At 64.2% G+C, this 122,843-nt stretch overlaps 3 protein-coding genes and 1 long non-coding RNA gene across 8 annotated transcripts in view; 1 reads left to right on the forward strand and 3 right to left on the reverse strand.

The window, feature by feature from the left end:
• Window positions 1-12,099, reverse strand: part of SLC6A18 (solute carrier family 6 member 18) — an 18,151-nt gene extending 6,052 nt beyond the window's left edge. The window contains exons 1-6 of the mRNA XM_006051895.4: window positions 11,940-12,099; window positions 7,508-7,648; window positions 6,779-6,916; window positions 6,107-6,288; window positions 4,119-4,229; window positions 3,254-3,366 (exon numbers count right to left, since the gene is read on the reverse strand). Of these exons, the coding sequence (XP_006051957.3) occupies window positions 3,254-3,366; window positions 4,119-4,229; window positions 6,107-6,288; window positions 6,779-6,916; window positions 7,508-7,648; window positions 11,940-12,099 (845 nt within the window). The remainder of the gene's footprint in view (window positions 1-3,253; window positions 3,367-4,118; window positions 4,230-6,106; window positions 6,289-6,778; window positions 6,917-7,507; window positions 7,649-11,939) is intronic.
• Window positions 12,100-13,569: 1,470 nt separating this feature from the next.
• Window positions 13,570-29,763, reverse strand: SLC6A19 (solute carrier family 6 member 19). The gene is made up of 12 exons (XM_006051898.4): window positions 29,429-29,763; window positions 23,545-23,685; window positions 22,691-22,828; window positions 21,388-21,569; window positions 20,946-21,056; window positions 20,563-20,675; window positions 18,981-19,109; window positions 18,736-18,892; window positions 16,996-17,200; window positions 16,591-16,750; window positions 15,498-15,660; window positions 13,570-15,352 (listed from the first exon to the last, which is right to left on the reverse strand). The coding sequence occupies exons 1-12, from the start codon at window positions 29,628-29,630 to the stop codon at window positions 15,149-15,151; spliced, it is 1,905 nt and encodes a 634-aa protein (XP_006051960.1). The 5' UTR covers window positions 29,631-29,763; the 3' UTR covers window positions 13,570-15,148.
• Window positions 29,764-54,914: 25,151 nt separating this feature from the next.
• LOC123330582 lies at window positions 54,915-58,211 on the reverse strand. The gene is made up of 3 exons (XR_006546601.1): window positions 58,033-58,211; window positions 57,366-57,454; window positions 54,915-55,777 (listed from the first exon to the last, which is right to left on the reverse strand). It is a non-coding gene; the product is annotated as an uncharacterized LOC123330582 (long non-coding RNA).
• Window positions 58,212-58,348: 137 nt separating this feature from the next.
• On the forward strand, window positions 58,349-121,155 carry SLC12A7 (solute carrier family 12 member 7). 5 transcript variants are annotated; one of them, XM_025270751.3, is made up of 25 exons: window positions 58,349-58,556; window positions 96,742-96,836; window positions 97,152-97,274; window positions 99,476-99,622; window positions 100,764-100,818; window positions 102,077-102,207; window positions 102,506-102,747; window positions 103,254-103,465; window positions 104,455-104,622; window positions 105,938-106,036; window positions 106,587-106,644; window positions 106,951-107,125; window positions 107,581-107,699; window positions 107,899-107,997; window positions 108,334-108,453; window positions 109,109-109,213; window positions 109,601-109,769; window positions 113,049-113,244; window positions 113,474-113,643; window positions 114,746-114,877; window positions 115,397-115,504; window positions 115,798-115,976; window positions 116,529-116,543; window positions 119,392-119,525; window positions 119,813-121,155. In XM_025270751.3, the coding sequence occupies exons 1-25, from the start codon at window positions 58,364-58,366 to the stop codon at window positions 119,902-119,904; spliced, it is 3,336 nt and encodes a 1,111-aa protein (XP_025126536.2). In that variant the 5' UTR covers window positions 58,349-58,363; the 3' UTR covers window positions 119,905-121,155. The 5 variants fall into 5 exon arrangements, with proteins under 5 accessions (XP_025126536.2, XP_044788587.2, XP_044788586.2 ...); XM_044932652.2 differs by having other exon boundaries at window positions 114,788-114,877; XM_025270752.3 differs by lacking the exon at window positions 58,349-58,556 and adding an exon at window positions 83,620-83,833.
• Window positions 121,156-122,843: the final 1,688 nt, after the last annotated feature.

The raw sequence follows: 122,843 nt of genomic DNA on the forward strand, positions 1-122,843 counted from the left end.
CGCGGAGGCTGCCCCCACAGACCCGCGTGCCCACTGCCCCCATGGACCTGCGCGGAGGCTGCCCCCACGGACCCACGTGGAGGCTGCCCCATGGACCCGCGCGGAGGCTGCCCCCACAGACCTGCGTGCCCACTGCCCCCACGGACCCACGCGGAGGCTGCCCCCACGGACCCGCGTGCCCGCTGCCCCCATGGACCCGCGTGCCCGCTGCCCCCACAGACCCGCGTGCCCACTGCCCCCACGGACCCGCGCGGAGGCTGCCCCCACAGACCCGCGTGCCCACTGCCCCCATGGACCCGCGCGGAGGCTGCCCCCACAGACCTGCGTGCCCACTGCCCCCATGGACCTGCGCGGAGGCTGCCCCCACGGACCCACGTGGAGGCTGCCCCCACGGACCCGCGTGCCCGCTGCCCCCACGGACCCGCGCACCCACTACCCCCACGGACCCACGCGGAGGCTGCCCCCACAGACCTGCGTGCCCGCTGCCCCATGGACCCGTGCACCCACTACCCCCACGGACCCGCGCGGAGGCTGCCCCCACAGACCCGCGTGCCCACTGCCCCCATGGACCCGCGCGGAGGCTGCCCCCACAGACCTGCATGCCCACTGCCCCCATGGACCTGCGCGGAGGCTGCCCCCACGGACCCACGTGGAGGCTGCCCCCACGGACCCGCGTGCCCGCTGCCCCCACGGACCCGCGCGCCCACTACCCCCACGGACCCGCGCGGAGGCTGCCCCCACGGACCCGCGTGCCCGCTGCCCCATGGACCCGCGTGCCCACTGCCCCCATGGACCCGCGTGGAGGCTGCCCCCACAGACCTGCGTGCCCACTGCCCCCATGGACCTGCGCGGAGGCTGCCCCCACGGACCCGCGCGGAGGCTGCCCCCACGGACCCGCGTGCCCGCTGCCCCCATGGACCTGCGCGGAGGCTGCCCCCACAGACCCGCGTGCCCGCTGCCCCCATGGACCTGCGCGGAGGCTGCCCCCACGGACCCACGTGGAGGCTGCCCCCACGGACCCGCGTGCCCGCTGCCCCCACGGACCCGCGCGGAGGCTGCCCCCACAGACCTGCGTGCCCACTGCCCCCATGGACCCGCGTGCCCGCTGCCCCCACAGACCCGCGTGCCCGCTGCCCCCATGGACCCGCGTGCCCGCTGCCCCCACGGACCCGCGCGGAGGCTGCCCCCACAGACCTGCGTGCCCGCTGCCCCCATGGACCCGCGCGCCTGCTGCCCCCACGGACCCGCGCGGAGGCTGCCCCCACAGACCCGCGTGCCCACTGCCCCCATGGACCCGCGCGGAGGCTGCCCCCACGGACCCGCGTGCCCACTGCCCCCACGGACCCGCGCGGAGGCTGCCCCCACAGACCCGCGTGCCCACTGCCCCCATGGACCCGCGCGGAGGCTGCCCCCACAGACCTGCGTGCCCACTGCCCCCATGGACCTGCGCGGAGGCTGCCCCCACGGACCCGCGCGGAGGCTGCCCCCACAGACCCGCGTGCCCACTGCCCCCATGGACCTGCGCGGAGGCTGCCCCCACGGACCCACGTGGAGGCTGCCCCCACGGACCCGCGCGCCCGCTGCCCCCACGGACCCGCGCGCCCGCTGCCCCCACGGACCCGCGCGGAGGCTGCCCCCACAGACCTGCGTGCCCACTGCCCCCACGGACCCGCGCGCCCGCTGCCCCCACGGACCCGCGCGGAGGCTGCCCCCACAGACCCGCGTGCCCACTGCCCCCATGGACCCGCGCGGAGGCTGCCCCCACAGACCTGCGTGCCCACTGCCCCCATGGACCTGCGCGGAGGCTGCCCCCACGGACCCACGTGGAGGCTGCCCCCACGACCCGCGTGCCCGCTGCCCCCATGGACCCGCGCGGAGGCTGCCCCCACGGACCTGCGTGCCCACTGCCCCCAGGGATCTGCGTGCCCACTGCCCCCATGGACCCGCGCGGAGGCTGCCCCCACGGACCTGCGTGCCCGCTGCCCCCACGGACCCGCGCGGAGGCTGCCCCCACGGACCTGCGTGCCCACTGCCCCCATGGACCTGCGTGCCCACTGCCCCCATGGACCCGCGCGGAGGCTGCCCCCACGGACCTGCGTGCCCACTGCCCCCATGGACCCGCGCGGAGGCTGCCCCCACGGACCCGCGCGGAGGCTGCCCCCACGGACCCGCGTGCCCGCTGCCCCCACGGACCCGCGTGCCCGCTGCCCCCACGGACCCGCGTGCCCGCTGCCCCCACGGACCCGCGTGCCCGCTGCCCCCACGGACCCGCGTGCCCGCTGCCCCCACGGACCCGCGTGCCCGCTGCCCCCACGGACCCGCGTGCCCGCTGCCCCCATGGACCCACGCGGAGGCTGCCCCCATGGACCCGCGTGCCCGCTGCCCCCATGGACCCGCGTGCCCGCTGCCCCCATGGACCCACGCGGAGGCTGCCCCCATGGACCCGCGTGCCCGCTGCCCCCATGGACCCGCGTGCCCGCTGCCCCCACAGACCCGCGTGCCCGCTGCCCCCATGGACCCGCGTGCCCGCTGCCCCCACAGACCCGCGTGCCCGCTGCCCCCACGGACCCGCGTGCCCGCTGCCCCCATGGACCTGCGCGGAGGCTGCCCCCATGGACCCGCGTGCCCGCTGCCCCCATGGACCCACGCGGAGGCTGCCCCCATGGACCCGCGTGCCCGCTGCCCCCATGGACCCGCGTGCCCGCTGCCCCCACAGACCCGCGTGCCCGCTGCCCCCATGGACCCGCGTGCCCGCTGCCCCCACAGACCCGCGTGCCCGCTGCCCCCACGGACCCGCGTGCCCACTGCCCCCATGGACCTGCGCGGAGGCTGCCCCCATGGACCCGCGCGGAGGCTGCTGTCAGTGCGCCATCGCTCATGCCATGTTTTATGACCCATGGTCAGGCTTGGGCGTCGTGAGGAGGCGGGCGCCCGGCCGTCTAAGTGCCCGGGAGGCTGACACAGTCTGTATTTCTGCTTTTATGGCCACGTGTGTCACACGGGCAGCCCCTGGTTATAGCCTTGTTCCTGGCTTTGATGACCCCAGTTCCCTTCCGGCAGCTGCTCCAGAACTTGCTGCTTCAGAAGGCGGCAGCCTCCCGGCCCTCGGGGTGACTCAGTGATTGCCGGAACCCCGAGAGCTTGTGCTTATCAGAGGCTCACATCGGTTGACCCCACGTTCCAGGAAGGATGTCACAACAAGCTGCTCGGCACGCCCTCAGCAGCACGGCCCCTGGCCCCAGCCCCAGCCTACCTGGGCGGGTTGTAGCTGGCGAAAGCAATGTGTCCTCCGAAGGCCAGGGACAGGGAGAAGAATATCTGGGTGGCGGCGTCCAGCCACACCCGGGGGTTCTGCAGGACCCGCAGCTGGAAGGGAATGGGGACCCGTGGTCGCAGACAGGCCCCCAGCCTGGTGCCTCCTGGTCAAGACTGTGCCCAGCATCCCCGGGACGCTCCCACGAGCCGTGTGCCCACCCAGGCCCCAAGACAGCTTGGGACCACTCGTGAGGAGCGCACGTGATGACATGGCCAGTTCGGGCTCCCTGCGTTTGATGCGGAATGCCCCCTGGGCCCATCCACAGGAGGACGGCCCTCTCGGGGCTGGGAGTCAGATCCGGGGTCGGTTCAGCTCCCTGCAGGCTGGGGGTTTCGAGGACTCGCGGGCCAGGCGGGACCCCCTGCACACAGGGCCTGGTGTTCCCACTGGGGGACCCACAGACGCCACCCACGTGCCCAGCAAGGGGCCCGGCCTGGGAGACTGAGGGTGCTAAGCTGTGCGGCCCCTGTGGCTCCAGAGACCATGGAATGGCCCCGTGGCTCCTCTCCTGGCGGCTCATGTTCCTGGACAAGCCCCTCAGAGACGTGGGGTCTGGGACCCTGCGGGGGACACCGAGGTCCCCACCAGGCCTCTCCCCCACACCCCCATTTCACACGCCCCCGCACCCCAGGCCGCATTCTCTGCTCCCCGCCCTCCAAACCTGACCCCTGAGACGCCGGACCACCCCTCCCTGTGGCCGTCTCTGCTCCCCTGGCTGAGGGGGGAGGGTCCAGGCTGGGGGGGCCCGGCTTGTTCGTTTCCTGAGCCTGGGCGGGGGAGCTTGGGTGTGGGGCCCACTTACGTCAGGGGTGAACAGGTAGGTCAGTCCTTGCATCGCCCCGGGCAGCGTAAGCCCTCTGACCAGGAAGACCGTGAGCACCAGGTAAGGAAACAGGGCCGTGAAATAAATGGCCTGAAAAGGCCAGTCATCAGTCTCCTCTGCATCCACTCCTGAGTCAGTGGGGCTCGGGAGCGGCCTCGGGCCACTGCCGGGTTGTGGGGTCTGACTGGAGACAGTGGGCTGTGGGCCCCAGTCACGCTCAGGGGCTTGGGCTGCCCCGAGGATCACGTGAGGGTTCTACCGCGGTGGGCAGTGGCCTCCCTCTGGTCCACAGGCCCCTCCTCCTTCTATGCTGAGGCCCCAGAGGGCCTCTTCATGGGGTCCGTGGGGCGCACACCTGCCCACACGCTCTCCCCGAGCAGGACCAGTCCCCAGTTCTTTCAGGGCTGGGGAGGGCTCTGCACACATGGCGTCTGCAAAAAATTAAATCGGCAAACGGGGACCCTTCCCTCCTGAGCCCCAGACCCCAAATGCAGACACGGTGGGGCCACCCAGGTCATGTTCAGGGACGTTCGTGCAGGACTATTTGGGTTTCTGGCTGGTTGGTTGGGTCTGAAATTCCAATCCCCTCGAGCTTGGAGCCCCTCACCTGAGAGTAATTATCACCTCCACACATTAACTGAAATAAAGTACAGGAGCTCACACACACTCAGACCCGCAGACCTCCACAACCACCGTCGGGAGGCCCCACAGAGACGCATGGAGGGTAGTTACAGTCGTTGAAGTCAGGACAAACGTAGAAAGTGCCGGACTCATCCAAGCCCAGGAGGAAGAGAAAAGTACCGGACTCATCCAGGCCCGGGAGGAAGAGAAAAGTACCGGACTCATCCAGGCCCGGGAGGAAGAGAAAAGTACCGGACTCATCCAGGCCCGGGAGGAAGAGAAAAGTACCGGACTCATCCAGGCCCGGGAGGAAGAGAAAAGTACCGGACTCATCCAGGCCCGGGAGGAAGAGAAAAGTACCGGACTCATCCAGGCCCGGGAGGAAGAGAAAAGTACCGGACTCATCCAAGCCCAGGAGGAAGAGGGGTGGGCAGCTGGAGCTGGGTGCAGTTTGAAAGGCAAACGTGGGAGGCACAGACTCAGGCTCCCCTGGTCCTCTCTGTGTGGAAGCGAGGTGACTTTCAGTATTTTTTCTCATTGCCTCAGTCTCTTTAAAAGATAATGCAGTGTTTAAAACAAAAACGCTGAGAATGCGGGCGTTCCCTAGGTTAAGATTCACCTCGCTCACTGCCCCTGGGTTCAGTCCCTGATCGGTGACCTAAGACCCCACAGGCTGAGAGGCAAAGAACCAAGGAAGTGCTGAGACTGCGCTTGCTGCTTATGACGCTGTAGCGAAAGGTGTGATGGCAGCGTGGCCACTGAGGGGAGAGGGCGATGCTGAGGCTCCTCTGTGGCCTGGCGCGGCGTTGCTGGGAGACAGAGTGGGCTGCAGCCCCAAATCCAACCACCGAGTTACAGCCGCCTAGCAAAGGACATAGAGAGGCGTCCAAAACACCTCAGAGAAAGAGTGGCACGAGAGCAAAGAGCAGAGGGGACGAGCAGAAGATAAATACAAGGTGACGGGCCTCGCCCGGCCAGATGGACAGCGCGGGCAGCGCAACCACGCCAAAGGAAGAAGCCGGGGCAGTCAGCCTGGGGGAAAAGCGAGACCCAGCTGCGTGCTGTCTACCAGAACCACACTTTAAACACAAAGACCCAAACAGACGAAAAGAAGAAGAGCTGGAAAAAAAATTAATTTAGTCAAGGAAGCCGAAATGGCTGTTCTAACATCAGAGAGGATTTCAGTGCAGACTGTCGCCGAGCCGAGGAGGTTCACCTCACGGTGAGAGGAGCCCAGCTCTCCAGGGACACGGACAGAACCTCTGAACCCCAGAGGCCGAGGAGATGGAAGTGAGGAGGGGCCCTCGGGGCCCGGGGGGCCCGGGGGCAGGGCCGCGCAGGCTCACCTTCCCAGTGGTCTCGATGCCCCTGATGATGCACAGGTACACGGCGGCCCAGGAGACCGCCAGGCAGAGCAGCAGCCGCCACTGGACCGGGCCACCGTCGCCGATGTCGGCCGAGACGTTCAGCGTCCGCCGGTACCAGAAGTAGCTCACAGGGCTGCTGTCCCGGCACTCCTGCACGAGGCCTGGAGCCGGCAGGGCCCGCACAGGTGGGCCGCGGGCCACAGGGACCCGGCAGGACCCCGCCACCCTGGGAGCGGGCCCGGGGGGCTGGCCGCCGGGGGCCTCTGCAGCTGCTCAGCCTGTCCAGCAGGTGCCTAGCACGAGCTGGCACAGCGGGCCCTCGGGGACAGAGGCCCACCCGGGGTCATGAGCGCACTTGAAAACCGTGAGTACTCCCCACACCTGAGGTCTCCGCAGAGGGCTGCCCACACCTGAGGTCTCCGCAGAGGGCATGCACTTGGGCTGGGGGGGTGTCCCCCTGAAGACCTAATTCAGGGGGATGAGCAGCCCAACCCACACGCTTTTCCTTGCCAGGTGTGTGAGCAGCTTCGAGGGCCTGGGTGCTACTTAGTGAGGGGGGCCCAGGGTCCCACAGCAAACGGGCAAGCGCGGGGTAGCAGGACCCAGCTCCAGGGGGCCGGCCACGCTGGGCATCTCTCCCAACAGCAGTACCTGTGCGGTTGAGGTCGAGCGGGCAGGCGCTCCAGGGCAGCGGGTGCTGGAAGGAGTTGAGGAGGTACCAGAGCACCCAGGTCAGGATGGTGTTGTAGTACAGGCTGACCAGGAAGGACACGGTGAAGCAGCCCAGCCCTGTGGGCACCGGGCATGGTCAGCGCCTCCCTGGGCGGCCCGATGGACCCCTTCGCGCCCAGCCCGTGTCTCCACTCCCTGTGTCAACCCTGAGGCCCCTGCTGCCCGCCCGCTGGCCAGCACCCTCCTGGCTGGCCTTCAGCGGCCCGTCCGCCAGCCTTGGCCCACTTCTAGGTGGGCCTTCGGGCAGCCCGAAGCCACCAGGCATGCCACAGGCCTGCCGGTGACGCTGGGGCCATCTGCGGCAGAGCCCATCTCACGGTCACTCGGGGAACCAGGGCTGCCCTCTGCCCAGTCTCCCCAGGTGCCATGAGGTCCCAGGTCGCATGCGCTCAGGGCCCCTTGCACATGGACTGGGCACCGTGGGCCAGCGAGCTGCTGTTCTGGGGTGGACTCCTGCCTCCGCTGTCACGCCTGATTCCTGCCTTGGGTACCTGCGTGCCCGGGACCCCTGCACCTTCCGTTCCGAACCACTGGGCATGCACTGGTGTGACAAGCGAACACCCAGCAAACACGCATAGCACGCGTAGACGCAGCCCCGCCCCCCCCACCACGGAGCAGCTGCAGGCGGGGGTCATGGGGGGCACATACCCACACCCCCCAGGTAGGGCGAGATGGCCGTCCACACCCCGACGCTGCCCCTGCGCAGGCGCTGGCCGACGGCGAGCTCAATGTGGAACAGCGGGATGCCCTCGAAGGCCAGGGCGACGACGTAGGGGATGAGGAAGGCGCCTGCAGAGATGCGGCTGTCAGTGGGCCCTGCCCTCTGCCCGGCCCAGCCTTGGTGAGGGCGACACAGGCCGCTGTGGGGGGATAAGGAGGAGCATTCCTGGCCACCGAGGGAGGCAGCCCTGACGTCGGGGGTTTGCTTGTGTTAAAGCTGTAGTCCCCTACCCTCTGGGGCTGTGTGGGGTTCCCACTGACACGTGGGCCGAGCTGCTTTCTCACTGGGGCCCTGACACCCCTGGTTCCCGGGCTCCTGGGACGGGGAGCTGGTCTGCTCACGGCAGGGCCTTGCAGGAGGTAGTCACCGGAGGTCCCCCAAGCTGTGCCCTGGGTTGAGGCGGGAAGCCCTTCCCAACCCTTCACTCCTGCTCGGACGCTGGGGTGCACACAGCAGGGTGGGCCTGGGTGCCAGGCCCCTCAGACAGAGCTGCCTCTCGGCAAGAACCTGAGGGCAGGCAGGCAGACACGGCGGCTCCCTTCTGCACCGCGTAGATGGCGTGGGTCCTGGCAGGTGGCGGGGGGCTGGGCACCCCTGAGCCCGCAGGCCTGCTGGAGAGACGCGGGTCCCCACAGGATGCTCCCGCACTGTCGGGAGGAGGACTGAGTGCCCAGAGGCGGAATCGGCCCTGTGTGCGCTGTGGGAGTCTCAGCCGCACATCCTCTGTCCAGACCCTGGAAACCTGCCTGCCCTGGGCCGGAGCGTGTGGCTGCTTCAGCGCTGCCTGGCTGACCGCAGCTGCTGCCTGCATGGGTCCAGGGGACCCCAGGGAGCAGCACAGACCATCAGGCCCCGACCAACAGCATGGGCTGCTGTGGGCACGGCTCTCCCCACTGTCCACGGGAAGCTTGGGTTCAGCTTCTGAGAGCCACTCCCACGAACCAAGGCCCCGTGCTCTTCACCAGCACAGCTTCGTGCTGGCTTTTTCTATCACCATCCGAAGTGTGGACGCAGAGTCAGAGCCCTGGGGGCAGCCAGGCCATGGAGCTCTTGGGCCACGTCGGCCTGACGGGCCGCCGGGGCCAGCATGTGGGCAGACGGTGCGTCTCAGTATCTCCCACGTAGCAGCAAAAAGGCAAAGTGCATTAGAGAGTTAAGTTCCAGGTGGAGGCCCCAGAGGCCCCGGGATGGCCTCCCAGGGGCAGGAGGGCCCCTGCGGGCAGGGCTTGCAGCGGGGGCTGTGGCCAGGGGTCACCAGGGACCCGGGGTCCAGGTTACTGATGGAGGCGCCCTCCTGAGGCACGCTCAGGCCCCAGGACGCACTCCTTGCAGCATGGCGAAGGCAGACATGGAATGGCCGCACGCCCAGGGCCTGAGTCCCACACGTTTGAGCCACCATCCGGGAAGGGTGAGGCCTCCAGGCTGACTGATCCTTGGCCCCCTTTCCCCGTCCCTGCCTGGTCTGAGGGGGAGGCCCCAGCTGGATGGGGTCCAGGTGGAGGCCTCAGGGGCTGGTTGAGGGCAGCGTGAGAGGGTCTGGCCCAAGGAGAGGTCTGGGGAGAGGGGACAGACAGGGAGGGGAGGGACAGGGGGCCTGGCCCGTGGCCGAGTCTCCCAGCTCTGGGGAGAGGGGGACAGGAGGCATCTCTGTGACCTGGTGCTGAGCAGCGTCCAGCCTGTGCGTCAGGCTCATTTCAGCCCCAACGTAACCACCGTGGGGACGGGGTCCCAGATCACAGGCCCGGCTGGGGTGCTGGGGGCCAGGCTTGGGGGCTCTACGTCCAGGGGGGCACCCAGCCCCTCATGCTGACTCCAGGAGGAGCCAATGGGGGTGGCACGGGGCAGGCTTGTTTCTGACAGACTACAAGGCAGGAGGAGAGCTGGTCCACCTTTCGTGGACCCCGGTGCTGGGGCCCCAGATCTGGGATGCTGTGCTGAACTGAGAGGAGTGTGTCTGGTCCTGTCCTGGCTCGGCCCCTGAGCTCCCTAGGCATGTCGGGGGGTCGGGCGAGGGGCACAGCTTGTTGATGTCCTTCAACCTCACCCAGTTGACCCCACAGGCCGGGAGATGGAGGGGCAGGGCGACCCCACACCTGGGACTCCCAGCCTGGCCCTCCCCCAGCGGCAGACTGAGAGTCACCAGCCAGCGGCCCAGGGCCCCGTCAAGGGTGCCTGCCTGGCGGAGGCACAGGAGGGGGCCGTGCTGGGGGGCCCCGCCTCTGCATCGCTCCCGGACAGCATTCCTGGGTTGCACACTTCATGATAAACCTGTAGACCTGAGTGTTTTCCCGAGCCATTCCAGCAAATCGCTGTCTTAAGAGGGGTTGTGGGACCCCTTGAATTTGTAAAGAATCGGAAGAAGCCATGGTAACCTGGGGACCTGCTACTCCAGATTGGCATCTGAGGTTAGGGGGCATCTTGTGGGGCCGCCCTTAGCCTGTGCGGGCAGGGTGGGGTTAGGTTCTGGGGCACCCAGTCGGCATCCACTGAGAACCAGAGGCCTGGTCAGTGTGGGGAAAGCCTCGCACATTCGGTGCTCCGGCCCCGAGAGCTGAAGGGCCACTGCAGAGCCGGTGACAAGGAATACACAGTCATCAGATGGCCGGCCGCTGTGTACCGTCCCCTGCGGGCGGGTCTGGGCGGAGCCCGGGGGGTGCTGGGCACGGCACACAGCCGTTCAGTCCAGTAAGAAAAGATGCCTCTGGTCGGAACAGTGGCAAGGGCCTGTGGGCTGCTGAGAAACACGCCCGTGATCTTGAGGAAAGAGCCACGGGAGGATGGAAGGAGAGGGGCACACGGGGTGAGGAGAGACCTGCATCCCAAGCCCGTGGAGACTGCAGGGGCCAGGCCGGACACCCCACCGGACGCCAGGCCCGACCCCCGGCCCGCGTGCCATGGCTGCAGTTTATGCGGGAAGGCGGCGGCAGAGTTTAAAGGAAGAGCCGAGAGGGCTCGCTCTGCTGGACACCAGGGCTCCACACTAAACCATAGGCCTCCAGGGCAGAGCAGGAATCGGGGCCTCTGCAGCTCCCTGGGGGACCCCCGGGTTGGAGCCCTGCGGTCAGCAGCCGGGGTCAGCACCGGACACCGTGCTTCTGCCTCCTCTGCTCGTTGCGGAGTGGAGTGTATGTGACGCCCCGGCCGGCCCTGCGTCCACGTCCGCTCAGCTCTGTGACGACGCTGCCTCCCTCCATGACGTGGAGGCACAGTCCTGACGTCAGGGGGTTGCGGGTGCGAACCAGGCGATGCCCTGTCTCAGGGTCTCCAGAGGTGGTCAGAGCAGACGGAGAAGGGCCTCTCGCAGCGTGAGAAGCTTGTTTCGTGGCACTTGGTCAAGCACTTCCAGCCTGGGAAAGCTGGATCCTGGACCGTACAGGCGTGTCTCGGAGCCCCGGGCATGGCGGGTGGCGCCCGCGGCCTCCATGTCTGGACGGAGGCAGGCGGTGTCCACGGGGCGGGGGCCCTGGGCCCCTGCTCCGGCCGCTCTGGGCAGCGGGTCAGGCTGTGGGCAGAGCCCCATGCGTGGAGGGTCGCCGAGGCCCTGGCCTCGCACGACAGGCACTGGGAGCTCTGGGCGCCCTGCTTCAGGTCCCCGCCGGTGCTCCAGGGAGCTCCATGCTCTCCACGCCGCGCTCACGGAGGTGCGGCCGCCTCCCCACCCCGGACCCACGGAGGCTCTGGCGCCAGGGCAGCTGTTACAGAGGAATGTCTGGCCATTTGTCTGCATGTTCAGATTTTCCCACGTGCCCCAGATCTTATTGTCAGGAAAAGGAGACCTCAAAGATGCCGTGTCTGCATGACCAGGAAGCTTGGTGGGCGGTGCTCATGCAGCTCTGCCTTCTGTGTTGATCCCCTGCTCCCCCATTTTGGGTGGAGATGGGCTGAATCCTCACCACCTCGGCCTCCCCGTCTCCGAGGCAGGAGGCCAGAGCCGCTGCCCTGCAGGGGACACTCGACCAGCGCCTGCGTCGGCTGGGAGCTCCGCGGGCGCTAGGAAGCACAGGCCTCGGGGAAGCCTCGGGTCAGACACCACAATGGGGTGACTGTGCCCAGGAAGCCCTCCGCCCTGAGCCTGGGGACACAGCGAGCCACACCCCATGTGCATCCCCTGAGGGCAGCTGTGCACCTCAGCTCCCCATGTGGCTGCGGCCCCCTGGCTGCCCTCTGGGGTCTGCTCAGTGAGGACACAGTGCTGGCGAGGGGGGCCCGGCGCCCTGACCCTGACGGAGCCTGGGCGGGCGGCCTGCTGAGCAGCACCGCAAAGCTGTCGCCAGCTGGGCCCCGGGGGACAGATCCCTGCGGGTGGGAGTTCCCACACCCCGGAGGCCGCGGTGGGGGGGGCATACCCAGGAGGCTCACCTCCCCCGTACGTCTGGCACAGGTACGGGAACCGCCAGAGGTTGCCCAGGCCCACGGCGAAGCCCACGCAGCTCAACAGGTACTGGAGTTTGTTGTCCCACGCTGGCCGCTCCTCCCTGCTGCCATCCGCAGGTGGGTCGGGCCCCCGGGTGCCCGCCATGCCTGCCATAGCCCGGAGCCTCCGCAGCGGTAGGAAGTTGCCAGCCTTCTGCCCTGTGGGTGTGCTTTTTTGTGATTTAAAGGAAAACCAGTAAAGCTGGTTAATCGGTAACAGCCCCCTCCAACCGAGCGCCCCTCCCGACCCTGGACCCTCCCCCGCCCACTCCTGCCCAACGTCTGGCTGCCATCACCAACGCGAGAAGTTCAGGGGTTCTGAGGCTGGGCCCCGCTTACCTGTTCCATAGATGTTGTTCACTTTTAATAAACTTTCTGGAATAACCGCTGGCTCACGTGTGGCTGTGAGGAGCAGTTCCGAGCGCCCACGGGCCCCCACTAGGCACCCTGCAGGTACCTACCAGCATCACGGCTGACGCAGTGGACATGGCCATCCCCGGAGGGGCCCCGTCCCTTGTGTGGCTGCACCCCCGACGGCCTGCTTCTGCTCTCCCTCCCTGGAGAGGGACGTTGTGTAAGCGGTGTGAGCTGGGCTACGGGCCTTGGTCTCTGGAGACCTGCCTGGCGGGCGGTTATATGGCCCGTGGGGTGCTGTGTCCACCATGCACTGACCAGGGTGGCCATGAGGAAGAGCTGTAATGAACATCTGCAATGGGATTTTGCGTGGACATGGGTGAATGCCCAAGTAGGGCTGCCAAGACAGGTGCCATGTTTACTTTTAAGCCAGTTATTTTCCAAAGATGTCCAGACCTCTCAGATGGTCTGAATGTGACCTTTCCATCTGGCTCCCAGTGCTCCCCTTCCAGCTGGCTCCCAGTGCTCCTCTGCAGAGGATGTCCAGGTGAGTTCCAGAAGACCTCCCCTCCCCTGGCATTTGCCAGCCCCTAGCCCAGGAATCCTTGCCGGTGTGAGCCCACTGTGAGCTGTGGTGGGATGGCGACCTGTGTCCCCAAGGGGTTCCCTGGGAGGGTGGCAGGGTGGGGTGATGCCAGGCATGGGGAGGGGCTTGGCCAGGCTCAGGGGGTATGCGAGCCCTTCCCTCAGCTCGGGTTCCCTCCTGTCTGGGGGCTGGAGCCGTGACGAGCCAACACGGTGGGTTCAGCTGAAGCTTCCCCCTGGGGGGGTCCCTGGACCCTTGCCCCCACCACCCAGCAGACGCCTCCACCAGGGCAGGACTGGGCCCCTTATCCATAATCTCCCTTTCCTCGGATACTCCTCTCTCAGCTGGGCTGCATGGTCCCAAACACCGGGCCCCGGAAGCAGGTCCCGCTGAGGAAGGGCAACTCAGATGGAAAGGCGTGGGAGAGGGAAGACAGTGGCGAGGCCTGGCCTCTCCCTGTGCCCCCGCCCAGGGGCCTCACCAGCAGCCCCAACATGAGGGCACTTGGCCGGGAGCCTGGGGCAATGGTGGGGGGAGGGGGCCCTCCATGCATGCAGCAGACCTGCAGTCCTGCACCAGCCCCTCAAGGCTGGGGCTCGTCTGTCTCTCATTTAGACAACACTTAGGCAAAGACTATGAAAGAGAGTGATTTATTCACACAGGCACACATGACATCCACAAAACCCAAATTTCTAACAATTTGCAAAACATCACATCTGTGAAAGAACCCGTCACCAAGAGACAAAGACGGTCCAGCCCCGCCCAGGTCACGTCCGGGAGTGTGTCTCCCCTCCACGCACCCTGGGGGTGGAGTGGAGCGGGGTGTATCTAAGGGGTCCTGAGCAGTTTTCCCAACAGGGTCAGACAGCTCTGGGAGTAGAGGAGGTGGATGCCAAGGATGCTGGCCAGGAGTCTCCCACCCACCACTCGGCCCCCTGGTCCTGCACGGAGAATCCTTGGAAAGTCCAGTTCAACATAAACTTGCAGATTCTTGCATGGAAAGTGGAGGTGACTGGTTCTTGGAAACAAACACCCAAGTTCACATAACTTCAGATGAAGCTGGACATGGCATCCCGCCCCCGCGGGAGGGAGGCGCCGACGCCGGCTTCACTGAGCAGCAACAGCTGGACAGTCCCCCTGCCCTCACAGTCCCTGACGTCGCTCGGGACGCACGGGCGGTCCTCCACCTCGGTGGCCAAGGCCAAGTTATCCTACAACCCGTCTTTTCCAACATCTGGCTAAATATTCATGCAGTTAATGTCCTCTCAAGAACGTACAAAGTGGGGGCAGGGGGTCTGCCTTAAGTCACCCGAGCTGAGTTTTATTTAACTGCTCATCTATTGCTGGCAGCCACTTGCAGGGATTAAGCAGATCAGCCTTCAGATCACACCCGGGTGTGGCCAAGACTCTGTCAGACGGGTGGGGCCCCACCGGGCTGGCCAAGTTCTGTCGAGCTCACTGGCCTCTTCTGGACGGGCCTTAGAAGGCTGCTCCTGGTCACAGGGTGAAAGCCCCGACCTCACCACAAGAATCCCAAGGTCAGAGGGGACCTTGAGAGGAAAGGGCACAGGCACCAAGACTGGCTCCCAGGGGCCGAGATGAGTGGGGCGCACGCAGCTGGCCCCACCCCACGGCAGCTGACTCTCTGGGAGCGGGTGGAGGTGGACCGCCCTCAGCTCCCAGGCCCTCGGGTGTGCTGCAAGGCAACACATGTATGTGCAAGCAAAGCCTCAGGCACGCACGCACACACATGTACACACACAGCTGTGCACACACACACAAGCATGAGCACACATGCACAATACGTAGATGCATGCACACTGGAACACACTCACACGTGTGCAAATACACTCACATACTGGCTCAGGTATACACCTGCTCACACATGTGCTCACATGCACACACACACACATCCATGTGCACACTCACACGTGTGTAACCACACCAGGAGGATGTCCCTTGTTATGCACACATGCTTACACACATCCACACATGTACACATACACTCACATATGCACACAGACACATGCAGGGACATGCCCACACACGGTAGATACCCTCTCACACTTGCACACTCACATGAACAATACACACAGACACACACGCCCACGTGTACACGCTCCCACACATGCACCCTCACATGATACACACATGTGCACACACGTGCAGCCCACTCCCTCCTCAGACACCACCCCCACCCCACGGGCTGGGCTGCCTAGGACCACAGGCCACCGTTCACTGAGGCTGCGGACAGTGAGCTGACGAGCGCCCGCTGGTCCCCTCGCCTCTGGAAGTGGTTCCTGATGAGCTTGTAGATGGCGAAGCCAGGGATGACCAGGCAGGGGACCCCAGCAACAAGGACCACCACGGCGTACACCCAGCCTGGGTACTTGATTTCCTTGGATTTGGGAAATTCCTCCTGGAGAGAGAGTGGCCTCAGGTGAGCAAACCAGGCAGCCGGGGTCTCACTCGGGGCAACGCGCCTGCCCTTCGTGATTCACTCCTGCCTCTAGAGGGAGGGGGAGCCTGCCCCCACCCACCCACCTTGGAGGCCCAGGACTCACATAGGCTGGGTCCCAAATGTTGTATGTCAGCTCCTCCCTGACCTCGATCACGAAGAAGAACAGGAAGATGGCCAGCATAAGCAGGGGGCTCACCACTCTCCACGTGGCCTGCCAGAAGATGTTGGGCTTGTGGCCAATCATGAACTCGATGTCCCTGTTGAACCTGGAAGCAGAGGCCGAGGGGCCGTTAGTCCCCGGAAGGCAGAGGGTGGCAGCCTCTCCATGCCTGGAGAGACGGCCTCTCCTCTGCGATGCTGCACTCTGACCTCTCACATCCTTCTTGGCAGACACGCCTTCTCTGGGAAGCTCCGCCATCCCACGGTGCTAGTGCCAGGCTGGACATGTGGACTCTCGTCAGAGGCCACGTCCTCCTCGGCCCCAGGCTGACACTGATGTGAAGGGCAGATCAGAGCTGCTGGGGACCGAGGACGGGAGCTGTCCGGCTCCCTGTATCAGTCTCCTTGGCAGGGCAGTGGCTCTGACCCTGGGCAGCCTCACCAGCACTCTTAGCGGTGCAGCGCTGGGGGTCTTGACAGGGCCCCCTGCATGGGCTTGTGCATTTAATCTTAATTGATTTCACCAGATCGTTTATGGAGCGGTGGTGAGTCCAAGTCCTATTAACAACACCGTGCCAATCCGTGATGCCCTGAATGACTGGCCAAGGGACGGCTGACCCTGCCACACTTGTCCGCTTGTCTTTGCCTGAGCCTCTGTCTGGCAGAGGAGCCCTGCTCAGACCCCTGGGGGCAGGCCTGGCAGTGCAGTGGGAATTGGAGTAAAACACCAGCTTCCTCCCTCCTCCAGGCAGGGTCCTGGGGAAGCCCCATCGACCCACAGCAAACGCCTGTGCACCGTCCTGCCTTCTCCCATTCGCCCCGAGACTGGCTGCCTCCTGCTGCTGCTGCCAGCGCCCTTCCCGAGGCCTGCGGGCATCTGGACGCTGCAGAGGGCGGGGTCTGCAACCCCCGTGAGCTCCATGGCCTCTCCGTTGCCCTCCCAGGCTCAGGCCACCCCCACCCCACGCCTGACAGAAGAGACACCTGAGCGGCCCTGCGCACCCCCTACCATGGGGTTCCCCGCCCCCGGCCCCTACCTGTCCACGCCGTACACATAGACCACGGAGAACATCTCGAAGAAGGCGATGACGAGCAGGGGGATGGAGCCCGCGTAGCTGTCCAGGAGAGACAGCCAGTACTGGCCGGAGTTCAGTGTGAAAATGAAGGCGATGAGGTACGTCCCCAAGCAGATGAGGCCTATGGCGGCAGAGGGTGGGGTGCCGTCACGGGCGTCTGCCCCATGCCTGCCGCAGTCCCCCTCTGGAGGCTGCGCCATGGCCTCGACCCCGCCCACAGCTTCCGCCCATAGACCCACAGACCCCGCCCACGGACCCACAGGCCACGCCCACGACCCACAGGCCACGCCCACATTGCCCACAGCCCACCCCACCCCACTCCCCTTCCGCACGGCCCCACCCACAATCTCCACAGGCCCCGCCCACCTGTAAGCAGCTCCTTGGGCCACTTCTTGGGGATGACTTTGAGGTCCTGCAGGGGCACGACCACACCCTCCATGTTGCCGAACATGGACGACAGGCCCAGACAGAAGAGCATGATGAAGAAGAGGACGGACCAGAGGGGCGCCACCGGCATCTTGGTGATGGCCTCGGTGAAGACGATGAAGGCCAGCCCGGTGCCCTCCACGCCCTGCAGGGTGGCAGGCGAGTCACCTAGGGCCCTCCGAGGTGCCCACTGGCCGGTCTGGCCCTGACACTGGACGGCTCTGCACCCGCCAGGCCGGCACCCACACAGTCATGGATGATTCAGGCCATTCTGTGGAGTGAGTGCAGCTCTTGTCTTTTAGCTCCAGGTGTATTTTAAAAGGCTGAGCTGGTTATATCGCTGGGAAGTTGACCACATTGTCTGGCGGTGGTTGGGGCCCCATGCAGCCCAGACAGAAACATTGGGCAGATGGGCGTGGACTGCCATCTGGTCGTCGGTGGGTGCCCCCACCCCACCCACAGCCGAGGCCATCACGCAAGCCGACTTCAGCGGGCCTGAGTGAGAGCTGAAACAGACCCCCTGGACGTGCGCCCACCAGTGCTCAGAGTGGCCCGCGGGGCAGGCAGTGCCATAAACGTGCTTGTGGGTGCGTAAGGATGACACTCTGCACGGAGTGGCCCACGCAGGTAAGTGAGGCCTCGGGCACTGGGCCCCCTTCTCGAGGCTCAGGGTTCCCGGGGGTTGAACCTCCACAGAGAGCCTTGAGCTCAGAGGGGCTGAATGACGAGCCAGTGGATCTGGCGGGATCCTGCAGGGCCCATGGCACCGTCACGGCATCTGCACACATTCCTGGGACACAAGGACTCAGAGAGCCATGGGGAGGTTGCAGGGGGTCGTCACAGCACTATGGAGCCCACATCGCAGAGGAGCAGTCCGGATCTAACATCCTTGTATCCGTGGGAAAGCAGAAGCCTGTCAGCACTGCCCAGGGCTGGGGGGCGGGTGCTTCTGGCCAATGGAAGACTACCAGGGGTGCAGGAGGGCATAAAATGACTGCGTAAACTCACTAACCCCCCACAAACTGAGCTTCCAGGTGAGAACCGGCACCTGAGAAGGTCGCTTTTTAAAAGGTAGGGGGATTGAGACTCGTGGTCCCTGTGACGTTCCCCAGGGAGAGCCAAGTTGGGAGGACCCTCTGCTGTGTCCACTCCTGGCAAGATGGCGCTGTCACTGGAGAAGCAGTGCCAGGCCCTCAAAAATGCTCAACACAACCCCGAAATGTTGTGCGGCTCCCAATGAGAGAATTGCAAAGCTAAGAGTAGTAGATGCCGGCCCACGAGCAATCACAGCAGATGCCGCTCGTCCTGGGGGCTGGCACTTGAGCTTGTGTGTGTCAGGGAGGGACTCCCGGGAGCCTGATGGCCACCAGTGATTTCAGAAGGACAGTGACAATGAGTCTGACCTTTGTGTAGGAGAAATTACGGTAAAAGTGGACCATGGGGTGTTTCTGTGTGTTTGGCACGAGGCCACGGGAGAGGTCAGGCCCATGGAGGGCATCTCACGGTCTCACATGCGGGGCTCATGGCCCAGTAGATGCTGGTGCCCTAGAGCCAGTGCCCGGACCCTGCGGGGCAGGATGGCCAGGGTGGGCAGCCGTGTGGCACAGGGCAGGTTTGTCCAAACTGGACTCCCAGGGGAGGCTCGGTGTCCACCCAAGGCGCCCGCTGCTGTGGCCCTACCTCTGAGAGGAAGGTGTCCATGTCGCAGGTCTGGAACTTGAGCTTGGCGTAGGCCACGGGGTCGGAGGCGTTGGACCACTGCTGCATCTCAGCAAAGTTCTCCTGCGTCACGTTGCCTTCGGGAAGATCGAACCCGTTGATGAGCGTCAGGATGTTCCTGGAAAGAGAGCGAGGCTGACACCAGTCCGGGCGGGCTCCTCGGAGGTGGAGGCCCCGCAGCTGTCGGGGCGCCGCTGGCCACTCACGTGCTGAAGCAGTCGTCGTAACGTTCGGTGGCGCGGAAGCCAATGATGGAGTAGACCACGGTGGCCGCATACACGGACGTGAAGCCGTTGATCAGAGACACGATGACCGAGTCCATCTCGCAGTTGTTGCTGTGGACAGAAGCGGCGTTGGTGAGGACAGGCTAGGGGGCGCGGTGTCCACACAGCCAGCCCACGTCGGCACAGGTGGTCAGAGCTGTGTCTTGGGCCAGCCGGACAGGCTGAGCCACCGCTGGGCAGGGAGTGGGGAGGGCTCGCCGGGCACCAGGTGACGGCCCCCATGCCTGCTGCAGCCTGCAGGCTCCTCGGTGCCCCCGCGCCCTGGGGACCCTGGAGCCGGGGCTGAAGATGCTGGTGTTCAGGTCTCTGCTCGGCCAGCGTCTGCTCTGGGCTCAGGAGGTGGTGCATCAGCGCTACTCACGCACGACAGCCTGGACCTTCCAACCACCAGCCACAGAGGCCTCGAAGAGGCAGCCTGGGCCGGGTGCCCCCATCCCCAGGCCTGGACGCCTCCCTCCCTCTCCTTACCCCCTCTCTGCCCCCACAGACGCTGCCCCCAGCCCACCCCAGGCCTTCATGGCTGAGGACACCCCATCTCCATCCACCTCGACACCTAAAGCCTCCCTCAGCTCGGTGCATGACCCCTGACTTCCCATCCGCTGAGGCACCATCCTTCCAGGTGCCTCTGTCAAGAACCCCCAGGGAAACGCAAATCAGACCCCAGTGAGGGCCTTCCCTGGTGGTGCAGTGGATGGGAGCCTGCCTGCCAACGCAGGGGGACACAGGTTTGATTCCTGGTCTGGGAAGATCGTGCAGGTCGCAGAGCAACCAAGACTGTGGACCACAACAAGAGAAGACACCCTTCGCTGCAACTGGGGAAAGCCCACACAAAGCAACGAAGACTCAGGCAGGCAAAAAAAGAAATTGTTACAAAAAAACAAACACGAGGCTCAGTGAGCCGCCACGCCCTCCCCTGTGGCCGGAACCCAAGCATCTGAGAGTGACAGGCACGGACCAGGGCGGGGAGGGCCCAGCGCTCCCACACGCCCTACAGGGACTGCAGAGGGGAAGCAGCTCCTCAGACGCTTAGACCTGGAGCCGCCACGAAGCCCAGGGCCCCCCGCCTTGGGGCACACGCACGGGGAACGAAAACAGGTGCTCACGGAGCTGGAGCACAGACGTTCTCAGCAGCCAGAGAGTGGGCACGGCCCAGCGAGGCCCGGCTGCAGGCCAAGGTCAAGCCGGCCTCAGGAGAGAGACGGACATGCAGGCCAAGGACGCCTCAGCCTCGGGAGAGAGACGGACACGCAGGCCATGGCACGGGGGGCCGGGGGCCGGCTGCAGCTGCTCCCCACAGCTCCTGAGAACGCCTTCAGCTGGGAGCCGGCCTGCCTGCCTCTAGCCCCATCGCCCATGATCCGGGAGACTCGGAGCCTCAGCTCTGGCGAGTGCCCACCCACCTCCAGCCTCACAGCTGGTCCGAGGGGGAGACTGGGGCTCTGCGCGCCAGGTGCCTGGAGGAGCATCCCCCCGCCCCCATGGGACCCCCATCCGGCATACTCACTGGACAGGGTTGTAGCTGGAGAAGGAGATGAGGCCCCCGAAGGCCAGGGAGAAGGAGTAGAAGACTTGGGCCCCTGCGTCCAGCCAGGTGACCGGGTTGGCCAGCTCCGTGACCTGCGGCCAAACAGAGACCCTCAGCCGCGCACTACGGGATGTGGGGGGATCCCAGGAGGGGCGTCCAAGGAGGGGACAGGAGCTGGGAGGCCAGATGACAGCTGAGGCCACCAAGCAGAGGCCAGAAGGAAACGACCCTAAGGCGACAGCTGGTGGCCCTGTGGCCTGAGCCACACGCGAGCTGGCACGCGCTGCCCTCGCAGGCCCGGCCGGTGTCCAGGGACCAGCAGGGTCGCGGAGGCCAGGGGTGGGCGGGAAGCCTAGACTCACATTGGGCGTGAAGAGGAAGACGATGCCGTTGGTGGCTCCCTTCAGCGTCAGGCCCCGGATGAGAAAGATGGTCAGGACGACGTAGGGCAGCGTGGATGTGATGTACACGGCCTGGGGGAGGCGGCAGCTGTTGGGGGGCAGGGCTGGGGGCCCACCGCGAGGAGGAGGGCTGAGCCCCGGACCGTGCCCCTTCCTCCCGCATCCTGGGCCCCGCCTCCCTCTCTGGTCTCCGTGTCCTCTCGTCACCATGGTCACCGTTTAGCTCCCACCACCCAGACGGGCACCACCGTCGCTCCCGCCTGCGGCTTCTGAAGCGTGTGTTTGGGAGCCGTCTGGTCCAGCACTGAATCTGGGGCGCTGCCCAGACAGGCGGCGGGCAGGGGCCGAACCCTGAGAGCTGCTAAAGGGGCCCCCGGTCCCCCGGAGGCCCACAGCCTCGCACCTTCCCTGTGGTCTCGATGCCCCGGATGGTGCACACGTAGAGCACGCTCCAGGCACACGTCAGGGCCAGCAGGATCCACCACTGCACGGAGCCCGAGTCATCGATGGAGGTGGAGATGTTGAGGGTCTCGCGGTACCAGAAGTAGTCCACAGAGGAGCTGCGGGCACACTCGTCCACGTAACCTGACACCGCAGCACACCAGTGAGGGCCATGGAGAGCATGGGCCCAGGACACTGACAGACGCCAGGACGCACTACACACGTGTGTGCACACCACATGGACATACCCAACAGACAGCATCACAATGAACTCACACATGTGTGTGCACACCACATGGACATACCCAACAGACAGCATCACAATGAACTCACACACGTGTGTGCACACCACATGGACATACCCAACAGACAGCATCACAATGAACTCACACACGTGTGTGCACACCACATGGACATACCCAACAGACAGCATCACAATGAACTCACACATGTGTGTGCACACCACATGGACATACCCAACAGACAGCATCACAATGAACTCACACATGTGTGTGCACACCCACACCCACACACACGCAACAAACAGCATACACAACGTACTTACACGTGTGCACACACCCACACTCAACAGACAGCATGCACCACATACACGTGTGTGCACACACACAGAGACACACCAACAGCATGCACAACATGCGTGTACATGTGTGCACACACAGGCACACTTTTGTGCACTCGTGTGCCCACGAACGTACTTGTAGACACACATAAGCATGCACACACCAAACAGACTTGCATGTATACTCACGTGCAGACACGTGCACACACTTGTGCACACAGGGAGCGTGTGCACCGGGCTCTGACTACCTGTCCCCTCCCCCAACCCTGCCCCCGGCAGGCACAGACCGAGGGCTTAGCTGGGAGTCAGTGCCCTGGTCACGACACGCAGTCATTCAGGAGGTCACCAGTCTTTGGAGTCTCACGCCAGAGCCCACACTGGGTGGCTGTGTTCAGCCTCACACACTCTTTCTGCTCAAGACCTAGCAGCCCAGGGTCCTGGTTGCCCCCTGGGCTCAGGGACCCCAGTGAGACTCTGCCAAGGCAGGAGTGGTCTAATCCTGGCAGACCCTCCTACCCCACCCCGGCCCACATCCCCTGCAGGGCCCTGGGTGCAACAGGGAGGCCATGCCCCTTTCTGTGCTCGCGTTTTTGCTAAACTTGGGTGACAACCATGTGGATGTTAGAGATTCAGGAGGCGCTGCTCACGGGCCAGCTCCGCCCCCACCAGCCCACCCAGGGCTCACCTGTCTGGTTGGCATTGAGCGGACACTGGCTCCAGGGCAGGGGCTCCTGGAAGGAGTTGAAGAAGTACCACATGACCCAGGCGATGATGGTGTTGTAATAGAGGCCCACCATGAAGGACACGAACATGGACGCGATGCCTGGGGGAGAGGGGACGTCAGTGCTCGGGTGGGGGGTCACTGCTGGGGTGGGGTTCACTGCTAGGATGGGAGGTCCCTGCTGGAGTGGAGGTAGTGCTCGGGTCGGGGGGTCACTGCTGGGGTGGAGGGTCACTTCTGGAGGCGGGGGTCACTTCTAGGATGGGGGGTCACTGCTGGAGTGGGGGTCACTACTGTGGAGGGGGTCATGGCTGGGATGGGGCACTGCTGGAGTATGGGGGTGCCAGGGTGGGGATAACGACTAGGGTGGGCAGTCACTGCTGGGGTAGGGGATCACTGCTGGGATGGGGGTGCTGGTCACTGGAAGGGGGTCACTGTGGAATGAAGGGTGAGTGCTGGAGTAAAGGCAATCTCTGGGGGGCCCTCTTGGCCCACTGAGTGTGGGTGAACAAAAGGGTCCCTGACCTCAGGAAGGCGCCCCTGCCGTCAGCGTCCCTCCTAGTCCCTGCTCTGGGCAGGAAGTGGGGGGCTCTGCTCTCCCCCTGTATCTGCCCCCACTGGGCCTTGTGTTCCCTGGGGACCCAGGACAGCCTCTCCAGCCCACACCCCCCCCCAACAGAGTCTAAGGAAGGGGTGGCAACAGCCTCAGGGTGGGAGCCGTGGAGCCCGGGGCCATCTCCTCCCTGAAAGGTAGAGGGAAGAGGGGGCAGTGTGTGCTGCCAGCCCGGACCCCAGGCTGAGCCTGGGCATGGACGCACCTACGCCCTTGAGGGCTGGGTGGATGGCGCTCCAGACGCCCACGCTGCCCTTGCGCAGCCGCTGCCCGATGGCGAACTCCAGGTGCAGCAGCGGGATCCCCTCCAGGACCAGCAGGATGAGGAACGGAATCATGAACGCTCCTGCGGGGGCCGGAGGGGCGTGGTCAGGGCAGTCACGTGACTAAGGACCTCGCCCTTGACCACGCCCTTGACGGTCATTTGCAGGGGAGCTTGTGCCTTCTCCTCGAGGTGGCCGGCTCATCCGCGGTCCCCACAGGACGCTGCCTGCCCCCCAGTCCCTGGAGCGCTAGGATGGCGTTCGCCTGTGGGAGGAGTCCAGGGAGGGGCACGCGCCAGGGTAGGCTCCCTGGGGGTGTGGACCCACAGCATCCGCAGTGGAAGGTGGGGAAGGCATAAAGGCCAGGAGCTCAGAAGCCGGCCCAGACCCCGCGCAGAAAGGGGTCTGCATCTGAGCTCTGGGGACCCCGCTCTGGGCCAGGGAGCAGTTGGACCTGGGGTCTGTGTCCGCCCTCGCTGATGGGTCCCAGGGCCTGGCCTGGCCCCAAGCAGGGGGCCCGTGAACACCTGCCTTCATGGTGCTCGTGGGCCCACCATCCCAGACCCCTGAAGGGGTGAGCCCCCTCCTGCTGCTCCATCCTCGGCCCCAGTCCGTGGTTTTACCAGCTGCCCGGGCTCCTCCCCCTGACCTGGGCTCTGGGGGAACCAGGGGGAGGCAGCCCGTCCAGTGCACCCGGCCTGGCCCCGTGCTGAGCCGAGTGCAGTCCTGCTGATATTAGCACGGCCGCGGTTACCAAAGGTCGCAGGCTGTAGTCGGCAGGCAGCTCGGGAGCTGAAACTGGCCGATAAGGATTGGAAACACTTGCTTCAGGGCTTAAGAGTGTGTTCAGGTCCAGTCTGAGGGGGCCTCGTGGTCGGGCTCCCTGGTTACCGGGACCGCCAGCAGTGGCCTGGGACGCCCGCCCTGAGGTCCCTGCTCTGTCCTGGGGTCCAGCGCAGCCTGCCGTGGGTTGAGGTCCCCCCTCTGTCCTGGGGTCCGGCGCAGCCTGCCAAGGAGTGAGGTCCCTGCCTCCGTCCCAGGGTCCCGCGTGGCCTGCCATGGGCTGAGGTCCCCCCCTCTGTCCCGGGGTCTGGTGCGGGCTGCCGAGGAGTGAGATACCCCCCTCACCCCAGTTTGTGCAGCCCCGTCTCCCTGCCCTCCTCTGCTCACCTCCCCTCATCCTCTCCGCCCCGCCTCCACCTCCCGACACACACGTTCTCTGCTCCCCCTCAAAGGGCTTAGATCCTTCACTTGTGCCTGCTTCTCTCCCAGATGCCAGCCAGGCCGCAGCCTTCCCACCATGGCCTCCTGGGCAGTGTGAGTGTCAGACCTGAGCTTGAGGTCCCCACTGGCGTGGCACTGTGTATACATGTGTGTACATGTGTGTGAATCAATGTGTACGTGCATGTGTCTATCCACACGTGTGTGTGTGTATCCATGTGTATGTGACTGAGTGCATATATGTGAGCATGTGGGTGCCTCCACATGTATCCAGACACTTGGTGTAAGCGTGACATGCGTGTATGAGTGTGCATGTGTGTCCTTGTGTATGTATGGGTGTGCATGGGTGTGCACAGGTAAAAGTGAGTGTGTGTGTAGGTGTGTTTGAGTGTGTCCATGTGTACTCTTATGCCTGAGTGTGTGTGTGTGTGTGTTGAGGGGAACCTGGAGCACATGGGCAGGGGGCTCCCAGTCTCTGCACCCGGCTCCCCTCTTGGCTCCTGGGCTAATCCCTTGGCCTTTTCTCCTCCTCCTCCGTCTGCCTCTGGGCCCCAGGGCCAGCGGCGCTTTCTCCCACCCGTGGACTGGCCTCAGTCCCCACGCCAGGAAGCTGCAGGGCCACTGGCCGCATGCCTGGCCGCCCACCTGGGGCTCCAGGCACAAGCTTCTTCCAGGGCTGGTGCTGTGTGGGGCGGGGGGCAGTGTGCCGAGGGTCAGCAGACGAGGGTGTGGGCTGGGACGCAAGGAAAGGCACCAGGAATGGGCCCCCCCAGGCCAGACCCCTCGATGGAGGGGAGCCAGCAGCCTGGGGTCTGGGGCTCGGCCAGCTGCGGGCTCAGCGCCCGTCCCTCTGTCCGTGGAGGTAAAGGTGAAGTAAGGTTTGCCTCTCTGAGGTTCTCAGGAGCTGGATTTGAAAACCTGTTGGGCAAAACCACCAAGAAGAAAACAAGTTCCCCATCCTGTCCCTTCCTCTCATGATGCCACTTTCCCCCCTGGACTCCCTGCTCCTTCACCACCATTGGGAAACTCCTATGCATCCTTGAAAACCCCACTCAGACAGCCCCTCCTCCAGGAAGCCTCCTCTGCTCCCCGTGGTCCCCGCACCTACACCAGCCCCCCAGCCACCCCCACAAGCTCCTCCAGGACTGGAGGCTCAGCTTCTACAGAGGCGGGGAGGGTGGGGCCAGGGCACGTCCACCACAGCCCCCAAAGGTGGGCTGGGCCCAGCGAGCCCTTCATGTGCCCACGTCGTGAGGCCCGCCTGGTGGGCACCCCCAGCCCTGGCAGCACCAACCGGAGGCCCCTCCCCTCCCCAGGGATGGGCGGCTCTTGGCTCCCTTTGGGGGTTGGGTCTTCCATTTGTGAACTGACCCCTCTGCTGCAGGGGCGGGAATGGGGGTGTCAAACAGAGGGGCGGGGCGGGCTGCAGGTCTTAGGAGGCAGGAAAGCCACAGAGTGCCCGGCGGCCAGCGGGTTCCAAAGGTCCCGGGAGACGAGAGTGGAGACCATCAGCTCCAGGAAGGACGTGTGTGCAGAGAGACGCGGGGGCAGGAGTTCCAGGAACTCGGGAAGCGAGGCAGGGGAGGGGAGGGGGGCGAGGGCCTCGAGAGCCCCCCGGGGCGCAGGGTCAGGTGGGGCACCATTCCGCCTCGGGGTCTCCAAGGCTTTTGTGACCACAGACCCTCAGCGGCTTCCAGGAGGGAAGCCCAGTGGAAACAGAGGCTGCTGCCCGCCCCTCCCCCTGCCCCACAGCGGACAGGAGCTGAGGGGGCCTTCTTGCTCCCATGGCCGGGCTCCCCGGGACACTGCCCGCTTCCCCAGATACCCTGGAGGGCCGCGGACCCCTCTTCCACTTCCCCAAAGCACAGGGGAGGACCGCCATCTGCCCTCGCCCGTGGCCTCCCTGGCACCCCCGCCCCACTGCCGTCAGTCAGGACTCGGGCTGCTAGGCTGTGGAGCCGGCCCTGGGAGGCGGGGGGCAAAGCTGAGTGGCAGGTCCTGCCTCCCCTGGTCCTCCCTGCTGGCGGCCGGGACCCGGTCCTTGCAGGTCTGTGGGGGCTCAGCTGGCCTCCAGGTGACAGGCACCAGGATCCCCCGCACCAGGGGACTCCAGAGCCCGTGGCGCTGCCCAGAGGGCCTGGGGGTGGGGAGGAGGCCTGAGGCTGGCCCAGCGTCTACAGTCATGACCCCTGGGCCCCAAGCTTCCGAGGGCCCTGCTCAGCAGGGTCCCCGGGGCAGCGCCCAGCCCGTGTGCCCCTGAGCACTCGCTGGATGGTCAGAGGGGTGCCGTGCTCGGGAGGACAGAGCCGGGCGGGGAGTGGAGGCGCCCCCAGGTGGGCGCCCCTCCTAGGGCTCGGGAGGGCAGGGTGGGGGTGCCATGCTGGGGAGGACAGAGCCGGGTGGGGAGTGGAGGCTCCCCCAGGTGGGCACCCCTCCTGGCTCTCGGGGTCGGAGAGCTGAGCCAGCAGCTGGCCTGCAGACCCCAGCCTCGTCCTCAGAGCGGCGGACCGCAGCGTGCACACTGCCTGCTGACCGGACTTACAAGCAAGTGTGCAGACCCTGGCACAGTGGCCCGACGGGGCGCTCACCCAGGGACACAGGAAGAAAGGCGCGTGCAGGCCTGGGGGCGGGCCCAGCGAGGGGCCCAGAGGACGAGAAGGACATCCCTGGTCCACGGGGGGCCGGGTGCGAGAGCCAGGGGAGGGCCCCACCTCCCTGAGCCCAGGGAGGCAGCAGCCGGTCCTCCTCAAACCCAAGTGAGCTGAGACCTACGCTCCGTCCTGCCCCCAGGCCCGTCCGCGTCCGCCTCCGCCTCCCCTCCGGGAGCAAACCTGCCTTTAGGGGCCAGCTCCTTCAGCCTCACAGGCCCGGCCGCCTGCCCGGTGCAGACCCCGGGGGAACGCAGACGCCGGGGAAGCACAGACGCCGGGGGAGCACGGGAGGGCGGCCAGCCTGCGGGCAGCGGGGCATAGCGCCTGCTCGCCAGGCTCCCGCTCGCTCGGGGGACCATGATGACCCCATGATCAGGGTCACGCAACGTGCACACAGCTGCTCACGGCCACACTCACAGCAAACACCACAATGCCGCTGACGGTCGAGCCTAAATCGTGGGTCTTCATCGTGGCTCTCTCTGCTTTTTTGTATAGACTTTTTTTTTTCCCCATAATATGAAGTTAAAAATAAAGCAAAAGATCATTTACTTTTTTGAATTACCCAAAACTCCTGGAAATAATTGGAAACTAACTAAGCTTTTGCCAAACCAGAACAGATGGGCAGGGGTGGGAGGCCCCCTAAGACCCTCAAAGGCTGGCTCCTCAAGCCACACAGCTGCTCCCCTCCCCACGGCTAGGGCCTCGGGAATGGGAGCGTCACCCTGACGAGTCAGCAGCCACACCCGCCTTGGTCTCAGGGATGGTCTCCTGGGCGTGGAGGGCGGGCCACTGGGCTCCCAGCCCACGAGCTGGCTCAGAGGACAGTGGACAGGCCTCCTGAGGGATGGGGGTACCAGGGGCGGGGTCCTGACCCACCTAAGGGCTGCGGCGTCCCCCTCCCCCAAGCTGGGGGGCAGTGTTCAGCCAGCAGCATCCTCCCAGGCCCCCCCCCCAGGCTCCCAGTCAGGGTACATCTGGCCTCCTGGGGGTCTGATCTCATGGTGTATGCTCCGGTCAACCTCTGGGAAGACCCCTAATCTGCTTCTAGCATGTTCCCCCTGGGAGTCCCTCCCCAGCTCTGGGGTCCAGCCCCCTCTTCTCAGGGGCCAGCGACGGGCCTTCACCCACCAGCAGGGTCAGCCCGGAGCAGCCACCAAGTCCCACGAGCAGGGGAGCAGCCAGGCCCTCCTCCTGGTGCCCGAGTCGGGGACCCTCCACCAGGACGGCCCCCGAGGAGATGTGACAGCAAGTTGCGGAGGGAGGGGCAGCGGCCTCCCTGAAGGCCCCTGGACACAGGCTGCGACTCAGGCTGCGGCCCCGACCTCCTGGGCTGCATGGGCCCCAGCCCCAGAGGTGGCAGCCTCAGCCCAGGAAGCGCCAGCTGGCCCAGAGGTTCCAACAACACACCCTCCCTGCCAGGCAGCTGAGCCCTTGGCGATTCAGGGGGGTTGCCGGGGGGACTCAGGACAGCCCCTTCCACCTGCTCCTCCGGAGGACAAGCACGTCACAGAGCCACAGGGAGCCCGCAGTTTCTCCACATGAGAACTGACTTGTGCCGCCCAAGGAAGGGGTCAAGAGCCCCCAGAGCCAGGAGCATCCCCAGGCCTCCTCCCTGCATCCAGCTCCCCTGGCTGGTGCGGGGCCAGAGGGGACCATGGGGTGACCTCTGTCCCTGCAGCCCCCACACACCCGGAGGGCAGGTGGAGGGATGGGGCTGTGGGGACCCAGGTCCAGAGCGTCCCGGGTCAGAGCAGGTCTGGGGTCAAGGCAGGGCTCCTGGGTCCTGGAGGGCCTGGTCCGCCTCACCCCACATGACCCGGGATGCACGGGGCTGGGCACCGGTGCCCCAGGAGGCCACGGAGGGTGTCCCTGCCGGCCCGTGCTCTGGGCGGGGCCCCAGCCCCGGGTGGGCCGCGGCCGCGGGGGTCATCCTGCCCGCCTGCCACCCGCCTACCTCCGCCGTGGCTCTGGCACAGGTAGGGGAAGCGCCACACGTTGCCCAGGCCCACGCAGAAGCCCACGCAGGTCAGCATGTACTGCGCCTTGTTGTCCCACTTGGGCCGCGAGCTGCTCTCCTCCCGCTCGATGCGCTCCAGCTCGCCCAGCGATGGGATCCGGGCCTCCAGGCCAGGGTTGGGCAGCGCCAGCCTCACCATGGTGGTCCGGGCGGGTCTGCGAGCTCAGCGAGTGGCCACCGGCCAGAGCCCTGGGGCTTTATAGGAAACCTTTGGCACCTCACCCCAGCACCTGGGCCGAAAGGAAGCGTCAGCAGATCCCAAGGGCGAGGCTGCCAGACTGTTAATGCCTTATCTGCAGAGGCGCCTGGACCCTCCACCAGCCAGGCGGCCGTCAGCTCCGCCCCTGTGCAAACGGGACCCACGGCTCAGGTGAGCCTGGCCCCCACCGCCCCCTGCCCACACCGAACACGGAGGGGGGCAGAGACACCCGACAGTAAGATGCTACCTGGCTCTGCAGGATGCAGGAGCCTGCCCACCACACCTCCCCTCATGGTACGCACACGGGACGCTCCAGGGGCAGAGACCCCCGACGGCCAGATGGTAGATGCTGCCCGGCCCCTCTGGGCTCTGCGCCGCTCCTCAGGGAGTGCGGCTTCAGCTGGGGGGCCTCCAGGCGGGGCCCTTGTCCCTGTGGGGTCCCCCCCGGGGGCTCAGAGCCATCGCCCTGCCGTCTCCCGTGCCCATCCGCCAGGAGGTGGGGCTTCTGTCCCTTCACTAGGAGCCTGAGCTGGGCACTGGGTCAGGGCGGGAAGCAGGGTTCCCACCCACTGAGCGCAGCGGTCCGGCCAGGAGGCTCAGGGGACGTCTGCGCGTCCAGAGAGCCGGGCGACCCTCTCGGGTGACCAAGGGGGTCACGGGAAGGTGGCCCCACCTGGCCTCCCAGCTGGGGCCACAAGAGGAGGCCCCACGGGGCTCCATCTAAGCCAGCCCCGGACCAGCCCTGCTGCCCACCCCCACGCCACTCCACGGATCACGCTGACATTCCCGGAATAGCTCATCCAGGGAAGCCGGGTGGGGATCATGGAGGGGGCGGTCAGGACCCTGACCTTTACCCCCAGGATGGGGGAGGCAAGTCTGAGGAGCGTGGAGGCCCGAAGAAAGAGACCAGATACGCTCCCAGGGACATCTGGTTCCTGGACGGACGCAGACTGCAGGGCTGGGCCGGCAGGGGAGACAGAGAGAGAGATAGTGAGAGAGAGACAGAGAGACACAGAGAGACAGAGAGACACAGAGAGACAGAGACAGAGAGAGAGAGAGAAAGAGAGATGGAGGGAGACAGAGGCAGAGAGACAGAGACAGAGAGACAGAGATGGAGGGACAGACAGAGACAGACAGAGACACAGAGAGAGACATAAAGAGAGACAGAGAGACAGAGACAGAGAGACAGAGACAGAGACAGAGAGACGGGGGGAGAGAGAGAGACAGACAGAGACGGTGCGAGAGACAGACAGAGACCCAGAGGCAGAGAGGGAGACAGAAATGCAGACATAGGGACAGGGTCAGAGCTGCTGGCAGGAGGTGGGGTGCAGGCCTCCCAAGCTCCAGGCATGGAACCTCCACCAGCTCCCAAGACTCGAGGGCCAAAGGCCTCTGGTCCCGCTCACCTCGCCCCCCTCCAGCCGAGGCGCCTCCTGCTCCCCCCGGAGCCGGCCCACCCCCTGAAGCAGGCGCCGGCCCCGGCCCATGCCCCCCTGGCAGCACCCCCCGGGATCAGGACTCGGGGCTCAGTCCTTCGGCTCCCGGCTCGCGTCCTCCGTCCTGTATCCACTCGCCTCTCCCGGCTCTTCACTCACGTTCGCTCCAACGACTTTTATCACAAAACAAACATGTGCTCGATAAGGAAAGTCAGAGACTTCACCCCAGGAGCTTTCTCCTTATTCTACACAGTTTTCTAAGCGTGAGTGACACAGACTCACCCATGACGTGAAAACGTGCGTGATTTTTACTTAACATTATGTCTTGAGAGTGTTCCTTTCATTAAACTAATGAAACGTTTTTAAGCTTAAAATTAGATTTGTTTTACTGTTTACGCTTTGTGAAATGTTCCTTTCAAACACTGACAGGGAACGTCCCACGTGCCCTGTCTGCTGTGCCCACTGCTGCAGAAGCGTCCCCTGATGCGGCCCATCTCCACCGTTTGCAGTCTGTCCTCATAACTACCGCTGTGGTGTGTATGTGAACACGTGTCTTTTGTTATTGACTGACACGTTGGTGACTCTTCATAAAGCGGGCACATCCATGGAGCCACCACCCAGATGAAGAGTGAGAACGTGGGGCTTCCCTGGAGCAAGCAGGAGCCGCAGCTACCGAAGCCCCCGCACCTCAGACTCCGCGCTCCTCAGCAGGAGATGCCGCCAGGAGAAAGCGCCACCACCAGAGCGAGGCCCATGGCCAGCCACGGAGACCCAGAGCAGCCAGTAATAAATAAATGCATTATTTAAAAAGAGAGAGACAGAGCATCCCCACTCCCAGAGGCCCTGCCCCTCCCCAGCACCGTCCGTCTGTCTATCCCCCTGCTGTTCTGACGGCACAGCTGGGTCTGCTCCCGGGATCAGTGAGGCCCCCGGGATCTCCCAGCCCAGCCATCTCCCAGCAGGAAGGGCCTGGTCTGTCCACCCATCCGTCTTCCCGCTGCAGGACAGCCCCGAAGCCCCTGTCCACCTCCTGGTGCCCTCAGGGAGGTACCCGCAGGCGGACGGCGCCTCCTGGGCGGCACAGGGCCCAGCCGCAGAAGATGCTGCCGGACCGCATTCAAGGGGACCGAGCCAGTTACCTCCCAGCCGGCTGGGAATGCTCCACACACACAGTCACCACTGGCCTTTGTGCCCTGTGGCCACGGGGACCCTGCTGGCCCAAAGCGCGTGCTGGCTTTAACCTGCGACACCGCTGTCCTCCCATGAAGCCCACTCGGGTGTCCTTCCATCTGGGATGCTGGCCCTCCCTCTGACCTCCAGGACGCGGCCCTGCTCTCTGGGTCTCGGGGCCCCACGAGCCTCTTCCCTCGCACTCCGGGTGCCGGGGATGAGAAGCCCTCCCTACAGTGCTGCCCCACATGCCTGCCTTTAAAGGACCTTTTCCCCCTCAAGTTCGTGAAGACATCCTCATGTTTAGTCCGGGAGCGTTCAAGTTAAGTCAACAATCCTCGCGGAGTTGCCCCATGTTGCCTAAGGCAGCCTTCAGCGGGCCAGGAGTCCTTCCTGGGGGAGGGGGTGGCCGGGCTCCGTTGCTCACAGCGCCTCCCTGTCCTGCCTCCTGCAGAGCCGGCTTTGCCACAGGCGTCCGTCAGTCTTTTTGTCCACCGTCTTCTCCAGGACTCACAGCCTTCATCTCTGAAGCTTTATCACAGGTCTCATGCCTCCCGACCGTGTTCTTTAAGGACACATACGTTGTGGAGCAAGCTTTTAAGTCTCCACAGAAAAGCTGCTGGAATTGTGATTCAAGTGCATTCAATCTATAGCGCGGTTTAAATGGGATCTTAACAATATAGGGTTTTCAAACCATGAGTGTAGCTCACCCTCCATGAGTGTAGGTCTTTTTTCTCTCAATACTGTTTCATAGATTAAAAATTTTTTTTATTTTTCAGCTACACCTCGTGGCTTACAGGGTCTTTAGTTCCCTTACCAGGGCTTAAACTGCACCCTCAGCAGTGAAAGTGCAGACTCCTAACCACTGGGCCACCAGGGAAGTCCCCGTTTTAGTGTGTGTGTGTGTGTGTGTGTAGTTCATGGAGGTCTTCCGTCACATTTCTTCTTGCATCTGACTTTTTTGGACGCTCTTATGAATAATATTGTTCTTAATGTTTATCTTCTCATTGTATATTGCTAATACACATAACAACACAATTCTCTGTTGTCCCCTTCTTCTCCTGCCTTCAAGCCTTCCCAGCAGCAGGGTCTTTTCTAATGAGTTGGCTCTTCACATCAGGTGGCCCAAGTATGGGAGCTTCAGCATCAGACCTTCCAGTGAATATTCAGGGTTGATTTCCTTTAGGATTAACTGATTTGATCTCCTTGCTGCCCAAGGGACTCTCAAGAGTCTTCTCCAACACCACAGTTCAAAAGCATCAATTCTTCAGTGCTCAGCTTTCTTTATGGTCCAACTCTCACATCCATACATGACCACTGGAAAAACCATAGCTCTGACTAGACGGACCTTTGTCGGCAAAGTGATGCCTCTGCTTTTTAACACGCTGTCTAGGTTTGTCATGCTTTCCTTCCAAGGAGCAAGCGTCTTTTAATTTCATGGCTGCAGTCACCATCTGCAGTAATTTTGGAGCCCAAGAAAATTAAATTTGTTATTGCTTCTACTTTTTCCCTTTCTATTTGCCATGAAATGATGGGACCAGATGCCATGATCTTCATTTTCTGAATGTTGAGTTTTAAGCCAGCTTTTCCACTGTCCTCTTTCACTTTCATCAATAAGTTCTTTAGTTCCTCTTCACTTTCTTCCATTAGAGTGCTATTATCTGCATATCTGAGGTTGCTAGTATTTCTTGCAGCAATCTTGATTCCAGCTTGTGCTTCATCCAGCCTGGCATTTTGCATAATGCACTCTGCATATAAGTTAAATAAGCAGGGTGGCAATATACAACCTTGACGTACTCCTTTCCCAATTTTGAACCAGTCCAGCTGTTCCATGTGTGGTTCTAACTGTTGTTTCTTGTCCTGCATACAGGTTTCTCAGGAGACAGATAAGGTGGTCTGGTATTCCCATCTGTTTAAGAATTTTCCACAGTTTGTTGTGATCCACATAGTCAAAGGCTTTATCTTTGCCTTTCACTTTTTAAAAATACAGTTGAAAGGACCAGATGGCTTATTGAAGCATTTATAAGTGGATTCCATCCTTGATTAATTTTGTTTTTTCTATCAGATTTTATCTCAGTAGGGCTGGCAGCCAGCTTCATATTTTCCTCAGATTCCTGTTAAGAGGTTGCCCCAGACTTCAAACCCTCAGAAAATGAGCCGAGCGGTGCCGCTTTCCTGGGCCGTTGGGGATGGTGGCCCTAGGCCCGGACAGCAGGGCCAGGACAGACCCGAGCACGCGTGAATCCTGTCCCCCGGCCACCCCGGCTGCGCCTGCCTCCGGGACCAGAGGCGGGTGGGGCCCCACGGCCTGCTGGTGTTCCAGACGGCCACCTTTGCCTCCTGGGGCGGGGTGCTCTGGAACGGCTGGTCACAGGGCCCGAGTTACTGAGTCGCGGTCTCAGGGCCCAGGGACCTTTGATGCTTCTCCATGCCGTCCCCCACTTCACCCCAGCCCCGGGCTGGAGTCTTGAGCCCCCAGCAGAGCTCACTGGGTTCGCGCCAGCCTCCCCCGCCGCCCCCCACCCCCCACCTGAGACCCTCTCCCTCTGTGTCCGTGTTTGTTCTGCCTTAGTCTCCTCTCGGAAAATGGAGCCGGGTCACCGCAGGAGAGGGAGGGACAGAGAACGGTCCTGCGTCTGGTGACCGGTGACAGCCGGCACGCTCCCCCGCCCCCGCCGGAAGGGCCCCGCCCCACGCCCTGCTCCCGAGCGGGACTCGCGGGCGCATCCCCGGCCCCGCCCCGCCCCGCCCCGGGTCCAGAGGAGCTCGGGGATGCTGGCTCTGCGCTCTCCCCTCTCCCCGGCCCCGCCGGCCAGAGGCCAGAGTCCCCTGGAGCCCCACTCCCGCTGCGCCTATTTGTTTACTGCCGGCTTATCTAGAGAACTGATTGTTACCAACCTGGGTCTTTGAGGAAATAACCCCAGATAAGCAGGGAGGATGCAGTGCGATTCTGCCTTTGTTGTGGTAACAGCTGCCCTCACGGCCCAGCGGGGAGCAGTGGTGGCGGGGGTGGGGTGGGGTGGGGTGGGAAGTCTCCGGGGGGCCAGGTCCACCCCCTGAGCCCTCCGACCTACTTTGTGTGGTTGGAAAAAGCAGACGAGGCATTAGCTGAATGCTCTAAAGAAGTCTTGTCAGGTCGATAGTAATATGAGCACATTTTTATTTTTATAACGTGATTACTGTAGCGGAAATGTGCAATGTAATTTGGAAAATGCAGGACAATTTCAAGACATGGGTAAAAAGCATTCATGATTTCACCATCCATAGACGGTTTTCAAAAGCTAACTTAGCACTTTTCTTCTGATGTGCATGCGTGTACACATATGTGCATATACACACATGATAAGTATATTATACGTACAATCAGGCTCAGACAGTAAAGAATCTGCCCACAATCTGGGAGACCTGGGTTCAATCCCTGGGTTGGGGAGATCCCCTGGAGGAGGAAATGGCAACCCACTCCAGTATTCTTGCCTGGAGAAACCCCATTTACACAGGAGCCTGGGGGGCTACAGTTCGTGGGGTCGCAGAGAATCAGACATGACTGAGCGACCGAGCACACAGCACACATGCTTACAGTGATCACCATTTTGTATTTTCCAGTTAGCATACTCTTTTCCCACACTGCAAAACTCACACTGCCCAGAAGCCCCCATGTACGGACATATTAGAGTGTTTAGAACCCCTTTTTCTACTGTTGGGCAGTTCTGTTGCTCCAGCTTTTAGTTATTGTTAATCTTGCAGCAGTAAGCATCTTTGTTCAAAACCACCTCCCCCATCTTGAAATCCTGGGACAGATTTTTCTAGAAGTGACTTGTCAGGTTGAAGGGTACGAAACTTGCTTTCTGGAAAGACCTCCGCACAGCAGTGTGGGTCTCCCTTGCCTTGAGGTGCTAGGCATCATTTTAACCTTTGCCAACTGAATCAGGAGTTGGTATCTCGCAGGGTCCATTTGTGTGTCTGAGTCCTGGCTGAATTAACATTTTTCATGTCTCTTTGCTGTTGGAGAGTTTTCCTTATGCTAAACTAAAACAATAAATAGTCATGCCACACCGGCCACAAGAGCAAGGTGAGCTTGGTCAACTGGGGGCAAGTCGGGAGCCAGGGAGAGGACCGTCTTTTTATAGGGAGATGGGGAGGTGGGCGGGGCCTTAACACAAGTAGTCCATTGGAGGAGGCTGGGGCTTCTCATTGGCTAAGCTGTTGCCAGGCGGGAGAGGATCTTTTCTCCTCCTGCTGGTGATGGTGCAGTGGTGCAACTTCCAGCGCTGATGCAGGCAGTCACTTCCTGCTGGTGGCTGTACCCACTGCGTCCCTCTTCCCTGCTGCCCAGGCTCCCTCCAGGCTTCCCACCTGCCTGTCCCTCCACCGGGGACAAGGACTCCACCAGCCTCTCCTAGGGGCTGGGCTGCAGGAGCCTCCGAGGGTCTGGGGTGGGGGTGGGGGGGTGGGGGCTCCTCACATCCATCCGCTTGACCCTAGGGCTTCAGGAGCAGAGGGGCGGCCTGGCCACGGCCCCCCACCCCGCAGTGAGGCGTGAGTTTATGAGCAGGGAGAAGGGTGAGCGTGGCCCGCATACACCGCCCCCACCACCACTCTCAGTGGCTGCCCTGCTTGGGTTAAGTTGTTTTTACGCTTCAGCTGCAGATTAACCATTAACCTGAGGAACTGACTTCTCAGCAGCCTCCAGGCCAGTACTTTTCCAAAAGGCCCTGCACCCCACTCCCAACTCAGTGTCCCTGGGGAAAACCCCCGGGGCGAGGTGGGCAGGGGCCTGGGTGGGTAGGGCAGCCCAGGAACTCCGCCTTCCCACCTGTGCCCCTTCAGGGGGCCCCGTGTGCCCCTGGACAGGGCACCTGCAGCCCAGGTCCCTTCTCCCCAATCCTGGCCTTTCAAGCCCCCTCCCCAGTTCGCCCCAGACCAGCCCAGAGCCTTCGGGCGCTGCAGCCCCGCCTCCAGGTCAGCCCGTCCTGCATCCCAGCTCCCCTTGACTCAGCGCCCTTACTCAGCCCCATGGAGGGACTCAGGGGACCCTGGGGCTGCCCTCCTCACCCCCTCCTCCCCAGGGACCCAGAGTCCCCCTGGGGTGGGGGAGGGGCAGGGCTCCTCCCTCAGCAATCGAGGAGACCCTAGGTGACAGAGACCACACAGAGCAGGTGGGAGGGTGGGGTCTTCCATGGAGCGGGGGGCGGGGGGGGGGTCCCCCGAGCTCAGCAGCTGTGCCTTTGTGCCTGGTCCCAGGCCCAGGGCATCTGGGCCGGACCCGGCTGCTGGCAGCCTGGGAAGCTGCACGTAGGCAGGAACTGCCCTTTGGGGAGCATCTGACCCGAGGCAGTGTTAACGTTTGCCAGGCGGTAGGGGTGGGGGGGAGCTGGCACCGCTGCCCCTCAGGTGTACCACGGTTGCTTGGGAGGGGGTGTAGTTTGCAGGGAGCATTTGTATCATGAGAATGAAATTCGAGGTTCACCCAAACAACCATTGAGAACCGTATCTGCGTGAACGTGCAGTTCCCTGGGCCCCAGGGCCAGAAACAGTCCTCACTGTGAGCTGCGCGAACCATGGGCCAGAGCGGCTCCCCAGGTTTGGACTCCGCTGGGTTCCTGCAGCCTCTGTGAGGGAAGGCACAGCTGAACAAAGGGAGACATTTGTGGGGCTCCGGCCTTAGGACACCTCACGGAGTGGCCACTGACCACCTTCAGCACAGTGGCCCTGCAGCGCCCTGTCCGGAGCGCCTACTCCTTGCAGGCGCCGTTCAGGACAGGTCGCCGTAGGTGGGGGTGAGGGGCCGGGCAAGGACCCCCAGGGCCCCCACGTTCAAGGATGACCAAGGCGGTTGGGGTCAGAGCTGGGCTGCGGAGGAGAGCTGGGTTCAGGCCAGTGGGGCTGCTCACCACCCCCACCACATCCGAGCCGCAGGCTGGGGGCCCCTTGGAGCTCCCGGGGCCGAGATGGTGTGGCTGCAGCGGGTGAGGGGACAGTGTGGGGCTGGGGGCAGGGCAACCCAGGGTGGGCTGGCTGCTCACACTGAGGGGCCCTGGGAACGACGCAGAAGGGGCTGCAGAGACCCGCCTCTGAGTGCCAGCTCCAGCTGCGTGGGGGAAGCGACCCATCACTGGGCAGTCTGGGGGCTCCTGGCGGGGTGGACGGGCAGACCTCAGGGATGTCCAGGATTAGAGGTCAAGAGTGGCCCCTAAGAGAGAGCTGAATGAAGAGAGGAAGACAGGGGAGGACGTCCTGAGACGGCCTCTCTCGTAGCTCACTCTCGCACATTCTGTAGGAACTCCTGTAGAGGAGCGTTGGCTCTGGGCAGGGACGTGGTGCACAGCACCACCGCTGTGATCAGCTTCCTGCCGCCCAGATCTTGCAGCTAGGCTCCGCCCCCAGGTAGCTAGGCTCCGCCCCCAGGCAGCTAGGCTCCGCCCCCAGAGCCTTGGGCAGGAGGTGACGTCAGGGTGGTCAGCAGAGGCTGGGGTGGACGTCAGCGGCGGCGACACCACCGAAAGCCTGAGGTGGGCAGGGGAAGGAGACCAAGCTCTGGGGACCCTCCTGAGATCAGGGGCGCACCCCCGGGACACAGCCCTGCCCCGGAGCGAAGCGGACGCAGGAGATTTGGAGGTGCTGCTGGGGTGAAGGCTCTAGAGCAGCAGGACCAGTGAGGGCTGGGGTAGCCGGGAGTTGAGGTGGACTCGGCCAGGCTGGGGAGCCCTGCGGCCGGAGGGCCCCGGGTGTGAGGGAGGAGCCTGCCCTGCGTTCACCGGGCTGCAGGGTCCACTGGCCCAGGCCCAGGGTGTGGCCTTGGGTGGCAGCCAGCGTTCACAGGGCAAGGTCGTGGGGCAGGCTGTGCCTGAGTCAGCTCTGAACACGTGAGAGGCTGGCAAAGTGTCCAGGAGGGTGGGGCGCCTGACCAAGGTCTTCAGACGGGGGACAGGTCAGAGGTTGGAGGAAGAAGGAGGGGCCGCTCGGACTGGGGTTTGGGAAAGGCAGGGTCAGAGGTGGCTGGGGAGCAGGTGGGCCCTCCATCCTGAAGTCCACAGGGCTTGGAGGGGACAGCCTCCCAGGAAAGCCCCTGCCCATGTCCTCAGTTCCCCCGAGCAGGTAAGGCCCCTCCTCACTCTGGGGTCAGGAGCCAGCTCCCCTCTCCTTGTCCAAGGCTCATTAGAGAATCCAAACCCCCAGCCCGCCCCCTCCCGCCCTCCCTTCTGTGACCCAGCAGCCTCTGCCCCCTGCGGCCCTGGGGCTCTGCCTGGAGCCAGCCCCTATGGCTCATCCCCCGCGTCACCTTGGCCCACGTTGAGGCCTGGCCCCACCACAGACCCTTAGTCGCTGTGGCCCATGCCCTCTCTCTCCTGTTGTGCGCAGCCCGAAGGGCCTCTGCCAGCCCGAAGGTGCCAAATGGGACCGTCCAGGACGACGGTCCAGGACGACGGTCCAGGAGGAGCCATTCTGGGGCCTGCCTGAGCCCCGCCCTGCCCCCTACTCCTCTCTGAAGTTTGGAAAGACAAGCCGGGCCCCCCCTTGGTGTGCAGGGCAAGGGGGGCAGGGTGGGGGCGCCTGAGGAGGGGCGCCGGGGGTTCCAGCAGTGACCTGAGGGAGGGGGTGGGGAGCCCTGGGCTCCCCTCCTGGGAGGGGAGGGGCTTCAGGGAGACCCTGGCCCCAGCCATCTGCCCTGGTGGGGTCATCAGGAGGGTCTTCAAGGGTCACGCTGTCCTGGCGGGGGAGGGAGCCTGGTGCCCCGCCAGACCCCAATGCACTGGGGGCCACGCTGTCCTGGTGGGGAGGGGGCCTGGTGCCCCCCCCAGACCCCAGTCCAGTGGTGGGGGCACAGGTCCCCCACCTCTACACCCTCCAGGGGCGTCTCCCTCCCAGAGGTGCCCATGGCGGTTGCCTGGATGCCCGCGCACTCACCCAGGGCCCGGGTGCCGCAGGTGGGGGGGTCCCTTTTTTGGACATTCGATCGGGGAACCCGCCCAGGGCTCCCTCCTCTCCCCTCGCTCCTCCCGTACAGTGGAGGGCGTCCTGACACCTCTGCCACCGCTGACCCTGCTGTGGGCACAGAGAGACCGACCTCCATCCCCTCCTCCCCTACTGTGGTCTCTCCCTCCCTCTGGGGACAAGTGTCCAGCTCCCCCCTCTTCTGTCCCACTGTTCCCGGAACTCTGTCACTGCTCTGCTCAGAGGCCAGGCAGGTGGGCTGGCTCCCCATTGGCCCTGGACCCCACTCAGGCCCTGGGCTTTGGAGGGGAGTTTCCCGTGAAGGAGGTGAGCGTACTATCTGCTCCGTGGTGGTCCTGATGCTGGAGTCAATGGACTGCTCCTCAGTTCTGCAGAGAACCGAGAGCTCCCGCAACATCCAGTGTGGCGGGAGCTGAGGCTGTGTTTGCTGGACAAACAGTGGAACAGATGAAGGCAGGAAGGGATGGAGGGGCGAGGGAGGAGGAGATGGAGGGAGGGTGCGGGGTGCGGGGGCTGCAAGCCTGAACCGCGCAGCTGCACCCACACCTGCCCACCGTGCACGGGCTGGGAGGCTCAGGTCGCCAGGCCCCAGCGGGCGGTGGAGGCGGGGACAGGCAAGGGACCGGGACCAGGAGGAAACAGAGTCATGGCCGGTGCCCGTGCCTGGTGGAGGAGGGGCATGGCTTGAGGGTAGGGAGGAGAGGGCCATGAACACGAATGATGTCACTTCCCAGCTGAGTATCCTCCCAGGCCCAGCATCACTGTGAGCTGGTGTGACAGCCTCTGACTGATTCTGAGTTCAGGGTATCCAGGGAAAAGTCGGCCATTCTTAAAAATAACATTTTTCCTAAATACTAAGTATCGTAGTTTTGTGTATTAATAGAACTGTGGGAAGTGGAGAACGGGAGGTGTTGGGAGATGGATAATGAGCTATTAAGAAGCTACAAGAAACAACGGTGTCAGTTATGGGCGATCAGACCCCACAACTCATGGTAGCTGTGGGCGCGGGTGCCAGGCTCCACACAGCCCATGGGGGACCTGCCTCTGTTCCCACGAGAGGCAGAGACCCTGACAGTCATGCAGGGTGGGTGGTCGGAGTCTGGAAAGTGATGACGGGCCTGGGCTATGGGGGCTCGTCTGGCCAAACTCCCCTGAGTGCCCTCCGCCAGGACATTTGCAGGAGGGGAGAGGCGAACGTGCTCTCAGCCCCTGCCCCTCCCGCACACAACAGGAGGGCGCCTGAGTGAGGGGCCAGGCCCTGTGGTCCCCGGGAGTCATGCCACACCCTGGGATGAGGGCCCAGTCTGCTTCTCTGAGGGTACAGTGTCTGGGCAGCCAGAGAAGTTTCTCTCCTGGGCCTCGCACTGGGACCTGTGTTCACAGAGCATCATGGGCAGTGGGTGACTGGCCCAGGCAGCACCCAGATCTGGACGCAGCGGGCATGTGGGCTCCGGGCACAGGAGGAGGGGGCCTCCCACATCTCCAGATACACCGGGGCCCAGCCCGCAGCCCAGGTGTCCTGAGATGGACAGCCTCTGCCAGCCGCCCCTCCTGCCTGGAAGGCTAGAGGGTTCTGTGTTCCTGTCCCCTGCTGGCTGAGGACTTAACGCTGAGATGGACCCAGAGGCAGATGCTCCACAGTGGTGTCTGGTCTGGACGTTTGACTGGTGACACTCCAGCAACGGCAGGGCTGCACTCATGTCACCCCTGTGGGTGTTGGGAGTCCTGGGTTTGCTCTCCTCCGCTCCTGGTGCACTCGGCCCAGGTCCCGCCAAGTGCTGAGGCCCGTGGTCGCCCCTCGGATGGAGACCGGGCTGCAGCTTGCACTGCTCAGCAGCGAGGAGCCGGGTAACCACGTGGCTCAGGCAAGACAAGGCCTGGAGAGAGACCAGCTCTCGCAGAGAGAGACGGGGCCATGCGGAGAGAGAAAGGGGTCACGCGGAGAGAGACGGGGCCACGCAGAGAGAGAAGGGCCATGCGGAGAGACAGGGCCACACGGAGAAAGAAAGGGGCCAGGTGGAGAGAGATGGGGTCACACGGAGAGAGATGAGGTCACTTGGAGAGAGAAAGGGGCCAGGTGGGGGACACCAAGGTGACAGGCAGGGGGGATCTTCTTGGACCTTCCGGCCCCGCCCAGCCCAGGTGCGACCCCCAACTACGCCTTGCGGGGCAGCCCCAGCTGCCGAGGCCTCTGCCTGAGCTCCTGGCCGTGAATGGAGAGACCACCGCAGGCTGTGGGCGGCATGGAAGGCGCGCGTCAGACGGCCACTGGGGTAAGACGCCGGGTGGGGTCAGCGTGGAAGCAGGACGGCCAGTGGGCTGTGGCCCCCGGGGATTCCTGGGGGCTCCCGGGGATGTGAGGCTGCCTGGAACCCCGAAGGAACCCTGGGTCTCGCGGCTTCAGGGCCTGAATGCACACCCGGCAGAGCCAGCTCTCAGCCACAGGCCACGGAGCCTGTGACCGGGCGGATGCTGCCGGCTCTCCGAGTCTGGAGAGGCGGGGCTGGGGAGGCCGCGCTGGACCTGTGCGTCCAGGGGAGGCGGGAAGGCAAACCACTCTGGATAACGAAGGAGGAAGGGCCTTGGGCGAGCAGGCCTGACAGGCCCCGGGGGACAAGCTCCCCAAGAGCCGGGTTTCCGGCATGACGACCACGACGACGACCCAGAGCCGAGGGGCGCGCCGCCTCCGGCTACAAACCCTCTCAGCAGGAGGGCGGGCCCCGCGGCCAGGAAGACGCGGGCGCGGGCGAAGGCCCGACATGCATTCCTAAGTGTTTCTGCAGGAAGCAGGCCCCACCAGACGAAAGCGGCTGACTGCGAGCGCAAGGACCCCAGATGAGTTTCAGCCGGAAGGTTGGCGATGCACAAAGCTTCTTCTTGACGCTAGTCAATCAGGGCACAAGGCGATCAGAGCACAGCCAATCAGCTCAGTTCAGTGACTCAGTCCTGTCAGACTCTTTGCGACCCCACAAACGGCAGCACCCCAGGCTTCCCTGTCCTTCACCCACTCCTGGAGCTCAAGCTCATGTCCATCACGTCAGTGATGCCACCCAACCATCTCATCCTCTGTCGCCCCCTTCTCACGCCTTCAATCTTTCCCAGCATCGGGGTCTTTTCCATTGAGTCAGTTCTTTGCATCAGGTGGTCAAAGTATTAGAGTTTCAGCTTCAGCATCAGTCCTTCCAAAGAACACCCAGGACTGATCTCCTTTAGGATGGACTGGTTGGATCTCCTTGCAGTCCAAGGGACTCTAAAGAGTCTTCTCCAACACCACAGTTCAAAAGCATCAATTCTTTGGCGCTCAGCTTTCTCTAGGGTCCAACTCTCACATCCATACATGACCACTGGAAAAACCATAGACTTGACTAGATGGACCTTTGTTGGCAAAGTAATGTCTCTGCTTTTTAATACGCTGTCTAGGTGGGTAATAGCTTTTTTTCCAAGGAGCAAGCATCTTTTAATTTCATGGCTGCAGTCACCATCTGCAGTGATTTTGGAGCCCCAAAAAATGAAGGAGTAATGGCTAGAGGACCATCCACACCAGTGCCTGGGGACCACTACCTGTTTGGCTGATGGTCAACCTGGAGGGAAGGTGACCAGGGGCTTGGCGACCAGGTGGCCTGAGAGGTGCTTTGCGGATGGACCTGTGCAGATCACAGAGTGCCAGAGGATGTTTGCCCCTGTTTATGTTCCCCAGAGGGACCTGGAGCCCGGCGCAAAGGTGGATGACATACTCCTCTCTGTGGATGAACCGCCTCTTCCCCACCCTTCCTGGGGAGCTCAGGGCAGAGGAGGCAGAGAGGAGAGCCGGCGGGCTGGAGGCTTGGCCTCCCCTCTCTGGAGCCCTGCTGGCTGCAGCCAGGGCTGGGTGCACCATTCAGTGCCCAAGAACCAGCAGGGTCCACCCTGCAGCTGGGGACATAGGGAAACGCGTCCTTGCTGGGCAGGTGCTGGCTGGGGCATCCACCCGCCTTCCCCACCCAGAGGGTTTCTCACTCACCCACCCCGTCCGCCTGAATGTTTATTCAGAAGATTCTCCACGGGGTGTTTCTGACCCCGAAACTCACTTCACAGCTAAGGATAAGGGATGGGTTCCCTGGAACGAGTCCAGACCCCAGAAACGGCTGACCTGAGAGACAGCAGGCCTGCAGGCTCAAGGCCCCTCGTCGGCCCAGGGCACCATCTGGGGGCTGGCATGCTGCCCGTCAGCGCCGGCCTGGAGGCTGCCCGTCTCCTGGGCCTACGGTGGGGGTGGTGGGGATCCATGTTTTGCTCTGCTCCTAGCTGACCCCAGCCCTGCAGCTGGGGGGAGCTCCCTGCAGGGACGCCAGTGGGGCTGAAGGGCTGCCCGGGCCTCCCTGGCTGCTGGGGCTTCGGAACCACTGGACAGCTGGTGGATCTCGGCTCCTGATCGCCAAGGACCCCAGGGGTGGGCCTGCTGGGCCTGCTCAGCCACTGTGGCAAACCTGTAGCCTGGAGGCTGAAACAGCAGTCGTTTTTTGGGGTCTGGAAATCTGAGCTCGAGGTGCTGACCAGTCCGGCTCCTGGGGAGGCCTTTCCTGGCTCAGACGCCCCGTCTTGTGTGTCCTCCCTGGGAGAGACAGACTCCCTGGGGCCTCCTCCTATAAGGACGCTGACACTGTGGGATCGGGTCTCCACCCCTGACCTCGTTTAACCTTAATATCTCCCAGAAGCCCCACCTCCAAACGCAACCACAGGACGTCAGGCCTCAGCATGTGAATCTGGGGAAGCAACTCTGTCCACAGCAAGGAGTGCGCTGGGGCCCAGGCGTCCTCTGAGGGCCTCCGAGCTTCCCGGGGGAAGTCGGAAGGGTTTCACCAGCCATGCAGGGTGACCGCTCAGGACTGAGGGCTGGTCACCCCCCAGGTCAGGACCTGCACAGCTGAGCTCGGGGCAGGCAAGAGCACACGGGCGCGCAGGCGGGCGGAGAGGAAGGTCAGAGCGAGCCCTGGCAGGCCGCCTGTGGCCCGAGTCAGGAATCGGCCTGTCCTGCCGGGATCAGCTCCTTCGTCTCTGGCTCTTGTTGTCATGACCCTGGTGGTGCTGCTAATCTTAAACCTGGACCCGTGCTGAGGCCCGGAAGGAGGAGGGGCGGGTCCTGCTGCCGGGACTTTGGACCTCCTCCCGGGAGGAGCAGGGACCTCCACTGCAGGCAGAGGGACAGCTGTGTGGTGTTGCTGAAAGCCTCAGCATGGGTGGCTAAATCTGGGGAGAGAGGCCCCGGGGATGAGCAGGCAGGGGTGGCCTGGATTCGGGGGTGGGGGCTGGGCATTGCCCTCTTCCGAGCATTTTCCTGGGGGCCAGGGACCCGCATTCCCAGACTGCAGGGCCAAGCAGTGTCCCTAGTGAGAGGTGGTCACTGAGCCTGGGGACAGAGCGAGGCCCCTGGGGGGCTGGGCGGAGGACACAGCACAGAGGAGCCTGCCTGGGCTGGGAGCGTGCCCCAGAGGAGCCCAGGCACCAGGAAGGAAGTGGTTGTGGCACGTGTGGGCAGACCCAGGGTGGAGGGCCCATTGCACATGGAGGCCCCCAGCAGGGGTGGGGAGGACCCGGCTTTGCCACGCCCATCAAGGTCACCGGCCCCTCCTCAGCCGGCTGCCCAGGCTAGGGGCACCTTTGGGTCAGCGGCTGGAGGGGAGGGGGTCCCATAAAGGCGGGGGCAGTGCTCGGAGGAGGAGCACGGTTGCAGGCCGCCTGCACTGGACAGAGGGTCCCTCCGTCTGGGCGCTAAGGCAGCCCAATTCCTTTCATGGCGACGTTCCCGCAGATCGTGGTCACTGCGAATACCGATGAAGCAGACAAACCACACTTCTCTGCACAGCCTGCCAGGTGCCGAGACCCCAGCCCCCCCCTTTTTTTCTGGCCACACCATGTGGAATGTGGGATCTTAGTTCCTGGACGGAGGATCAAAGCTGTGTCCTGTGCACTGGGAACGCAGAATCTTAACCGCTGGACCAGCAGGGACGTCCCCCCACCGCTGCCCTGTGATAGCCCTGGATGCACCAGGGTTTCCATTCATTCCAGGCACCACCCCTGATGGACACGGCCTATTCGGGCTGCTCCTGTGTCTTCACTGTACCATAACCTTCTCCACCAGGTGGGACCCCAGGGATCGCCTTCCAGATCTGTTTGGGGCGCTGGCATGAAGCGGGCAGCCAGGGGAGGTTAGGGTTGGGGGCGGGGTAGGGGTGGGTGAGGGTCACTCCCAGACAAGCCTGTCCTGGTTGAAGCGGGTCACTACACCCAGAGGACATGTTGCTGACGGTAATGTCTGGACAGGCCAGCAGGGGGTGCGGGCGCTCAGAGAGACGCAGCGCCCGCAGGCAGAGGGACACACGCTCACGTGTGCACACACGCACCCCAGCGGGGCCCCCAGGACTCCCTGGAGACTGGGGTTTGCACATCAGCTGCTGGAAGCCCTGCTGCTGCAAGGCCATTATCCACGCGCCGGTCCATTCCGAGCCCCGGCTTCATGGGGCCCAGGAGAGGGAAGCCAGCGCCCTCTGCCTTGAGCTCAGGGCTCTGCAGAGAAGCCCCGTGTGGAGGGCGAGGCAGTGGGCAGGAGCACCGGGCCGAGGGTCACTCAGCTGCCGGCTCCCTGGCCACCTGGGGCTTTCACGTAGGTTCTCCTGACGCTCCTCAGGAAAAGAGAAAAGGCTGGGACGTAAGTCCCAAAGTCTCACTAAAGTTTAAAACTGTTCATTCTTTAGCAAGTGGCACTAGTTCTTATTCCAAAATCACTGAAATGACACCCGGCCCCTGTCTCTCTGTCTGTCTCTCTGTCTCCCAGGCCCACTGGTGGAAAGAGACTGGGGGGTGCTCCATGCTCCAGGGGAGGGGTGGTTGCCCAGCAAAGGGGAGGGTCAGGGCAGAGGGCCCTGAGAGGAAGCAGTGGGAGCAGGAGGGACACCCCTAGGGCCTGAGTCAGGAGGGGTGTGCTCCGCAGCTGTGGCGGGAATGGCTGCAGGATGGTGCTGTCCATGTGGGCTCAGACCCACCCAGATCACTGGCTTACCGCAGGGAGGGTGAGGCTCAGGCCCTGGCGGGTCTGCACGCTCCCTACACAGACAGACCCTGAGTCCCCAAGCCTGGAAGCCACAGCCTGACTTCAGATTTTCACAATTGAGCTAAAAACAAAAACCCAGTTCAGCTGGGTCGGCATTTGTGGTGGCTCTCCCCGCAGGAGGTGATGGAATTCCAGCCGAGCTCCTTCAAATCTTGAAAGACGATGCTGTGAAAGTGCTGCACTCAATATGCCAGCAAATTTGGAAAACTCAGCAGTGGCCACAGGACTGGAAAAGGTCAGTTTTCATTCCAGTCTCAAAGAAAGGCAATGCCAAAGAATGCTCCAACTACCGTGCAATTGCACTCATCTCACACGCGAGCAAAGTAATGCTCAAAATTCTCCAAGCTAGGTTTCAACTGCACTGCAGGAGACCTGAGTTCGATCCCTGGGTTGGGAAGGTCGTCTGGAGAAGGAAATGGCAATCCACTCCAGTATCCTTGCCTGGAGAATCACATGGACAGAGGACCCTGGTGGGCTACAGTCCATGGGGTCGCAAAGAGTTGGACCTGACTGAACTGAGACACTAACACTTTCTTTTCAGGCTTCAACACTGTGTGAACCAATAACTTCCAGATGTTCAAGCTGGATTTAGAAAAGGCAGAGGAACCAGATATCAAATTACCAACATCCATTGGATCATAGAAAAAGCAAGAGAGTTCCAGAAAAACATCTACTTCTGCTTAATCAACTACGCTAAAGCCTTTGACTGTGTGGACCATGACAAACAGTGGAAAGTTCTGAAAGAGACGGAAACACAGACACCTGACGCGCCTCCTGAGAAACCCATGTGCAGCTCAGGGAGCAGCAGTTAGAACCTGACATGGAACAACAGACTGGTTCCAAATTTGGAAAGGAGTGCGACAAGGCTGTATGTTGTCACCCTGATTATTTAACTTATATGCAGAGTACATCATGTGAAATGCCAGGCTGGATGAAGCACAAGCTGGAATCAAGATTTCCAGGAGAAATATAAATAACCTCAGATAAGGACACCACCCTTACGGCAGAAAGCGAAGAGGAACTGAGGAGCCTCTTGATGAAAGAGGAGAGTGAAAAAGCTGGCTTAAATCTCAACATTCAAAAAACTAATCATGGCATCCAGTCCTATCACTTCATGGCAAATAGATGGGGAAACAATGGAAACAGTGACAGACTTTATTTTCTTGGGCTCCAAAATCACTGCAGATGGTGACTGCAGCCATGAAATTAAAAGGTACTTGCTCCTTGGAAGAAAAGCTATGACCAACCTAGACAGAGTATTAAAAGGCAAAGACATTACTTTCGCAACAAAGGTCCATCTAGTCAATGCTATGGCTTTCCCAGTAATCGTGTATGGATGTGAGAACTGAACCATAAAGGAAGCTGAGCGCTGAAGAATTGATGCTTTGGAACTGTTGTGTTGGAGAAGACTCTTGAGAGTCCCTTGGACTGCAAGGAGATCCAACCAGTCAATCCTAAAGGAAATGAATCCTGAATATTCATTGGAAGGATTGATGCTGAAGCTGAAGCTCCAATACTTTGGCCACTTGATGCGAAGAACCAACTCCCTGGAAAAGACCCTGATGCTGGAAAAGATTGAAGGCAGGAGGAGAAGGGGAGGGCAGAGGATGAGATGATTGGATGGCATCACCGACTCAATGGACTTGAGTTTGAACAAGCTGGGGGTTCATGATGTGTGTGCTGCAGTCCATGGGATTGCAAAGAGTCGGACACGACTGAGGAACTGAACTGAACTGAAAGCCACATTCTCAAGTGTCATCATTTATCTACAATGTCACCAGAAAACACACCATGGAGAACTGATGACCAGCAGGCCTCGGAGTGGCGGGACCCAAAACAGCCTGTTCCCTGCAAGGTGGCCATTCAGACCCCCTGCCCAGCCCTCTCCCTCCCAGCCGTTCCCCTGGGTTCCAGGCTCCTGCCAACCTCAGCGGTCACAGTGCTGGACCCTCTAAGGGATGGCAGGAGTTGCTTTTTCTCTTACAACCACTGTAGAACGTTGAGGAAGCTGGGTGCTTGCTGTCTGTGGCCACTGCGGATTGAAGCCGAGAAGGCCTGGCTCTGGAAGGCCTGCCTTGACCGTCGGGAGCTGGAATGGCTGGTTGATGAGTGGACAGGTAGCTGGAGGGTGCAAAGAGGTTGCGTGAGCTGGGAGCCTTGTCTGAGAGCTCCTCCAGGAGCCAGTTGGCCGTGGCGTGAGGATTCTTTGCAGCTCAGATCGCCCACCTGCAGGCAGTGCCCGGGCCACCCGGTGCGGGAGGCAGGGCCGGCTGGGGTCTGCCATCCCTTGAGGCTTGAAGGTCTCAGGCTCCGGGTACCACCTGTCGCCAGAGCCATGGGAGGTGCCGTGGGGAGGCTCGGGGCCAGTATTACCCGGGGGCCCTGTTGCTGGAGCTGGTTGAGATGCTCAGCCCAGGAAACCTGACCTCCCAAGGGAATGGGGGTGGGAGGAGCCCAACGCATCGGGTGGCCGTGCTGGGCCAGGTGGCGGGTCAGGTGGCCGAAGTTTCCATGTCCATGAGTCCAAAGTGGGGCAGGTGTGGCTTGGGGAGGGGCTTACAGCTGGGGGCGGACCCCAAGACTCGGGAGCAAAGGGGACAGGGTCGGGGGGTGAGAGAAGGGCCAGTAGGGAGTCTGAGCACCTTGACCTGGGGCCCTGGGCCTGATTCCAGAGCCAGGGCAGCCCAGCCAAGGCTGGTCAAACCCCCACAGCTCTGGACTCTGCTGCTGGGGGGTCCTCGGCGAGGACAAAGCCCACCTCCTGCCGGCCACTGACCAAGCACCCCTGGCCCTAGCCTGAGGAGGAGATGCCCCCGACTGGGGCCTCCTCCCTGGCCCTGCAGAAATGTCCCCCAAGCCCTCACCTACCCCCACCCACCGTTTACCAGCCAGCCCTCGTCACCCACCATGGCCAAACCAGCAGCAGCCGGGGGGCAGGGCTCAGGCCTGGCCTCGGGGCCTTGGCACCTGTGGGAGGCCGTGCAGAGAGGCGGCGCCCGGGCAAATGCGGGCTTCCCCAGCAGGACGGGGCGACACGGGGCTGCGGGGACCCCTGCCGCCAGGACCTGCCCTGCTGGGTGGTCTCCTGTCCTGCCCCGCCCGGGACCATCCCAGCAGCCTCAGGGCCAGCCCGCCACCCCTGGACCATCCTGCCTCACCCCGGGGTGCCCGCCCCTCTCTCCCTCTCCCCGTCCTCATCTAAACTCCCCCAGGGCAATCATGACACTAGCCGAGCTCAGCACACAATTAAAGGCAGAAGACGGGAACTTAAGCCAAACAGCCTTGAGGGTCTAGGGCAGATAATAGCTGTTTCGACAGGTTTCAGAAGAAAAGAAGAATGAAAATTGACATTTACCGAGTGCCAATTTATGGCTCAGACGGTAAAGAACCTGCTTGCAATGGGGTAGACCTGGGTTCGATCCCTGGGTTGGGAAGGTCCCCTGGAGGAGGGTATGGCAATCCACTCCACTATTCTTGCCTGGAGAATCCCATGGACAGAGGTGCCTGGCGGGCTCCAGTCCATGGGGTCGCAGAGTTGGACACGACTGAGCGACGAAGCACAGTTGCACTGTCAGGGGAGTTTCAGGCGTTTATTCTTCCACCCGTCGTCCATCCGCCCACTGTCCATCAACCATCCATTCCTCCACCGTTCCTGCACCCATTCGTCCCTCCATTTATCCATCATCAGTCCGTCCACCCTCCCTCCTCTCATCCTTCATCCACCCCTCTGTCTACTATCCATCCACCCCCAGCCACCATCTGTCCCTCTCTCCGGCCATCATCTCTGTATCCCTGCCTCCATTTATTCCTCCATCCACCCTTCATCCACCATCCACCCCCTCCACCCTTTCACCTTCGTCTACTCCTCCACCACCACCCGTCCCTCCCTCCATCCACCATCTCTGTATCCCTCCCTCCATCCACCCACCCTCCATCCACCCATCATTCCACATCAGTTTCTGAATGTCCGAGGCACTGCGCACCGTCCTGGGTGCTGGAGCGAAGCAGGAAATAATACAGCGGTGTCCACAGAGAATCAAGGGCCACAGGCCGCTGCTGTGCCCCGGAGTCCTGCCGGGCTGGTGGGTACCATCCGGTTTGGGCACTGGGGTGTCTCAGAGCCTGAAAAGGACGTTCTGAAGGCGGGGGATGGACACAAAAATAAAGCCAGTCCTCCGGGTGTTGTCCAGGGGGCCCTGAATGTTTGGGGTCCAACTATGCATCCTCAAAAAGCCTGGGGCACCCCTTCCTGGCAGTGAAGGCCTTACAGCCCGGCATCACCTTTCAGGGGTGCAGGGACTTTCCTGGTCCCCGCTGAGCTCCCCGTCACCCCTCAGTCTGCACCTCCACCACCCCCAACCCCCGCCTCACCCCTAACCACCCCCCCAACCCCTAACCCCCCCTCACTGTGCCTGCCCATGGACTCCTGATGGGCGGCCACAGAGGGTCGGGCTGGGCAGCTGGCCAGGGCCCAGGGGAGCATCCCAAAGTCAGTGAGATGCAGTGGCTGCGGGTCTGTGTCCGCCTTGGCTGAGGGGGGGTGCTGCCCGGGGCTGGGGACACCATCCCCCCAGGTTCGGGCTTTGCATCCTGCAGCCGCAGGGGCCTCCTTTCCCGAGGGCAGTGCTGTCCCTGAAACACACCCAACCCTTAGCCCACCCCTCACTGGGAAGCGTCTCAGAGCTGCCAAGGGAGCCCAGCCTTGCAGAGGATCTCACAGGGGCAGTGGGCCCAGAGCAAGCCTCATCTTCTGCAGACACAGAGGGGCGGGAGTTGCCCTCACAGCCAGGAGCCACAAAGGAAGCGAAACTGAAACGGGAGGCAGTGAGAGGAGCCGCCTCCCGGGCAAGAAGGCGCAACCCCAGGCGCCCCTGTGGGGTGGGGAGGGCTCCCTCACAGTGACCCAGAGTGAGCCTCCTGGGCTCTGCGGGGCTGGGACCCCAGGTGGCCCGTGTCTCACCTGGCCCTGCAGGACTAGGAGGGTGCAGGCCGTTGGCTGGAAGCTGCTGCTGCGGCGAGCAGCTTATTCCCGGGAACCTGACCCACCTGGCCCTGGAGCTGGCCCCGCGGGAGGCCCCGCGTCACCTCCGCCTCTTAACCGGGCCCTGGGGGCACCTGCCTGGGGCACCAGGCAACCCTGGTTGCCAAGCTCATACGCCCTCAGTGGGCTCCACTGGCCACAGCTCCAGGCCTTGGAGGCGTCCAGCGCCCTCCGGGCTGTGCTCCCCCGGGGCCTGCCGGCCAGGCACGTGCTTGTCATGGCAACGCTGGGAGCAAGGCTGCCTGGGCAGCCCGGCACAGCGGGCGCACGATGCCCCCGCCCTGGGGGACAAAGGAGCCTCGTCCACCATCTCCTGGGGGCAGTCTGTGACTCAGCACCCCAGCCACAGGGGGCGGCGAGGCCAAGACAGCGGGGCCGGCCCAGACTGGCCGCCTGGCTCTGCCCCGGGCTCCAGCCTGCAGCTCTGGGCAAAGGAGCCCCCTCATGGCGCCCCTGCAGCCTGAGAGGGAGGCAGGCGTCCCTGTGGGAGCTGCCCCGGACCCAGTCCCCTTCCAGCATCCGGCCCAGGGAGGCCACGTGCCCTCGGGCCCTGGCTGGGCTGCAGGATGGCGTCTTGAGCCCCCGGGCCCAGTGGGCACCATCCGTCATGCACACACGGGGGGCTCGGCCCGGGGAGACCCTGCCCCTTCCAGGGGAGGCCTTCCCGCGGACGCAGGACGCTCACGCTCCCCCTTCCTCTTGACGTCACTCGTGGGCTTTATTTTTAGAGGAGCGTTAGTGTGGCAGACGAATCTGTTGGAGAGGATGGACTGCCTCCCGCCACAGTTTCCGAACGGGTTGCAGTTCAGGGCACCTGAGGAGCCGCTCTCCTCATTGTCAGCGCTCGGCTGTTACGACGCCTTTTCACTCTCTTGTGAACTTGAGTGTTCCCGGGGGAAGAGGGGCTCCCGGACCCCTGGCTCAGAAGACAGGAAGGAGAGGCCCTAGAAGGCAGAGGCAGCACCCACTTCAGGAACCCACCTGCAGAGCGGGGGGCTCCCGCTGACCCTCCCTCCCACCCCCACCCCGCAGTGGCCGCACCTTCCTCTGGGAGGGGGCATGGTCTCGGGCAGCTAGAGAGCATCAGGCTTCAGTCCACAGACGGAGGGAGGGGGTTTACTAAATACAAGGCCGTCTGGATGCTCGCAGGTGAAACCCTGGGACTCTGGGTATCGTTCAGGATGATACGGGTGGGGTGGACGCAGCTGAGCCTGGGCAGGACGGGCGTCAGCTCAGGCCATCTGCCTCACGCGGTCAGACTCCTGCAGAAAAGCGCTGCAGGGGAGTGCCCGTGATGGTCCTGCTTCTGCAGTGGCTCCTGGTCCCCAGCAGGGACGCCCAGCTGCACGGCTTCCTCGTCGCTGCCCCCAGGAGTGGGCCCACCTAGGGATATGACCACAGGGCTCAGCGCAGTCACTGTGCGGACACAGGGCTGGGCCCTCCCAGCATCTGCAGCCCCGTCTGACCTCGTGGCTGCCCACGGGGCCGGGTCAGGTCCACTCCTGAAGGCTTCCCGCCACCCCAGGTTCGCCAGCTGCTCCTGGGCCCCGGGGGTTCGGGTCTGCTGTTCCTCTCCAGGCAGCTGGGAATCGACCCAGCTCAGCCCACTGCCCAGGCCCAGCCAGCAGGCTCTTCCCACTGGTGTTTACAGATACAGTCACAAGCAGAACAAAATTGAAAGCCCTGGTCAGCGGTGAGAAGACTGGAGAAGGGTGGGCAGAGGTCATCTGAGCCTGAGACCTCAGAAGCCCCCGGGACCAGCCCTCCACCCCAGGGCACCTCCCTGGGGAGGCTCAGCCCCAGCTCCAGCCAGCCCCAGGGGTGCTCACGGGTGCTCGGGATTTGCCTCACATGCTGGGGGAAGCCCCCTGATCCCCACGGCTCTGCACGCTCCTCACCTCCTCCCCAGCCGTCCTGTCTGCATCTCTGAAGGCAGGTCAGCCCCACGAGGGCCCAGAGGGGTCCCGAGGCCTGAGCGCAGCTGTTCAGGGGGTAGTGCAGGCCTCCCAGCTCAGGCACAGCAGGAGGCCAGCGGCCCTGCCCCCCACCCCACTGTATCGCTCTCTCGATCTCTATCTCTGTCTCTGTTTCCCCCGTCAGCCTCTGCTCACACTGCAGCCCTCTCTCCCTGGGAGCCTGCTCTGGGGTGGGGGGGCAGGGGAACATTCCAAGGAGACGCTGGCCTTCTTGAGGTGCTCACAGGAGCTGAGGAGCTGCTGATGGGGAGGGGCGCGGCCTCCAGGTCAGTGACGAGCCCCTCTGTGGTCTCCCACCAGACAGAGCCCAGCTCCCTGGAGTGACTGTTCAGGCCTCTGACCACAGGCCTCCCTGGCAATGGAATGAAGCCCCCAGGTGCCTTGTATGTGTGTGTGCATGCGCGTGTATCCACACATGTGTCGTCTTGGAGGATGGCTCCAAAGGGCCTGGGCCACCCGGATGGGACCTGGAGACAGGCCACCGTCCAATCTGTCAGCTCCTCTCCTCAGATGACAACGGTCCCATCCCTCCCGGTGCAGTGGGGCCTCTGGGCAGCTCCAGGTGACGGTGGGTACCCTGGGCCAGCATGGACTACAGCCCGCGGGGGCCCGCCTTGGTCTGACCCTGTGGCTGCCCTGGCAGGGCCAGTGGGACATGCCGAGGAGGGCCACTCCCATCAGAGAGGCCAGTGCCGCCTGACCTCCTGAGTGACTGCCAGGCGGTCAGGCGGGCAGCATGGCTCCTGTTCAGATGGCTGATGGCACTGACTGCCGTGGATGCCCAGAGCCCCCCTCCCAGGCCTAGCCCATCACCTTCTGTCCACAAACCACTCCAACACTTGCCTTTAGGGTCCCCTAAAGAGCCCGAGCGCTGCCACGAGACCTGGCTTCTGGAAGCTAGGCTGCGGGTGCGTGCGTGCTCCCCTAGCACGCTTGTATGGCTGGGACGCAACTGTTATCGTCTGCTTTGCAATTGTCTGTTTCCATTTCCCTGCTCATCCTCAGAGCGCAGCCCCTGCCCACACGGGGCAGAGGGCCTGGGGGTGCAGTGGGCCTGTTCACCTGAAGTCCACTGGCCAAAGTCAGCGCGGCCCCAGAGTCTTCCAGAGTTCCAGGACCACAGACAGGGAGCCTGGCTGGGCTAGGCCACTGTGGGCACCGCAGAGGCAAGGCTGGGGGCGCAGGCTGTCCTCAGGCAGAGGCCGGGAGGGCACCTCACCTGACGGGCCCTGGACAGAGGGAAGAGAAGGCCTCCCGAGTCAAGCCTGCCCACAGCCGCCTCTGGTCTCAGGGTGGAGTGTCAGGGCAGAGGAGGGCTCAGTGGTCCTTTCCCAGCTGGGTGCTTCTGATGACTGCTGATGACCTCCAGGGCTGTTCCCTTTTCAGTTCTGGAAAATGCGTTATTTCATATTTCCCCAGAATTTCTAGAAAATTCCAAAATAAGAACAAAAGGAGGGAAGAAAACAGAAGAAGTAAAAGCAACAAAGAAAGACAAAGCTATCATTCTTTACAGGTTAAAAAAAAAAAAATCCCTGCAAACCACAGAGGAAACTGGGAAAACAAGCGAAAAATGGAATTTAGAGTTCTGGGAGGTGGCAGGTTACAAAACAAATACACAACAGCCAGTAATGTTTGTCCTGTTTTGGTTTTTACATTTCAGCATAATTACAAGATCCATTACAGTAGCAACAAAAAATGTGAACATGCGTGAATTAATATAATGAGAAAGACTTGTGGGACCCGGGTGGAAAGATTAGACACCTTAAAGACAGTTTCCAGCAAGTTTACTTTTAGAGTGAATGCCTTTTCAATCAAAACATGACGGCACTTGGGGGAAAACTTTCCACAGTGATTCAAATATTCGTCTTGAGGGGAAAAGATTGAAGGCAAAAATGGCCTAGAGAATACTGAAGACCAGGGGTGGGGGTGCTGAGGCAGGACTGCCGTCCTGTGAATCATGGGGAACAGAGGGTCTGTGGAGACCCCACTTCTGCCAGGAGGGCCTTCTGAGCACCTAGAAAAAGCCAGGAAGGCTGTGCAGGAACGAGATGGGAGAGGCTGGGTGTGCCTGCAGGTGTGAGCGGGAGTGAGATGGGAGTGTCCAGATGTGCCTACAGGTGTAAGCAGGAGAAAGATGGGAGTGTCCAGATGTGCCTGCCCGTGTGAGCAGGAGAGAGATGGGAGAAGCCAGGTGTGCCTGCAGGTGTGAGTGGGAGTGTTATGGGAATGTCCAGATGTGCCTGCAGGTGTGAGCGGGAGTGAGATGGGAGTGTCAAGATGTGCCTGCAAGTGTGAGTGGGAGAAAGATGGGAGTGTCCAGGTGTGCCTGCAGGTGTGAGCAGGAGAGAGATGAGAATGTCCAGGTGTGCCTGCAGGTGTGAGCAGGAGAGAGATGGGAGAGGCCAGATGTGCCTGCAGGTGTGAGCAGGAGAGAGAGGGGAGAGGCCAGGTGTGCCTATAAGTGTGAGCAGGAGAGAGATGGGAGAGGCCAGGTGTGCCTGCAGCTGTGTGTACAGGGCTCTGCTCACCCTCTCTGCTGCTATGTGGTTGGAGGTGAGGGAGATAACGAGAGGGTGAGTGCAAGAGGGGAGTCTTCACCCACAGCTCTCCACCTCTCCCCCTGTGCTCTGGGGGCCTCTAACCCTAACTTCTCATCTTCCCTCGTTAGCAGAGCTCCAAACGTTGGCAGGTCCATGTCCCAGTCTTCTCAACAGGCAGGTGTGGCCACATGACCACATTCTGGCTAACGGTGTGGTGTCTGGTTTCTGGGCCACGTTCTGGGGAGGGGTGCTGATTGTCCCTTCCACTGTTTCCTCCCTCCACTACTGGAATACAAATGTGAGGGCTGGACCAGGAGCAGCTATGATGGATCAAGAGGTGAATGAAGGGAAACTATTGCTGCTGAACACCCACCTCCTTCAAGTCACTGCTTGAATGTCACCACCTTCTGGCACTGCTCCAACATCCCATTTAAAATCTCACCCCCAGACCCCTTCTCTTTCTGTCTCTTACTCAGAGCTCTTGTCGCTGCCTCTCATATGGAACTCAGGCTTCAGAGCTGCAGGGACTCCGGCCTCCTTGCATCATCCCAGGGCTGGGCTCTGCTAGGCACCAGTACACATTCAGTGAATGAATGAATGAGTGAAGTGGTGCACATGAGTGAGGTGCAAGGGGGATGAACCTGAGGCTGGAGGGAAAGCAAACTGGGCACCCTGGGGGGCCCTGCCGTGGACACCCAGGGACAGGTGGCTGGTTCTTGCCCAGGGCCCCCTTGCCTCCCCAGCCCCACCTTAGCCCTCCTGCCCTCCCGGGGCTTCTACCAGGTAGAATTCTGAGGGAGGCCATCTGCCTGACCTCCTGGGCTGAATGACTAGACCCTGGTGGCCAAGAGGCCAGAGTGGGGGGTGGGAAATGCCAAGCCAGGGTCCCTAGCCCCCAGAGTCTCCCCGTGGGAGGCCTCCACCCTTGGTCACTGGGGAGTCTTGGTCCTGGCCCTCAGTGGGCATTCTCAAGGTCCCCAGGCCACCGGCTGCTTCGGGGGTGGCCGCACTCCCCATACCCCGCCGGACCTCCAGCGTCCCTGGCCTGTCTCTCCCCAGACCAGCCCTGGCGCCTGGGGCGGGGTCTCCGAGGTTTTGCAAGGAGACCCCGCGGCTGCGCTCTCCTGAAGAGACAGTACCGGCTTCCAGAACAAGGTTTCAGCGTCTTGGGGAGCGCAGGGGCGCTCTGCGAAGGTGGGCACAGCCTCTGCCCACGGCCGGACGGCTTTCCGCGGTGCCCGCGTCCCTCTCTGCGCTCCGGGCTGCCCCGCCCGCCCGGCCCCCGGCGCCCACACCCGCGCCGGCCTAGGTCCCAGGGGCTCAGGGTCCATTGGCCTCTCGGGTGCAGCCCGTCCGGCCCCGCCCCTCCAGGCCCCGCCCCTCCCCGCCCTCCCCACACCGGGCCCGCCCGCGTCCTCGCCGCCTTCGCAGCGCCCGCACCCGGAGACCGGGGCTGCCGCTGGGGCCACCATGTCCCAGCGCTTTGTGGTGACCCCCGCGGCGGGCGGGACGGGGGACGCGGGGCCCGGGCCTGGGGGCGGCGGCGGTCAGAGCTGCAGCTCCGGCCGGGGCCCCGACGCGGACCCCGCACCCTCCCCGGAGCCGCCGGCGGTGGACGCGCTGCCCATCCTGCGCTACTGCCGCGAGCCGAGCCGCTACTACGGTAGGTCGCCCCCTCGGGGCGCCGCTTCCTCCGCGTCCGGGGCGCAGGGCCGGGCCGGCGCCGTGGAGCTCAGACGGTGGCCGGGGATCCGGCGGGAGGACTCCGGGGCGCTGACCTCAGGGCCGCCGCGGGTGGTTGCATGGTGTCGAACTGGGGTTCACCTGGTGCGCCCGTCTGCCTTGCTCCCCGGGGGGGGGGAGGGCGGGGGAGGGCCTTGGCTTAGCGCCCCTCATCACGGTCCCCCTACCTGTCGCGGGGCTCCGGACAGAAATCCGTCCTGGGCCGCTGTTCCTGGGGACTGGCTGGTGACAGCCCCAGGCTCTTAGTGACATCACCGCTCTGGGAGTGCAGGGTCCAGGCCAACTCAGCTATGGTGTGTAGGGGCGGGGACTCGGGGACCACCAAGGAAACGCTGGCCCCTCCGGCAGCCTGAGGTGCTTGGAGGACCGCCAGCCCCCGCCCGAGTCCCCGCTGTGTCCTCCCCAGTGCCCCCACCCCTGCCTTTCATTCCTGAACCCCTGCCTGCGCCTCACCTTCAACCTCCAGACCCCAGATGAGGGCGATGGCGCAGGCACCTGTGGCCGCCCCATCTGCTCGGAGGGCTGGTTCATCGGACACTGGTCAGGCCACTGGGTCTCGAGTCCTTCTCTCGGCCCGGAGCCATTTCCTGGGCTCCGGGGTGGGGGTGGGGGGTGCGTGGGCACCTGATGACTGACCTGCATTGCAGCCTCAACCCCAGAACCAGAGGGGTCCTCCCCACCTCTGAAGGGCCTCCCCGCTCCCTCCGAGGGGCCTCCCCACTCCCACAGACCAAGTCTCCTGTGAGCGTGGATTCTGCAGGCGCTGAGCAGTGCGCATCAGAGCCACTCCGTATTTCTGGGGTGTCGTGCCAGCCTGCATCCCTTCTGGGGAACCAGGGTGGACGGGTGTACGGTCTGGGGCCGCGGCAGCGAGAGGCTCAGCACCGGGCTCCCCGTGGACCCCTGCCCAGGGAGGGCTCCCGACACAGCCTCGGCCTGGGCCAAGGGGCCTCAGCCTGGCCTGTTGACTGGACCCCGATGGGCACCGTCCCGCATGGGGCTGCTCTCCCACGCGGCAGGGCCCAGCAGGGGGCGCGACCTGCCCCACACCTTGTTGCCCTCGGCGCCCTCTGTCATGCCCTTTGCGCCCTCTGTGATGCCCACCCTCAGTGCCCTCTGTCATGCCCTTTGCGCCCTCTGTGATGCCCACCCTCGGCGCCCTCTGTCATGCCCTTTGCGCCCTCTGTGATGCCCACCCTCGGCGCCCTGTCATGCCCTTTGCGCCCTCTGTGATGCCCACCCTCAGTGCCCTCTGTGATGCCCTTTGCGCCCTCTGTGATGCCCACCCTCGGCGCCCTCTGTGATGCCCTTTGCACCCTCTGTGATGTCCACCCTCGGCGCCTGCTGTGATGCCCTCAGTGCCCACTGTGCTGGCCTGTGCCCCTGTGGCGCCCTCCGCTGGCCTCCTGCTGTCTCCGTGCTCACACTCATGTGCAGGAAGGGCACTGCCCAGCGTCCTCTACGTTGCAGGTGTGAGAACAGGGACCCCTGACTCCAGGACTGCCCCCACCCACCTCTTCTTGTGGGGCAGCTGTCTGGGCTCAGGCTCCCGGCTGCACACCCCCCCGCCCCCGCCCATTCAGCGTCCAGCCCTCGGGGGTAGAAGTCACGCTGAGTCCGGGGCCACTGCCTGGCTACCCAGCCGATAGACAGCCAGGCTCCAGCGGTACGGGAGTTCACGGGCACAGCGCCCGCCAAGGATCAATCCAATGATTTTCTGTCGTTCCCACTGGACGAGAACAAAGGACCTATTATTTGACGCTGCCATTAAGAAGACAACGCAGACTAAGTTGAAAGCAGCAAGTGCGGGTCTCACCGGTGCGCCCGGGGCTGAGCCAGGGAGCGCTCGGAGGGCACCTGTCCTGAGCTGCCCGTCACCCACAGGTGGGGAGTGGCCCAGGGGCGCCTCCTCACGGCAAGGCCCAGGCCGAGGCTGTGTCGGGGGCCCTCCCTGGCCTCCCGGCCACCGGCGACCAACTGGAGGAGCCACTGGGCGGTCTGCTCACCGACTTGGTCCCACGCGCAGGGTGGGTAGGCAGCCACACAGCTCGCCCGGGAGGGGCCCTGGGGGTGGGCAGGGTCGCGGGTGGTCGGGGAGGACCCGGCCGGCAGCGAGCGTGGGGACTTCCCAGAAGAGGGGTGCTGCAGAGAGACCCCGGGGCAGGCCCTCTGGTGGGATCGGTAGGCTTTCCAGACCTCCCGCTTCCCCCTACCCTCCTCCTTGTGTCCCCACCTTGAGGGTCACACCACTCAGAGGCCCCGCCTCTCAGAGGCCAGACCACCCCCGGCCACCTCCGTGTCTCTGTGGGCCGAGGTGGGCTGCCCTTGAAACAGGCCCTGAGCAGAAGATTCTAGAAGCGGGGGTCAGGCCCTGCCTCTCAGGGCCAGTGGACAGCACCTGTCACTTCCATCACTTCCAGGAGGGGCCTCCCGCTGGGCTGGTGGGGCCTGCCTGGCCAAGGGACCGTGAGGACCACCCGCCAGCATGTCCATCTGGGCAGCAGGAGCTCAGCGACGTGGCCTGGTGGGGCCTGGGCCTGGGGAGGCGGGCACCACAGCCTGTCCATCTGGGCAGCAGGAGCTCAGCGACGTGGCCTGGTGGGGCCCTGGGCCTGGGGAGGCGGGCACCACAGCCTGTCCATCTGGGCAGCAGGAGCTCAGCGACGTGGCCTGGTGGGGCCTGGGCCTGGGGAGGCGGGCACCACAGCCTGTCCATCTGGGCAGCAGGAGCTCAGCGACGTGGCCTGGTGGGCCCTGGGCCTGGGGAGGCGGGCACCACAGCGCCAGCTGCACGGCTGCCCTGGGAGGAGGCAGGTGAGGGCGCGGCAGGGCCTCTGCCAGGGTCTCAGCAGTGCCCACAGCGTGGGCTCGACCTCTGCCTGCCTGCTCTGGGCCTCCGGCCCTCCTGCTGCTGGCCTGGGCGGGTGTGCTGGCCTGGGGGTGGGAGGTGCCCAGGGGCCTGAGGCTGAGGGGCTCCGGGCAGGTCAGCCCCGTTGTCTGCCCGCCTTGTGCGTGGCCCTGCCCTCTGCCCTTGGAGAGGCCGGGGCGGGGCGGGGAGACTGGCTTCCCGCGTCAGGGGACCGTCCCCCCAGCATCGCCCCACCTCCACCCTGATCAGGGTTTGGCCCTCCGGGTCCTTTTGGAGACAGGGTGTTATGCTGGTGAGACGCGAGTCCTGCAGGCTCCCGGGGTTACGCCTGGAGGAGGGAAGTGCGGGCCTCTCGCTCTGAACACTCGAGCGAGTGTGTTTTGTGCTGTTTCTGTGTGTATGTGTGTGTTCACGCATATCTAATATTCGTGTGTGCCACTGTGTGTATGCTTGTGTCTGTGTATCTGTGTATTGGTGTGTGTCTAATGTCTGTGTGTGTCTGAGTGTGTCTAGTGCTGATGTCTGTGTGTGTCTGTGTGTGTCTGTGTGTGTTGTCTGTGTGTCTGTGAGTTGTCTGTGTGTCTAGTATGTGTGTGTCTGTTTGTGTGTGTCTGTGTGTCTGTGTGTCTAGTATGTGTGTGTCTGTGTGTGTGCCTGTGTGTGTGTGTCTGTGTGTCTGAGTATGTCTAGTGTCTGTGTGTGTGTGTGTTGTCTGTGTGTGTCTGTGTGTCTAGTATGTGTGTGTCTGTGTGTGTCTGTGTGTGTGTCTGAGTGTGTCTAATGCTGATGTCTGTGTGTGTTTGTGTGTCTGTGTGTCTAGTATGTGTGTGTCTGTGTGTTGTCTGTTGTGTGTGTGTTGTGTATGGGCCCCTGTGGGAGCTGGGGGAGGATTCCTCCTGCAGCTTAAACCACCCACAGCGCGTCCCTGGCTTCCCTTCTTTGCTATGGAACATTCATTTCGGCTTCTTTTTCGGGGCTGGGGCCGGGCAGGGGGCATCACAGGTTCTGAGGCACCAGCTCCCTTTACACATCAAGCTTTTCTTTAAATAGAAGCTTTAGCTCCCGAGAGCCAGGGCCTGTGTCAGGCGGCAGGGTGGGGCCCCGGCCCTCAATGCCTTGGCTGGGCCCTCTCTGCCCACCCCACACGTGCCGGCTCACACCGCAAATAGGCACAAGGGGGTCCCTGTCGGTGGCCATGCGACGCCCTTCACCCACTGGCGGCTGCGTGCACAGGCCAGCTCTGCCCCGGGGCCCCTGTGGCCGCCCACTTCAGGCTGCCCTCCTGCGCCCCGTGGGTAGTGCCCACCTGGCCTCTGGCTCCCTGCCCTCCCCCTCCCACCTGGCCTCTGTCCCTGTGAGCAGGGCTGTGGCCCCAAACAGGCCTGGGCTGGCACTCCAGAGGTGTGTCCACGGGGTTGACTCTTGGCCCAGTATAGTGATTAGAGGGGTGACTACGAACACGGGGCATGAATGGACACTGTCAAAAGACAACCGACAGATGGGAGGAGGTGCCTGCAACTCATACGTCTGATGAGGGATTAATATCCACAATATATAAAGAACACCCACAACTCAACAATAGCAACAAAATCCAACCACTAAAAAGTGGGCAAAGGTCTGAAAGTCATCTCTCCGAAGAAGACATATGAATGGCCAGTAAGCATGTGGAAAGATGCTCAGCTGTGCTGGTTATCAGGGAGATGCAAATCAAAACCACAAGAGATGCCACTTCTTACCCATCTGAATGGCTGTTAAAAAAACCCAGACAATCACAAGTGTTGGCGAGGATGTGGAAAGAGCAGCGCTTGTGCACGGCTGATGAAAGCAGAAAACGTGCAGCCCTTGCGGAAAACGGCCTGGCGATTCCTCAAAAAACTAATCAGAGCTACTGCCTGACTCAGAGGTTCCATTCCAGGCTGTGGACCCAGCGGAACTGAAAGCAGGAGCCTGAACGGACTCCGTGCACCTGCGTTCACAGTGGCGTCGTGGAAACATCCCGGTGCCATCGCTGGACTGGCGGATCCACAGCCGTGGTGTGCACGCAGGAGAGAATGGGGCTCCAGTTGGAACGGGAGGATGCTCTGGCCTCCGCGACAGCGCAGGCAAGCTGTGAGGGCTTTGTGCTCAGTGAGCTGAGCCAGACACAGAAGGGACAGCCTGCCGGACTCTCCCTCTGTGAGGCCCCTGAGCAGCCCGGTCTCGGGGACAGAAAGCAGAGAGGTGAGGCTGGGGGCTGGGGCGGGAGAGGGGGGTCAGCGATGCTGAGGACAGGGCTTCCCTTGGGGAGACCAGAGAGTTCTGGGGGTGGTGGGGCGGTGTTCACACAGCAGTGTGAGTGTCCTTAATGCCGCTGAGCTGTGCATATTAAAATGGCTGAAAATGCTGCTTCATGCCATAGAGATTTTACAACACAACAAAACACCCCCAAAACGGAAATACAGAAGGGCCGGGCAGACAGGAAAAGTAAGTTCTTCCCCAGGCTCCGTTCCGCCCAGAGAACCCTGGTCTCCCGTCTTCCATCTTCAGGAAGAGGCCAGATTGATTAACTTAATTCACACCGCGAGGCCTTCCCAGGAGTGGTCCTTTTTAATCTAAATTGCTCTCTGCAGGTGCGCGTTCAGGCCTCTCACAAGAGTGTGTTTGTCCACGGGCCTTCCTGTCTCAAAGGACTCCCCGTGAGGCCCTTCCCGTCCTGGAGGGGCGGGCGCAGGTCAGGACGGCCCAGCCATGCTGCTGCCCCTGGCGCTGCCCCTGGGCCCGAGCCCCTGGTGGGAAGGGGCGGCGTCCCCCCAGCCTCCCTGCCCGCCCAGGGCCCTCGTCTCTGGATGTGCGGGGATCTCAAGGCTGCCCTCAGCTGGGGGCACAGACCGGACTCCCCCTCCCGCACCCCCACCTGCGCTGGCAGTCCCCAGCGCAGACCCGGGAGCTCAGGTCTGTCAGAGGGAAGGGCGGGCGGGCCCTGGGTGCTCCAGGCCTTGCGGCTTCCTCGCCCTTCCTCGCAGCCTCTGCTGTTCTCTGTCCTCTGCTCAGAGTGGGATGGGAGCTGCCTGCACTTCCGCCCTGGATGCAGCAAACCTCCCGGGTCAGAGCTAGGGGTGGGCTGAGCCTCGTGCCCTATAGGGGCCTGGGTGCAGGCGCTCGAGGCGGGACCCGGCAGGCAGGGCCCGGTGCTGACTTCCGTGCTGTGTCTTGGCCACGGGCAGGGAGCGTGCTTGTGTGTGTGCACGTGTGTCTGTGGGCACGTGGGTGCGTATGTGCCTGTGTGTGCGTGTGTGTCTCTGTGCATGTGTCTGTGCGTGCACGTGTGTGGCAACAAGGGCCCTGTGATGGGCTCAGAGCTGGGCAGCCTTCCCCTCCCGCCGTCCGGCTGCCCTCTTTCCTGCTGTCTCTGGGGCTGGTGGGTGCTTTCTGGTAGCCTCAGTGGAGGCAGGGTGTGGTGCCAGCCTCCCTGACTCCCTGCCCTGAGCTCAGGGAGCAGGGGGCCCTGGGGTAGAAGAGGCCACGAGTCGGGGAGGTTCACCCACAGCACAGCTCGGGGCTGCTCTGGCTTTCTTTGAGGGGGGTGCTTGGGATGTTCTGGCGTCCCGTGGGCTCACCTCCCGGGCTGTGCGGGCCGCCCCCTTCCAGGGGGACTTCTCGGGGTCTGGAGGCTCCCCAGCCCTGCCCTGCACAGGCAGGTCACACCCCAGGCCTCAGGGGAGCCGGCACAGGGCCACAGCCTCCTCGGCCCCTGTTGGCCTCGCAAGCAGGCATCCAGGATCCGGCGGCCACCCCGCGGGGGGAACGGGCGGGTAAAGTCCATTCTCCTCTCTCGACGTTCAGCTGGTTTGTCTGCACTGAGCTCCACACGCATCCAAAGGGCAGAGTGTGGGCTGTGGAGGGACGGGGCTCGTGGGGGTGGGTCAGTGGGCAGCACCCCGGGCGGTAACTTCAGATGGGGTTGGGGGACAGAGCGAGACGGAGAAACAGGAAGATAAGGAGACAGGAAAGTGCGCACAGAGAAGGGGTGGGGAAGGGGCCCGCTGACGCCTTGAAACGTGGCCAGTGCAACCCAGGAACAGGATTTAGTTTTTAAATGTTTAATTAGTTTAATGTGAAACTTAACTGCGTGCTCTGCGGCTGCTGAGCCGAATGGTCTGGGCGCTGGGGATGCCGCGGGGGAGGGACCAGGCAGGGCCCACGGGACGGCTGTGGAGCGGGTGGTGGGTGGTGGACGCGCCGGGACTCTGTGATGACCGACGAGTGGGCCGGCCTGGCTGCTGTCCCCAACGTTCCTCCGCCTGGGTCCTGACCCCCCAGGACCTCAGAACATGACTGCGTTTGGAGACGGCGATTAAGGTGGATGCAGTCACTAGGGTGGCCTTCATCCCGACTGTCCTTATGAGAAGGGGAGCTCGGGACACAGACACACAGAGGGGCCACCTCCCTGCGGACCCTGTCCGGTGCCCCGGCTCTGTGCTGCCCTCAGCCCCAGGTGGCTCCCCGCCTCCCCACGGGGCACTCTGGTGGCCACGGGGAGCGGGGGCCCTGCGGCCGGGTGTCTGTGGAGTGCCTTACCCGCACCAAGCCTCCTGCCCCCTCTTCCCCGCCACCTGAACCCTCCCCAGGGCCGGCTCCTGTCCTCGTTGCCTGGAGACGCAAGCACTCCCGTCCCCCTGGACTCACGAGCAGGGCAGGCGGCGCTGCGATGCTGAGCAAGACTGCCGGGCACACAGGGCCCGCGTCCCGTTTACAGAAGGACGCCTCCCAGGGGTGCGGGGGCGTGGAGCCTGCAGGTAATGCCAGCCACCCGCCTCCAGCCTGAACACCTGTGCCCACCCGCCCAGGGCTGTTAGTGAGCTGAGGGCGACCACCCACAGATGTGGCCGCTATCCAGACGGTGGTCAGGAGGACCCCAGTGCTGGGTGGAGCTGGCCAATGCCAGGGCCACCTTCCTCAGGAGGGACCCATCCGAGCCCGTGCAGGTCAGGGCTGCAGGGTCCTAGGGGCCTGGGTCCTGCCCTGCAGCCTGCACGAGGAGAGACCCCACCCTCCTGTGGACAAGGGCGCTCCGTTGGCCCGCAGGGAGGGGTCCCCAGGGCCCGGATCCTGCTCCACCACACGCCCTCCTAGGAGTCCTGACCTGTGAACACAGGCTGGGGCTTGTGGCCCTGCAGGGTTTCCCAGTCTGACGGGCGTGGGGGCCCCTTGGGTCTTGGGGGGTTGCTGAGCACTGCAGGGGAGCCGTGAGGCCCTCAGCCTGAACCAACCTGGCTCAGGAGGGGGGGGTCTGTGCCCACCGACCTCGATGCGCCGAGGCGAGGACATTCCCAGCCACGGTACAGCGTCTGGAGGCCTGGAGTGCATACCCAGGTGCCCCTGGAAATGCTGTTTTAGGGCAGGCTGCAAAGGTGTCAGAACGTGGGGGGCTAGGACAGTGGGGTGGGAAGCTCATAGACGTTAGTAAGACACACAGGCCTGGAGTTGGGTCGCAGATGTGGAGCCTGGCTGCCCACATCTGACTGGCACGGCCACGCGGCCCATCTGGGAGGCAGACCACCTCACAGAGCAGCCTCGTCTGCTGGACGGGCCAAGCCTCGGTGTGCAGTCTCCACGGGCTGTGCGCCCTTGGTGGGGGCTGGGGACTCTGGGCACCGCGTCCTGCACTGCCCGCCCCACGTGTGTGGCCCGCAGCCCCTGTTATGGGCATGTGGTGGGGTGGGGGGCCCAGGTTTGATGCCACGCATGGGCTGAATGGTGATCCCTAAAGACACATCCTTGCCCTGACCCCTGGTATCTTCCTGGAAAAAGGCTCTCTGCAGACGTGATTCAGGGTCTGGAGATGACGAGGTCATCCTGGCTTCGCTGAGGGCCCTGGCTCCGAGACGAGTGTCCTGAAGAGACATGGAGGGGAGGAGACAGGCACACGGAAGACGGGGACAGAGGCTGACCACCTGCAGCCTCAGACGCTGGTCGAGGCAGGACACACACTGCCCCCAGCCCAGGCCTCCAGCCCCAGAGCCGAGCGGACGTTTCTGAGTCAGGCCACCCGCCGTGGTTACAGGTCTCAGCACCCACAGGACCCCACTCTCGAGGGGCGCCCGTGGGGCCGGGCGGGTTTGTCTGAGGTGCACCCTGGCCCTGGGGGGGAGGGTGCAGAGGAGCCTGGGGGTGCCCTACGCCGCCTCGCTGAACCTGCCAGGGCCTCCCCCTGGGCGGCATCGGCATGGCTGCTCTCCAGGAGGCCTCACGTGCGCCACTGCTCGGGACGCGTGGCTGGGGGTGGGGGCATGACCGCAAGCACAGGGCTGGAGGGGTCCAGGGGCAGCAGGCCCAGCCCAGACCCCCCCTCTCCTGAGCACCCGCCCTGCTGCCCAGGAGCCCGCACGTCCCCCCGGACCCAACGTCCCGAGGGCCTCACAGGCGGTCCCGCTGTCACCCCAAAGCCAGGGGCGCCTCTTGGGGTTCAGCCAGTTCAGTTCAGTCACTCCCTAGTGTCCGACTCTGCGACCCCATGAACCGCAGCACGCCAGGCTTCCCTGTCCATCACCAACTCCTGGAGCTTGCTCAGACTCACGTCCATCAAGTCGGTGATGTCATCCAGCCATCTCATCCTCTGTCATCCCCTTCTCCTCCTGCCCTCAATCTTTCCCAGCATCAGAGTCTTTTACAATGAGTCAACTCTTTGCATGAGGTGTCCCAACTACTGGAGTTTCAGCTTCAGCATCAGTCCTTCCAATGAACATCCAGACCTGATCTCCTTTAGGAGGGACTGGTTGGATCTCCTTACAGTCCAAGGGACTCTCAAGAGGCTTCTCCAATACCACAGTTCAAAAGCATCAATTCTTCTGTGCTCAGCTTTCTTAATAGTCCAACTCTCACATCCATACATGACCACTGGAAAAACCATAGCCTTGACTAGACGGACCTTTGTTGGCAAAGTAATGTCTCTGCTTTTCATTATACTGTCTAGGCTGGTCATAGCTTTTCTACCAAGGAGCAAGCATCTTTTAATTTCATGGCTGCAATCACCATCTGCAGTGATTTTCAGTTCAGTTCAGTCGCTCAGTCGTGTCCGACTCTTTGCGACCCCATGAATCGCAGCATGCCAGGCCTCCCATCACCAACTCCCAGGGCTTACTCAAACTCACGTCCATCTAGTCGGTGATGCCATCCAGCCATCTCAATCCTCTGTCGTCCCCTTCTCCTCCTGCCCCCAATCCCTCCCAGCATCAGAGTCTTTTCCAATGAGTCAACTCTTTGCATGAGGTGCCCAAAGTACTGGAGTTTCAGCTTTAGCATCATTCCTTCCAGTGAACACCCAGGACTGATCTCCTTTAGGATGGACTGGTTGGATCTCCTTGCAGTCCATGGGACTCTCAAGAGTCTTCTCCAACACCACAGTTCAAAAGCATCAATTCTTCAGCACTCAGCTTTCTTCACAGTCCAACTCTCACATCCATACATGACCAGTAGAAAAACCATAGCCTTGACTAGATGGACCTTTGTTGGTAAAGTAATGTCTCTGCTTTTGAATATGCTGTCTGGGTTGGTCATAACTTTCCTTCCAAGGAGTAAGCGTCTTTTAATTTCATGGCTGCAGTCACCATCTGCCGTGATTTTGGAGCCCCCCAAAATTAAGTCTGACACTGTTTCCCCATCTATTTCCCATGAAGTGATGGGACCGGATGCCATGATCTTCGTTTTCTGAATGTTGAGTTTTAAGCCAACTTTTTCACTCTCCTCTTGTACTTTCATCAAGAGGCTTTTTAGTTCCTCTTCACTTTCTGCCATAAGGGTGGTGTCATCTGCATATCTGAGGTTATTGATATTTCTCCCAGCAATCTTGATTCCAGCTTGTGCTTCTTCCAGCCCAGTGTTTCTCATGATGTACTCTGCATATAAGTTAAATAAGCAGGGTAACAATATGCAGCCTTGACGTACTCCTTTTCCTATTTGGAACCAGTCTGTTGTTCCATGTCCAGTTCTAACTGTTGCTTCCTGACCTGCATATAGGTTTCTCAAGAGGCAGGTCAGGTGGTCTGGCATTCCCATCTCTTTCAGAATTTTCCACAGTTTATTGTGATCCACACAGTCAAAGGCTTTGGCATAGTCAATAAAGCAGAAATAGATGTTTTTCTGGAACTCTCTTGCTTTTTCCATGATCCAGCGCATGTTGGCAATTTGATCTCTGGTTCCTCTGCCTTTCCTAAAACCAGCTTGAACATATGGAAGTTCACGGTTCATGTATTGCTGAAGCCTGGCTTGGAGAATTTTGAGCATTACTTTACTAGTGTGTGAGATGAGTGCAATTGTGCAGTAGTTTGAGTATTCTTTGGCATTGCCTTTCTTTGGGATTGGAATGAAAACTGACCTTTTCCAGTCCTGTGGCCACTGCTGAGTTTTCCAAATTTGCTGGCATATTGAGTGCAGCACTTTCACAGCATCATCTTTCAGGACAAAGCAGCTCAGGCCCCAAATGGCTCGTCTTCTGTCACCAGAGCCTGGTTCTGTCTCCAGGGACCCCCCTCACCCTATCTGCTTACCCCAGGAGGAGGAGGAGGAGACCTGCGCCAAGTGGCCCTGGACCCCCACGGAGGGGATGGCTGTGCCCTGTAGTGGACTGAGGGGTGACCGAGGAGCCCGCAGAAATGGGGACCTGAGTTGGGGCCCGCTGCCTGGAGCAGACTTGACCGCAGTGTGCGGCCTGCAAGCAGCTGGGCTCCCCCCCAACGCCTGCTCCTGTGTGGCCAGGGCTGCTGGCAGGAGAGCCCCCCTTGAAGGCCCTCGAATCAAGAGAAGCCCCCCACGAGGGAGTGGCCCCACTGCAGCTTGCAGTCCTCGAGGGGCCCCACACCTTCAGGAGCTGGTGATGGACAGGGAGGCCCGGCACGCTGCAGTCCGTGGGGTCACAAAGAGGCGGACACGACTCACGGACTGAACTAAACTGAATGGGTTGACCCTGGGGACAACTTTACTGGCCCCAGAGGCTGGGAGTGGTCACCGAAGGTCCAAACGGGTCAGGCAGGGCCATGGGGACACGAGCAAGGTGGGCAAGGGTGGCAGGAGGGCCTCGGACTGCCCGAAGTAGCAGAGGTGCCCAGCGCCACGGGGCCACCACGTGGAGAATGGTGCCCTGGCTTCTCCCCAGAGCAGTGTCTACCTGGACTTCACAAGCCTCAACCTGGGGATCATCCCAACCTAAAGGCAGGGCAGGTGATGTGCGGGGTGGGAAATGCTGCTCGTCTCAGAAATGCCGCTGGGGGTGGGCTGCCTGCTGTGTGCGGGGTCCTGGTTCAGGCGTGGGAGCCACAACTCAGATCTCAGGGCCCGGCTGCCTCTCCCTGCCCCTGACCCAGGGTCCTAAGGATGCTCTCGAACGGAAGGGGGCGGGAGGTGGGGCTCGGCTGCAAGGGCCGCTGGCAGGAAGAGGGGCCTCGGTGGCCGCTGCCACCAAGCACAGCAGTGCAGAGGCCTTGCTGTGCACAGGAGTGAGGAACTCCCGGGGCGAGGGGGTCGGCCCCGCCGTGGCACTCGTTTGGGAGGGAGGGAAGGGGAGAGGGCATCCCAGCTGAGGGGGGCTCAGGTGTCCTGACCTGGCTACAGCCGGGGAAACCAACAGGGCTGGGAGGGGGCATCCCCCCAGGTTGGTGAGAGGAGCCTTGGGCCCCCTGTGGTTGGTCCTGAGCTGGAAGGCGCATCAGTGACCGCCAGGGCCCGTCGCTGCTGAGACTGTGGTTTGGCTTCTGGGCTGGCGGCGGCAGAGGCCATGGGCCAAGCATCCATGGTCGCCTGTGAGCTGGCCACCCTGCCCTTGGAGTCTCCACACCGGTGATGGGGCTCCACGTGGAGCGGGACTGAAATGCTTCAGTCGTTGGCTTGTTTTAGGTTTCCGGAGGGGAGCACATGGCCCCCACGGCTGTGGGGTAGACAGCCCTGCGGTAGAAGCAGAGTGAGCTCCAGGGGGCCCAGGAGGGTGGAAAGGCAGGGACAGCGGCTGGCCCTGCTGAGTGGCACTTAGTCCAGAGCAAAGTCCCTGCCCCTGCAGGCACCAGGACACAATCTGTGGGGGGTTGCCTGGGCCTGGGGCGTCAGCCCCTGTGGGAGACCCGCCTAACAGAAAGCAGGGGAGCCAGGGTGACCGCCAGCCTGGAGGACCCGCCTGCCCGTGGGCTTGCTGGACTGCCCACGCCAGCCTCTCTCGCTTTCACTCTGAGCCGATGTCGCCCGGGTCCCGGGCCTCCTCGTGACCGGGGCTGCGGTTCTGTTCCTGGGAAACCCCTGCAGATGCAGAGTCAGAAGCCACCGCCGCCATCAGCTCAGCCACCAGACAGGCCCCACAGGGGCATGAGAGGCTGCCTTCACCAGCCAGTCGGGGTCACAGTCACGGCCACGGCTCCGGCCACGGCCCTACGGTCCCAGGGGAGGCCTGTGGGCCTGGGGAGGGATTCTTCTTTCCCCTGTAGGTTCACAAAGTGGAGGAAACACCCCCCAGATGCAAGCGCCCTTTGTCTTCGCCCTCCCGCCGGCCCCTATGCCAGGGTGGGGTGGGGCCTCTGCTGCTGGGCCTCCCGTCGTCCTGCTCCCCCCAGGCTCCTTCCCGGCTGCCCCAGGCCCCCAACCTGCCCCAAGGGCGCAGCCCTGCCCTGGTGTCCCCTGATGCTTGGCCTGCCCAGCCCGCCCTGCCCCACCATCTCCCTGCCCTGGGCGGCAGAGGCCTGGGGAGGATGTCTGCGGTGAGTGGAGACCAGGCTGGCGCCGGGCACCCCCGCGGGGATACAAGAGCGAGGCCCGGGTCACTGTGCGTGCACTCGTGGGTCCATATGGGAGACCCGTGTGTGTCTCTGTGTGTCTGCATGTCTGTGTGTCCATGTGTATGTCTGTCTGGGTCTGCATGTCTATGTGTGTGTCCATGTGTGTGTCCGTGTCTGCCAGTCTCTCTGTGTGTTCATGTGTATGTCCGTGTGTCTGTCTGTATCTGCGTGTCTGTGTGTCCGTGTGTGTGTCTGCACGTCTGTCTGTCTGTCCGTGTGTGTGTGTCTGTCTCTGTGTGTCTGTGTCCATGTGTCTGCATGTCTGTGTTCATGCATGTGTTCTTGTGTCTGTATCTGCATGTCTGTGTGTCCGTGTGTGTCTCTGTGTGTCTGTGTTCATGTGTGTGCGTCTGTGTGTCCGTGTGTCTGTACTGCACGTCTGTGTGTCCATGTGTGTGTCTGTATATCTGTGTTCATGTGTGTGTGTCCATGTGTCTGTATTTATCTGCATGTCTGTGTGTCCATGTATCTGTATCTGCACGTCTGTGTGTCTGTGTGTGTCTCTGTGTGTCTGTGTTCATGTGTGTGTGTCTGTGTGTCTGTGTGTGTGTATCTGCACGTCTGTGTGTCCGTGTGTGTCTCTGTGTGTCTGTGTTCATGTGTGTGTGTGTCCATGTGTCTGTAGGGGCTGCGCTGGTCCTGGTCTGACAGGCAGGGCCTCAGGAAGGGTTGAACGGGAATGTCCTGAGCGGAGGAGGCCAGCCTCCCACAGGACAGGCCGCGTCAGCAGTGAGAGGAACGTCTGAGGGAGACCGGGCACCCTGGGGGCGGCCAGCTGGGGGTCAGGAGCCTGGGTACAGCTTCTCCCGCCACTGTGCAGCCAGCCTGGGGGGCAGGGACCCTCTGGGGAGGCCGCCAGGAGCAGACTGAGGGCTGGGACGGCCAGCTGGCCCTGGGCTGAGCCATCTGGGCCTGGGGGCTCACCTGTGGCCTGGCTCCAAGTTGGGGGCTGCAGAGGCCCCCCTCACCGGCTGTGGGAGCTGTGGCCTCTCTTCTCTGCCTGCCTGCCAGGCACACCTGATGCCCTTGCAGTGGCCCCTGTGGCCGTCCAGACGTGGCTCGCGCCCTGCCTGGCTTGACCAGGGTCTCCCGGGCCCCACCGGCCCCTTCTCTTGACCACCTGTGCACCCTGTCCTGTCCTCCGGGCAGCAGGGACCTCCCCACGTCGTGAGCTGAGATTCTCGCAGCCCCTCGGCTGAGCTAACGGGCCCTGCTTGGCCTGCCGCCCCGCCCCGGGGCAGGTCCAGGTGTGTGTGTGGGGGTGGGCAGTTTCTGGCCGCTCAAGCTGGAACCTGGACTCTGGCGACCCCCTCGGGGGGACTGAGGTTTGCGCGCACAGGGCCTGCGGGTAGCACGCGCGCGCGCGCACAGGGCCTGCGGGTAGCACGCGTGTGCACACACCTTCATCTGTGCGCTGGGTTCCCGCCGCCTCTGTGGCCACACGTGGGCTCCTCGCCCAGCAGACCCAACCCCTTCCTGCCGCTGTGTACGAGCCTTGCTTCCTGTTTGTGCTGAGACGCACGCGACCCGGCGTTTACCACCCGAAACGTTCTCAGCGCACAGCCCCGTCACACCACCCTTCGTGTGACCCCTCGTCCTGTGCGGCTGCAGTGCCGTGCCCGTGAACACTGACTCCCCCCCCGCCCGCCCCCCCCGCCCCCCAGGAGCCCGACTCCTCTGGGCCCCTGTGTGAGCGAGTCCTGCAGGGTCTGTCCTCCCGGGACGCGTGCGTGTCGCTGAGCACCGGGTCTCAGAGCTCCCCATGCTGGAGCCTGGCAAGAGGGGAGGGAGTTTCCAGAACCTCCCCCGAATGGAGCCAACACTGGCCTCCTCTTCAGTCCTTCAGCGGGGCTGCGGCGCTGGAGGGCAGGCTGCAGGCCCCAGGGCCTCCCGGTGAATGTCGGGCGAGTAACAGACGGCCAGCGCGGGCAGGGAGGACACCGAGGGGGCCCCGGGCTGTACCCGGGCCTGCTCCCCCAGCTCTGCCTCCGGCCCGTGTCCCTGGGGGGAGCTGCCTTGTCCGTGGGCCTCCTGGGCCTCTGCCGCTTATCCTGGCTCCTCTCAGATCCTGCCAGCAGGCCAGGAGGCAGAGGTGTTCCAGCAGGTTCCAAGCCCGCCGCACACCCCCACGCCCAGACCCTCTCCCATCTGGCTGGCCCCCACTCAGCTCGGGCTGTCTCCCCACTTCCACCTTAGTCCCTGTCCAGACCACCCTCCCTGGACAGATTCCTGCCAGCTCCATGGTGCCCGCCCTCAGGCCCCCTCGGCTGCCTGGGGGTCCCCCTTTGTTCGGGGTCCTTCTGAGCTCCGCCCCCCCCAAGGCTGGGCCGTACGCCCCCTCCTGTCCCCCCGTCACCCTGGTGGCCCTTGTCCTCCGCCTCCCCGGCCTCCTCCCCGGGAGCCTCTCCTGGCTGAGGTCCACGTGTGTCCGAGGCTGCAGCTTCAGGGCTAGTGGAAGTTCTCCCTGTCCTCTCACCTGACTCGGGGGCACCAGGCAGAAAGCTGGGCAGGTTTGGGCCCGGCGTGTCCACTCCTGGGCGTGGGAGCCCTGAGCTGAGCCCTCCCAACCTCCCTCGCCCCCCGCCTGCTCTCCTACCCCGTGAAGCTCCCCTGGCGCCCACCCTGGTGCTCGGCAAGGGGGCACCTCCCCGCAGTCAGCCTCACCGGGGGGCCCTGCCGGTCCTGGCTTCAGCCAGCGCTGGGGCCTCTGCAGGGTTCCGGAGCTGCCGAATAGGCCACCTTGGTGGGGCAGCAGAGAGTCATGAGACCGAACTGGTGCACTTTTGAGTGACTTTCACCCTTTTTTCTCAATCACATCCAGAAAGGAAGTCATCAGGTAACACCAGAGGCTTCTTGGGTTTTCAGGGGAGAGCAGAGTCCCGTGCCCTGGGCTGCCCCAGAGAGCACGTCCAGCCCCGCCCCGCCCCCAGTGGGCTGAGCCCCACCCGCAGGCCCTCGGCCCAGGGGTCGGAAGACAGGGCACAGCCCAGGTCCCCGACCTCTGACGACAGCTGGCGTCTTTGCCTCTGAATCACCTGGTTTCGGGGCAGGGGAATAACGCAGGCCTTGGAAGCAGGTGTCCCTGGCTTCAGTGAGTGTAACGCCAGCCGAGGTTCTTTCTTTTCTTGCGGCTCCATCACGTCAGTTCCACCGCACCGGTCAGGCTGAGACTCTCCCAGAGACAGCGGCTGCGGGCGCCGTGGTGTTTATTCCGCAGCGGGTGTCGGTTCATCCTCAGCCCCTAGCGTGCCCCCCTCTTTCCTCTTTGGAAACCCTCAGTTTTCTTTGTCTGGGATGGGGGGGGCGGTGTCTGTTTTGTAAGTAAGTTCATTTGTGTCTTTTTTTAGACTCACATGTAAACCATGCGTTTTCTCTGACTCACTGCACTGAGTGCGACCGTCTCTAGGTCCGTCCGCGTTGCTGCAAACAGCATTGTTCCGTCTGCTTTAACGGCTGCGTGACATTCCGTTGTCTTACGGGCCACATCTCTATCCATTCCTCTGTCCACAGACACTTGGGCTGTTTCCGTGTCTGACTGCTGTGAGCAGGGCTGCAGTGAGCACTGGGGGTGGGGTGTCTTTCCTTTTCGATGCCTGTCCTTGCTGGCGCGGGAACCCGGAGAGCTGCTGTCCCGGGGAGCCTGAAACTCTCTTCCCGTCCTCTCCGGCCCGGCCCCTCCCGTGACCCCCTCCACTCCAGCCCAGCCCCTCCCGTGACCCCGTTCCCTCTGGTGTGGCCCCTCCCGTGACCCCCTCCACTCCAGCCCAGCCCCTCCCGTGACCCCGTTCCCTCTGGTGTGGCCCCTCCCGTGACCCCTCCCAAGCTGCAGTCACGGGGCTTTTCTGGTTCCCCTTCCTGTCCTGCATCCCTGGCCCTGGGTTTTGTTTTCCTCCGGGCGTTCCCTCATATCACAGGGTCTGACCCGCCAAGCTTGTCTCTCAAAGGACCTGGATCTTGTGTTGGGGCACAGCCTGAGCTGGTGGATTCTGAGTCTGAGGCCTGTGTGACCTTGGCAAACTTCGGTGGCAATCAGAGCTTATTTTTAAAATGTATTTTTAACTCATTGCCGTGAGAAAATAGAAATTAATGGCTTGCAGCTTTTATACAAAAAGCCGTTCTCTGTAGACAGAGGCGGGATGTACGAGCTAGCACGGCCCTCTCCGCGCTCACGTGACTCGAGCCCAACGTTTAAGGTTTGAATGAGGTCATTAAGCTGAGAGATAGCTGTCCAACCCAGAGACTGTCCATCAAACGCACTTCCCTTCTCTCTCTCCTCATGGAATCAAAGAAAGCCAAGAAGAGAGGTGGGTTTGGTTCAATTTGCCAGAGCAGATCTGAAGTTTGAAACTCAGGGTGACGGCTCAGCCCGTGTGGGGAACGGTTAGCAGAATTGGCCACAGCCGGGCCTGTGTGTGTCCCCGCACTCCCCCATCCCCGACACACACAAGCGTCCCTCAGAGGTTCACGTCCGGGAGTCTCAGCTGGAGCCACGGGCGGCCCCCAGCTTGGCTACAGTGCTCTCCCTGGGCCCAGGACGGGTGGCATGACCTTGGGGCAGGTCCCGGTCTCGCTATCTGCGCTGTGGGTAATAATAGGGTAGAAATCACCACCCTGGGCACTCGAGGGTGGCCCGCTTATCTGCGGGCTGCAGCAGCTGTTTCATTTAAAAGATTGTGAGGTATTTTTGTCTCCACTGCATGTCACCAGACGCAGCAGGTCCAGAGGAGTGTCCCACGAGAGTCGGTACCCCCGTCTATCGGTCAGAGTTGGCTACTGAGAGGCCTCCTGTCTCCTTCTGGGGGGCTGTGTGCACGTGTGTGCACCTCTGTGTGACCCCGTACCCACAGGGAGCATAGTTTAAATGCTCGTGTTTACTCGACACAGACCCTGGAAAGCGTTCCCCACAACCCTGTACAGGGAACACGGAGTAAAGTGAGTGATCAGGAGGTGGAAGGAACCCAGGTGTCCGTCAACGGCTGATGGATAAACACAGTGAGACCCATTCAGACGCTGGAATGGGATTCCGCCTCCCAAGGAAGGACGTCTGAGACTTCCCTGGTGATCTAGTGACCGAGACTCCGAACTCCCAAAGCAGGGGGCCTGGGTTTGATCCTGGTCAGGGAACCAGATCCCACATGCTGCGGCTGAGACCCAGAGCAGTGAAATAAATAGATAAATATAATTAAAACAAAACAAAAAAGACCGTCTGATACAGGCCCCAGCGTGGAAGGCTCTCTAGGCTCTGCTGTCAGGGAAGGACAGGCACTGAGCGAGTCCCCGCCTAAGGGCCCCAATAGTCAGACCCCCCAGAGGCGGAGCATAGGGCGGCGGGTCCCTGGGGCGGGGAGGGGGTGGGAGCTGATGTTTAAGGGAGACAAGTTCAGTTTTGCAGTATGAGAAAGTCCCAGATATGGAGATGGTGGTAGTGGCTACTTAACCACGCGTTTATGTGAATGAACACGGCAGAGTATTTGTGGGGCCCCGCCCAGCAGGGGGCTTCCCTGGGGGCTCAGATGGTGAAGGGTCTGATAGTTTTTCTCCTTCAGTGAGGGCTGCTCACCCCAGTCCACGCTGGAGCCCCACCCAGCCCTGTCTAGCTCGCTGTCCCGGCAGCGGTCCAAACCGGCTCTGGTCCTCCTTCCCGCTGTCACGCGGGCAGGATGGTGCGGCTCCCTCTGGCCTCCCCGCCTCGCGCAGCCCACCACAAGGGCCCACTCGCTGGTTGCTGTTGGCAGGGCTTGTGCGTTGCTTGCAGTGGACCAGCCTGGCCTGCTGCTGGAACACCTGGGTGTCTCTGGGCCCAATGGTGCTATGGGATCTCTGGGCGGTGACAGAGAGTGGTTTGCACACCTGCCCATCAGGTAGCCCCGTGCCCCTCCCTCGCACGCCTGGTGCCTGCCCTTCTGCCTGGAGGTCCTTCCAGGGTCCGCACAGGCCTGGGTTGGCTGCCCAGCCCGTGGCTGCCATGGGCTCTGCACCCACTTTCCCGCCCCAGCCGTGTCTGTGAAGCACAGTGGTGGTCACTGTCCCCAGTGACCACTTAGGGTCCTCTCATGAAAAGTGTCCCAGGTCATGACTGAGCCCCCAGCCTCCACTCCTGTGTGAGCTTCCTAGGAGGCTCAGCAGTAAAGGACCCACAGGTCCGTGCAGGAGACACAGGAGATATTGGTTTGAACCCCGAGTCGGGAAGACCCTGGAGGAGGTCATGGCAGCCCACTCCAGTATTCTGGCCTGGGGAATCCTGTGGACAGCCCATGTGGTCACAGAGTCCAATACGACTAAGCATGTCTGTGTTTTCCAGCCTTGAGCTCAGGCTGCAGGCCTGGGGCCTCTCTGATGGTGAGCCCCGGAGCCACCCCACGGGGTGTCCTGGGAGCCTGCCGGGTGGCCAGGCTGCCTGCAGCCCTGAGGGAACCCATGGCACTCTGAGGGGTGAGACGGGAGCCTGGTCACCATGCCAACAGGAAGGCCCTGAGGGGACCCTAGTGCTGCGCGTGGAACCCGACGCCCTTTAGGAGGACTGCTGTTGGAACCCCCTGCACGCAGGGCCCGGGATGGAGGACCGAGCAGCAAAGGGGAGCCGCTGGGCCTGAAGGGAGGTCAGGGGCTCCAGAGTTTGAAGCTGGCACTCCTGTCAAGCTCCCCAGCCTCACACCCCATCCTGGCACTGGAGGCTGGTGCCGGCCCACCCGGGAACTCCCCTGAGAGTCCGGCAAGGGCGGCTGTGCCCTGACCTCGCCCCGAGCCCTCCCGGGCCTGGGCTGGGGGTTGGTGGACGTGCAGGGGGCTGGGGGCTGCCCGGAGATGGCAGAGGGGGGCAGGGGGGGCGAGAGCCTGGGTTGAGAGCCCCGAGGCCCTGAGCGTCGCCTCTGCTCCTGGTGGCCGGCCCGAGGGTGAGACGAGACGGGAGCTGCAGACCGGGTTGGATGCGAGGTGGCGTCACACATGGGCATGGCCGAGGGTGGGGGCTACTCCCAGGGTCCCTGCGGGGCTGACGGCCCTCAGGGGGTCGGAGTCTGGGGTGATGAGGGCTCCGGGCTTCAAGGCCCCTCTGGGGCCCCAGGACAGGGTTGGGCGGGGCCCACAGTGACCTCAGGACTGGCCTTTGCACCCCCGGGTCCCACTGCTTGAAAAGCGCCGTGTTGTCAGAGGTGCGACCCTCAGCGTCGTGGTGAGACTTGGAGCATCCTGTGGATCGGGCAGGACTTCTTCGAGCTTGCCTGGGACCTCTTAGCTCCTGTCTGCAGTCTGAGGTCCAGACGAGCGTCTGTGCTTTCCCAGGGAGGGTCTCACAGGCTAGATCTGGTTTCACAAAAGAGTGGCGGGGCCGGCCTGCTGAACCAGGTGTCACATGCGGCCCCGGCCTCCCGGGACCCTCCCGAGGTGGGCAGTGGCCACCCCCTTTGAGAGCGCTGCGGCCCCTCTCCTTTTTGGAGAATTACAGCCATGGGGGCCGTGGTCCCTGGGGCTCCGGGCAGCTGGGACCCTCCCTCTCTGCCCCCTGGCAGATCTCGGCCCTGACCCTCTTCCCAATAAACCCGCTGGAACGACCCCCAGAAATGGCCGGCATCTTCGGGGGTTTCAGCTCAGTTCAGCCCCATCCCGGCCTGTTTTGGGCCGTGTCCCACCCAGTCCCATCTCCGCCCAGGCCCACCCTTTCCCGGTGGGGGGATCCCCATCTCAGGGTCCGTCACACCCAGAGTGGCCTTCCGAGGCCCTGACTGGCGGCTGAGCTTGTCCAGTCGTCCGAATGTCCTGCGGGCAGAGGGCCAAGAATCCCGTGGGGCCCGGCCAGGCCCGGTGTTTCTCTTTGCTGCCCCCATCCCTTCTCTGCAGGGTTTGGAAAGCTCTTTGCAAAGTCCTCAGATTACAGGGCCGAGTTTCTCAGGGTGGGGACGCCGCTCTCTCATCAGGGGCTCTGGGTCCCCTTGGTGGAACGTGGGCAGGAACCGGGAACCCGAGGCTGTGCTCCCCCTACCCCACCCACGTCCCACCCTGGCCGGAGCCCGTGAGGACTGTTCCCAGAGCTGACGGCGAACGTTTGTTCGAGATTCATTGAAAAGAGGCTACTTGTGGAGTTAGAGGACAGGATGCGTCTCGGGCTTTAAAAGAAGTGGGAAGCCCTCGGTTGTTCTAATTCGGGAGTCCTGGGGGTGAGGTCGCAATAAGGGTGAGGAGGGTACTCCCCACCGGTGTGAGGGCCCCCCAGCCTAGGGTGCGGGAGGTGAGACACCCTGCCGGCCCCGTGGGGGTCTCCCGGATGGTCTGCCCTGCGACTGGCTCCCAGCCTCCAGCGCTCAGGCCCTGGGCTTCCTTTCCTCCGCCCCGCCAGGTCTCGGGGGTCTGCTGGTCTTCAGCACCACCCGCCAGGGACTTTGCAGGGAGGTGCCACCCGCTGCTGCGTGCGCCCTGTTCCCGGAGGCCGAGGGCAGGGTGGGCGGGCCTGGGACATCCAGGCACCAGGATGAGCCGGCCACTCAGCCAGAAGGCAGCTGACGTCCTCAGCAGGGACAGGCGGGGCGGGCCTCCCCAGGGACACAGAGGGCGTGGAGACAGCGTCCAGGGTCCTGCAAGGCCTCTTGGAAACAGGCGCGTCTGCTGTCTGCTCCGTTGTCTCACTGGACATCTGGCTGATTCACAAAGTTGTGTGGTTTCAGGTGCTCAGCAAAGTGGTTCAGTTACACACACACATTCTTTCTCAGATTTTTTCCCCTATGGTGTATTACAAGACGCTGAGCAGAGTTCCCTGTGCTATGTAAGTAGGTCCTTGATGTTTGTCTCTTTTACATATAGTGAAAAAAGGAAATCTATTTACCGAGAGCTCTAAAGCTATCTTAGTTTGAAAAAATCCCAAACCGACAGGAACTTGCAAGGACCCACATGTGCCCCTGTGCGGTCCCTGCCCGCCGCACGCCCCCCCACCCCCACCCCGCTTCAGCCCTTTCACCTGGAAAGAGGGCTGGGTTTTGTTTGCTTCTCAGGTGGCAGCAACGTGATTCAGGAGCCAGGCATTGTTCCATGGGACCCAGAGCCAGCTGGGGCCAGGGCACTGGCCCAGGCTTCGAAATGCAGGGCTCCTGAGTGGGCCGGACTTGGGTCCCCCAGGGGGAGCCCCCAGGTGGGGGGCCTGGACTTGGGGTCACAGTGTGTGGGGGGGCTGGATGCAGGGTCACCAACAAAGGCTTCTGCAGACTCAGCACCGACTGCCACCCCGAGTTACTGCCGCCTGTAGGCATGGGTTGGGGGGTAGGTTTTATTGGCAGGGCCCCGAGGGCAGGAGGCCTGCCAGCCTCCTCACAGCCCGGGCGGGTCTCAGCTCATGGTGGCCCCGGGAGCTTGCCAGGAGGTCCACCCCTCGGTTTTGCAGATGAGGAAACTGAGGCCAGAGATTGCTGGCAGGGGCTGGGGTCGGCCCTTGGGTTTGCCGCTCTCTCCGGGCGGGGAACTTGCTGTCTGGAGGAGGCCCCGGGCTGGCTTGGTGTGTGTGTTGTGGGGGGGTCCCAGGCCTCAGGCAGGGGCGACCCCTCTCTGAGCCACGGTGTGCAGGGTCCTCGTGGGTGGCAGGAGAGGGTCTGTTGCCCCCACCCCTCAGGCCCGCATCCGTGGTGTCATCGTCCCCAGGGAGCTGGCCCTTCCCAGAGAATGTCTGGGGACCCTCCCTGACCTGCAGGGGGGTGGACAGCCACCCAGCACCATCTGCAGCCCGGAGCTTGAGCCTCGGCTTGGCTTTTTCGTGTCGAGTCCTCTCCTTCTCCTCAATCACTAAATACGTCGAAGGTCACCTCGAGGAGTCATGGCCTTTGTGTTTGGGGGCCTTGTTGTAACTGTTTGCCCAGTTTTGGAGGCACACTGGCTGACAGCGTTGTCCCAGTAGGGACTCCGCTCCTAGGGAGCAGAGACGAACGAGGAAGTGCATTTGGAAGCCCGCTGACACTGAAAAAGGCCGGCCTCTGCCATCTGACACGCCGGCCCCTTCCACAGGCCTGCAGAGCCCCCTCTGCACAGGCTGGGCTGCGGGGGTGGCCGGGTCAGCTGCACCCCTCCTCAGAGGGCTGGTGCCGGGTAGGGGTGGGAGACAGGGGAGCCTTCCCAGTGGGCCCAGCGATCCGGGGCTGGGGTGGGACTCTAGGCTGCCTCACTGCTTCTCTCGTCTTCCATAGGGATCGGCTTTTCTGGGCCTGGCTCTCTGCGGTTTGGTTGTTGACAAGAACCCAAGGCAGGGGAATGCACAGCCAGATGCCTGAACAGAGATCAAGATAAAGCCTCCAGGCTAAGGCCCGTAGCAACTCCAGGCCTCAGTAAACAACCCGCCTGCTGTGCAGGAGACCTGGGTTCAACCCCTGGGTCAGAAGGTCCCCTGGACGAGGGCATGGCAACTCACTCTGGTATTCTTGCCTGGAAAATCCCATAAGGTCCCTAGCAAAGAGTCAGACAAGACTGATCAAGTAACACTTTCACTTTCCTGCTGGAGGCCAGGAGCAACCCCAGGCCTTTTCAAACAGGATCTGGGCCTGCTTGACCCACTACAGTGCCCCGACCTCGCTGCCCACACCACCTACATTTCACCTCATTTTTGTAAAAACCTTTCTGGGGTGACCCACTGCATCCAGCCGCTGCAACTCTTTGAACTCATTTCTCTTCGATGGACTTTCAGCCGTTGCCAGATTTCCTGTGTCTTTAAGAGACTACAGGGTGCTTGGAGGCCACCTGGTAGGTGGCACCCTGGGTCTGGCGGCCCACCTGTGCCCTTCATGCCCTAGCTTCCCTTTCCCAGGGGCCTCCCCAGACCACACAGCCAGGGTCCGGCAGGGCGGGCTCCCTGAGCCGGCAGGGATGGGCCTGGGGCCCCGGTGGGCAGGTGCCCCTTGGCAGAGCGCCTGGCGACCTGTGTCCTGCTTGTGTCCCTTGCAGACTGAGCCCTCTGCTCGCGGGGAAGTGCTTCCCTAAACCGAGCTCTGGGTGAGTCAGGCAGCGGGGAGGGGAGACGCCCTCTCGGGTGAGGGGGCAGTGAGGCCGGAAGGGGTCCAGCTTCGGGCAGCGGGCTGGCAGCGAGGGCGCTGAGCAGGCAGAGGCCTGCGCCGGACATTGGCAAAGCGGGCAGCTCCGGAACCGAAAGTCAGCCCCTGGGGCGGGGCGGGGCGGGCCGGGGGTCCGGAGGCGGCGGCGGCCCCCGCGCGCGGGCCGGGGGAGGGTTCTGGGTGGAGGGCGCCCGGCGTGGCTCCGGGCACACAACTTCGCCGGGGCCGGCGGGCCGGCAGGTGCGGTCACGTGGGGGGGGCGGGCTGGGGGCGGGCCGCGCGGACCCCGCCCCTGCGCCCTGGTCCGGCCGCGTCGGCTGGAGCGGGCGGAGCCGCGCCCGGGCGCGCGGAGCCGAGCGGGGAGCGTAGAGTGGCCGGATCTCCGGGCTCGCCATGCCCACCAACTTCACCGTGGTGCCCGTGGAGGCGCGGGCGGACGGCGCCCAGGAGGAGGCGGCGGAGCCGAACGAGGCGCCAGGCCCGCCCGAGGGCGGCGAGCCCGACTGCCCGAGCCTGGGTGAGCGCGGCCGCACCTGCCCGCGGGACAAAGGCGGAGGCCCGGCTGCGCGGGTCGGCGGGCGGGTGGGGGAGGCCGGGGCCGGAGGGGAGGGCGTCTCGGGAGGAGGGGCGGCCGCGGGGCGGGGAGGCGGACGGCGCGCCGAGAAGGGCCGTGGGGCTGCTCTCCGCCCCGCTCCCGGGCCCCGCCGGTTCCTCTCACTCCTCGCTAGTTCCACCACTTTGCCTGCCCCTGCGGTTCTCCTCTCGCCGCCCCGTCTCCTGCCTGCCGCGGCCCCCTCCCCGAGCTTCGTAGTGGGGGCGCAGGGCGAAGGCTTCAGGGACCGTGGGCTCGCGTATGCCGCGCCCCCATGTCCCTCCCCTACGCCGCCCCGGCCCGGGACGCAGAAAGCACCTTTTCCCCCAACTTGGGGAGGGGTCGTGAGGAGGTGCGAGATGCCCTAGGTAGCTGTGGAGACGGAGGAGGGTCTCTTCGAGAGCGTCCCCAGGCCCCCCAGGTGACCTGGTGTGACCTCCACCCCCGGAGAGGCCGAGGGGGGCGGAGTGCCTGCTTGCTTCCTTCCCGGCCGCCTCTGCTCCACTGCGCTCCGCTCGCTCTGGGGCAAAGGGCCGCCAGGCAGATAAGCTGCCGGGAGGACCGGCCCACTGCCCTGTGGGGTCCTGCGCTGGAAGGACAGCAGGTCCCTGCTGGGCGGGGAAAGACCGCCATCGCCCCCCACAGAGCTGCTCAGACCCGGGTCCTCCTGCCCCTGTGTTTCTGGAGCCCGGAGGTCTCTGGCACTTTCACTTTCTCTGTGGGTGGGGATCCCCAGCCTGCTTCTCCATCACTGGGGCTCCAGGCCCCGACTTCCCTACAGCTGGTGGGTGGATCACCCGAGGGCGCCGCCTCATCTCTGGGCTCAGCACCCTGTCGAAGTTGGGGTTACTGCACCATCGGGGAGCAGTAGCATCCTGTGACCAGGCAGGGAAGACGGTGACGCCAGGGCAGGCGACAGGTCCTTTGAGCTGCCTCCAGGAAAAGAGGCCGGGTACCTCCTGGGGCTGTGCACCATCCCGGCCAATGAGGGCGGCTCCGCAGGGTCCTGCCCCCTCCCTCAGGGTCCGCCTGCTTTCCTCTGCGCAGGGGTATGGGACTGGGCAGGGCTCCAGCGGCCTGCAGGCGGGACTTGCAGGTAGAGTCCCTGAGCCCAGCCTCCCCAACTGCGGCTCCGGCTAGGGGGCCAGTGGCCTTCCCAGGTGAGCTGCACCTCCCTGGCCCCCAGGAGCCATCGGGTCCTCAGGGGACCCTTGCCGCCCCCCAGGAGGGTGCCCCCCCACCCGCTGGCCCCTTCTCAGGCGGGACTCAGTGGCTGTCTGCAGACCTGGGCGTGGCTGCAGGGGCCCGTGAGCCCCCTGCCCACCCTCGGTCTGAGGCTCCTACTTTCTCTGCCAAGCCCACTTCAGCCTCTGCCTTGGGCTTGTCCAGAATCACGTTTGCTTGCGTGTTCAGAGGCAGGGGCCCCAGCAAACACCACGTGTGGGCATCTCGCGTGCCTGTCGACAAGCCCTCCAGGGTCTGAGCTGACCCTGGCCTTGAACGAGCTGGCACAGGACTGAGCCCGGGGCTTCTCTGTCCTTCACTCGCGTTGCCTTGGAGGAACGGCAGCAGGGGCCTTGGTTCGCTGGGCAGAGCCCCTGTGGCTCTGCAGGCAGGCATGCTGTTGCCTTTCGGAGACTGCTCGAAGCTGTCAGCCCACAGTGGTGCCCAGAGAGGCCTTGTGATGGCCAAGGCATGGCCAGTGTGATGGGGTGGCCGGGAAGCAGCTCACGTTCTGCTGTTGAGGGGCCCACCCTGCAGCAGGGAACTGCTGGTGGAGCCCCTCGCAGACCCGTGTGCGGGCTCCTTGCCCCCTTGGCCCAGCCTAGGGCCGTGCCTACTCATCACAGGGTCGCTGAAGATCCTTCCCGACTCTGTGACTGGCCCTTGAACCCCTGAGGAGGCGCCTGGCTTTTCAGCTGAGCCTCCTGACGGTGCTGGTGAGACAAGCTCAGGGAGGCCTTCCCGAGCTGGAGCAGGCTGGAAATTGAGGGCTGGGGGAGGATTGCCCCCGGAGGGGCCGGGCTCACTTCTGCGCCTACTTGGCTGACGCGGCCGTGGGACCAGCCCGAGTCTGCCCACCCGAGCCCGCGGGCCTGGCGCGTGAGCCCGTGACACGTGGAGGCCGGCCCAGGCTGCCTTTGCTTCCTGCGCTCCCCTCGCTGCCCTGCACTCCGGGCCAGGCCTGCGTGGGGCCCTGCGGTCAGCGTGTGAAGCCAGGGCCCGCTTCCTGGCCGTCCGAGGCCCGGGCCTCACTGGGGTGTGGTGACCGACACCCGAGTCTTGACCTTGTGCTGCTGCTGCCGTGACCTTGGCTGAGTCGGGTTGGCAGGCCTGGGCTTTAGAGCTGGGGGGAGGCCTGAGGGCGGGGGGGGCGTCCAATGTTTGGGAGGTGTTGTGTGCGCCCCCCGCATATTCGCCGGACCCCACCAGCCCCCACAGAGGGGGTCCTGCCCGTCTCCCCCCAGACTCTCCCCTCCCCCAGCTCCGCTCTCACTTCCCTTTCCTTCCTGGCTCTTCCTCTTTGGATGCCTTTCCTGTGATTTCTTGCTCTGTGGCTCAAGCCCTGAGGGTCACCTGGGGGCTTCCTTGACTTCTGCGAAGGCAGCCCGAGCTGCCGACCCTGGAAGCCCTGGGGGCATCATCTTGGGTCCTGCTGGGACTGAGGGGTCTGGGGAGCAGGCTCTTTGCTGCCCGTTTCCCCGTGTGGCCGTAGCCCTCCAGGGGCTGCTCCCACGGGCTGACTAGGCGAAGGACGTGAGCTCAGCCGCAGGGGCCTGAGATGAGCCTGTGGGTCCTGTCCCGCGGGTCAGGCGTGTGGCCTTGCCCCGTCGCCAGGCTCCAGGAAGGAAGGGCTGCGGACGCTGAGCAGGAAGGGCTGACCCGGGCCGTGTCCGGCACCCCCGCCGTGGGAATCTCTGTGGGCGGTCTGGGCTCTGGACCTCACTCAGGGAGTCTGTGATGCTGGATGGAGGGGGTGGGAGGGCCAGATTCCATCTTTAAAGGCGCAGGACAGCCCAGGCCTGGATGCTCACGGGGCGGGCGGCCTGCATCCTGGCCTCCCCGTGCCTGTCGAGGCTCTGAGGCCACCTCCAGGCCACGGGTCCTTTTCTTGGAAACCGGGAGAAGCGTTCTGAGTTTCCCTGCCGAGCCCTGCAGACCTGCGTGTGTGCGTGTCTGTGTCTGTGCGTGTCTGTGTGTGTCTGTGTCTCTGTGTGTGTGTCTTGTGCGTGTCTGTGTCTGTGCGTGTCTGTGTGGGTCTTGTGTGTGTCTGTGTGTGTCTTTGCATGTCTGTGCGTGCCTGTTTGTGTCTGTGCGTGTCATGTTTGTGTGTCTTGTGCATGTCTGTGTCTCTGTGTGTGTGTGTGTCTGTGTCTGTGTGTGTCTGTGTGTCTTGTGCATGTCTGTGTCTGTGTGTGTGTGTCTGTCTGTGTCTGTCTATGTCTGTGTGTGTCTGTGCGTGTCTGTGTGTGTCTGTGTGTCTTGTGTGTGTCTGTGTCTGTGCATATCTGTGTCTGTGTGTGTCTGTGCGTGTCTGTGCGTGTCTGTCTGTGTCTGTGTGTGTCTGCGTGTGTGTGTGAATGTGTCTGTGTCTGTGCATGTCTGTGTGTGTGTGTCTTGTGCGTGTCTGTGCGTGTCTGTGTGTGTCTGTGTGTGTCTGTGCGTGTCTGGGGCGCTGGTTGGAGCACTGCCCTGTGTGTAGGTCCCTGGCAGCCCTGGGCAGAGGGGCGCCTGTGTGCTCCATGGGCTCCATCAGGGAAGAAGGGGCCCTGGAGGCCAGCGGGGCATGTGCGTGGAGGGGCCTCTGTGCCCAGGCCGGGCTCGCCACCCCTCTGCCCCTCACCTGGGTGGGGCAGTGGGCTGGGCTGAAGGGACCCACTGCTGCTCCAACCCCGGGGGCCTGCTGCTTGGTGGCGCCCCGAGACCTGTTGGAGAGCGGGGTCCCCTTCTCGCCTTGGGACTGGAGGGGACTCAAGTAATTGACTCTAAATGTCTGCTGTTTTCCCAGGTGGCGCTAGTGGTAAGGGAAAGATAGGAAAGGAAGTGAAGTTGCTATGTCGTGTCCGACTCTGTGATCCCAGGGACTGCAGCCCGCCAGGCTCCTTTGTCCACAGAATTCTCCAGGCAAGAATCCTGGAGTTGGTTGCCATGCCCTCCTCCAGGGGATCTTCCCGACGTAGGGACTGAACCCAGGTCTCCTGCATTGGAGGCAGATTCTTGACTGTCTGAGCCACCAGGGAGTTCAGTGGTAAAGGACCAGCCTGCAATGCAGGAGACACACGAGGCTCAGGTTCGATTCCTGAGTCGGGAAGATCCCCTGAAGGAGGAAATGGCAACCCATGCCAGTATTCCTGGCTGGAGAATGCCATGGACAGAGGAGCCTGGCAGGCTATGGTCCACAGGGTCACAAAGAGTCCGGCGCGGCTGAACACACCACATCCCCTGCGTGGAGGCAGGCGGTGGGCTGGTAAGCGCTGCCTGGAGGAGCGGGGAATGGGGGAGACTCACTGCGCCGCTGGAGGCCGGGCGGGGACGGTGATGAGCTGTGGGCCCGTCAGGGCCGTGGCCCCAGGTCTGGATCCGCTGCAGCTCAGGGCGCCGCAGGCTGCGCAGCAGCGCCTGGGGCGGCCAGAGGTGTCCGCCAGGCCGGACACGGTGGGCGAGGGGCTGCCCTCCACATCTTGCCTCCCGGAGAACCTGTTCGTGGGGATGGGGCTCTGCCCAGCGGCCATAGTCGCGAGCCGACCCTGGCAGGTCCTGGTGCCTGGCCGGGTGACCCCTGGGTCGGCCTGCACTGCTGCGCGGGGGGATTGCGGCCTCGTGCGGGGCTATCTTTCCCGGGCCCGTGGTCGGGCTCAGGCTGGGAATCGGAGGCACAGGCTGGGGGTGGACGTGTGCCGCCGGCCGTCCCCAGGGTCTCCATCCCCAGCCGCACGTGCGGGAGGCTTCAGGGCAGAGGCTCTGTCTGGCGGTGAGCATGGGCTGGGGTCTCTGCAGCCACTGCCTTCTGCTCGAGGGGGAAGACCCCCCAGCCTGGGGCCCATGAGACGGAGGCCAGGCCAGGTCTGGGGCCTGGCGGGAGTGGACGGCGCCCGGGCATGGCAGCTGGGCCTGGGGCCTTGCGGGCTGCGGCGGGCGGCCACCGTGGGCTGCCTGCTCGGGGGGCCTGGGGCAGCGCTGTCTGCAGAGAGAGCAGAGCATGAAGGGTTAACACGTTTCTTTCATGAGAAAGCGGGCGCCCCCCCGAGAGCCAGGCCTGGTCTGTGCAGATAAGCTGTGCTGCAGTGGGACCAGCCCAGGAATGAGACGCCCTGGCTCCCCCATCCATGGCCGCTCCCCCATCCACGGCGGCCCGCGCTGTGCTGGGCCCGGAGCCCGCTGCAAGGAGCCCCAGTGAGTGCCCCGTCCAGGTGCCCTTGTGGCTGGTGGGGGTGGGGTCTGCAGCCCCCGGAGGGTGGGTGGGAGCTGTCAGTGCGGGGTCTTGCCCGGGGCCTCAGGCGTCTGCGCGGGCCAGCTGCCTGCGTCCCTGCTTGGGCCCAGAGGCGGGGCCCCGCTGCGCGTTCGTTTCCTCTTTTTGGGGTGCTTTCTATTGAGGACAGAGCTGGGGGGATGTAAGCTCCGTTTCTGAGCTTCACGTGGCCGGGGTGGGACCTGTGACCCTGCGCGAGTTTCCTGGGCTTAGGTTGTCCTTGGGCCGTGTGCTGGGAGGGGAGCCAGACGGGCCTGCGGGCCTGTGGTTGCCCCTTGCAGCCAGGCTGCCCGCTTCTGCCCTGCCTGCGGCTGCTCTGCAGCCAGGCCTGTCTGGGATCTGCACGCGGTTAGCATACGGCTGTCCCCCAGGGTACCGTCTCTAAGGTGTTCCCCGGAGTGGGCTGTCCCCTGGGGGTCAGGAGGCCCCTCAGAGACCCCGCATCTTGCTGAGGCTTCTCACCCTGCCTGCTCTCCTGCTCTGGAGCCGGCCTGTCCCAGAGGTGGCCCTTGGGTCAGGCCCCGTCCTCAGGAGGCTCGCGGGATGGGACGGCCCCTGGGGAGGGATTGTGTGGGGCCAGCATCAGAGGACAGGAGCCCCAGGTGGCTCTTGGGTTTCCTCCTCTCTCTGAGTGGGGTCTTGACCACAGCCAGATGGAGCCTGAGCTGGTAACGGGAGCCGCCTCGGGAGGCCGCTAGGGTGCCCAACTCCCGCCTTGGGCCCTGGCTGGGCTGGCCCTGTGCCCCACCTAGGCTGGGATCACAGCCGCGGGTCCCCGAGAAAGGAGTGGCCGGAGAGGGCGTGGCACCCACGTGATGGAGGGGTGGCGGGGAGCCATGCTCCCTGAGTCCACCGGCGGCCCTCACCACCCGGCGCGGGGTCGTGTCCAGATGGGAGGAAAGTCCCTGGAACACACTCTGTTCTGGAGGGCCCAGCTGTGCCCCGTCCCACACGCGTGTGCTGACCATGCGTCTGTGCATACCCCGGGTGTCTGGCTGCTCCTCTGTGTTGGCGCCTCTCGGTAGCCAAGATGCCCAGAGCCGCCCCGTCTCAGCAGGGGGTGTCTGCGGCCCGACTGTTGGGGTGGCCGTGGCCTCGGTCCTCCCGCCCCGGAGCCTTCCTGAGTCTTTCTCTGAGTCCACCCCGTCCTTCGTGTTTTGAGGAGCACCTTTGTCCCTGGGCTCTGTGGGACAGTGTGGGAGGCGGCAGTGGCGGGTTAGAGGGCGGTGAGCGGGACACAGCTGGGCCGGTGGGCCTTGCCCCATGGCCCTGCTGCCTGCTGTGGGTTTTGGCTCATTCCTGGTCGTGCCAGGGTGCTGGTGGCGGGATGCCCCCGGGAATGAGTGTCCTTTCACGAGGGCTCTTTGGAGGTGCCATGAGCTGGCCCTGCCCGCCTCTCCACGCCGAGCTCCCCTGCCCGCCAGGCACTGGCTCCGGGCGGCCAGCCAGATGCCAGGCACACGCCTGTCGCGGGCACTCCCAGGTGGGGGCAGGGTGCCAGGCCCGCGTCCCGCCCTGCACCGTGGCCCAGGGTGGGACGATGCAGCCTGTAGCTCTGGCAGGGGGGCTGTGTTGGTGGTGGGGTCAGCTCGCGGTGGGGCAGAAGGGCTGGGTGCACAGGACAGAGACAGAATTTGCCAACCTGGGGGTCACCCGGCCAGGCCCCTGGCAAATGGCGTCTCGGCATCTGGTCCTCCCTGAGATGGCACGGGGGCCTCGCAGGCCAAGAGTGAGGGTCAGGGAGACCCGCGGAGGCTCTGGTGCTCCGGGCCCGTCCACCCCGCGGAGGCTCTGGGGTTTGGGGCCCATCCCCCGGAGGAGGCTCTGGGGGCTCGGGGCTTGTCCCCCCCGCAGAGGGTCTGCGGGGCTTGGAGCCCATCCACCTGCCGCCCCCCTCGTGGCTCCTAGCTGTGGGCTGGAGCGTCCATCTCCCACCGGAGCCCCAGGTGGGAAGGCTGGCCGGCCCTCCAGGAGCAGACGCTGGGGGAGATTCCTGTGCCGGAGGCGGTGTCGGCTGGAGGGCTGTGGGTGGCTCTTGGCCTCTGCTTTCCTCTCAGCGTTTCCTCTGTCTTTGCTGCAGGACGAGTTACTGTTTCAGCCCCAGACTTGCTGTGAGAGCAGCGGAGCCCCCGGGCTCGAATGGTTCCGTTTCTCCGGCCTGATCGCAGGGCGCTCCTTCTCAGCCCTTGGCCCTCAGGGCGTGCACTGGCGGCCAGGCCCTGGATTTCAGATCCAGCGTCACTCCTGGCCCCAGAGCGTGGAGGGCAGGGGGCGCTCATTAACTCGGTGTCGAGAGACCTAAAACCCCTGGTTCCAGCCTGGGTGACGTGGAGGAGAGCCCGCCGTGGGGGCCGTGGCCGTACGGGGAGCCCAGGGAGTAGCCGGTCGGGCTCAGCACAAGGTTGGCAGGTGGGGCCGCTGTCCTGGAGGTGCCCTGCGCCCCCGGGAGGGCCGGGTGCCCCCTGTGCAGGCCGCCCATGCTTGGTGGCAGGAGGGGGCTGTCGTGGACCAGCTGACCCTCAGGAGCGCCTCTGGCCCTGAGCCTTGGGGCCTTTCCCGAGACTCGTGCTGAACCCCAAACACGGAGGCGGAGGAGCTGCTGCCCTCGGGGCCTCGGCAGGCAGGGCTCTGACCGAGGCTCTGCCCCAGCCTGGTCCCGGCCACCCCCCACGCCCCGCGGAAGGCCCTGCTGTGTTCATGACAGGGACGCCCAGTCTCCTCCGGGGAGCAGGAGCCAGAGTGCCGTGCAGACTTCCCGCCCCAGGTCCGGAGCCCTGCGTTCCACGTGTCCCTGGTCCCCACTCACGTTTACTGATTCGGGATTCAGTTTGCATCTCATGGAGCCATCAGTGGGGCATCAAAACTGCTGAGGGGAAACCAGATGCAGGGCAAGTGGAAAGGGTGGAGGCCGCGGGGTGGGTCAGCATGCAGGGTGAGCCCCAGCGGTGGCACGCTGGGGGCTTCTGAGGGGGCCCCGCCTGTGAACTGAGGCAGGCTGTGCAGGTGAGGGGGAACGGACAGACGGAGGGGCCAGCTCTGCTGGGGGCGGTGGGGGTCCACCCCACAGTCTCCAGGCCATTCTGTGATTAGACGTCTGACGTGAGCCTGGCCTGCCCGTTAGAGCAGGTTAACCCGTGGGGCTGCCTGTCCTGAGCGCCCCGGCCTGGGGACGGCAGGGTGGGGCCTGCCCTCCCAGCCGGCCTGGCCCCAGACACCTGATCTGCATCGGGGGTGCCCTTGTCACATAGCCTGAAGGCTGCTGGGCCCTCGGGGGCACCGGGGGCCCCGCCCCAGGAGGATGGATGCTTCAGGGCCCCTGGGATTCCCTCTGCTTGGGCTGGTCCTGGGTCCCCGTCATCATGAACAAGCAGAGTGAGCACGGGGCTGCAAGCCCGGAGCGGGGTCCGGGCCCCAGGAGGACCCCCGCCCTTCAGAGCCCCCATGTGAACAGAGGGCTCAGGCTCTGGAGGTCTTCGTGCCAGGGACTCCTTTGTGCACACAGGAGTTGTACCCTGCTGCTCCCTTGAGAGATGAAAGTGGACGCTGTCCAGAAGTGAGAGTGATTAAGGGTGACGGGTGTTTCCGTTTTGTGGAAACACAGGTGACCTCTCAGGTGGAAACATTGGATTTTTCCTTTAATTACAACCCTGATCTCTGTGCGTGGGTGTTCTGTGTTTTTTATTTTGGCCGTGCTGGGTCTTTGTTGCTGCCTGGGCCTTCTCTGTTGCAGCGAACAGTGGCTTCTCATTGTGGCGGCTCCTCTTGCTGCAGACCACAGGCTCCAGGGCCACGCGCTTGGCTGCTCCAGGGCACGTGGGGTCCCCCCCAGCCCAGGGCTGGAACCCGTGTCTCCTGCTTGGCAGGTGGCTCCTCACCCCTGGGCCACCAGGGGAGCCAGGAAGCACTCTTTGATCTTTAGTCAGGAGTCTCGGCTGGAGCAGGTTGAGGAGGAGAAGGCTGCCCCCGGCCCGGTCCAGGCCCCCCACCCGTGGCCGCCCCTTGCTTGGGAAGGCGCTTGTCCCCACGTGTGCGTCTCCGTGGTGCTGGGCCCGAGCCCCGGGGAAGCCTCGAGGGCTGACTCCCCGCCCATGTCTCCAGGAGGGGAGGCAGGCGAGTCTTGGTTGAAGGATGAGCTGTGAAGATGGTGGTCCCCCGTGGGAACCGAGGCTTGCGGTGTGCTGGGGGCGGCCTCCAGGCCCGGGGTTTATGGAGACGCTTGAGGGGTGTGCTGCTGTGTCTGTGGCGCGTTTTGTGTGTGCCCCGTGTCCTCTGTGCTCATTGCACGTGATGTCTACACCGTGCTCAGAAGCCCCAGGTGGGAAGGCAGAGGCCCCCTGGGCGCCGGGCTTCCAGCGTGCAGGCCCTGCCTGCAGCATGCAGCCCGTCCTGGCCTAGGGGGGTGTTCGCGGCGCCGTCTCCCAGTCTCCACGTCGTCCTGTGTAGCTACCTCATCCGCCTGACCCGGGTCCGTACACCTAGTGGTGGCCTGTCCCGTGCCCCGGCCCCTTCTGTTCCCTTCCGGCCTCTGGTCTCAGAGCCCCTCGGTCTGGGGGACGGGCGGGCTGTCCCAGCTCCCGATCGAGGTCGCCGCTTGCTTTCCCAGCCGTGCCTGGGGCTAACCCCACTGCAGGTGCCCAGCCACCCTGTGCCCAAGGGCGTTCAGGCCGACCCGCCAGAGGCCCCCCCGACCACAGGCTGTGCTTCCAAGGTGGGGGCTGGGGTGGGCGCCCCAGGGCTTTTGTGCTGAGCAGAGCGGAGGCCCTGCCCACGCCAGCCACTTCTCCCGGATGAGAAATACAAGACCCAGGCGGGGGCCGTGACTTTGTGCAAGGTCGGGCAGACGGGGAACCCGACACCCCTCCGGGGGCAGCCGGTGCGGCTGGAGCCGGCGCCCGGGGCTGGGCCGGCCTGCGTGTCCTCCAGCGTCCCGTCCGCAGACAACTCTCTGCAGCTTCCGTTTACGCCAGAGCCCCAGTCGGAAATGCCGGCCTCTCGTTACCAGAAAAAGGATTGTTATTACCAGAAAAGCACGGTCGTGGGGACGGGAAAGGACGCTGAGTGACCGGCGGGAAGGAGACAGGGAGGGGCTGGCGCTGCCCAGACGCCCACTGAGCAGGGAGGGGTGCTCGGGCACGGATTCTCGCCCAGGTGAGGGCAGTTGAAGGCAGCTGTGTTTCTTAAAGGGCTTCCCAGGTGGTGCGAGTGGCAGAGAGCCTGCCAGTGCGGGAGACGTAAGACACACAGGTCCGACCCTTAAGTCGGGAAGACACCCTGGGGGAGGAAATGGGGTCCACAGAGGTGTGTTGTGGGCTTTGTTTTGACCTCACGCCAGAACCTCGGCTTCAGAGAACACACTCGAGCGCAGGATAGTGTGTTCCCCTGGCGCTGGCCCTCCCGTCCCGTGCTCCCCAGTGCCCCTCCTCGCGCGCTGCCCCATCTGCCGAGAGCAGGCGGCCGGTGTTGTGCCATCTGCGTCTCCCGGAACAGGCGCGTTTCCTCCCGCGAGCCCTGTGGCCCAGTCACCAGCACCGAGACCTGCAGTGAGTGCAGGTCTTGGGTTTCGCCATCAGCCCAACAACATCTTTCGTGGAAAGTGCCAGCTATGCTCTGCTATGCACCCTGACGCCCCATCTCCGTCTTCTTTCTCCCCCCTTCCGGAACCTTCCGGAGCCTTCTGGAGCCAGCCTGTGTCCCCTGTGGCTTCTCTCCTGAGGAGGGTGGTCCCCACTTGGCTTTCAGCTCATGTTGGGGCTCAGGAGCCCCAGCAGGCGCGCCCTCTCCTGGGTGTCGTCAGCCCGTGACCCTCACGTTCACCTGACCTTGGTTTGCTGGGTGGTCGGCTCGTCCGGACACCACCCCTGCCGTGTGGGCAGCTGGCGGGGCCGTGGACAGCCCTGTCCCTGCCTCCAGCTCTCAAGTGTGCTCCTAGCGTCTGCTGGCAATTCCCCCCTGCAAGCACTGACCCCCATCTCTGGGCCCCGTGGGCCTGTGCACCCACGGTGGTCCCCGGGGCTAGGCAGCGGGCAGTGCGGGTCCATCCAGCAGGGGCCAGGGCTCTGCCCGCTGAGTGCTTTCATGGGCTGAGCCCTGGGAAGCTTCTGGGAGGGGGCTGGGAGGCCTGGGAGTTGGGGCGTGGAGCTGAGTGGGGCCTCTGGATTTTGGGGGGCTCGGCAGGGGGCAACCCCTGGGCCCCAGCAGCTACTGTTTGTCTTGTGGCGAGGTGTGGAGACATGGATGGATGGAACACGCTCGCCCTGTGCGTCTGGGCTGGGCTTTTTCTCGGGACTTGGGGGTCACCCATGAGTCACCCCCCACCCCCCAACAGGGCCTGGTGAGTGGGTGATTCTCTGCCATGGCCATGCTTGGGGCTGGCCCGGGGCCTGAGAGAAGCCTGCTTTGGGTGCCTTTTCCCCGTGTCCTCGCTCAGTTCTTTCAGTAGGGCCAGGTCTGTCGCAGAAGGCCCGTGGGTGGCGCTGACGTGCAGGAGGCCCCAGCCGCTCCCCTAGCTCACCCGCGTCCTGGGCGGCACCCAGAGCGGCGTTGACCTTGAGCCAGGGCTGTGCTTAGAGCGGTGCCCACCTGGTTTTTCTGCTTACGTTGCACTGGAGCACACGGTCACGCTGTGTCTGAGGGTCGGGCTGACCCATTATTGCTCTGTGGACGGCTGATGCCAGAGGTCTCCATACACTCGCGCTGGGGTTGGTGGCCCAGGCCTTCCCGACAGGAACAGCTACAGGGACGGCAGGGCCGCGGTGGGCCACCTGCCTGCGGGTGCTCCGTGTGGGCTCCGGGCCCCTCACAGGGCGGGGCTCCCAGCGGGCGGGGTCCCCAGGCCCGGGGGTCAGAGGCGCTGTCAGGGCAGAGCCTCCTTACAAAGGCCGGTCCCCACTGACGCTCAAGGCCAGGCTGGCGGGAGCCGCTGGTGATGAGATACTTGTCCTGAGGGGCCTGTGATGCTGGAGCCGGACCCCAGGCTCTTGGACCCAGTGCTGCCCTCAGCCTTGTCTCTGCCTGGCGCCTTCGCCTGGACGGGTCACCGAGGGCATGAGGGCCAGGTCGAGAGGGGCCGCTTCTCTTGTCCCGCCCCCACCCCCACCCCTCCCCGGGACTCCCGCCCCCTTTGGCCGGGCCCCGCCCCATCTGACTGTGCCCCGCCCCGTCTGACCTCACCCTCGCCATGTCTGACCCAGCCCCGCCCCGTCTGGCCTGGCCCCTCCCTGTCTGACCTGGCCCCGCCCCATCTCACTGAGCCCCGCCCCGTCTGGCCTGGCCCCTCCCTGTCTGACCTGGCCCCGCCCCATCTCACTGAGCCCCGCCCCGTCTGACCCGGCCCCTCCTTGTCTGACCGCGCCCCGCCCCGCAGGAGACGGACACCCCAGGGAGAGCAGCCCATTCATCAGCCATGGGGAGGCGGACACAGAGAGCGTCTACGAAGGGAAGAACATGGCGCTGTTTGAGGTGAACCTCACTTCCCCCTCTAAGCAGGTGGCAGGAGGAACCGTAAGAGAGGCCCACTCCCGGCCTCACGGTGAACGGAGGGTCCCAGCTGAGGCCTCAGGGAGCCCCTCGGAGGGGCTGGACCCGGGCCACTTGGGAGCTCTGACCTCGAACCCCTGACCCCTGGGCTGTGTCCACAGCCCCCTGCCCATTTTGGATATGTTGGCCTCAGGGCACACGGAGCGGGGACACCCCCCAGGTGGTTGATCTGGTCAGTTGGGTGATATCTCTGGGGTGGGGATGGGTAACTGACTCTATGTCTCGGCCCCAAAACAGGAGGAGATGGACAGTAACCCCATGGTGTCCTCACTGCTCAACAAGCTGGCCAACTACACCAACCTCAGCCAGGGCGTGGTGGAGCATGAGGAAGCAGAGGACAGCCGGCGGCGCCAGGCCAAGGTGAGCCTCACCCCGGGCCCCAGGCCCTTGGGCCCCCCGGCTCGCAACCACCCCCACCCAGCCCAAGGTGCCCCCTCCCCCTGGGCCCCAGGCCCCCAGGCCAAGGTGAGCCCCACCCCAGGCCCAAGGCCCCCAGACCAAGGTGCCCCCTCCCCTGGGCCCCCTGGCCTGCGACTGCCCCCTGCCCCGGCCCCCAGGCCAAGGTGCCCCCCACCCTGGGCCCCAGGCCCTTGGGCCCCCCGGCTCGCAACCAACCCCCACCCTGGCCCCCAGCCCAAGGTGCCCCCTCCCCCTGGGCCCCAGGCCCCCAGGCCAAGGTGAGCCCCACCCCGGGCCCCAGGCCCCCAGACCAAGGTGCTCCCAAACCCCGGGCCCCCGCCCCCCGCGTCCCCCACCTGGCTCCCAGGCCAAGGTGACCCCCTACCTGCGACCGCCCCCTGGGACCCCAGGCCAAGGTGCCCCCCACCTTGCAACTACCACCCCCAGCCCTCAGGCCCCCAGGCCAAAGTGCCCCCCACCCTGGGCCCCCCACTCCCTGGGTCGTCATGGGCCCTATCCCGCTCCCACCTTCCCAGGGGCCTTATTTCTGAGCATTGTCTCTGGGACTCTCTCCCAAGATGAGCCGAGCTGCCTGCGGGTCCCCGCGGAGGCCCTGTGTGCACAGGGGAGATCGTGGACTCGTGTCCCGGGCAGGTGGCCCCGGCCTCCGTCCCCCGGGGGCTGGGAGCAGGTGCTGCAGGCTGCCTGGGACCCTCTGCATGATGTGTGGCCGGGTGGGCGGGTTTGCCAGACGCCCCAGCCACCCCACCGAAGACTGAGCGTGGGTCCCTCCAACTGAGGGGCACTGAGCTGGGGCATCCATCCCCCGAAGATGCCTTCTCCAGGGTCCAGGCGCCTCTCATGTCCTGGGCCTGGGGACCACTCGGGTTGAGCCTTCAAAGCGGCCTCTTTTGCAGTGCTGGGGGCCCTGAGTGGCCTTTCAGGACCGGGCTCTCCTCAGCTGCTGGCCCTGGCTGGGCTGGGGGCTAGCCTTGCATCACCCTCTCGTTTGCTGCCAGGCCGTGAACCCCCAGTCCCCCCAGATTCCCCCCATAACCACTTTGATTGTCACACGCCGACACTCGGGGTCTAGGCTGTGGGGCCGTCCCAGCTGAGCCCGCCCGGCATCTGACCCACCTCCCTGGCCATCGGTGCCCCCCAGAGTCAACTCCTGGGTCATCTGCTCTGTAGGCGTTCCTGTGTCGCCCACCCAGTCTTCCCCAGAAGCCCCCCCCCCGGCTTCCTTTGAGGGGGTGTCTTGGGGCTGGACTGTGTCTCCCCAGTCTCCATGAGATGCCCCGTTTCAAGCAGCCTGACCCCTTTCACGGGAAGTGTTTTTGCAAGCCGGTCCTCCAGATTTTTCCCTCTTGCTCACCTGAGTTTAAGCTGCTCCCCCTGTTAAACATTCTCTTGTCTTCTCGGCCAGGTGACCCCAGATCCCGAGTGGGCCACCTGACGCTGGGGTCTCGTCGGCTGTTGGCAGGACAGGCTGGGCCCCAGCCCTGACACTGGGGTCTCGCCGGCCGTCAGCAGGACGGGCTGGCTCCCGGCCCTGTTTTCTGGGTGGCTTCCTGGACCATGGTCCGTGCGGGGTCCCGGCCATTCGCATCACGCGCCCTCTTGGGGTTACCTCTTGGCGGGGCGACCCCTCTACCAAGCCGTGTCTGGGCCCCATGCGGGCGGGACCCTTGGGAAGGGGTGGCCTGCAGGCGGCACATGCCCCCCACACCCTTGCAGGTCCCCCCCTTGCTGGACGTCCACCTCGTGGTCAGGACCCGGCGGGTGCCTGTCGTGGTTTAGGCCCTGGTGGCTAGTGCCTGGTCCTTCCCCCGACCTCTCTTCCTCCAAGTCGGGGTCTCCTGAGGACCAGGGTGCAGGCATGCTGGGCTATCTCCCCACCTTCTCATGGCACCCCTAGGAGAGTAGGGTGGAGCCTGCCCCCGCCCCTGCTCTGGGTTCTGTCTGAGCCCTAGGCGTCCTCTACCTCCCTGGGGCTTGCGGTCCTGGGGCCCGGGGCATGCACGCGGCTCCTGGGCTGAGGGGAGCCGGCCCGGCCCTTTCAGCCTCTCCGTGTCTTCCCGTCCCCCGGCCTCCCTGTGGTCCCGGGGCCCGGGTGTGCATGCGACTCCCGCCCGGCCCTCACGGCACCCGCTGTCTTGCAGAGCCCCGGCATGGGCACCTTCATCGGCGTCTACCTGCCCTGCCTGCAGAACATCCTGGGCGTGATCCTCTTCCTGCGCCTCACGTGGATCGTGGGCGCGGCCGGCGTGCTGGAGTCTTTCCTGATCGTGTCCATGTGCTGCACCTGCGTGAGTGGGGGCGTCGGGGCCCTGTGAGGGTGCACCCACTTTCGCCTGTGCGTGGGGCAGGGGTCTGGCCGTCAGGGTCCACCCGTTGGGACCCCAGCCTCGCCCGTGGGCAGGTCGGCCCTTGGCTGCTGACTGGTGGGCAGGGCTGGGGGCTGGCGGGGTCTCCACAGAAGCAGGGTGAGTGAGTGTCCCTGGACGGTCACCGCTGCCGGCCGGCCTGCGCTTGCAGCGGCTCCCCTGCCCACCGGGGGCTTCTGGGCATTTCCCGGGGCTCCCACTGGAAGGAGAGGCCTACTGGTGACGTATTCAGATCCGGGCGCACCAGGCCCTCTCAAGTGGCCTCTGGCTCCTGCCCTGCCCCTCCCTCCATTCCTGTGGCGAGGAGGGCCATTCAGCCGCCCTGACCGCAAGCGCCACCAGCCCGAGAGGGCAGCGGGCAGATGAGCAGGGCCCCCGGCCGCCCCGCGGCGGTGGGGTCGCGCCGTGCTGTTCTGCACTTAGTGCCCCTGGGAGCATCTTTGGAAGAATTTCCCCCAAAACCCACGAAAGCAGGAGACGGAGCAGGGCCTTGTGAGCCGGAATCGCGCCCGGCAGGACCCGGCCAGCGGGTCGCTGAGGCCTCATGCCTCCCTGGGGCTCTTCCGTCGGGTTTTCAGGTTGTGAAGTGATTGCCCTGCAGCCCGCAGGTGTGGCCACTTCCCTGTGCAGGTGGTGGGGCTGGAGGCAGCCCGCCCTGGATAGGCTCCCATGGTCCTCCGCCCCACGGTCGGGGGTGCGCAGACAGGGTCCTGGGCACGTCACAGGAGGTGTGCCTCCATGGGGTTCCCCTGCGTCCCCCCAGGAGATGAGCATCTCGATGGGGCCTCTTGCCTCCCACGGGGAGTGGGCACCCACTAGAAACCAGCCCTTCAGTGCAGGAGGGCCTTGAGCTGGGGGACCCCTGGGTGATCCCAGGAGCTTGACATTGGAGGTCAAGTAGTCAAGGTCCCGAGTGCTCCAGCCACGCGGCCGCCCGGCCCCTCTGTGGTCAGAAGCTGGGAGCTGGCCTGTAGGCAGCCCTGCGCGGGCCTGGCGCCGTCTGCATGCTGAGGTGGCTGTTGGAAACCCTGCGTCTTCTGAGAGGCCCCCTGTTTATCCTCAGACGATGCTGACCGCCATCTCCATGAGTGCGATCGCGACCAACGGCGTGGTCCCAGGTAGGGGAGCTGCGGGCAGCTGGGCATGGCGGGGCGGGGCTGCGTGGCTCCGTGGTGGACAGGGCTGCGTGGCCACTTCCTGTGACCTTTGCCTGCACCCCGGGTGGCCTCGGGCTTCCCAGGTGGCTCAGTGGTGAAGAATCCATCTGCAGTGCAGGAGACCCGGGTTGGATCCCTGGGTGGGAAGATCCCTGGAGGAGGGAATGGCAGCCCCCTCCAGTCTTCTTGCCTGGAGAATCCCATGGACAGAGGAGCCTGGTGGCCTGCCGTCTATGGGGTTGCAAAGCGTCAGACATGACCGAGGGACTGAAGCACCCTCACCACCGGGTGGCCTCGGGGCAGCAGAGAGCGGTCCCGGGGTGGGAGGGAGCCTGTGTCCTGAGGGGCAGACGGCAGGGAGCTCGCCCTCCAGGGGCCCTGTGGGCAGAGACCCTGCGGTTGAACAGGGAGCCCCCCACCCACCATGTCCCCACCCCTGGGCGCGTCGGGGCTTCTGTGAGGCCAGGTGGGGTGTGTACCTGCGGTTCATCCCCTGGAGCCTGCACACCCAGGGTCCCTGTGAGACTGGGTTTCTCCTCCGAGACACCTCTGTGGCACTTGCCGTCGTGTGCCCGCTGCTGCCCCTGGGTGGGGCTGGCGCCTCACAAGCTGTGGCGTCTCTTTGGCCCTGGATTCTGGCTGCCCACAGATTGGGTTCTCTTCCCAAGGCGAGTCATTGCCAGGACTAATCCACCAAAGTGCCGTGGGGCTGGGGGAGGTGGCCGGGGGGTCCCAGGAGGGCCTTGTGGTCAGCCCCCCGAGGGGCTCGCCGCTCTTCAGGAGGGGGTGCGCCTTCAGGTGTCCTCCAGCTGCCCCTTGCCACGCACGGTCCCTGGTTGATGTCCGAGTGGGGTCTCAGCCCGCTAGCAGGAGGACCAGGGACGGGCTGGCAAGCTGGCCGCCCCCACGCCCTGAGGTGAGACGTGGAGCCGGTGACTCAGTTTCCTAAATGTTCTCGGGCGAAGTTAAAAGAACGCAGGTGTCGGCCGTCGTGGTCTCGGCCCTGGGCCCTGACCTCCTGCTTGGAGCTGCACCTCCTCAGTCATGGTGTCCAAAGTCGGCCGCCCGCTGGGAGGAGGTGCTGGTGGATACCAGGCGGGTTCCCTGCCCGCCTCCTCGCGCCCCGTTCCGGGGATGAGCCCGCCTGCCCTGGGAGGCTGGTATTCTCGGTCGGTGGTGCGTGTGTAACCTGCCATGTCCCGTTCGGCGTGTCTTGCAGCGGGCGGCTCATACTACATGATATCGCGGTCTCTGGGGCCGGAGTTCGGGGGCGCCGTGGGCCTCTGCTTCTACCTGGGCACCACGTTTGCAGGGGCCATGTACATTTTGGGGACCATTGAGATTTTTTTGGTAAGTGCTTTGTTTCGGGCCGGGTTCCTTTGTCCAGCACATCGGTGGCCATCTGATGCCCCTGTTTGGTGACCCGAGGGTCTGTCCCAGCGGCATCTGCGGGTGTGGGGGCTCATGGGGTGGGGGGGACACCCAGCGCAGAGCCCCTGAGAAGGCCCTCTGGGAGGCACTGGCGCCCCGGCCCCTCCCTGTTCCTGGGGGTCCCCTTGGCAGGGCGGGTGCCCCTCCCTGCTCCCAGGGGTCCCCTTGGCAGGGCGGGCGGCCTTCCCGACCTGGTCCTGTGCCCTGCGCCCTGCAGACCTACATCTCGCCCGGCGCAGCCATTGTGCACCCCGAGGGCGCGGGGGGCGAGGCCGCGGCCCTGCTGCACAACATGCGCGTGTACGGGACCTGCACGCTGGCCCTCATGGCCACGGTGGTCTTCGTGGGCGTCAAGTACGTGAACAAGCTGGCCCTGGTGTTCCTGGCCTGCGTGGTGCTCTCCATCCTCGCCATCTACGCCGGCGTCATCAAGACCGCCTTCGACCCGCCCGACATCCCGTGAGTCCTCCGCCAGGTCCTGGGGCTGTACCCACTGAGCGTGTCGGCCGGGCTGGGGACCAGGCCGTGTCCACAGCCGTCGGCACTCTGGCTGGGTTGAGGACGGGCTGGCAGGCCTGGGACCCGTCTGGCAGCACCGCGCTGCTCCTGGCCGAGGCCTGTCCTCACCGGAGCCCCTGAGCAGGCTCCTTCCTTGTCCCCTTCGGGATTGAAGGCGGCGGCCCTGGTCACCGAGCGAGTGAGCCCCAGTGCCGCCCACACGGGGCTGGTCCAGGGGGCGCCTGGTCGGGGAGGCACTGGCCCTGAGTCCCCCCCCGGCTCCTGTGCGCCGCTGTGCACCCGTGGGTGAGCTGTTTGCGCCACGTCAGACGCCCCAGAGCAGAGGGTCACGAGACAGACCGGGGTGTCCCGCTCGTGGACGCAGCTCCTCCCCAGAGACCCCTGAGCCACACTTGGTTACACAGAGGGACAGTGGGCAGAGGCTTTTCACTGCCCGCCCCTACCAGGGTCTGTCTGCTGGGGAACCGCACGCTGTCCCGACGTGGCTTCGACGTCTGTGCCAAAGTCTACACCGCCAACAACGGCTCAGTGACCACCGCGCTCTGGAGCATCTTCTGCAACGGCTCCACGGACAGCGCTTCCTGCGACCAGTACTTTCTCCACAACAACGTCACCGAGATCCAAGGCATCCCGGGCGTGGCCAGCGGTGTCCTCCTGGGTGAGTGTCCCCCTCCGTGAGTGAGTGTCCCTCCCTGGTGAGTGTCCCCCTCCGTGAGTGAGTGTCCCTCCCTGGTGAGTGTCCCCCTCCGTGAGTGAGTGTCCCCCTCCGTGAGTGAGTGTCCCTCCCTGGTGAGTGTCCCTCCCTGGTGAGTGTCCCCTCCTGGTGAGTGTCCCTCCCTGGTGAGTGTCCCCTCCTGGTGAGTGTCCCTCCCTGGTGAGTGTCCCCTCCTGGTGAGTGTCCCCTCCCGTGAGTGTCCCTCCCTGGTGAGTGTCCCCTCCTGGTGAGTGTCCCCTCCCGTGAGTGAGTGTCCCTCCCTGGTGAGTGTCCCTCCCTGGTGAGTGTCCCCTCCTGGTGAGTGTCCCTCCCTGGTGAGTGTCCCTCCCTGGTGAGTGTCCCCTCCTGGTGAGTGTCCCTCCCTGGTGAGTGTCCCTCTCTGGTGAGTGGCCCCCCCTGGCGAGTGTCCCTTCCTGGTGAGTATCCCCTCCCGGTGAGTGTCCCCTTCTGGGTGAAAGTGCCCCCCAGGTGAGTGTCCGTCCCCTGGGTGAGCATCCCTTCCCTGGGTAAGTGTCCAGTACGTCTCTGCTGGCTGGGCATCCACTCCCACTCCTTGGGACCCTGTCCTTCTGTCCTGCTGGTGGCCGTGTGACTACATCCCCGGTTGCTGACCCTCTGGGCCCCCCGGGTTGGTGTTCCCAAGCTTAGACGCCCGGTGCGCCGTGGAGGGGCAGGCCAGGCCCTGGGCTTGCGGGGCAGCCGTCTGGGGTTAAAGGGGAGGTGGCGGTGGCCGGCAGGTAGCATGTCGGTGCGCGGCTGCCGTCCGCGATGGGCGTCTTCCTCAGACTCCAGCACTGAAGCCTTTGCTTCGGCCGTCAGGAGACATCATTTTCTCTGGGCTCAGTTGCTCCGAGTCCACATCCCTGTCCAGGCGGGGTCAGCTGAGCCCTGGGCGGGTACTGGGGTCTCGTGAGCCGCCCTTGCCCCTGCAGACAACCTGTGGAGCATGTATGCAGACAAGGGGGCGTTCGTGGAGAAGAAGGGGGTGCCCTCAGTGGCCGTGCCAGAGGAAGCCCGAGCCCGCGGGTTGCCCTACGTGCTAACTGACATCATGACCTACTTCACCATGCTGGTCGGCATCTACTTCCCGTCCGTGACCGGTGAGGCCCGGGTCCGGGGAGTCCAGTACACACCCCGCCCCACTGAGTGGGGGGCCTGGGAGGCTGTGTGGCGTCAGGCAGGTTCGTCCACGCTCTCCTGAGAGGCCAGGTTATTCAGAGAAGCCCTGTGACCGTGGCGTCAGCCGTGGATGTGACGGCTGTCGGAGGCTGCTGTCCTTGTGCGCATGAGAGAGTCTGCTGACCTTCCTGGAGGGACTGGGGTGCAGGCTAGCCCCTACGCCCGTGCGCGTGCGTACACACACACACACACACACACGTCCATAGGCTCACGTGTGCGTACACGCATGCACACCTGCTCCTAGGAAGCCCTCAGCCTGGCTGTGGTCCCCTGGCCCCCCAGCCGACCGAGCAGCCCGTGGTTGCGTGTCGGTCCCTGCTGCTCCAGGCTTCCTAGAGCCTGTCCACACACACTGGGGAGGCCGGCCTGCCGGGGGCCGCTCCCCTCCTGCCCGTGGCTCAGAGCTGGGGGAGGACAGACATGTCTCTAGCCTCCCCGTGGAAGTGGGTCATGTCTCACTTAGGCGGTAGTTGGGGTGGGGTCCAGCCCCTTGGGGGTCTTTCTCCTGTATTCCTGTCTCCCCGCCTGTTGGTGATGAGGGCATAGGAGCCTCCCCTGTGGGTGTGGGTGTTTCCACGCCCTGTGGCACCACGCCCACGGGCTCTGCTCAGGCCACGCCTGGGACAGATCACAGGCGCTAACAGATGTGTCTCCATGAGGATGTGCTCTGAGCTCAGATGGACTTACTCAGAGTTTATGTGCTGGATAGAGCGATGGGGGTGGAGGCGGAGGCTGCTCCCTGCGGGGGGTGGGGGGCTGAGGCTGGGCCACGTGCTGACCCAGGCCTGGCCCGGGGGTGAGTCAGCGTTTGGCAGCGGCCTCCCAGGACTTTCTCACTCCTGGCTGCGGGGATTGATGGCGTTCAGGGGACGAGGGCCGAGCTGGATGCTCGCAGAGGCTGACTCGGGCACTGACGCCCGGGGCTGAGCCGGGGCTGAGCCGTGCTCTGCTCTCTGCTGTGACTTGGTTCGTGGCTGGGCGGCTGATCCTGCGGACACTGTGGGGGACCTCAGGGTGTCCACCCATGTGCCCTGGCAGTCCCATGGCATATGGTGAGGTCCAGCCCGGTCTGTGAGGCCCAGCGTGCCGACAGCGGCCCTGTGCAGCCTGGGGTCTCCTGCGTGTTGTGAGGGAGCCCCCCTGCCTCCCACCGTGCTCAGACTCTGCCCGACGGGGCTGGGCGGGCACCGTCTCCCAGGTGTGCCCGGGGACCATCACCACCCTCTGTTTCCACAGGCATCATGGCGGGCTCAAACCGGTCCGGGGACCTCAGGGATGCGCAGAAGTCCATCCCCACCGGGACCATCCTGGCCATCGTGACCACGTCTTTCATTTGTATCCTTGGGAGCCCAGTGTGGGGGCCCAGTGTGGGAGGGTGGGCGGCTGTACCGTCCTCTGCTTGTGGCTGGGCCCTTGGGGCCTCCTCCATGTGCCCCCCACCCCCTCCTCTAGGTGGCCTCGGGTGGCCCTGACCACACGCCCGCTGTCAGAGGGGCTGGGCCGGCCTCTCCCTGACTCCTGGACTCCAGCATGGGTTGGTTGAACAGTGTGGCTTTGCCTGAGAACCAACCGCATGTAGTGAGCACTTAGCTCCATGACGCATGATCACATGCAGCTACGTGTGTGCTCACACCACGCTTTTGTCCAGCGGGGGTCCCTGGCGTCGCCATGCTCCCGTTTCTCCCCGAGTTCACCCCTTCCCAGCCGGCGAGGGTTCCCACTTGGTCCCAGCAGTGGTCACGCCGAGGGCCAGGCCTGTCCCGACTGACCCGAGGTATCCTGTCCAGGGGGCCGCGACCTGAGCGGGGGTGGGCAGGCGGGGGCTGGTGTGAGCCGGCCTGTGGCCAGTGTGTTCTGCCCGCTGCGCCCTTGACCCCGGCTTCAGACCTGTCCTGCATTGTGCTTTTCGGGGCCTGCATCGAAGGTGTGATCTTGCGAGATAAGTACGTTTCGTTCACGGCTTCCAGGAGCTCCTGGGCCAGCGCTGGTTTCTTTGATGACTAGCATTGAGACTGGGGAGGGCAGGGTGTCCAGCCTCGCGTGTCAGGGTGTCCCAGCGGTCGGCGTGCTGGGGTCGGGCCCATGTATCCCTCCTGTACTGGAGCCTGGAGCCCGCACCACGACCCTGGGCCCCGGGAGAGCTGGGTGCAGGGGCTCTGGGGGGCTGTCACTCCCTCTCGGTGGGTGGGAGTCAGTCTCTGTCCTCAGCCGCCCTCTGGAAGCTTGCGCCCCGCCCCCCACTCCCCCAGGTTCGGGGAGGCCCTGCAGGGGAACCTCGTCATTGGTATGCTGGCCTGGCCGTCTCCCTGGGTCATCGTCATCGGCTCCTTCTTCTCCACCTGCGGGGCCGGCCTGCAGAGCCTGACCGGGGCCCCGCGGCTGCTGCAGGCCATCGCCCGGGACTCCATCGTCCCCTTCCTGCAGGTGAGTGCCCCCCATCACGTGTGTGAGACCCCCGGGAAGCCTGCCTCTGAGGGCCCGGGGTCTGCCCCCGAGCGTGAGCGTCGTGATCAAAGGCTGGGGGGGGCGCAGGTCCCCGCCTCCAGCCTGGCCACCCCGCCCTGAGCCTGTGCTCTTGTCTCGCTCTGCGTCTACCTCGAACTCTGGGTTTCCTGTCCCGGACCATGTGCGGGAAGGAGGCAGGGGGCAAAGCTTCCTCCCGGGAGCCATGGTCCCCATGGGCCCTCCCAGGCTGTGCCCCCAGCCGGCACTTGACGGGAGCCCCGGGCTCCGCGCTCTGGCCTCTCCTCCTGGCTGTGGCTGGGTGGGGTCCATTCTAGTGTTGCAGCCCCGAGGCCTCCTTTGAGCTGAACACAAGCATCTCAGCCTCTTGCCCACACGTGAGCGTTCTTCCGGCACCCACCCCCTTCTCCGGGCAGGTGTTCGGCCACGGGAAGGCCAATGGGGAGCCCACGTGGGCCCTGCTGCTCACGGCACTCATCTGCGAGACAGGCATTCTCATCGCCTCCCTGGACAGCGTGGCCCCCATCCTGTCCATGTGAGTGGCCGCGGGGGGCTCCTGTTCATGGGGGCGCAGACAAGGCTGGGAGGACCTCCCGGGACCCAGCCCGGCCCTCACGGGGGTGGTGGTCGCAACTGGGAGGACCCCCGGGACCTGGCCCGGCCCTCACGGGGGTGGTGGCCACAGCTGGGAGGACCCCCGGGACTCGGCCCTCATGCTGCCGCTCGTGCCCCAGGTTTTTCCTCATGTGCTACATGTTCGTGAACCTGGCCTGCGCCCTGCAGACACTGCTCCGCACACCCAGCTGGCGCCCACGCTTCAAGTACTACCACTGGTGAGCATGCGGAGCTGCTCCTGCCATCCCGGGGCGTGCTGGGGGCAGCCCTGCCAGGGCCCCAGCCATCCTTCCTGGACCAGGGGTCTCCCAGCCCTGGGGCCCCCCGCCCTTCCTGGACCGGGGGTCTCCCAGCCCCGGGGCCCCACCACCCTTCCTGGACCTGCCATTCCCCAGCCCCGGGGCCGCTTCAGCCCTCGGGACGGCCCGGGTGGACGTGCCTCAGCCAGCACCAAGGCTCGGGTCCTTCTGCTGGGGTGGGGGAGGCCTGCAGGGCGGCTGCTCCAGCGCTGGCTGGGGTTCGGGTGGCGAGTCTAGCCCCGCTGCTGCCCCCAGGACGCTGTCCTTCCTGGGCATGAGCCTGTGCTTCGCGCTGATGTTCGTCTGCTCCTGGTACTACGCGCTGTGCGCCATGCTCATCGCCGGCTGCATCTACAAATACATCGAGTACCGCGGGTGAGAGGGGGCCGCACGTCCTTCAAGTCCGCTCCGCGTCTGCTACGACCTGTCGTTGGGTTTGTCTGTGTCCCAGTGTAGAAGCCAGGCTGTTTTAGCAGTGTGTCTGTGAGCTGTGAGATCCGTCTGATGACGGCCCTGACGTGTGGTGGATTATAACGTTTCTAAAGGGTTCCCTGTGAGATCCTGAGCAACGGGTGGGTCACTTGCATCTCAGAGCCCCAGGTCCATCACGGGGGCATTTTCCCTGGACACCCTGGCCCCGTCCGGGAGCAGAGGCCTTGGGGAGGTGGGACCTGGGGGCTTCTTGGGCTTGAGGCGACGAGAGGGCTCTGGGGGTGCAGCCTGAAGGCCCCATCCAGCTCTTCCAAGCTTGGAGGGAGGGTCTGGGGGCCTCGACCGCTGCCGCAGCCCCCTGCCCCACCCGCCCTGTTGGCAGCCCCGTGACTCCCATGCTGGCACCAGTGCTGCTCCCGCACCCCCATTCTGCACAGGTCGTCCCCCGCGTCCTGCTGCCCCATTCCTGCCCAGCCCAGGAAGCCCCCCCGTTTGCCACAGAAGCACCGAGAGACCCCCACGGCCCCGGGCTGGCTGACTGTGGGTCCACCTGGGTGTGCTGGGGGCCGGGCCTCATCCCTGTGCGCCTCCCCCGCAGGGCCGAGAAGGAGTGGGGTGACGGCATCCGCGGGCTGTCGCTGAACGCCGCCCGCTACGCCCTGCTGCACGTGGAGCACGGCCCGCTGCACACCAAGAACTGGAGGTGAGCCGGCCCATGCCCTGTCCTGAGGTCAGGCCTCACGGAGGGAAGGGGTGCACCTCCCCCATTAGAGGCGGTGGTTCCCGAGCGCCAGGACCACTCACCTGACCATGTTCCCCATCCTGAGGTCTGGCCTCACGGAGGGAAGGGGTACCCCCTCCCTTTAGGGGCAGTGAGACCGGGAGCCGGGACCACTCAGCCTGCCGCTCAGCTCGGGTCTGATCTCTGGTCGGGGCGTTGGGTGCAGGGGGTGAGCAGAGCTAGATGGGGCCCCACCATGGATGGAGGGGGCCTGCCCGCCTCCCCACTCCTGGGAGGGGCTGCCCCCTGGAACCTGGGCTTTCCCTGGTTGGTGCTGCGATGCTGCGGTAACGCCTCCCCGCCCCCCAGGCCCCAGGTGCTGGTCCTGCTGAACCTGGATGCCGAGCAGCGCGTGAAGCACCCCCGCCTGCTCTCCTTCACCTCACAGCTCAAGGCTGGCAAGGGCCTGACCATCGTGGGCTCCGTGCTGGAGGGCACCTTCCTGGACAAGCACGTGGAGGCTCAGCAGGCCGAGGAGGTGGGCTGCCTGGTGTGGGGGGAGTGGGCGGCCCCACCAGTGTTTCTACAGACGACTGCCACCATCCCTTGGGTTGTTCTGTTCTTGTTTCCAAGCAGGTGTGGTGTCTGAGTTTGAACAGGCAGGGAGGGAACCATTGAGACTTAGAGTACACACCCTGAGGCCTTGGGCAGGGCCAGGCCAGGGCTCTGAGGGGCTGGGCAGGGCAGAGGGTAGGGCCGAACGCTGCTCCCAGGGCAGGACTCCGAGTGGGCAAGACCGGCTCGAGTTCCCTCTGTTCCGCTTCAGGGCCCATTCAGAGGGGGCCACTGGGGCCGTCCAGCACTCTGTCCTCCGACTTTGACTCAGATGGGCGCAGCCCAGCCGCAAGGTGTGGGCCACCGTGGGCGCCCTTGTTTGCTGTCCCCACGTGTGGGCTGCCTGGTGGGTCTGGCTTAGCCCTGCCGTCCCTGTGTTTATAAACCAGGCTGCGCTCGGAGGTCCTCCAGAGTGCCTGGGGCGGCCCAGCCTCTCGGAGGGTCGCAGCCCATGTATCTTGAGGCGTCCGCCCCCTTCCTCAGCGGTGGGACAGGCACCCGCACAGGGACCCCCCGGGGGCCTGCGCCTCGACGCAGGCTGCTGGGGGCACGGCGAGGCCTCTTCCTTGTCTGCAGGGGCTCCAGCTGTCCTCTCTGGGGTCATCGTGACCCAGGGGTTGGACACGGCAGCTGTTGGTGTCAGCTGTGCGTGTAGACGCCACGGTCATGGCTGTGACCTTGGGCATGACACCGAGGTCATGGCTGTGAGCCTGGGTCATGGCCGTGGGCTGTGGGCGCAGACACCAGGGTCGTGGCCGTGGGCCGTGGGTGTGCACCCCTGGGTCATCTGTGACTTTGGGTTAGACACTGAGTTTGTGGCTGTGACCCTGGGTCATGGTCGTGGGCCATGGGTGTGGACTGGGGTCGTGGCCGTGGGCCATGGCCGTGGGCCGTGGGTGTGCACCCCGGGGTCGTCTGTGACTGTAGGCGTGGACACCGGGGTCGTGGCCGTGGGCTGTGGGTGTGGACACCGGGGTCGTGGCCGTGATCCCGGGTGTGCACCCCGGGGTTGTCTGTGACCGTGGGTGCAGACACCGGAGCGTGGTGTGGGTTTGACCCCAGGTCATGGCCGCGATCCTGGCGTGGATGCCGTGTGTCATTCTTTCCGGCAGAGCAGCTCCAGGTGTTGGCGCTGTCTTCTGGAGCCCCTGCGTCTGGTGTGAAGACGCTCCAGACCCGATCCCCACGCCAAGGTGGGGGCCGGCTCTGTGCTCAGAGTGCCGGGGTGGCCTCCGGCTGCACTCGTGCGGGGCCGTGTGCCGGAGAGCGTCGTCTCTGTGACCGTGGCCCCTTTGGCCCCCCAGTGTCTCTGGGGACGGGTGGGGAGGTGGGTGTCTGGCCAGCACTGAAGGGGTGGGGGTCAGAGCTCAGTGCCGCCTGAAACGGCACCAGCAGAGCTCGATTCACGGCCCCCTTCCAGACCTGAGGGCATCACCCACGTGTCCCTCCAGCCCTTTCTTGGCTGCTGTTTTTAAACAAACGACTCTGTGGAAATACTGTTCCGCATACTCATTTTGTTTTTAACCATTGTTCTCCCAGTTGGCCAGATGCTTGTGGTGTTTTAACAAAGGCCGCACAGGGCTCCTTTCCTGGATGAGCTCTGAGTTCTGTTCTGTGGAATCCGCTGTGGAATCCACTGTCCTTGGCGTGGGGGTGGTTCCCGACGCCCCTGAGGCCGGGCAAAGTTGCAGTTCTCGTCTCTGTGATGGTTTATGGAGAAGCAGGCCGCCCCACTCGGGTGCTCAGCCATCTCTACCTCGAGGGCCTGTCCCATCCCAAGCCGGTGGCTGGATCCTGGCGCTGCTGGGGGTTACCCCAGGTGTCTGGCAGGGATGGAGCTCAGACTCGTGTGGATTCCCCAGAGGAGGGGCTGGTGGAAGCGCTCACGGGGGACTCAGAGGGTGAGGACCGTGGGCAGGCCATGGTCAGGTGCCCCAGGTTTGCTGTGCTGGACGTGCCTGCTGGATGCACCCACGCGGCTTTGCAGGCGGAAGCCTGGGCAGTGCTCGTGGGCCTGCCTGGACACATTATGTGTCAGCCCGTTCGTGGAAGCGGCGGCCTTGCTGGGTGGGGGGCCCTGCTGGTTCTGGGGAGATGGAGCGGCCCACATCAGATGATCCGGTGAGCAGAGGGCCGGCCGGGTGTTGGGGGAGCGTGGGTGAGGCTGGTCTCCTGGGGCAGGAGAGCTCACCATGGACCCTCGGGCTCAGCGTGGGGCTGCTGTCTGAAGCCCTGGAGCGCTGCTGCTCGGAACCCCACGGGGGCTCCTCGAAGCCCCAGCGCAGGTCCGCATTCCTGCCCGTGATCTGGAAAGCCGTTGGTCTCAGAGCTGGAATGCGTGGCCTTTGAGCCCCTCGAGCAGGGAGGCCAAGCCCCCAGACTGGTCTCCGGGAGCGCATGTCCAGGGGTTCTGAGCGGCGGTGCAGCTGCACTGAGGCAGCCCTGGGCCACGTCCCAGCTGCTGGGACCCTTGCAGGTGGTCGCTTTCGTCTGGGCGGTCGAGGGGGCCGTGCTGCTGAGGGGAGACGTGTTGGTTAGAGTTCCCTGGGTGTCCGTCACAAGCGCCCACAGCAGGGGCTCAGGACAAGTGAGGTTGGCTGTCTCGGCTCTGAGGCCAGAGGCCCAGCGTCCACGCCTTCTTCGCGGGGCCATGCTCCTACTCGGGCGGGGCCCACGCCAGGCCCCAAAGGCCAGTCAGCAGGGCTGGGAGGCGGCCGGCAGGCACAGGCTGGGCCATCTGGACAGAAGGCCTCCTGTGGTCCGTGAGTGTATGGCCTCCCTGGGCATCGAGCTGCCGTTGGGGGCTGGCATGTGGTCCAGGAGGCCGGCCTGTCCCTCTTGAATCACCGGCTTCGCGGGCTTCTAGGAGGAGCCTTTGGGCCCCACGCTTCCTGGCCTGGCCCCCAGGAAGCAGGAGCCGGGGCAGGGTGTCCGTGCACGGGAGTGGGTAGGCCGTGACCGCACGGTCCCAGTGATGACCTTTGCCCCCGCGCTCCCATGGGCACGTGCACGCACATGTGCTCACGCACACAGGCAGCGCCGAGCACACCGAGCCCTGGCCTGGGCTCCAGCCGCTCAGCCTCCAGCCTCCACGTGTGAGGCTGTGACGTCTGTGTGGAAGCTGCCCGGCGCCCGGGGTGGGGGTGACGGGGTGCCTCCAGCCCCCTGCTGACCGCCGCCCGCCCGCCTGCCCGCGTCGCAGAACATCCGGGCCCTGATGAGCGCCGAGAAGACCAAGGGCTTCTGCCAGCTGGTGGTGTCGTCCAGCCTGCGGGACGGCACGTCGCACCTCATCCAGTCGGCCGGCCTGGGGGCCATGAAGCACAACACGGTGCTTGTGGGCTGGCCCGGGGCCTGGAAGCGGGAGGACAGCCCCTGCTCCTGGAGGAACTTCGTTGGTGGGTTCGCGGCCCGCGCCCCGCTCGGAGAGGGGCTCATGGTTCCCGGGGAGTGGGGGGGCCGGGGGCGGTTCCAGGCCGGCCACCCCAGCCGCAGGGTGGTGGGCTTGAGGACCCTGCCCCCGAGGGGCTGCACGGAGACCCCAGCCCACCCCCACCCGGCTGCTCCCAGTGGCCCCAGGCGGCTGGGTCCTGCGGCCCCGTGACCCATGACCGCCCCTCCCTGCAGATACCGTGCGTGACACCACGGCCGCACAGCAGGCCCTGCTGGTGGCCAAGAACGTGGACCTGTTCCCTCACAACCAGCAGCGCTTAAGCGGCGGGCACATCGACGTCTGGTGGATTGTCCACGACGGGGGCCTGCTCATGCTGCTGCCCTTCCTGCTGCGGCAGCACAAGGTGGGGGGCAGGGGAGGGGCACGCAGGGCACGCAGGCAGAGGGGCGCAGGGGAGGCCACACGGGGAGGCACGCGGGGTCGTGAGGAGCAGGGTTTACATGGGGGCAGGGCTCATGGAGGGTGGGGTCACCGGAGGCTGGGCTTGTGGGGGTGGGGTTGCCCGAGGGTGGGGTCATGGGGGTGGGGTCGCCTGATGGTGGGGTCACCGGGATGGGGTCACCGGGGTGGGGTCGCCTGAGGGTGGGGTCGCCTGAGGCTGGGGTCACGGGGGTGGGGTCACCTGAGGCTGGGGTCACGGGGGTGGGGTCACCTGAGGGTGGGGTCATGGGGGTGGAGTCACCTGAGGGTGGGGTCATGGGGGTGGGGTCACCGGAGGCTGGGCTTGTGGGGGTGGGGTCACCCGAGGCTGGGGTCGTGGGGGTGGGGTCGCCCGAGGCTGGGGTCACGGGGTGGGGTCGCCCGAGGCTGGGGTCACGGGGGTGGGGTTGTGGGGGTGGGGTCACCCGAGGGTGGGGTCGTGGGGGTGGGGTCACCTGAGGCTGGGGTCACGGGCGTGGGGTCACCTGAGGGTGGGGTCACGGGGGTGGGGTCACCTGAGGGTGGGTCACCTGAGGCTGGGGTCATGGGGGTGGGGTCACCTGAGGGTGGGGTCATGGGGGTGGGGTCACCCGAGGCTGGGGTCACGGGGGTGGGGTCACCTGAGGGTGGGTCACCTGAGGCTGGGGTCATGGGGGTGGGGTCACCTGAGGGTGGGGTCATGGGGGTGGAGTCACCTGAGGGTGGGGTCATGGGGGTGGAGTCACCTGAGGGTGGGGTCATGGGGTGGGGTCACGGGGGTGGGGTCACCTGAGGGTGGGGTCGTGGGGGTGGGGTCACGGGGGTGGGGTCACCTGAGGGTGGGGTCATGGGGTGGGGTCACGGGGGTGGGGTCACCTGAGGCTGGGGTCACGGGGGTGGGGTCGCCTGAGGCTGGGGTCACGGGGGTGGGGTCACCTGAGGCTGGGGTCACGGGGGTGGGGTCGCCTGAGGCTGGGGTCGTGGGGGTGGGGTCGCCCAGGCTGGGGTCCGGGTGGCAGCACACAGGAGTGACGGCCCCGCCCCAGGTGTGGAGGAGGTGTCAGATGCGCATCTTCACGGTGGCCCAGGTGGACGACAACAGCATCCAGATGAAGAAGGACCTGCAGACCTTCCTGTACCACCTGCGGATCAGCGCCGAGGTGGAGGTGGTGGAGATGGTGAGGGCCGGGCACTGGGCGCTGGGCAGGGCCTCCGATCCCCACAGCCCCGGTCGAGTCGTCCCCGGAGTCCGTCCTGAGCTCCCGGACGGCTGCGTCTCAGGCTCTCTCTGTCCCTGTGAGCTTGGCTTCAAGGAGGGCTGGGCGGCTTGCAGCGAGTCCCTCAGTGTAGCTTTGCTTGAAGCCTTCCCTGTGGGTGGCTGGGCTGTGAGTGCGCCGTGGGAAGACTCAGCTGCACTGAATGTGACCACGGGGCCGGCCGCTAGTCGGGATCTGAGCCCTGTGGCCAGTGAGAGGCTCTTGTCGGTCCTGTGCGGGTGGGTGGGCCTGTGTCCAGAGCCGGGGTGGTCCTTACTCCTCGAGGGCCTCTCACGTGTCCGTGACCACGGCCCCGGGAAGGGCGAGGGTGTTCAGTCATGACGTTCTTGGGTGGGCACGCTGGAGCCAGGCTCTGCGCCCACAGGGGGCCATGGTCTGTGGTCAGGGGATGGGGGTCAGCCTCGTGCTTCGGGCCTGCAGGTGGAGAGCGACATCTCGGCCTTCACTTACGAGCGGACACTGATGATGGAGCAGCGGTCGCAGATGCTGAAGCAGATGCAGCTGTCCAAGACAGAGCGGGAGCGGGAGGTGAGTAGGCTCTGAGGTCTCCGGTGCGTTTCGCCTCCACGCCTAGCCCTCCCCCTTACCATCCCCCTCCCCACTCTGCCGTGGTCAAGGTCATGCCCTCATGGGCCTGGGCTCAGGGGCCATGTCGCTGTGTCCATCTTGGGTCCTTGGGGCCCGCTGGCTTCTCTCTCCCCGGGGTTGGCTCCTGTCCTGGAGGGCGTCGCGGCCCCGGGCCAGCACCGCGCTCTCGGGAGCTGTGTGTGCCTGCGATTGGGCGGGCTGGTGAGTGAGGCTGCGCTTCCCCGCCCCGCCAGGCTCAGCTCATCCATGACAGGAACACGGCTTCCCACTCGGCCATGGCCGCCAGGGCCCAAGCCCCATCCACACCCGACAGGGTGCAGATGACCTGGACGAAGGAGAAGCTGGTTGCTGAGAAGCATCGGAACAAGGACGCCACTGTGTCTGGGATCAAGGACCTCTTCAACCTGAAGCCGTGAGTGTCACGCTGCCCCGACCGCAGCTGAGGGGGCCCCGCTGTCTGTTAGGAGCCGCAGCCCACACAGCCCGTGAGTGGGAGGGGGGTGGGCCAACCTAGGGCGCAGTTAGCGGGGATGCTGGTGAGAAGGCCGATGAGGCTGCCGTTGACCTTCCTGGTGGGGGTCCCAGCATCCAGAGGTCAGGGCCAAGCCCCAGTGGGGACCCTCCGAGCTGCCCTTCTGCCTGGGGCCCACACCCTGCTTGGCTCACAGCTGCGGCGTTGAGCTGAGAGCCCTGGGGCTGGCCCCGTTGCAGTGCATGGTGTGGCTGGACCTGGGAGGTGGAGGGGGTCCTGGGTGGGAGGCCAGGACAGCGTCTGCAGAGTCTTGGGCAATGGAGCTGAGCCACAGAGCCCTACTGGTCACAGGGTCCGGGGGGTTCGAGGGGCCCGTGCCCTCAAGAAGGACCCTGTCAGCTGAGAAGGGCGGCCTGCCGGAGCTCGCAGCCGTGCGATGCGTGCTGTGTGTTCTCCTGAAGTAACGCGCTCTCTATTTTCTCTCCCGTGTAGTGAATGGGGAAACCTGTAAGTCGCCCCCTTACCCCGGACCTCGTAGACGTGGTTGCCTGGCATGCGCTGCATGCACAACCCCCGTGAACCGCGTGTGCATGTCCGAGTGTGTACACAGCCCCGTGTGTGTGCAGGGCCCAGTGTGTGGGTGCTTCCGTGAGTATGTGTGTGTGCCTGGCCTTGTGCATGCGTGTGTCCATGTATATTTACTTGGCCCCACATGTGGGTCGGTGTGTACCTGTGCAACCCCATGTGTGGGTGTGCTCGGTCCTGTGTGTGTGCATGTCTGTGTACATGTGCCTGGCCTGTGTGTGTATTTGTGTGTATGTGTGTCTGTGTGTGTATACGTGTGTCTGTGGCTATGTGCCTGGCCCGCGTACATGTCCGTGTGTGTGTGTGTACTTGTGTGTCCATGATGTATATATACATCTGGCCCGTGTGCGTGCATGTCCGTGTGTGCCTGCGTGTCCATGTACATGTGCCTGGCCTGTGTGTGTGCGTGTATGTGTCCATTATGTACTTGTGCCTGGCCTGTGTGCGTGCTCGTGTGTGTGTGTGCATGTCCGTGTACGTGTGCCTGGCCTGTGTGCATATCTGTGTATGTCTGTGTGTCTGTGTACATGCGCCTGATCTGTGTGTGCGTGTCCGTGTACATGTGGCGCTCCCCCACCCTGGCTTTCCGTAATTTCCTGTTTAGTTTGCTCCCTCTGTCCAGAGCCACTCGGGGCGCATACCCAAAATTCCTTCTCTGGGTAGCGCGTGAGGACCGGGCCAGGGTGGCCCTGAGCGGCTCTGCGGCGGAGCGGAGGCTGGCTGTGCCCGAAGCTGCAGTGATTGTTCACCCATGTCCCTCGGGGCCAGGGGTTCAGGCTCTGTGTTCCGGCTCAGCTGGATAGCATATCCTCCCGTCTGCCTGGTGCCGGGCACGCCTTGCCCCCAGGAAGTGGCACCTTCAGTCTCAGGGGCAGGGGTGTGGGTGAACCTCTGGAGCTGGGGCTCCAGGCTGGGGGTGCTGTCTCTGCCTCTGTCTGCCCTGGCCCTGTGTGACTTCCGGGCTGTCTTCCCTCCCTCGGGAGCCCTGGCCACTCACCCTGCAGAGCCATGGGTTTCAGGGCTGCACTTCCAGCCCCTAAATCCGAGTGGACTGCACAGAGGGGACAGGACCCACAGACGAGCTGGGAGCACAGGGCCGAACACTTGCCTGCTGTTCTTTTGTGAATTTAAAGTGCCCTCCATGCAAAGCCTCCTGACTGAAAGACAAAAACAAGTCTGCGGACACAGAGGCGGGCGTCCCCGCAAAAGGCGCTGGGAGCCCTGGGCCCGCGTCCTGTGTGGGCCCGGTGGGTGAGCAGGATGCCTGGGAGGCGGGCTCGGGGACAGGGCCTCCCCCCGGGCGCCTCCTTGGAGTCGGCTGGAGGGACTCCCAGAAGGTGGGTGGTCAGCCCGTTGATGACACGTGCTTGCCCCAAGGGGGGCTCCCTGGGCCCTGTGAACCGGGTGTGTGGTCACCGGTGTCCTCCGGGCCACCATCCGGAGCGAGGATCTGGTCTCCAGCTCTGTGCCCAGGCTGGCCTGAGTCCTTCGCCGTGCATCCAGCTGCCCGCCCCCCACCCGAGCCACAGCCCTGGCCTGAGTGCCCCTCCCTGCCAGGCTCAGCTCCCGGCCGCCTGTCCCCGTCTATGGCCTCACAGCTGGTCTCTGTTCGTGTCCTAGACACTCAAGGGCTGCTTGGCCTCCGCCCTCCACGGGGCCTGTCATCTGGGAGGCGTGGGCCTGTCCGGCCCCAGACTCCTGATTTTTAGATTATATGTTTTCAGACCCTTAACCCAGAGAGACCCTTTGATATCACATGCACATTCCTGGGGTCATTGCCCCTGAACACAGTAGTAATCGTGGTCCATCCTGGCAACTAATTCACGGTTCTTGTAACAAAAGAGCCCCGACTGCCGTGGACAGGCCCAGCCTGTAATTTTATCAGACAAAATTGGAGAGAGGAAGCCAAGAGCTCCATTTCCCGGCTTCCCTCCTGGTAATTGGCGGCTGTAATTGGCTTCATTTGGCCGAAGGGCTGTGTTGATCAAAGGCTGTGGTCCACGATTCCTCCACGGGCCTTTCCCTGACCCCTCGTGGGGCGGCCTCTGTCTGTCTGCCCACTCCTCTCAGTTCGGGCCGTGGGTGACCTTCGAGCTGTGTCTCCCATGTGTGGCCCCGGAGTTGGCAGAGGTGCCCGAGTGCCCAGCACACAGGGAGCTGCTGGCGCCATGAGGCAGGTGGTCGCAGCTGGGGTGTACTCCATGCATCCCGGAAGGTGGCTTGCTGGGGGGTGCCCAGGAGGGTGGGGGGCATCCCCAGGCCCACTCCCCCGGGGACCCTCCCTCAGGTCCCCCGTGGCTGCTCCATCCGCTCCTGGGGAGTGGAGATGGGGCGGGCCAGGAGGACGTGGGCACAGGGTCCGGTCACCGTGGGCGGGGGGCCCTGTTCCAAGACCTCCAGCCTCGGGAGCAGGTGGAGGGCCAGGGCCCCCCCCCTTACTCGCCCTCTGCCTGGCCCTCTGGACCCCAGCCCATGTCAGCAAGAGCGAGGGGCAGCCTTTAAGGCTGACCCAGCCCCGGGCAGAGGTCTCCACGGGAGATGCCCTGCGAGCTGGCGGGCTGCCCCATACCATCCTGCAGCTGTGCTCAGAGCACAGAATCCAGCTCCCCCCGGGCTTCGTCACAGCCCCCCGTGGACTCAGTGCCCCTGGGGTGCTCTGTGCGGCGGGTCAGACCTGTGCCCACCCGCCCTTTCTCATGGGAGCCGAGCAGGCCTGAGCCCGGGGCCCGGGACGCGGCTGGAGGTGCCGAGTGAGTGTCTTCCTCCTCAGGAACCAGTCCAACGTGAGGAGGATGCACACGGCCGTGAGGCTCAATGGCGTCGTCCTTGACAAGTCCCAGGACGCCCAGCTGGTCCTCCTGAACATGCCGGGGCCCCCCAAGAACCGGCAGGGGGATGAGAACTGTATCCTTTGCTGGCACTGTCCCTGTGGGGCGGGTCATGCTGCGCTGCCTCCTGCTCAGCGGAGGAGCCCTTGCCATGGGCTGAGGGGCGGCCTGGGCAGCCCAGGATGTGGGGTCCTGGTGGACAGACAGGGCCCATTCCCCTCCCCCAGTCTCCCACCCCGAAGTACCTGGGTCCCAGCTTCCTCCACCTCCGGCCAAGTCCCAACGATGCAGCTTGTGGGGAGTTGGGGGCGCCCTTCGTGTTTGTGTGGGGCTGGCTGCGTCCTTAACTCGGCCCCGCTGCAGATATGGAGTTCCTCGAGGTCCTGACCGAGGGGCTGAACAGGGTGCTGCTGGTCAGGGGCAGCGGCCGGGAGGTGGTCACCATCTATTCCTAGTGCCCTGACCCCGCTGGCCGGCCGGGCAGGTGTGCCGATGGAGCCGCAGAGCGCACTGACCGGCGCTGACATCCTGTGGAAGTCGCTAGAATGCCCCTGGGCGCGCCTGTCCAGGCCGAGCGCCGGCATGCACTCAAGCTTTGCTTGTGTCCACCCCCCCCGGGCTCCTCCCCCCAGGAGGCTGGCAGAGACTGGAACGCAGCGGCCACCTCGTGTGGCCCAGCGAGGCGGGAAGCCCCCGGACGGACACTCAGAACTGACTCCCCGAGGCGGGAAGCCCCCAGACGGACTCTCAGAGCTGACTCCCCGAGGCAGGAAGCCCCCGGACAGACTCAGAGCTGACTCCCCAGCTGGGCCTTTGGGCTGCTGTGCACTTAGGGTTACTCTGAGCCCCGGCCCCAGGTGCCCACGAGGAGCCGCACAGACCCTGGGTGGCCCTGGGCGCGGGGTCTCCCCAGCTGCAGCCCCTCCTGGGTTTAGGCTCCAGGAAACGGCAGGCGACGGCGGGGATGCCTTCGGGATCTGGAGTCCCGCACACGCGAGCATCTGACGCACACTTGTTCCGGCGACCCCGGTTCCCACTCCTCATGCTGGAGGGGGTCGGGCCGCGGCCAAGGCTCCCAGCCACGCTTGGAGCACTGACAGGCGGCCCCAGGCCGCTGACGCGACGCCTTCCGATGGCTGGCCTGTGTCTGCACGTTGCACGCGCCGTCACGCCCACTGTGTGTTGTTGGAGTAACTTGTGTGCCTCACTTTCCTTAACAGCTTATTTATTTATTTAAACACTGAGGGGCGGGGGGTTCACTGGTAAAAGCTGTCCGTACAGAGATCGCTTCGATGGAAGGGGCCCGAAATGGCCCAGCCTTGCTGTCACTGGCTTCTGTGGGCTCCCAAGGAATCGGCCTGGCCCGTGGGCATCAGGTCAGGCGGGGGCCAAGCGGCTGTTGGGCAGCGTGCAGTGGCCACAGCTAGTGCCAAATGCCACGGGTGGGCGGGGGTCTGGTTCAGGCCTGAGTTGGGCAGTGAAACCCAGCCCAGTGGCTTCCGGCCGCCTCCTGCATCTGCGGAGGGCCCGCGGGTCCCGCTCCTGAGTCCCGTGGCCCCGGCCGGCGTGGGCCTGTGTCTTCACCAGCGGCCTTTCCACTGTCAACCATGGAACCGCAAGCCATTTAGAGTTGATTTCTTGTTTCCCTTTTTTAGGTTCTTTGTATCATTTTGTTAGCAGAAAAATAAAGTTGTATAGAACCCGAATGTGTTGAAGGATCTCGTGTGACTCTTTCAGCCTAGAAATGAAACACTCAGAGCTGCCTGCTGCTTCTCTTGGAGTTGTCCTCAGGTCTGATCAGCACAGCAAACCCAGGTGCTGGAAGAGTGACTGTGTGAACTGGCTGAAGTAAAGACAGAGACCAGAGCAACCACAGCGGGTACGGGGGCCGAGCTGTCCCCAGACCCGGTGGGCAGCCCGGCCGTGAGGTCCTGCTGTGTGCTGGGCGACTCCGCCTGTAACCCCCCAGCAGAATCAGGAGAGAACCGTGACGAGGGGCCTCTGCTCGGACACGTGGGCTGGGGCTGCAGCAGCCCTCCCGCCCAAGACGGGGACCCAAGGGAGGGAGACCAGAAGGTGCTGCCCAGACGCAGAGAGGCCGCTGGGGCTGCTTCTCGGGGTTAAGCCGGTGACCCAGCAGTTCTGCTGTTGGACACGATAGCTGGTGGACATGGACTCCACGAAGGCGTGGCTGAGCGTGTCCCCACTCAGCCGTCCCCACGTGGGAGCACGGGCAGGCAGGATGCACATGTTCTCAATGGCGCCGGTCAGTCCTGAGATGGCGCAGGGCTAAGCTGCCTGCTGGGAGCCCAGAGCATCCCACGGCGAGAGACGTGGGCGCCATGGTCAGCTGCCCCTCGGGCCACAGAGCTGGGGGAGCCAGAGACAGGCATGGGCGACAGGCAGACATGGGGTAATGGAGCGAGAGGCCGGGCAGGCGCGCAGTCTGTTCCGGTCACAAAAAATGCTCCAAGTAGGACGTGACCCCTTGGCCTCCAGGCCAATTCCCCACCTCTACACTGGGGTCTGTGCCTCCCTGGTTTCCCCAGCAATGTCTGACTCCCACATGCCAGACCCTCTCATCCCTGCCAGACTGTCACGCTCCCATCAGTACACTGCCCCCAGACCCCCTCTCGTCCCCGCCGCCCGGGCTCTCAGGCTCTCATCGGGACGGCCCCCCACCCTCACCCAGGGCGCAGCACTGGCCGTGGCCTCGCAGCCCGTCCGTCCCCTCCGTGTCCCTGCCCGGCTGTTTGCCGAGTCTCCCCACGTTCCCACCCCCTCCTGTGCTGTGTGTGGACCACGGTCCTCCCGTCGCCCGTCCCGTGGGGGACGTGGCCCACCTGTGCGGCATCAGGCTCTTCAGGGGGCGGAGAGGTAGCTGGGGCCCCGGCCTGTCTGTGTTTGCTCCTCCCAGGGCACTGACCCCCCCCAGCCCCACCACCAACCCTACCCGAGGTGCCGGGGGTGTTGGGTGGGAGCGGAGCTCTGGAGCCTGAAGGAGGGCTTGGCGGATGCCGGCAGTGAGGCTGCCCTTCCCGCCCTTCAGGCCCAGACCAGGCAACTGTCCGGATGTGGAGGCTGCGGGGGGCCGTGTCCTCTGCTCTCCACAGGCTCGCCCGCTCGCTCCCCACACTGGCTCCTGTGAGGGGCCTGGTCCAGGACAAGCTGGGGGCCAGGCAGCAGGCAAGGCTGGCACGGAGTGGGGGCACGTGGGCTGCGGCTCGAGGTCATCTCAGGTGCAGAGAGGCCTGGGGGTTGAGGGTGGTGAGGGAGTCAGGATGGGGTGGGCTGGGGTCATGTGGGGTCCTGTGGGGGTCATGTGGGGTCTGGGGTGGGGTTGGACAGGGTTATGTGTGTTGTATGGGGTCGTGTGGGGCCTGGGGTAGGGGTC

The sequence above is a fragment of the Bubalus bubalis genome, chromosome 19 (genome assembly GCF_019923935.1).
Source record: "Bubalus bubalis isolate 160015118507 breed Murrah chromosome 19, NDDB_SH_1, whole genome shotgun sequence".
Taxonomy (NCBI): domain Eukaryota; kingdom Metazoa; phylum Chordata; class Mammalia; order Artiodactyla; family Bovidae; genus Bubalus; species Bubalus bubalis.

Coding starts and splice junctions, on each gene's coding strand:
- SLC12A7 (XM_025270751.3), top strand. CDS start 58,364: ATGTCCCAGCGCTTTGTGGTGACCCCCGCGGCGGGCGGGACGGGGGAC. Junction 107,700..107,898: donor GTGGCCCCCATCCTGTCCAT/GTGAGTGGCCGC, acceptor CTCGTGCCCCAG/GTTTTTCCTCATGTGCTACA. Junction 115,505..115,797: donor AGACAGAGCGGGAGCGGGAG/GTGAGTAGGCTC, acceptor CCGCCCCGCCAG/GCTCAGCTCATCCATGACAG.
- SLC6A19 (XM_006051898.4), bottom strand. CDS start 29,630: ATGGTGAGGCTGGCGCTGCCCAACCCTGGCCTGGAGGCCCGGATCCCA. Junction 20,676..20,945: donor TCTTCCTCTTCACGCCCAAT/GTGAGTCTAGGC, acceptor GTTTGGCCGCAG/GTCACGGAGCTGGCCAACCC. Junction 19,110..20,562: donor TCCAGCTACAACCCTGTCCA/GTGAGTATGCCG, acceptor TTCTGTCCACAG/CAACAACTGCGAGATGGACT.